General features: G+C 36.0%; 1 pseudogene; it reads right to left on the reverse strand.

Moving 5' to 3' along the window:
• Window positions 1–18,044: 18,044 nt before the first annotated feature.
• Window positions 18,045–19,978, reverse strand: LOC100992709 (moesin-like; annotated as a pseudogene).
• Window positions 19,979–144,179: the final 124,201 nt, after the last annotated feature.

The following is a 144,179-nucleotide window of genomic DNA, read 5'->3' on the forward strand; positions in this document are numbered from 1 at the left end:
GAAAGAAATTCATAACAATAACATTAATTGGATATCTACTAATTATTGTGAATAATGAAAAGTATTTGGTTGCTTTTTAACTTTGGAAAATTTGTGATATCAAATCATTTTAAAGAGCACATGTAAATGTAAGATTTCTAAAGAATGCACTTTCCCAACTGCTCAAAGTTTTTCAACAATCTTGGTGTGCTAATTATCTAATTAACTGGGATACACAGTCCAATTAGAATTCTGAAGTTCACTGTGTATGTATAATTATTTTTATAATCATTAACTTGGCTTAATCACCTTTAACACTAGTTTTGTAGGTCCTTAAATAATTAGTTTTACTAGCTAATTACTGAATGTAGGAAATTTTGATTTTCATTAAGATCTAATAACATTTATTGTCATCTGGGTAGGAATGTGAGAACATTGTATACATGACACTAGATAAAGTTCACTAAAGGACAACATTTGTTGAACTCAGAAATACTATAATATAATTGATCTATAAGGACACATATACATGCAGAGAAAGTAAGCTATTAACCTGTAATAGAACATTTGATTTTATCTACACATAAGCTCTCCTTCTAGATAAATTAGGTAATGCTGAAAATGTCAATTTTGCGGTTTTAACTAAAATGCTTTTTAAAAAAGCAATTAAAGCATTAAAGAAAAAACTGACCAATGAGATTTGTTTGTATAAGTTTTTATTAGTTTTTCATTCTGTTTTGTCTCTTGCCCATTATCTTCAAATTTGTTATTTTCTATTTTCCCATTGTAAAGCCAATACAGAATATTGTTAGCTTCTAATATCAGTTAGAACAGTTTCTCTTTGCAATATGCTATTCACTTTAAAAAGTCAGATCCTGAAAGTCATTTACTTTGGCAAAGTATATTCATTATAAATTTTGGAACCAAGTTCAAGAGATATTTATTCCCTTTGGATTATTATTTGGATGTAATACATCGATTTGGTCCCCAAAGATAAACAAAATATTTACATATTTATGAAAAATAAGTAGTCAAATATATTTGAAATTATGCATTTGAATACCCAATGGCATACACACTATAATTTATATTTATAACTTTAAAAATGTTGCCATCTGTCTTACAAACAGCAAGAGACCAGCCTAAAATACAGCCAGTGTGATTTGTTTATATTAAATTTTATTGTTTGTACATTAAAATAGAAAATATTTCATATAAATTGTCCAAACCATTAGGGGATTTAAAAATATATTGCCTTTCCCATGATCATTTTTGTTTTAACCACGAAAAAAGTTGTCATTATGGAGAAGAGTCTAATAAATACTGAATATATTTACTAATGTCAAACAATAAAATATCACAACAATTAACAACCAACAACTTATAGGGTAGAATACAAATAAGGAAGAGAAACATTCAAACTAACACTGGTTGTTAGACAATATTTCTTTCCTTTTTCCCCCTTAAAATGGGACTGATGCTCAGAAAAAAAATTAAACAATTGGCTCAAGATCAAGTGGCTCTACCTCCTGACAATTTGTGGCAGTTCTCTTTAATTCGGTATCTTGTTGCATTTCTACTGTGTTATATGGCTTCTCTCTCTAAGCAACTATCCAGAGAACAAAATATAAAACATTGTTTCTTTCTTAAAAGAAGAGTTGTCATCTTATTAGTAAAATTAAATGAAGAAAAAATGACCAAAATAAGAATTGAAAAGATGTACAAACCATATTCGTTAACTCAAGTATAGACACACAAAACTTTTGGCAATTCATATGAATTACGTGAAATTTACATATTTCAAGCCATCTATTCTGCATAGTCCAGTTTAATCTTAATTCAGATGAAAATAATTTAAAGAGTGGAAAATTATTATGTTAATTTAGTTCCTGCTGTACAGATGTGCCAACTCCTAGTAACTCCTAGGTTTCACAAAGACTCAATAGCCAATTATATTTGCTCAAATTCGTCTTTTGCTTGTGAGGCATTCACACATCATAAATCATGTAATTAATACTCAGCTCACAGGCATTAATTAATGGAGGGTAATGAACAACAGAGATGGCTTCAGAGACCAATGCACCCACAGACAAGTCAACTGGGTCCAAAAGTCCTTTGAACCCTGGGGTAAGGCCACTGCTTTTCTTGAGATGAGTAAAGCAGTATCCACCAAAGTCAGAAGAAGACCTCCAAAAGTGTCTTGCACAAGGCTGGGTCTTGGCTGTTTTATAATCCTCTGTAGATGTGTCTATTCTCATGATCTCATTATCTCATCCTCTCATCCACCTTTCACTTTCTATTTCTTAGTTTTGGGTCTCTTACTAAATACAATATACCTTTCAATCTGTTTAAAATTCTGTACCATATATGTTTATCGCTTTGAGTGGGGAGCAGCCTCACTGTAGGCTTAGCACCACTTGATGTGAGTGACTCCATTTTGAGACATTAAGGTCAATGATTATGATGATATATCAGAAATGTGTTGGAAAGATCTACCTACTTGGAATGAAGTATCACAGAGTTGCGGTCTATTAATTGATGTAGGATACTCATATTGTTTGGCTCTGTGCCCCCACCCAAATCTCATCTCGAATTGTAATCCCCACATATCGAGGGAGGGTCCTGATGGGAGATGATTAAATCATGGGTGCAGTTTCCCTCATAATGCTCTCATTATCATGAGTGATTTCTCACAAGAGCTGATGATTTTAAAGTATGGCACTTCCTCACACATTCTCTCTGTCTCTTTCCTGCTGCCTTGTGAAGAAGGTACTTGCTTCTCATTCACACCTTTCCCATTAATTGTAAGTATCCTGAGCCCCCCCACCCCTCCCAGCCATGTGGAACTGTGATTCAATTAAATCTCTCTTGTTTATAGATTACTCAGTCTCAGGTCGTATCTTTATAGCATACAGATACACACACACACACACACAAAATTATAAGTTGTTGTGTGAAAAACCACGTAATAAGTAAAACAGGTAATGTATGCCTATGGTGCAGAATTTTAAATGGATTGAAAAGTACATTGTATTTAATAAGATTATGAACACTTTAGTTGCTCAGCCATTCTGTTCCCCTCTTCAATGGCAATCACCCATTTTTGGCACTTATTTAACTATCGTTCAAGAAATACCTAAGCATATATTATTTATTTTAAAATCTGATATCATATAACCCATTTTTCATGTAGCTTTTTTACTTAAAAATATTTTATGTAAATGATTTTCAGTTGCTACAGAACATTCCTTTGCATGGAATTTTGGTAGTTTTAAAATTTATCCCTTACAGATACATAAATGATATTTTTCACACTAGGTATTTTTCATTTATTGATATAAGTAATATTTTACTAAATATTATTATACCCAGGTCATATCACCTTTGTCCAAGTATAACTGTAGGGGAAAAATCTGTGTATAAAATGGTTGCATCAAAGAATATATTACATTGATTGCTTTGATTTCTCTAATACTTCACCATCTCTTGTATCCATGTCTTTTCATGTGTGATTTCCTAATTAATCTCAGTGATGGGGCAGGGTTTGTTTCCCCATCCTTGATTCTGAGTTCAGCCCTGTAATTGTTTGTGGGTCATGCAATGTTGGAGGGCGGGATGCAAACAGAGGCTTGAAAGTTGCTTTCAAGTTTGAGTTTGCTTGCTTTTGTAAGGAACCACCCTAAGTCACTGACCTATAGTCTTGTGAGAGCTCAAAGCTAATTGTATTTAATTCCTTGACCTCTGGGGTGGTTTGTTAAATAGCATTACTATGGCAATAGATAACTGATATAAATGTATGTGTTTTAAATTTTAATAGACATTGGGTTATTGACAAGTGATACCAGATTTTACTCAATCCAGTAATATATGATAAAGCAAAGTAATATATCATGTAATTTATTGTTTTCTGCCAATGTAATAGATGAAAAATAGTGTTCCCTTATAGTTTGTATCTCTCATGTTATAAGTGAGGTTGGTCACTTTTTTGCAAAGTTAGAAAATAAAATATTGGCAATTTAACTGAAAGCCCAGGAATACCTCCTGATTGCATTGCCATTTTTCTCCACCTGACCTGATCATCATTCTAAATTTGGTGTTCATCACTACACATAAATATAAAATATTCAGATAAAAACACTAAATTTAGGTAGTGTTTTCTAGATATATCCATTCTTTTTTTTTTTTTTTCATTCACAATCTGGTACTCTTCTGTATTTGAGAATGCCTTTTTATTATGTATCCAATTTTAACATACATTAAAATTTTTATCCAATATATTTATCTCTCTGTAATTTGGGTGATTATTTTAGCCCAATAATCATTATTTTGAATACTAACTTATCTTGATATAATCAGAATCATTTATGTAATAATTATCTAAGTCTACTTTTTAATTTTTTTTTTTTTTTTTTTTTTTTTTTGAGACAGAGTCTCGCTCTGTCACCCAGGCTGGAGTGCAATGGCGCAATCTTGGCTCACTGCAAGCTCCATCTCCTGGGTTCACACCATTCTTCTGCCTCAGCCTCCCGAGTAGCTGGGACTACAGGTGTCTGCCACCACGCCTGGCTAATTTTTTTTGTATTTTCAGTAAAGATGGGGTTTCACCCTGTTCGCCAGGATGGTCTCTATCTCCTGACCTCATGATCTGCCCGCTTCGGCCTCCCAAAGTGTTGAGATTATAGGCTTGAGCCACTGCGCCCGGCCTTTCATTATTATTTAATTAAATTCTGTATTTCTTTTCTTCTGCTGTCTTAAAGTAACTATAATTCTCTTAATATTTTCATTAAGCATTTTAAATAAATTTAATTGCAATAATTAATTTTACTAAAGAAAAAGAAAACCAGAAAATACTAACTTTGACCAATCCTCTTCTGTCCTACGTTTTGCTAACAATCAGCACTTTAGTTCTATGATTCTTTTACTCAGTTTTCAAATAAAAATAATGATTATTATCATTAGGTGGCCACACTCTGCTTAGAATTATCAACATATTAGTCAATATTTTATCGATTTTTACTTTACATCTCAGAACAATTTATATGGCATAATATTTATTATTTCCAAAATACTGTTTCAAAAATTTTCTTAGTGAGCTAGCTCTGCTCTGGTAAAATGTCTTTGTGTTTTTCTGCAAATAATTTGGATTTGCTTAATTCCAAAAGGATGGGAATACAATTCTGGGTTGACAGTTACTTTCCAGTTGCTTCAGTTTAGCCTTTAATTATATAAATTCCACAATTCTGATTCTCATATTTTGCTGTTGAAAAATTAGAGTTCATGCTACTTGTTAAAATATTTCTTTAGACCAGAAGTTGGCTAATTATAACCCACATGCCTGTTTTTGTAAATAGAGTTTTTCAGAACACAGCCACATGCACTCATTTATGTGTTATCAATCACTGCTTTAGGAGTATGGACAAGACAAAGTGTAGTTCACAAGATGTTTACTGTCTGGCCTTTTAAAAAAAGTTTGCAAACTGCTGAAGAGTTTTTATTTCAGCCATCAACTTAAAAAAATTGATCATTGATTATTTTGACTGTGTGTGTATGTGTGTGAATTTTATTTTCTATATCTGAAGATTCATTCTTCCAACAACTTTAGAAAATTCTCAATGTCTACTCAGGCATTATCTGTTCGAATATCTTTGTTCTTGTATTTTCACTTCTCTTCTCGAATTGCAATTTGATTGGTATTAGACTATCTTCTCCCTAATGTGACTATTAAAGTTTTTAATATTTTCCATCTTTTTGTAACCTTATTCTGTCTTCTTTTTAGTCTCTTTATTAATTCATTCTTCTGCTCTGTCCTATGTACAAATTCACTCACCTAACGAGTTTAAAGGAACATTAACTAACAATTTTTAAAAAATGAGTCACAAGTCAGGAATTATTCTAGATTGTTTATTTGTTTATATCCTAGAGTGGGAAGTTGAAAGTATGCATAAAATTATTTAATATCTGAAAAATTCTTGGGACTATAACATAAATTAAATACACACACATACATATATATGAATACATATGAATATGTATAACACATAAGTTAAATTCACATATAATCCCATATAATTCAAATGTATATCTTATATCTGTGAAAAAATTATATATTTTGTGTATATATGCTTTTTTTCACGTGTGTATGTGTGCATGTGTGAATTTAATCTATGTTATAGTCTCAAGGTAAAATTTGCAAGCATTCTTGCCTCTGTGCTAGGTAGAATAATGACTAGCTCCTCTTTTATAAGGTCAATGGTGGTTTTCATTCTGGAAGATGTTACCTGAAAAAAGTAATGAAGAAAGCACCAAATACTGATTGGCAGGAGAATAAGAGTTGATACCAGTTGAGTGAGGCAAAGTAGTGGAGCTATACTCTGCATCAGAATGTTTATCTTGGACAACATACTGAATATGTCTAAGTTTTAGTGTCTGCCTCTTTAACCCTCCTTCATGATTGTTTTGGATAGCCAAATGAAACAATTCACTCAAGTTGTTAATAAACAGCAGCTATCACTTTATATTTTAAATTATAGATTTGATTAAATAATAGACTTTAGAGTAAAATATACCTATGTTGATACTTTGCACTAAAATTTATTCTTTTTGTGAATTTTGCAGCTGTTACTTGATTTCTGCTTTGAACATCTGAACTGAATTTTTCATATTAACAGCAATATATGTTCACAGGTGGGGAGTGCCAAGGGTACGTATATAGAAATGTAATTGATTAAGATTACATTTTGTAAGCAGTGGTTTTATCAACTAAATGTTTCCCGAAAGGCAGGAGGAATGGGATTTATTTAGAGAAAGTGATATTTCACTAAATGGGTCAGTACGATTTTTACATGCCCTTGATAGGATATAAAATTTCTTGTATGTAGGAAATTGTATTGTAACCCATGATTAATTTAAAAAATGAAGTAATTTGAAGCATCTTTAATAAAAGTAAATGAAACATTCAATTCAGGTCTTCTAATGTAACAAACTCAATTCAAATTATATAGTTCCTAGTAGTTTCAGCTATATTACAGCTTTTCCCTTCATCTTGTCTCTACATTTGCAGATTTTTACATTTAGATTAAATTAAAACATTCATCTGAACTTTTATTTCCTTTTAGTGTTAATTAATATTGCTCTGTGCTCTCTAGACTATTTTCTGGCTCAAAAGATTCTCATAATCTTTTATTGATTCTGTATACTCTATAGTCTTTCCTAATAAGTTTCTACTTCATAAACAGCAAAAAGAATTTTAATATGTATATATAAGTCATACACATTTTAATGTAAGGAAATACTTGCAAACAAAATAAGTTTGAACAATGTTAAGAAGTACAAACAATCTACTCAAATAAAAGAGCCATTACAATTTTTTTGTTGTTTGATTTTTTTATTGAAACATAGTCACTAGGTATGTCAGATTTCCCCAGAGAAGTTGCTGAATACCCAAATATTGGAACCTACTCACTGTATTAGGTCAGAACTAGTGAAGATAGAGCTAGGGAATATTCAAAAATCGTATTAAAAATCCTCTCATCTGGTTATTCAATACATCAATATATCAACACATAAACAAAATAAGAATAATCAATTAAGATATGAACAATGTGAATTTGCAAAATATCTATTTACCTATTTTTTAACTTCTATTTGAAGTTTTGGGGTATATGTGAAGGTTCATTACATAGGAAAACACACGTTACGGTTTTTTTTTTGGTACATATAATTTCATCACCCAGGTATTAAGCACAGTATCAAAGAGTTATCTTTTCTGCTCCTCTCCCTCCTCCCACCCTCCACCCTCAAGGAGACCCTAGTGTGTGAGGTTTTCTTCTTTGTGTTCTTATCATTTAGCTCCCACTTATAACTGAGAACATGCGGTATTTGGTTTTCAGTTCCTGCATTAGTTGGTTATGGATAATAGCCTACAGCTCCATCTATGTTCCTGCAAAAGACATGATCTCACTCACTGTATAACTGCATAGTATTCTATGGTGTATATGTACAACATTTTCATTATCTGATCTGTCATTGATGGGAATTTAGGCTGATTCCTTGTTTTTGTATCGTGAATAGTGCTGCAATAAATATTTGTGTGCATGTGTCTTTATAGTAGAACATTTTATGTTCCTCTGGGTATATACCCAGTAATGGGATTCCTGGGTCAAATGGTAGTTCTTCTTGTAGCTCTTTAAGGAATTGCCATACTGGTTTCAACAATGGTTGAACTAATTTATACTCCCACCAAGAGTGTGTAAGTGTTCCTTTTTCTCTGCAACTTCCCCAGTGTCTGTTATTTTTTGACTTTTTAGTAGCCATTCTGACTGGTGTGAGATGGTATCTCATTGTGATTTTTATTTGCATTTCTCTAATGATCAATGATGTTGAGCTTTTTTCTATGCTTTTTGCCCATATGTATGTCTTCTTTTGAGAAATGTCTGTCACATCCTTTGCCCACGTTTTAATGGGGTTGTTTGTTTTCTCTTAATATTAATAGATACTAGGTATTAGACTTCTGTCAGATGCATAATTTCCAAATACCTACTCCCATTCTGTAGGTTGTCTGTTTACTCTGTTGATAGATTCTTTTGCTGAACAGAAGCTCATAAGTTTAATTAGATCCCACTTGTCAATTTTTGCTTTTGTTGCAATTGCTTTTGGTGTTTTTGTCATTAATTGTTTGCCCATTCCTGTGTCTAGGATGATATTGCCTTGGTTGTCTTCCAGGGTTCCTATAGTTTTGGGTTTTACATTTTAGCCTTTAGTTCATTTGAGTTGATTTTTGTGTATGGTATAAGGAAGGGGCCAGCTTCAAACTACTGCATGTAACTAGCCAGTTATCCCAGCACCATTTATTGAATAGAGACTCTTTCTCCCTTGCTTGTTTTTGTCAGCTCTGTTGAAGATCAGATAGTCGTAGATGTGTGGTCATATTTCTAGGCTCTCTATTTTGTTCCACTGGTCTATATTCCTGTTTTTGTACCTATAGCATGCTGTTTTGGTTACTGCCACCTCATAGTATAGTTTGAAGTCAGGTAATGTGATGCCTCCAGCTTCGTTCTTTTTGCTTAGGATTGCCTTGGCTATTTGGGTTCTTTTTTGGTTCCATATAAATTTTAAAATAGTCTTCTCTAGTTCTGTAAAGACTGTTATTGGTAGTTTGATAGGGATAACATTGAATCTGTATATTGCTTTGGGCAGTATAGCCATTTTAATGATACTGATTTTCCCTATCCATAAGCATGGGTTATTTTTCCATTGGTTTGTGTCTTCTCTCATTTCTTTAAGCAGTATTTTGTAATTCTCTTTGTAGAAATCTTTCAACTCTCTGGTTAGTTATATTTCTAGGTATTTTATTCTTTTGTGGCAATTGCGAATGGGAGTTTATACAAGATTTGACTCTTGGTTTGGCTGTTGTTGATATATGGAAATGCTAGTAATTTTCGTACATTGATTTTGTATCCTGCTACTTTGCTGAAGTTGTTTATCAGCTGGAGAAGCATTAGGGTTGAGAATATGGCGTTTTCTAGATATAGAATCATAACATCTGAAGACAGATAATTTTACTTCCTCTCTTCACACTTGGATGCTCTTTCTTTCTTTCTCTTGCCTGATTGCTATGGCTAGGACTTCCAATACTATGTTGAACAGGAGTGGTGAGAGAAGACATCCTTACCTTGTGCAGGTTTTCAAGAAGAATACTTTCATATTTTGCCTATTCAGTATAATGTTGGCTGTGGGTCTGTCATAGATAGCTCTTACTATTTTGAGGTATGTTCCTTCGATACCTATTAATACTTTACTGAAGGTTTTAAACATGAAGTGGTATTGAATTTTATCAAAAGACTTTTCCGCATCTATTGAGAGAATCATGTGGTTTTTGTCTTTAGTTCTGTTTATGTGATGAATCACATTTATTGATTTGCATATGTTTAACCAACCTTGCATTCTGGGAACAGAGCCAACTTGATTATGGTGGATAAGCTTTTTGACGTGTGCTGGATTTGGTTTATAAGTATTTTGTTGAGCATTTTCACATCAATGTTTGTCGAGGACATTGGCCTTAATTTTTTTTTTTTTTTTTTTTTTTTTTTTTTTTTGTATCTCTGCCAGGTTTTAGTATCAGGAGGATGCTGGTCTCCCAGAATGAGTTGGGAGGAGTTGCTCCTCCTCAAATTTTTAAAATAGTTTCTGTAGAAATGGTACCAGCTCTTCTTTGTACATCTGGTAGAATTTGACTGTGAATCCATCAGGTACTGGGCTTTTTTAGTTGGTAGGCTATTTATGATTGATTGAATTTTTGAGCTCATAATTGCTCTGTTCAGGGAATCAGTTTCTTCCTGGCTCAGTATTGGGAGGGTATACCGGTGAAGAAATTTATCCATCTTTTCTAGTTTTTCTAGTTTTTGTACATAAAAGTGTACATAGTAGATTCTGATGGTTGTTTTTAATTTCTGCTGCGTTGTTAGTAATAGTCCCTTCATTATTTCTAATTGTGTTTTTTTGGATCTTCTCTGTTTTCTTTTTTATTATTCTAACTAGTGACCTATTTTATTACCTTTTAAAAAAATCATCCTCTGGATTTATTGATCTTTTTAATGGTTTTTCATGTCTTGATTTTCTTTAGTTCAGCTGTGATATTTGTAATTTCTTGTCTTCTGCTAGCCTGGGGGTTGATTTCTCTTTGCTTCTCTAATTCTTTCAGTTGTGATGTTAGGTTGTTAATTTGAGATCTTTCTAATTTTTTGATGAGGGCATTTAGTTCTATGAATTTTCCTCTTAACCCTACTTAAGCTCTCTCCCAGAGATTCTGGTTTGTTGTATCTATGTTCTCACTACTTTCAAAGACCTTATTGATTTCTGCCTTAATTTTATTATTTACTCAAAAGTTATTCAGGAGCAGGTTGTTTAATTTCCATATAGTTACATAGTTTTGAGTGATTTTCTTAGTCTTGACTTCTGTTTTTATTGTGCTGTGGTCTTTTACATTTGTTGAGGATTGTTTTAATGTCCAATTATGTGGTTGATTTTAGAGTACGTGCCATGTAGCAATGAGAAGAATGTATACTCTGGGTTTTTGTTGTTGTTGTTGTTGTTGGAGAGTTCTGTCAAGGTCTATCTGACCCATTTAGTCCAATATTGGGTTTAGGTCCTGAATATCTTTGTTAATTCTCTGCCTCAAAAATCTGTCTAATACTGTCAGTGGAGTGTTGAAGTCACCCACTATCATTGTGAGGTTGTCTATGTCTCTTTGTAGTCTTTAAGAACTTGCTTTATGAATCTGAGTACTCCTGTGCTGGGTGCATATATATAAAGGATAGTTAGGTCTTCTTGTTGAATTGAACCCTTTATTATTATGTAATATTCATTTTTTGTCTTTCTTGATCTTTTTTAGTTGAAATCTGTTTTGTGTAAAATTAAGATTGCAACCCCTGCTTTTTCCTATATTCCATTTGCTTGGTAGATTTTTTTCTTTATCCCTATATTTTGAGCTTATGAGTGTCATTATGTGTAAAATGGGTCTTTTGAAGATGGCATACGATTGGTTCTTGCTTTTTTTTTCTTTTTTTCCCAAGACAAAGTTTTGCACAGTCGCTGAGGCTGGAGTGCAGTGGTGCAATCTTGGCTCACTGCAGTCTCCACCTACCGGGTTCAAGCAATTCTCCTGCCTCAGCCTCCCGAGTAGCTGGGATTACAGGCACGTGCCACCATGCCCAACTAATTTTTGTATTTCTAGTAGTGACAGGGTTTCACCATATTGGCCAGGCTGGTCTTGAACTCCTGACCTCGTGATCCTCCCACCTTGGACTCCCAAAGTGCTGGGATTACTTGCCATTCTGTTCCTTTCAAGTGGGGTATTTAGTCCATTTACATTCAAGGTTAGTCTTGATATGTGTGAATTTGATCCTGTAATTGTGCTGTGAGCTGGTTATTGTGTTGGCTTGTTTTGTGGTTGCTTTACATTGACCCTAGTGTGCTTGTTTATGTGTGTGTGTGTGTGTGTTTTTAATTTTCTTATTATTATACTTTAAGTTTTAGGGTACAAGTACACAACGTGCAGGTTTGTTATATATGTATACATGTGCCATGTTGGTGTACTGCACCCATTGACTCGTCATTTAGCGTTAGGTATATCTCCTAATGCTATCCCTCCCCCCTCCCCCCACCCCACAACAGTCCCTGGTATGTGATGTTCCCCTTCCTGTGTCCATGTGTTCTCATTGTTCAATTTGTGCTAACTAGTAGTGGTCTTTCCTTTCTATGTTTAGTTATCCTTTGAAGATCTCTTGTAAGACAGATCTAGTAGTAATGAATTTCCTCAACATTTGCTTATCTGAAATGGATCTTATTTCTCTTTTACTTAGGAAGCATAGTTTGGCTGGATATAAAATTCTTGGTTTATTGTTTTTTTCTTTAAGAATGTTAAATATAAGCCCCCAATCTCTTCTAGCTTGTAGGGTTTCACCTGAGAGGTCCACTGTTAGCCTGATGGGGTTCCCTTTGTAGGTGACCTGTTCTTTCTCTCTAGCTACCTTTAACATTCTTTCTTTCTTTTCTACCTTGGAAAATCTGATGATTGTGTGTCTTGGGGATGGCCTTCTTCTGTAGAATCTTTCAGGAGTTATCTGTATTTCTTAAATTTGACTGTTGGCCTCTCTAGCAAGGTTGGGGAAGTTGTCATGGATGATATCCTCAAATATGTTTTCCAAGTTATTTGCTTTCTCCCCATCCCTTTCAGGGATGCTAGTGACTTCTAGATTTTGGCTTTTTACATAATCCCATGGTCCTAAGAGATTTGTTCATTTCTATTTATTCTTTTTCTTTATTTTTATGTCTGTCTTATTTCAGATTACCAGTCTTCAGGATCTGAGATTGTTTCCTCAACTTGGTATATTCTGCTGTCAATACTTGCGATTGCATTTTGAAATTTCTGTATTGTGTTATTTAGCTCTATCAGACCCATTAGGTTCTTTTTTATACCAACTATTTTACCCTTCAGCTCCTGCATCACTTTATTATAACTTTTATTATTCTTGGATTGTGTTTTTACATCCTTCTGAATCTCAATAATGGCTGTATTAATGTATATTACCACCAATGGTATATAAAAATTTCCTTTGATTCATATTTTGCCAGTATTTGTTATTTTTTGTCTTCTGATGATAGCCATTCTAACTAGAGTGAAATGGCATCTGATTATGGTTTTGATTTGCATTTCCCTGATGGTTAGTGATGTTGAGCCTTTTGGTTGGCCATTTGTATGTCCTCTTTTGAGAAATGTTTGTTGAGATCCTTTGCTCATCTTTGACTTGGATTATTTGGTTTCTTGCTATGGAGGATTTTTTTTAGCTCATTGTATATTCTGGATACTTGTTCCTTGTTGGACAAATAGTTTACAAATATTTCCCCCATTCTATAGGTTGTCTTTTCAGTCTGTTGATTGTTTCCTTTGCTCTGCAAAAGCTTTTTAGTTTACTGTAGTCTCATTTGTCTATTTTTGGATTTTGTTTTGCCTGATCTATTTTGTTTTGATGGACAGTTCAATAGTGTCTAGTTGAAGCTATTACAAATAGCACTGCCATGAGTGAAGGTATGCATTCTAACAATATGTATGCATTATTGGAAGACACACACATTTGTGATGGTTGTTGATATAGTAACCCTAGTAAAGGGTATTTAAGCAAAACTACATATGGTATTCTTACAAGTAATATATAAAGCATTTTAGGTTAAATATTAGCAAATGAAAACTTTCACTTTAAAATTCAAAAGTCAAATATGCATTCAAAATATACATTTATTTATAATTATATCTTCTTAGCTATTAGATGCCTCACACAGATAAATTTCACACAAGTAATTACAGGGACTTTGGCACTGCGGGAGATTGTTTTTTAAAATTTAAGTATGTCATTATTATAACCCCATTTTGCACATTTCTATAAAACACATTCCTGGTGTTTATTTAACTCTGTAATCATAGGAACGTTGGTCTTACTTTAATCCCACTTTTTTCCATTTTTTAGCTATTCAAAATACAATATCTATCACCAACACTTGGACAAAATCACTTAGAGAATTCTTGGAAGATAGTGAGGATTCTTGGAAGATAGTGAATCTCAATCCTGTCAACAAAAGTAAACCTCTTTAAAAATACCCATTCCTGAGCCCTATTCAGATTTTTCTAATGTATAGTGAAGAACAGAAATCATTACTACAGTCAGATAGGAAGAAAAAGAGCCAAAGCTGAATCATAGCACATTTTAGAAACAGGAACCAAGCAAAAGGGGAAGAAACACAAATTAAGACAAGAGACAAGACGGAGATTGTATTGAAAATTAAAATTTAGAGGAAGTTTGGGAATTGACTACTGGATTTGGCAGAATGAATGTTGTAATTTTAACAACGGTGGATTAATAGTATGCTAGGATAAAATCCTAATTATAGTATTTTAGAGAGTGGAATGTGAGAAAGTAGAAACAGCCAGGATAGAGGGCTACTTAGGGGTTTTGCTATAAAGAAGACTCAAGAAGAGTGTGAAGGAATTGTGGGGTTAAGGGCAAGCATTATTCTAATTGCAGTTAGTTCATCATGATTGCATGATGATGTGAATGATCTCTCAGGGAGTGGAAAAATGGTGGTGCATTAATGATGGTGCAGGAACAGAATGAAGACATATAGTCCAGTAAAGTAAGGAGCACACACTGTTCATACATTTTAACAAGATTTAAACAAAGTATATGAGCTCAAGGTGCAGTTTTGGGAAAAGATTTGGTGGTGAGAGCTGAGGGTGTTATCTTGATTCTGTTTATTCATTTTCTCTGACAAATAAATAGTGAAGCAAAATTTGAAAAGAAGGAGGAAGACAATTTCATTGCTGTTGATCTGTATTGAGAAGAAAGTTTGTAAACTAGTTAACTCAGATCATAGGAAAAAATGTTGTCAGTTTTGGTTACACATTCAAATTAAGATCATCCACAATTATTGTGTTTCTTCTTCAGTAAAAACAAGCACCTTGGTCCAAAAAGACAAAATTAAAGCTCTACTCAAAGGTAAAAAGGTAGAGTCGTAAGAATATTTTTTACTAATCAAACAAACAAAAAACTGGATTTGTTGTCACCTTAAACTAGAAAAATAAAGCAATATAAAAATGGAGTAAGAAAAGCGTAATAGAGATAAAATATGAAATCAGTAAAATTGAAAACAAAATGTAGAGATTTATAAAATATGACCCCTCCAAAAATATTTTGAAGCAAGAAAACAGATATAATCATAGATATGGAAAATATTAAAAATTATCTATAACAATTTTTAAAATCCAGAGGAAATAGCTGAATCTCTGTCAAAATTTAAATTGACTCAAGAAAACCATACAAGTTTAATAGATCTATAAGTACAGAATTGACCAAAGAAAAAGTAATTAAAAACGTACATTTAAATGTACCAGTCCAGGTAGCTCCATAGCCAACAACTCACTAAATTTTCAGGAAGCTACAATTTTATAATTACTGAAGTTATTTTGGTGGTCTTCCCCCATAAAATATATAGTTTCCTAATTCATCTTGTTTGAATCCAGCACTTCCAACATAAAAATACCATGTATAAACTTAAAACTATCAAATAACTCACACTTAATCATAACGATTTAAAAAACATAAAAATATAAGCCAGTAATTCTAGAAATGTGCCAACATCTTATTCACTATAAATATAAAGTAAATATAGAAGCATGGATAAGTGAATATAAAAATGCAAAACAAGATGTAAAAATCAGTTATCTATGTTTGAGGATTGTGGGCATAAGATAATTAATTCCACCAATATTTAAAAATGACCATAGAAAGACTGCATACATGATAAAATTCCACTAATGTCATATAAGACATTATTGTTATACATGTGTAATGGGATCACAGGCATTTCTTTCCTTTCCTCCTTCCTTCCTTCCTTTTTTCCTCAGCATTTCACTTTTCTCTTTTTCTCTTTTCTTTTTTTTTGTCTTCCTAAATTTTACTGGTACTGAAATAGAACATGGATTGAGCATAAACCCCTCCAAAAACAATTTTTAAAAACCCCAAAAAGTACACAAAAAAACCCTGAATAAAAAATTTAACCTTTCTCCCCAGCCTCCCTAAGGGTAAGTTACTGACTTTAAGGCAGCTATTAATAGATTGCCCCACAATTCCAAGTTTGAATTTAGCCAATATAGGGCATATCACCAAGTGAGTGCCAATATAATTCACAGCAATGCACACAAGACTCCTCAAGGTCAGGCACAGAGTGGGGGTGGTGGACGGGGAATTGAGGGAGGTTCTAAGCTAGAGGCACTTTATGGTGGGACAGGGTGGCCCCTTGAGGGCTGAACCCTGGGGAGAAGACAAACAGGAATAATAAAAACAAACAACAAGTACTTTAAGAATGGATTGTATGACCTATAGTGACAGATGACATCGCTAATATGAAAGCTTCTTATATTAATATTTTTGGCAAAATGTCATTTTGTAATATAGTATATGCTTTCCAGGTGTGGGAGTGGTAAAGGAATGAGGCCAAAATGATCCTGCCCCAAGACTAATATCTTCTAATGGTGCATTAGCAAGGAAGACAGAAATCAATATTTAGGTATCAGTAGAATACATAACACTGTAGAAAGAATAAGAGCACACATGAGACAGAGAAGGAGGTGGAGGCTCCTGGGTTGAAAGCAAGGCGTGGGGGTGTGGAAGGGACTAGGCTAGAATTACCCGCAGCTCTCTGGTTTACAGCTCCAAGGGACAGAACAGCTGGTGTCAAGACCTGGGTTAGAAGTTTGTCAAACAGAGGTAGGGCCCAGTCACCACTTTGGAGGGGAGTGATGAGAAGGGGATTTTGGTCATGTGACAGGGTTGAGTAAACTGGGATCAGGGCACAGGCTTCTCTCACCATACTCAGCTTCTTGCACTCACTCCATAGTTAAGCCTACAGGCATCAAGCTCTAGATGCCAAGGCCGGGATGGCTGTGGAGCAGGAGCTATAGCCCAAGTAGCTCTGAGAGAGGAAGAGACCTAAAACCCCTGGCAGGGAAAATCCTGAAGCTGGGTGTGAACATATCCTCTCTTTTCACAAGAATCCTGATGGGGCTGGCTGAGCTTTTGGGTACTCATCCCTACTGTTATAGCTGGAAAGGATTTGGGTGTTGAGGTAGGGAGGGGCAGATCCCACGAAGTGACTGCAGGTCCGGAATAATAAGGGGTAGCTCTGCCCATGGAGCTCACTTTAGACAGGCCTATACTCCTGTAAGGAATTGGGGTAGGATCTTCTACTCAGCCTTGCCAGAATAGAATGGCCAATGGCCTTCTAGTACATTTGGTGAAGCCTCTTGAAGGCACGGTTTCCCCCATCCACCCTGGGGAGAAATTGAGTCCCTAAAGTCAACGACAAGGCTTATTGAGGCTGAGTTTGTAACAGGTCCAATCTGGGAGGTAGAAATAAAAATGACTGAACATCTTTCTATCCCCCAGTCATTACAAAGCCTAAATAACTATAAACGGGATGGGCACCGGGAGGACAAATTTTAGGTTAATTGACAGCCTGGAGCAGATATCCAAGGTCCTGTCTCATTCCCTAAACCGCAAAACACTCCAACCCTGTAAATCTCAGGACCCTGAAGAAGAAGGCAGTGGTAGGGGAGGGGAGGGGAGCTAGCTTCCAACCTACTCCACACTTGACTCCCATAGGACAACAGTAAGTGTAAGGGTATTTGCAAAATCAAATGGAAAGTACCTCTGGGCTGGAGAAGTGGAATATTCTAGCAACACAGATTAAATGGAACAGAGATGAGAAAGGAGGTTCCATTGGCACCATAGTGAGCCATTCATTTGCCCAGGGAAGTGGGTGGGGGCTAAGGGTCTAGGGCTGGTCCCATGGCTACACTAAATGCTTGGCATGACTCCAGGGCTGCTCTAGTTAGTGACTCCAGCACAGTATGAGTTAGGTGAGTTAGGTGTAAGAGTGTGGGACAAGGAAAAAGGGAGGAGCGGTCCCTAGAGGCTGGGTGCCCATTACTTGGACTCAAATTCGTCAATGTGCTGCTTGTTGCTGCCCTGACGATCTGGCGCAGGGTCTTGTATTTATCTCGGCCCAGTCACATGTTCTCAGCATGGATCATGTCATTGGCAGTCTTCTTGGACTCATCTCGGGCACTGGCCAGCTCCGAAGTGAGGGCCTTCAGGTGCTTCTGCACACGCTCATTCTTCTCTGCCTCAGTGGTACATTCCTCCTCACTGCGGTCCTTGGCCATAGCATCAGCCCGTAGGTCAGCACTAGCCTCTGCCCCATTCTCATCCTGCTCATCCTGCTCATTCTCAGCAGGCTCTGCCACATGAGATGTACTCATGGCAGTCTTCAGCTCAGCACGGGTCTTCTCCAAGTCTTCCTGTACCATCTGGGCCTTCTGCTGCGACTCCATAGCCTCACTCTCTTTCTTCTGTCAGGCCAGTTCCAGCTGAGAGATTTGAGCTGTCAGCTCTGCCATTTCCAAGGCCAGCTATTCCTGAGTCTTTTTCTGGTCCCGGGAGGCCTGCAGAAGACTTCCTTGGCCTCTTCAGCTTCTTGAAGCTCCTTGGCCAGCTTTTCAGCCTCACTCTGGGCATGCTTCCGTTCCTTCCCAAGTTCCAGAGCCCTACGGGTCTGTTCTTCCAGTTCTTGCTGAGCCTTCTTAGTCTGTTCCTCGATCTGCTTCAGCCTCTCCATCAGCTCCTTCTCCCGTTCAATCTTCTCTTTCTCCTTTTCTGCCATTTCACGCTTCTTCTTCTCATTTTCCAGCATAGCACGCTCCATCTGCTTCTGGTGCTTCTCCTCCCGGGCCTGTGCCTTCATCTGCTGCACCTCAATGGTGTCAGGCTTGCGACTGCGCATGTATAGTTCATGGTTCCCCATGCACAAGGCCAAGATCCGCTTGTTAATCCGCAGCCAGGGAGCATAGAAGACAAAGTCCGGGGCTTTTTTGTCAATGGGCTTGATGACAAATTTCTTATCATTGAAAGAAATGCTCCTGATTTCACTCCAAGGAAAGCCTATCTTGGGAGTTAGTCTGTCATGCTGCTCATAGATGTTGAGACCCAGTGCATCCACCCCCAGCCACAGCTCTGAGCCTTTCTTTTTCTTGATGCTGAAGTAGTTTACACCATACATCTCCAGATCTTGAGCAATCTTCAGATATTCCAGGACAGCATCCTCCCTGAGCATGCCACGGTGTTCCTCATGCCACACCTGGATCCGCTCCTCCCACTGGTCCTTGCTGAGTTTGTGCTTTTCCAGGACTCTCTGTGGGAGCAACTCGTCTCCGGCCAGGTAGCCAGACTTATGCACCTCCTTACTGAAGTTCCCATACTTAGACTGGACAGCATGGGAGGCCAGCAGCACAGCAGTTTCAGGCCAGCAGTAAATATCATCATTGAGAATGCCCTCTTTCACTTGCAGAAAGAACAGACGCTGAATGGTGTCCTGAATCAATTCCTCGGACACATCCTCAGGGTAGAACTTGGCACTGAACTTAAAGAGCAGGGGGCTTTCCTTCCGCACTTCCTGGGCAGTCACCTTCTTAATTGAGTTTCAGCCAGGTGGAGAAACCTTTGGTGTCCTGGTACTGCAGACCAAAGAAACAAACTTCCCTCAAGCCAACAGTTTTCACCACCTGGTCAAATAGCTGCTTCCCGGTGGTGTTGGGCTGGATGGTAAACTCCAGCTCTGCATCCATGGTGGTCACACGCACACTGATCGTTTTGGGCATGGTGGCGGCAAAGGCAGCGGAGTTAGCGAAGTTTAGCTAGGACTGTCGGGCAGTGCTGAGCATGCAGTACACACGGCTGGGATTCGGCTGGCCGGGGACTCAGATTGGGTCCCTCACTAGCGTCGGGGCGACTGTTAGGCTTCCTGCTAACGGGCCACAACTTCACAAACCCCACCCAGGAAAGAGCCGCCCCTGTTGAGCCGCCCGCTCCTTTAGGTGGCCCGGCTTCCGCGCCGCTCCCCGCCCTCGCGCCCGCCTCCCCTCCGACCGCTGGCCTTGCCCTGCCCAGCCTTTCTCTCTTCAAAGAACATAAATTGTCTATGTTTTGATAAAAATTATAAAAACTATTTATTTAGCTTCAGAGAGAGTAAGAGGGACCTACTTGCAGGTGACCTCACCAGTTGAGAAACCATTTAATTAATCCAATTGTGCAAATTGCAAGAGAGTGGAATGATAATGCAGATTTGAGAAATATGAGAGACAATTATCTTATCTACACAATATCTAAAACTTAGCGTGCATTATTATCTGTTACATATAGAGGAGAAAACTGAAACTCAAAAAGGTTAAATTGTACAGCCAGTACCTCTGTGGTATGGTAGTAAAGGGCAGTGCTAGGGCCAAAACAGAAGTGTCAGAATCCAAATAAAAGTCAGTGCTTCATTACTCTGTGCCTTGCCTTCTCATATGTAGATGTTCACTGAATTAATGTTCTTTCTTCCGAGAAAGGTTTTATGTTGTTCCAGCTGTGGCAGCTGTTTTGTTATTATAGCATATCCTTTATACACCTTAATTTTTCAATAGCTAACTTTGATTGCACGGCATATATTAGACACTTCACAATTTAATATTAACAATGAACCCAAAAAATAATATTTCTATGTTATAGAAGATAAAATCAAGACACACAAATTTAAAAGTACCTCCCAAATTTGCATAGCTAATAAATAGTGGATATGAAAAAGAAAACCATGCAACTGAACTCTGGGATAAATTCTCTAACCTACTGCTTTGCTTCATTGCCAAGCCAGTGATAACTAAAAGCCCTCAGATGAGCCCAAGTGTATGCAAGATGCTAACAAAGTTTTGACATTTATCCTTGCATTTAATAAACAACTACATTATATGTACAATATGGTATGCACTGTTCTGGGCACTGAATATTAACCATCAATAAAACAGTGATACAAAAAAAATATATTAATTAAGTTTTACCCTCTGGACAGGCTTGAGCCTAAGGGTGTAAAGTAGCTAACAGTCAGGACCACAGACAAAAGAATCAAAACACTGAGGCAGGAGAATGGCATGAACCCGGGAGGCAGAGCTTGCAGTGAGCGGAGATCACGTCACTGCACTCCAGCCTGGGTGACAGAGCGAAACTCCATCTCAACAAAAAAACAAAACAAAACAAAAAAAGAATCAAAACAATTGTTTCTAGGAAAACTGGTCAGACCGCAGAAAACTAAATGATAATACATTTTGAATTGTTTTTGCTAGACTCAACAAACTGAATTTTAGCATTCCACCAGGCCATACCCCACTGTAACCAATCAGTTCTGAAGTGATAAACCAAGGGTTTGATTGAAAGGGATTACCTTTCCTGGTGAAATTTGTGGTATTGCCTCTATAAGCTCTACTTTTCACTAGTCACAGGGGCCCTTCTCCTTCATATAAACCTATATACCAGCAAATCCCCAAATACCCTAGACTGGTTGCATTTCACTTAAATTTTGCAGCTGAGAATCCACTAAGTTTCAAAATGTTATTGATTGATTGATTTGTTACTATATCAAAAATATAAGAAACCTACTTCCAGTATAAGCGACAGAGCTTACCAAACATATTCCTTCCCCAACTCCCACTAATCCCCATGACAGAACAGAAAGGGAAAGTCAAAAGGATGGTATAAATTTTAAAACATAATCAAAGTCATATAAAGAATTCTGACACACAGACTCCTTATTTTGTAAAGTAACACTTCCTGTATTTTCGGTAAGCAGAAACTTTCAGAAAGAAAGCAAAATGTAATGTAAGTCAAAGTCCAAACTATCCTGTATAGCTGAACTAAATTCCTTTGCTTTTCTATTCGATTTGCTTTTTAAAATCATACCTATCCAGTAGCTGGTCACAAGCCTTTTACCTTGTCTTCTTCATACCTTTCATTTTGGGTGTTTTATAAAAAATAATGCTTTTGTAGCTAGTCAGTCTTCTTTCTTCTTTAGCTTTTTTATGCTGGTTTTTAGAGTTTCATTTATCCTCTCTCCCAATCACTCTGAACCATATAAAAACATTTTCTTACATGTAACATTCTTCTTGTAGAATATGTTAAATATACCAATATATTTTTTCATTTAACCCAGCTTCAAGTTTCCCATTTTATCTTATTTTAATTTTTTTCTTTTTTTCAGTTATAAATAGGAAGAAAAAATAAAAACAAAAAAAAATTTCAACAAAATGTTAGAAACAAAATATTTTTGTGTTCCAGCATTTTAGATTTTAGCTTTTCTTTCATCATGTAACAGAGCACCGTCACCTGGTAACTACACTCAGAATGAAGTTTTGAGTAAGAGTTGGGTCTATGCGTGGCAGATTCATGTACCTTCCACATTTCTCACATGTAATCAGTCACCATAGCTTGTGAATATCAACTCCACTGTAACTATTTATTGGCCAGGGATAGGTCATCTAAAAACACATTTAGTTTTTCTTTTCTCTAGGTTATTTATAAAAACAAAAACACACACAAAAAAGAGAGAAACTCTATATTCTACCGGTGTTCACCTATCTTACATAGATATTTGTCTTACTAAAATTCTGTTTCCCATTTAAAACCTCCTATAACTTTTGATAATTTATTCAATCAATTGCAAACTTTTTAGCACTCCATTCTAAGTTTTTATTGACTATCTCTTTTTTTTTCTTGAGGATAGTAACTGTATTTTATTCTTCATATTTACAGCATTTCTTTACGTGACTGGAATGTGACATATTCTCACAGGTTTTTATAACTCAATTGATTTAAGTTACAATAAACTGAAGTTACTATTAAGTTTTATCATAAGGTTTCACATGTAGAAATAATTGCAGAAATTTTGTTCTATAAATTCTTCCTCTACATTTCAAATGATGGACACAATAATTTTATGTCAATTCATCAACTGTTAAAAACAATATAGCCTATATTAAAGAGCAACTTTAAAGTTTCACCTTTTATTCTGAGACCTAATAATCTGATTAAATACATAATTGATAAGGTTGACACCACCTCCATGTGTAAGAATACAAAACTAATCTGCTTTTCCATGTCCCTTTTAATATAATCTAGCAATCTATCTGTACATATACCTATCAGTTATGAGTTCAATTTTGTCTCCTAATAAATATATGTTGGAGTCCTAACCACAAGTAGCTCAGAATGTGATTTCATTTGGAATGAAAATCTTTACAGTGATAATCAAGTTAAAATGGGGTCATTAGAGTGCACCCTAATCCAGTTGACTGGTATCATTATAAATAAGGAAAAATATGAAGAGTCAGACATGCACAGAGGGAAGACTACATGAGAGAGGCAGAGAGAACATCAGGCAAAGGCAGAAGATTTGAGCAATGCATCTGCTAGCCAGGAAATGTCAAAGATTGCTGGCAAGCCACCAGAAGCTAGGAGAGTGACACGGTACAGACTCTCCCTCACAGCCCTCAGGAACTGACCCTGCCACATTGATTTCAGACCTCCAGCCTCTAGAACTGTGAAAAAATTATTTTCTGTTCTTTTAAGCCACCCAGTTTGCGGTTCTTTCTTATGGTAGCCCAGGAAGTTAATGCTTTCTATCTATGTATCTACCTATCAACTATCATTTATCTATCTGAGTTGTATTCCTGAATTACAAATATGTCAGGCCTGTTTTGATCAATGGGTAGAGAAACCACAAAAGCTGCTTGTTGCTTGATATGGTTTGGCTATGTCCCCACCCAAATCTCATCTTGAAATGTCATTCCCATTATCCCCAAGTGTCCTGGGACGGATCTGGTGAGAGGTAATTGAATCATGGAGCCGTTACCCACATGCTATTCTCATGATAGTGAGTGAGTTCTCAAGAGATCTGATGCTTTTAAAAGCGGCTTTCCCCCTTTTTGCTCAACACTTCTTGCTGCTACCATGTGAAGAAAGATGTGTTTGCTTCCCCTTCTGCCATGATGATATGTGTCCTGAGGCCCCTCCAGCCATGCTGAACTGTAAATCAATTAAACCTCTTTACTTTACAAATTACCCAGTCTCGGGTATGTCTTTATTAGCAGCATGAGAATGGACTAGTACATTGCTACATCTATTGTTATACTTACTACATGTTGTCTCATGGACACTTAGAATTTAAAACCAAATTTCCCATGTCCAGATTATGAAGCAGACCCCAAAATTGGTTACATATTTGGGTTTCAAGTTGTATAGCTCTTGTTTGACTTGTTGTTATCCAAAAGAGCGTACTATCAGATTGTAGGGATGTAGCTGGTTTTCAACATTAGTCCCAAGCTGTTCCAGGACCAGACTTCTGATTTTTGTGGGAGGCCTGAGATATTGAATGATACTCTCCCTTACCTCAAGATAATTCTATTTTGGGGACTTACATATTCTTTTTTTTTTTTTTACTCTTTTTTGTTTGTTTGTTTTTGTTTTTGAGATGAAGTCTCACTCTTCTCCCCCCAGGCTGGAGTGCAATGGCGCGATCTTGGCTCACCACAACCTCTGCCTCCCTGGTTCCAGCTATTCTTCTGCCTCAGCCTCCCGAGTACGTGGGATTACAGATGCCTGCTACCACACCCAGCTAATTTTTGTATTTTTATTATAGACGGGGTTTCACCATGTTGGCCAGGCTGGTCTTGAACTCCTGACCTCAGGTGATCCGCCCGCCTCTGCCTCCCAAAGTGCTGGGATTACAGGCATCAGCCAGCCACCACACCTGGCCTCTTTTTTGTTTTTTGACCCTGTGTTTTGATCATAGATATCTGGTCCACAGTAACACTTCCTAATCAAGATCTGATGAGGCTCAGAGATTAGAGATCTCAGTCCGTGTTCTCACACAAATAAAACATATAAATTATTCCACCAGTGTGCACTGGTGATTTGCTTTTGATAGTAAAGTACTTAGTAAGATTGCGTGGATCACATATACACAAAAAAATCTCATTACCTTTATATTGCAGGATAATAAGTGCCTACTCAGATGGCATTTACTAAAATATCTACGTGGTAACTATAGTGTCTATTAGGTGTCTGCACACACATAAACATACATGCATACTTACGTGGGTCCAAACATTTGATTTTGAAAAGCTTATATAGCATGTATAAAAAAAATATTATTGGCTGGGCCTGGTGGCTCACGCCTGTAATCCCAGCACTTTGGGAGGCTGAGGTGGGCAGATCACGAGGTCACGAGATCGAGACCATCCTGGCCAATATGGTGAAACCTTGTCTCTACTAAAAATGCAAAAATTAGCGGGGCACGTGCCTGTAATCCCATCTACTCTGGAGGTTGAGGCAGGAGAATGACTTGAACCAGGATTTCAAAGGTTGCAGTGAGCCACTGCACTTCAGCCTGGCAACAGAGTGAGACTCTGTCTCAAAAAACTAAATAATAATAATAATAATAATAGTAATAATCTAACTGGATGATATCTGTGGAGGTAGACCATTAAATCAAATACTTTTAAAAACATCAGTCAGCATAGATGACATCTCAAATCAAGTCATTCACTCCCCCAATAAATTCCTAGGCAACATTCATTTTGCTTACTGTGGCAACTCAGGAAAAAATATAAATCTATGCTGATAGTATCAATTGAACAGAGAGAGGAATGTTGCTGTTGGAATATAAACATAGGTGGCATAAATCAACCTTACTGAATCCATTCATCATCGCTTGCTAAGATTGTTTTCATCTCTCTCACTGGTAGTGTAGACACTTGACAATAGTGCAAAATATCCACAAATCTTGCAAGTTGGAGAACGGAAAAACCACACCTGGATTAAGAACGTCAGCTTGCTTAAAAAGATTAACGTAGCCTGACAAATAATTAAAAAGATATCATTTAAAAGTAGAGGTGCTGCTGGTTCAAGTATTATCTGAACTATGTCCATGTAGTACTCAAGAAAGTAAAAACGTTTAGTTCGATAAAACAAAACACGGATTTCTGCCACTCTTGACATTGAACATGTCTTATTACAAAAAAATTGTATTTGAATATTGAATAAAAATATAAAACACAAAATTGTGGTGTTGCCTATTCAAATTATCATAATTCAATTTTTTTCTAAAATTTACACTTTTATGCCCACCTATTTCCTATTTCTGGCTTGCAGTTTGTGTAATTTTTCCATAAAAATAGAAAATTTATAAATATACTGGTGGACAACTATTAAAGTCTGACTGTCAAAAGAATTTGATGTGTTGTGTGAACTTCTGTGATTTTTAAATATTTTTTAATATTGCCATTATTTTTTTTAAAAAACCTTTCCTAGTGATATATTACACTCCTAACATTATTTCATATAAAATAATATGAAATAACATGTAATTAAATAGTGAGTTCTATATACCGAAAGTGCCTCTGTAATGACTTTTATATGCTTAATACTTAAATGATATCCAAATAGACACTGGACACAACTTTAATGTTTTTTTTTCTTTTTAAATCTGGATTATTATCGTATACGAGCTTCCTTCTGTTTGCTGGCTTTGCCACATATATGCTACAAAGATTTATTAAAAATTTTTATAACCATATGGTAAATTGAGCAGTGAATAACACAATAAGGAAGCCAGATTTTTCTGGGAAATACAAAGCATCAATTTAATAATAGTAACCTGTCTTTTTCTGTTTTTACTTTTGTCAGTTGGACAGATGATCAAAGAGTATGCAGCCAAAATTTAGAAAAACATTTAAGGGATTATAGAGATGTCTCGGGGATTTAAATAATGATTTTAGAAGCTGTTTTTGTGTGTGTGTGTTTTTATTTGTGGCACTTGTCAACTTTCAATTACATCTTTTAATTAGAATTCTCACTGTAAAAAAAGTGTAAAAAATTGTATTAGTTAATTTTGTATTTGTTTGTTATATTGATGTTTTTCAAGTGGCCCCCACAAGTCACATAACTCAAGTTCTGCAAACTGGATCTCTTTGTTTCAGACACTGTCAGAAAAGTGCTTTCATAGAGGCCTGTGGTTTACGTCCCACAGTTGATGCCCCATGACCTTGTCTTCCACTACATGGCCAAACCTAGATTGCTGCCTTTCCCTTCAACATCTGCCTCTAATTTTGCCTATATCACTTCTGCTTACTACTCCTTGGTTGCAGTTTCCTTACAGTTATGTCATCCATGGAGAAGTTTTCTCAAATGAGAATGCTAAGGAGCTTCTTTACATACAACAGGTCCAAAGCCTTTGTCCAAAGACTTTGCTGTGGCAAGCAGTATGTTTTTTTATTAATCAGTTTCTAAATACGTCAAAAATCATTACTGCAGGGCATATAAATTCTTCCACCACCAATCAAAAGGATCCACATATTCTTAAAATATACAACATTGGTCAGGCACGGTGGCTCACGCCTGTAATCCCAGCACTTTGGGAGACTGAGGCAGGCAGATCACGAGGTCAGGAGATCGAGACTATCTTGGCTAACACGGTGAAACCCCATGTGTGCTAAAATACAAAAAATTAGCCGGGCGTGGTGGCAGGCAACTGAGTAGCCCCCACATACTCAGGAGGCTGAGGCAGGAGAATGGCGTGAACCCGGGAGGCGGAGCTTGCAGTGAGCCGAGATCGTGCCACTGCACTCCAGCCTGGGCAACAGAGCGAGACTCCATCTCAAAAATAAATAAATAAATAAATAAATAAATAAATAAATAATAAATAATAAATAAATAAAATATACAACATCATGGGATATCTTTTTGTACTGATCTATTTCATTTTCTTTGTATTCCCTCCTTTCAAATTTCCATAATAATGATATGCTTAAGGGGCTTTGAAGAATGACACTAAATTTTGCATGACTTTGTATTTCTCTGAGAAACTATTAAATAAAGTCAATATTCTAAAGGCATTATGTTTTGATGCTCTTTTGTCTGTGGAAAAATTTGCAGAACTTTTTGACTAATATTTGCTGGTTTGCTTAGCTTGTGTCCTAACTCTACTGCTATTAGCTGATATTTCCTTTTTTTTTTTTTTTTTTTGAGACGGAGTCTCGCTTTGTTGCCCAGGCTGGAGTGCAGTGGCGCGATCTTCTTGGCTCACTGCAAGCTCTGCCTGCCGGGTTCACGCCATTCTCCTGCCTCAGCCTCCCGAGTAGCTGGGACTACAGGCGCCCGCCACCACACCCAGTTAATTTTTTTTTGCATTTTTATTAGAGACGGGGTTTCAGCATGTTAGCCAGGATGGTCTCGATCTCCTGACCTCGTGATCCGCCCGCCTTGGCCTCCCAAAGTGCTGGGATTACAGGCGTGAGCCACCGCACCCGGCCAGCTGACATTTCATAAGTCTCTAGTTTTAGCAGTTTTTGACTGCGACTGCTTCTGCTTCTGCAGTACAGAAATGTGTATTTGACCACCCGGAGTTGAAGTTGTTGAGCTGTCTCCTTTCCAAAAACAGAGTTAATATTATGATACCAAGGTAGCTATATGAATAGATATATGATACAACTCAAGTAAGTGAAAGAACTATAATCATTCTGGTGATTTTTTGTAAGTCACCAGTATTTTTTTTCTTAATATTTTACCTTGCTTGTTCTTGTGAGGGATGTAAGAGTATGAAGAACTGCACTGTTAAATGAATGATTTCCACTTCTTATCTGACATCCTGAATAAAACCATGCATACACTTACCTGGAAAATAATAATCTCTTGCATATTGACCAAGTTTTGACTTCTTTCACTGCAACTACTTTTTGCCTTAAAATAATATATGGTTTAGGTTAAACATTTATATGAAAGCAGGAGTCTCTTGTCCTCCCTGTGTATATTTTAAGGTTTAGAGATATTAACTTTAACACTCACATTTGGAACACCTGCAACACACCCAACTACTCCATTTGAACCAGACGGATTATGTCATGATCAGAAGATTTCTGTATTTCATTTTGTGATGGACCATCTGCCCGGAAATATTTTGCAAAAACTTGATTCCTAAATCCTGATTTGTTCTACGTGGTTACATATTGGGAGGGCTTCAGCCTAACCTTAAAATCTGGATCAACAGAATTTGGCAATAGCAGAGAAAAGAAAATCTAGCGGTAGCAGAAGATGAAACTTAACCACAGAAGCACTTTTAAGAGCTCCTGAAACATCTAATGTTGAAGTGAGGAAGGTAATGCAGAATGCCCAATAAGGTGTTCTAAATAGTTGAGTGTCTCTACCCTGGTCGGCCACTAATTCCCACTTAATTTATTGAATAAATCCTACAGGCCTTCTCTGAACCCATTACGAGAGAAAACAAACAAAACCAAAAACAAACAAACAAACAAAAACAACACTGTTCTGCTGGCTAGTTTAAGCCAAAATGAAGAAACAACCTTCCAAAATCCTAGGATGCTGTCTTGGTGGCGATGGATATAATAAACCTATGTGACAAACTTTATTGTATCTACCAACCTCTATCTCATATTTGTTCTAAGCATGTCTTAAAGTATAATTGAACTATATTGTTAAAAATTCAAATCTTCTGACTGGTCTCTGAGCTTTAAAAAACAAAGTAAAGCAAAATATTGATCAAAATTCTCCAGGCTCTTTTTATCTGCTTGCAAATCACCATTCTCAGAGCAATGGCAACATGTAACATTTTAGAAGAGCACAGGTGATTTGCTTATATCACATCGTCTCTACCTTAGAGTTTGCAGAAAATAATTCACAGAACTCCCTGTGCATATCATTCCATATAATACAACTACAAATTTCAGTCTGATTATCTGTATAAGAGTTCTCCAGAGAAACAGAACGAGTTAGATATTGATACAGATGTATAGAAAAATATTCATTGTGACATATAGCCTCACCTGGTTATGAAAGTCCCACAATCTGCTATTTGCAAGTAAGAATCCCAGGAAAGAAGGTGGTATAGTTCCAGTCTAAATCTTCAGGCCTAAGAACAAGGGGAGACGAAGGTGGCATAGGTACTAATACAAGTCTGAAGACTCAATCACAGTGTGGTGGGGCTCGGGGAAAGGTCTAAGTTCTGTTTTGAGTCTGGAGGCCCAAGAATCAGAAGTGCTTATGTCTGAGATCAGAAGATGGATGTCTCAGCTTCTCAAGCAGAGAAGTGAATTGGTCCTTCGTTTGAGTTGTTTGTTTTATTCAGGCCCTCAACTAGCTGGATGAAACCATCACACTGGAGAGGGTGATTTTCTTCACTGAGTCCACTAACTCAAAAGTGTATCTTTTTTGAAAACATCTTCAGAGAAACACCCCAAAATAATGTTTCATCATCTATCTTTGCATCCTTTAGCCTATTCAAGTTGACAGTCATCATATTCTCTGCAGGTTCTGATATTACTAATGCTTCTCTTGGTCAGTTAAGTATTTTAAGTTCATCCTCCTCAGTAGTAATGTTGGGTCAAATTTTTATTTTGAACCAAGAACTTGTAAAAAGCTCACTCTTTGGTACTGGTGGCATGAAATGTCCTTCTGGTTGATTGATTATATTTACATATAGATAGATAAATATATATAATAGATAACATGTAATAGATGAAAACTTATGGATAGTTATGCATACTATAAACTTCGTTCAATTGTATTACTCATAAATATCTGATATTTAGTCTAATAACAATAGATAAATAAGCAAATAATTAAATATTATAATTACAACTATAGTTTTCTGAGAAATTTGTAAAAAGAAATTCTAAAGTAGTAAACCAACTGTGTGATGAAAACATAACAGGTAGAGAGGATCATCTTAACATAATTGGTCAAGAAAGACCTCTCTGAAGAGATGACACCTGTAACACTATAACAAGAGATGAAAAACATATTTAACATATTTTTCTAGTTCCTTTTTAGCTTGTATTTTTGGTGTATTGTTAGAAATCTAAACCATGTGTTCATGTGAATCAACTTCTATTTTAAAATTTCTGTTTCTGAAGTCTATGCAAGCTTTGCATTCAACAGTACACTTTTCCAATTAATAGACTTTCAATATGATTAAATTCAAAAGGAACTATTTCCACGAAAAGTGAGTGGTTTCTTTTTAGTTAAAGTGCTTTGACAGAGACAATTACTTGGGCAGGAGAAACTTGATTCAGAAATCATTATTATTTCACATAAGTTAAAGAAATTCCATGGCTCTCATTGTAGTCTGAAGGGAAGAAGTAGAGCAACATACATAAATGCCTCAAACTCAAATGCCTTAAAATACTTTAGCTGACGAATAAACTTGTTTCAATTGAGTTTTTTTCCAAGGGTTTTTATGACTTTTTAATATAAAATATTGATTAATAAATGTAACTCTTAATATATTTTGGCTACCTATTTCACAGTCTAAGTGTACTCATTTTCAGTTTATAAACTGAGTTTGCATGAAAAAAGTCAGAAATATAAAATAATTAGAAAAGTTAAAGAATCGTGTTCAGCACTACTGTAATCACAACTGGATCTTTTTAGGTATTGTGTCTAAGTTTTAATTATACAATTAAAACAATGAAAAAAATAGAAATGATAACATTTAATATTATCAAATGCTGTATTCATTTAGTAGCAATATATGAAATTACAAACATTTCAGTTCTTAACCCTCTAATTTGTTCTACAGATGTTCTTTCTAAGACAAATCAGTGTTGGAAATTCAATGGGTTTTGAATATCAGTAAAATGGTAACCAACAACAACATCAACCAAAGAAAGCAAAAACCGGGCACTAACCTGGATCACAGAAAAGACAATTGTTTGCACTATATCTGAAACAAAAGGACAGAGAATTGCCTTGTTCAACCTCAGCTGGGAATGCACATGTTCATGGGATGACAAATTTCTCACTCAACCTCTGCTGGGAACTCATGTGCATGGGGCCACTCAAATTTTTTTACTGCTTGCAAATTTCTAAAAATGAATGACCTGAAAAGCACCCCAGGCATTGATTTTGTGGCTACAAATAAACTTTGGGGAGTAAGCAAATTTGCAAATACAGAATCTGCAAATAATATGGGATTAACTATACACAAACATGCACATAAAATACTTTTTTAATATATATATACGTATATACACACATATATATGTATATATGCACACATATATACATATATACGCACACATATATACATATATATGCACACATATATACATATATATATAATTTGCATCACATGACTGAGATAATTTGACAGTCAATAATTAACATGCAATACCACAACACATCTTGGAGAAATGAGGGCAAGGTATATCTATAGGTTCAATTTTTCTAATTTTCTTTGCTAGAATAAATGTGAATGATGTAAAGTTTGGGGAAAAAAGAGATTATGCCAAGATTGCCAAGGCTCCAGCTATTTAGTAGTCAAGGGGTAGGCTTTGCTTTATGTTTCTTTACTTTTAATTGCAGTACTTTTTTCCTCAAGTTTTATTACAAACACTAGCCTTATTAATATTTATGCTGGTTGCTGAAAAGTTTTAGAGTTAGGAGAGAGAAAGTCTTTTACTTGAAACATTTATTTTGTTTCCTAGAAGAAGACTCAACACTTAGTGAAATAACAGAATTGATAATCCAGCGTCAGATACACTTAAAAAGGAGGAAAACTCAAATTAAACTTAACAATATACTCCTAGAGAATTCATCAGTTTTAGTAACAAAACTGAACAATTCAGCCTGATACATTTGCTAATAAAATGTATAAACATCATTGATTGTGATGAATTCACCAAATTCCACTGTTTCACTTCATCTTTTCATGAACACATTTAACTTAATGGTAGAAAAAGATATTTCTAATAAACAACACTTCAATAATTTCAAAACAGTTGCCTCGTATAAGCAATCTTATATACAACTTAATTAAAAGTATTGTTTGAATGTTTCAAGGCAAGAATTTTAATTATCTTAAAGCATGTTATCTTAAAATAAATGTGGAAATATGAGATAATTATGGATATCATTCCACATAAAATATATGGATACTAGACCAAATAATTTGAGTAAGATTAATACTATTTTTGTAGATAGGTTGTATAAATACACAAATAAGAGCACTTTGATAGATCTACATAATAACTAAATCAACATTACTAAGCTAACTAAATATTAATATACTGAGTAAAAAATTAATTCAGATTAGAAGACAAGAATCAGCAATATATATTTACTCTGAATTGTACATCAATTTTAGAGGAATAACTTTAATATCAGACACAGGATATATGTTTTATAATTAGATCTTTGTAGATATTGGAAGGAATGGGATAGAAAGAAAAAAGACTTAAAGTCTACAAAAACCCAGTACAATGGTGGTTAAACCCTAGGACTAGTTAAAAAAAATGCACAACACAAAACTACAGTTTTGAGTGGTTTTCTGCATTTTTAACTCACATTCAAGTAAAAATGTCATAACACTTTTTGTTCACATAGAATTGCAAGATCCACAGATCTATTTCCAGTTCTCTCATTTTCATGAAAAAATTTTGATTAGATTTATATAGTAAGAAAGATGTTTAGCATTTCAAAACACATCTTTTATTTAGAGCATTTTTTGCTAAGAAGCCAGTATATCCAGCAGTTAGACAATGTATTTCATGGACTGGTCACAGAAAAATCAACAAATTTCACACTTTGACACGAATTATTGAAAGCAGCTGTAAAAATACAAATAATGTCAAATGCCTTTTGTATGTTTCTAATGAACAAAATGAATAAAAATAAAATGTATTGAAATGTGGAACTTAACATTTCTTTTCCATTTCACAAGGTCATATAAAACTACAGAAAGGCCAGGAGCGGTGGCTCACTCCTGTAATCCCAGCACTTTGGGAAGCCGAGGAGGGTGGATCACCTGAGGTCAGGAGTTCGAGACCAGCCTTGTCAACATGGTGAAACCTCATCTCTACTAAAAATACAAAAATTAGCCAGGCGTGGTGGCGTGCACCTGTAGTCCCAGCTACCCAGGAGGCTGAGGCAGGAGAATCACTATCACTGGAAACCAGGAGGCAGAGGCTGCAGTGAGCCGAGATCACGCCACTGCACTCCAGGCTGGGTGACAGAGCAAGCCTGTCTCAAAAAAAAAAATCCAGCAATATGTCAGAATCTCAACTATTTAACTATAAACTGAATTTTTACGATACTATTTTCTGTATAAGAGTAGATGATTCCTGAATGTTTTATATAGTTATATTTTTGAAAAATGGTATGTATTTGTTGATTTTTCATTTTGTTTCAGTGTGTTTGAATGTAAGCTTTTTTGACATTACGTACATATTTCTATTCTTTAAAACACAGAAAAATTAAAAAAATCCAAAACTTGAAAACATAAAATCATTCCTTAATATTATGTTTAGTCACAAATGCAATATAAAATTAAGACCACGAACACACATAAAACATTTATTCAATACAGTAATAAATAATGGAACTAATAAAATAGTATATCTGGTTTAAATTCAGCAGTACAAAAGAAAGAAATACTAATACATGCTGATACTTGTAAATGAATCTTGAAAGTGTCATGCTAAGTTAGAAAAATCAGTGGGAAAAACCCACATGTTGTATGAATTGATTTATAGAAAGTATCTAGAATAGGCCAATCTATCGATTTGGGGGAATTAATAACAATGGGTGTGGCTTTTTTAGAACATTTAAAAATGTTCTAAACTTGTTTGCATTGTTTACACAAATCTCTGAATGTGCTAAACACCATTGAATTGTGTCTTGAAATGGGTGAATTGTTTGTATGAAAATTATATCTCAACAAAGCTGTTGTATAAGAAAAGAAAACCTAAGTTATGGAGTTTTGCATAGTCTGTCAAACATGCTGGTATAAATTTTCTAACAAAAATACTGGTTAATAAAATTATAAACTTTAGCATTTTTTTTTCCTACTCACGGAAATCTACAAGTTTACATGTAACTTGATAGTGAGTGGGATTTAATCAAACAGTGAATAGCAAAGTCAAACATAGGACTCTCCTCTTAGAAAATTAAGCAATTATGGAAAAGACTTATTAAGAGTTTCCCAGAAGATATATAGGAACCTAGTTACTCTAGATATCAGTTTTAAATATTATATTTTTCCTTAGCAACTATAAGAAAAAAATGCATGAAAAAAAGCTGATTAGTAAAGAGCTGGTATGTTGAAGTTAGTTGTTTATACTATTACTAAATATACTTTTTTACATTTCTTTTCTTTTTTTTTTTGAGACAGAGTCTTGCTGTATCCCCCCAGGCTAGAGTGCAGTGGCTCTATATCTGCTCACTGCAACCTCCGCTTCTCAGGTTCAAGCAATTCTCCTGCCTCAGCCTCCTGAGTAGCTGGGATTACAGGTGCGCACCACCACACCCGGCTAATTTTTGTATTTTTAGTAGAGAAGGGGTTTCACCATGTTGGTCAGGCTGGTCTTGAACTCCTGACCTCGTGATCCACCCGCCTTCGCCTCCCAAAGTGCTGGGATTACAGGCGTGAGCCACCGTGCCTGGCCCTTACATTTATTTGCTTATTTCAAAGTTTTAGAAAACTTTTATTAACAACCTCTCTCCCTTTTTTGTGATCATATGGAATCTCCAAAGGTAGTTCTTGATTCTGCACACTGCATTAGGGTTCTCCAGACAAAAAGAACCTGTGTGTGTGTGTGTGTGTGTGTGTGTGTAACTGAACCTTGAAACCTATATATGTATGTAAATATACATTTATTATGGGAATTGGCTTACACAGTTATGGAGGTTGAGAAATCCCAGTCAGTCACCTGCAGGTTGGAGAATCAGGAAGGCCAATAGCAATGCAATCTGGAGCTGAAGGCCTTAGAACCAATGGTGGAGTGTTAATGGTAGACATTTTGTTCTGATTCCAAAAGCCCAAAATCCAAGAGTGTGACCTCTGAGAAGAGGAGATTATGGATATCCCAGCTCAAACAGAGAGCCAGGGCAAATTGCTGTTTCTTCACCTTTGTGTTCTATTCAGGCCATCAATGGATTAGATGATGCCTGCCTACATAGGTAAGAAGAATTTTCTTTACTCGGTCTACTTATTAAAATGCCAATATAATCCAGAAATATCTTCACAGATGCACTTAGAAATAATGCTTTACTATAATCCCAGCACTTTGGGTGGCCGAGGCGGGCGGATCACGAGGTCAGGAGATCGAGACCATCCTGGCTAACATGGTAAAACCGCGTCTCTACTAAAAATACAAAAAATTAGCCGGGCATGGCAGCAGGCGCCTGTAGTCCCAGCTACTCCGGAGGCTGAGGCAGGAGAATGGCGTGAACCCGGGAGGCGGAGCTTGCAGTGAGCAGAGATCACGCCACTGCACTCCAGCCTGGGCGACAGAGCAAGACTCCGTCTCAAAAAAAAAAAAAAAAGAAAAAAAGAAATAATGCTTTACCAGCTATCTGCGCACCCTTTAGCCAATCAAGTAGACACATAAGAATTAATCGTCACACAGACAAACACACAAACACACATAGAGAACACACTACTCCCATTTTATTTTGTATACAATTATTTACAATAGGTGCAGCAAAAACTGATAATTAGCACATATGAACCTTGTCAAAAATAACTTACTGAACAAACTGAGACGAGAAAGTTAACCTATGTGTAGAAATTTTTGTAAGGAATCTTGGCTGGATATTAAAATCACTCTGTTATTTGACTCTTCTATCGCAAGTCTATGTAACCACACTCAAGAATCTCTGTTCAGAAGGTCCTACAGAAATATAAATAAGTTTGAGGAAATTAATCTCCTCCTCTTGCTGTTTCTCAAAACTTTGAAGGCCCCAGGACCACTAGCAAGTGTTCCTTACAAATTATGAGGCTGAATCCCTATAATTCGGATACCAGGTGAGTTTCTCAGGAAAGGCTTTGTAAGCAATGAGTCACATAATGTAACACTCTTGCTCTTCAGAACTCAGCTTGTTCCCGGACCTAACCGAGGGTTGGGCTGCTTATTATCCAGGCCCAATAACAAGATAAGACAAACTGGGAGAGAAGAGAGCTTTTATTTCTGTAATTGGTTACAGGGAGAAGGCCTGGAAAATATCACCAGACCAACTCAAAATTACAAAGATTTCTAGAGCTTATATACTTCCAAGCTCTATGTCTCTTTGTATGTGTTCCTTCATCTAAAGACATAAGTGATTAACTTCTTTTAATCTATAAGTAAGGTCTGAGTCCTGAAGACATTCCTCTGGAGCCTCAGTAAATTTACTTAATCTAAGTCAAGGTGCTGAGGTGATTACCCTTATCTTGTCTCCTGCTAAATCATGGAGGTTTGGGGAGTTCCTTCAGACCCCCAATAAATTTGTTTGTGGAGGCCTGGGGAGTTGATTCAGAAACCCCCCCCATCCCCCGCCAATAAAACTTGTTTAATCATAAACAGGTCCTGTTAAGAATTCCTTCGTTATTTTGTCATGCTTTAAGGCCCAGGAAAGGCCAAGTCAAAACTCCTGGTGGGCTTTTGTTACATTCCAGCCTTTGTATAAGGGTGCTGGCTCTTTCAGCTTTTAGTATTTAACTTAACTACTCAGTACTGAAATAGTCGTTATGGAGGCCTGAGTTAGTGAGACCTGGCCTGCCACAAGCTGGTACCTGATTGAATGAGCTCTATTCCCCATATGGCCTTCCAGGATTAGCCTTGATTCCTGGTTCAAAATTATTTGAACAACTATTTCCTGTTAAACAGGAAAAGAGATTCTTATTAAATATACTCAACTTCCCAAGAAAAGTACTGAGACCACATAAAATAATTTTTCTTCTGAATTATGAATACTGAGAAATCAGTAAAAATATTATAGTATTTAGCAATCTCTATTTGAGCTTAAAATTAAAGTCTACTAAGTTAAGGTTTAGAGACAGCTAGCAAACATGAAGTATTTTCTTACATACCAAATATTGTATAGATGGGCTAAGAATGACTCCTGTTTACTTTTTCACAGTTATTAGAGACTGCTAGGTCAAAAGTCCACCAGCATCAAACTCAAATTTGAACACATTTAACTGATTTACATATAGATCAAATAAGCACATCTTCTAGGCATAGGTAAGATCACCCGTGAGGCTGTAAAAGATTCCAACTTACTGCTACCCTTCAGAGCTCTACAATTTTGCTGCTGCGCAATATCACCTCTCTATGTAAGCCTCCTCTCTAATTCCCGTCTCCTTCAGGACTTTCTTTGCCCTCTGGTCTTTTTAAGTGATGGCCTCGGCCTACTGTCTCTGGAAAGTCTCCTGCTATGACTGACACTTCTTTCTATGCAAACTTACCAAAATACCGTTCCAAAAAAAGCTCATTCTGTTTTACTGGGAGGTTGTGATTGTTTTTTTCTTGCTCAGTACCAAAATCCCCTAACTAACTGTATATATCATCAGAAAATAGAGCATTAAAAATAATTTCAGGCCGGGCGCAGTGGATCATGCCTGTAATCCCAGCTCTTTGGGAACCAGAGGCGGGCGGATCACAAGGTCAGGAGATTGAGACCATCCTGGCTAACACGGTGAAACCCCGTCTCTACTAAAAACGCAAAAAATTAGCCGGGCGTGGTGGTGGGCGCCTGTAGTCCCAGCTACTCGGGAGGCTGAGGCAGGAGAATGGCGTGAACCCGGGATGCGGAGCTGGAGTGAGCCAAGATTGCACCACTGCACTCTAACCTGGGCGATAGAGTGAGACTCCTTCTCAAAAAAAAAAAATAATAATAATTCCAATTATGTTTTAAAAAGCATATATATCCCTCATCAATCCATTCAGTCTTATGTAATAAATTGTTTCACTCTATCTTAATATACATATCTTTTTAAGTGAAGTCATTTAATCTGTGTCTGGACTTAAATGAGTCCTAGAAATCTTAACTCAGCTTGGAAGTTTCTTCCCAGGAGCCTGTCCTTTAAAGTATCAGTATATTTGGTACATTTCCTGATGTTAAGAGACCAGTCTTATTTTTCAAAGACACATATTTTGCTTGGAGCTTATAGCAGAGCCTCCAGGCAAACCTCCACGGAAAGAGTAAACCACTTGCTGGATGATACAACTAAATAGTAATGATTAATTTGTTATAGTAAGCAATACTATCAAAATGGAAAAAGTGTCTCTTTAGAAACATAATAAAAATTAATTATGATGAACTGGATCATTATTTTCTTAATAAATAAAAGGAAGGCATACAATATATTATTCATAACATGCATCTGGAAAAATTGACAAACTTTAACAAATTACAAAAAAACCCTATCAAAAAGCTTTTTTGTTCCATCAATATTTGAACACATTCCACCTTTTTTATATCAGGCATTATAAATAAAGGCCAATAAAATTTGCTTTTGTCATGTATTTTACAATTGGCCATTGATGCTTAGCTTTAATCTGTCACTGTTTTCACTACTTTTTATTTTTTTTTAATATTATGTGGAAAATATCATTTAACTTTGGGAGAAGACTTGCATTTTTTTTCTTGGAAAGGAAAATACATCCTTATACCTTGGATACACAGAATATGTAGCTGTTGTGAGTACTTCTAGTATGTTATCAATCAACCACACCAATGATCACTTGTCCTATGTAACTTACTTTTCTTTCCGGGAGAAAACTAGGATGTATGTAACTGTATGAATATGTATAATGTATAATAACTGTGTAAATATCAGATTAGCAAAGCCCATTATGACTAATCATTTGATAATCCAATTCCATACATAAGCTTTTTCCACTTGTTAAAAGCAGCAGAATAATATATACTCATTAACAGAACCAAAAATAATAGGAGCTCTGGATACATAAAAGTAAGAAACAAAACCGCAAGAATTAAAAAATTATGTTTGATTATTAAAGATCCAGTGATATGGTTTGGCTCTGTGGCCACACCCAAATCTCATGTCAAATTATAATTCCCAATGTTGGGGAAGGGACCTGGTGGGAAGCGATTAGATCATGGGGTGGATTTCCTCCGTGCTATTTTCATGATGGTGAGTGAGTTCTCATGAGATCTGGTTGTTTAAAAGTGCGTAGTACTTTCTCCTTCATTATCTTTCTCCCGTTGCCATGTGAAGAGGTGTTTGCTTCTCTCTCGCCCTTCCACCATGATTGTAAGTTTCCTAAGCCCTCCCCAGCCATGCTTTCTGTACAGCCTGTAGTACTGTGAGCCAATTAAACCTCTTTTCTTCATAAATTACCCAGTCTCAGGTAGTTCTTTATAGCAGTGTTTGAACAGACTAATGCAGAAGATTGCTACTAGAGAAGTCGGATACTGATAAAAAGATACCTGGAAATGCGGAAATGACTTTGGAACTGGGCAATGGGCAAAGATTAGAACAGTTTGGAGGAACCAGAAAAAGGCAGAAACATGAGGGAATGTTTGGAACTTCCTAGAGACCTGTTGAATGGTTTTGACCAAAATGCTAATAGTGATATGGACAGTAAAGTACAGGTTAAGGTGTTCCCAGATGGAAATAATGAACTATTGAGAACAGGAGCAAAGGTCCCTCTTGCTATGCTTTGGCAAAGAGACTGGTGGCCTTGTCCCCCTGCTCTAGAGATCTGTGGAACTGTGAACTTGAGAGGGATGATTGAGGGTATCCGGCAGAAGAAATTTCTAGGCAGCAAAGCATTCAAGATGTAGCCTGGTTGCTTCTGAGAGCCTTTGCTCATTTGCATAAACAAAGAAATGACCTGCAACTAGAACTTATATTTAAAAAGAAGCAGAGCATAAAAGTTTGAAAATTTGCAACCTGGCTATGTAGTAAAAAAGAAAAACCCATTTTCTGGGGATGAATTCAAGTCTGTAGTAATTCGCATAAGTAAAGAAGAGCTTAAAGTTAATAGCCAAGACAATGGGAAAAATGCCTCCAGAGCATTTCAGAGACCTTTGTGGCAGACCCTCCCATGATAAGCCAGGAGGCCTAGGAGGAAAAAATGGCTTTCTAGGCCAGGCCCAGGACCCTGCTGCTCTGTGCAGCCTTGGGACATGGTGCCCTGTGTCCCTGCTGCTCCAGCTCCAGCCCTGGCTAAAAGGGGCTAAGGTACAGCTTGTGCCATTGCTTCAGATGGTGTAAGCCCCAAGCCTTGGGAGCTTCCACATGGTGTTGGTCCTATGGGTATACAGATGGCAAGAGTTGAGGTTTGGGAGACTCTGCCTAGATTTCAGAGAATATGTGGAAACACCCGAATGTCCAGACAGAAGTCTGCTGCAGGGGTGAAGCCTTCATGGAGAACCTCTATTAGGTCAGTGTGGAGGAGAAATATGGGTTTGGAGCCCCCACAGAGAGTCCCCACTGGGGCACTGCCTAGTGGAGCTGTGAGAAGAAGGCCACCATCCTCCAGGCCCCAGAATGGTAGATCCACTGACAGCTTGCATTGTGTGCCTGGAAAAGCCGCAGGCACTCAGCAACAACCTATGAAAGCCACTGCTTGGTCTGTAACCTGCATAGCCAGAACAGACAGAGCTGCCCAAGGCCTTGGGAGCCCACCACTTGCATCACTGTAGCCTGGATGTGAGACATGGATACAAAGTAGATTATTTTGGTGCTTTAAGATTTAATGACTGCCCTGCTGGGTTTTGGGCATGCATGATGCCTGTAGCCCCTTTGTTTTGGCTAATTTCTCCCTTTTGAAATAGGGGAATTTACCTAATGCCTGTATCCCCATTGTATCTTGGCAGTAACTAATTTTTTTTTTTAAAGGCTCAAAGTTTGAAGAGACTTGCCTTGTCTCAGATAAGACTTTGGACTTGGACTTTTGAGGTGATGCTGGAATGAGTTAAGACTTCAGGGGACTGTTAGGAAGACATGATTGTGTTTTGACATGTGAGAAGGACATGAGATTTGGAAGGGGTCAGGGCAGAATGATAGTATTTGGTTCTGTGTTCCCACCCAAATCTCATGTCAAATTGTAATTCCCATTGTTGGGAGTGGGACCTGGAGGTAAGTGATTGGATCATGGGGACAGATTTCTCCATTGCTGTTCTCAGGATAGTAAATAGGTATTTATGAGAGATGGTTGTTTAAAAGTGTGTAGCTCTTCTCACTTCACTCTCCTGCTGCCATATGAAGATGTACTTCCTTCTCCTTCACCTTTCTGTCATGATTGTAAATTTCCTGAGATCTCCCCAGCCATGCCTCTTTTATAGACTACTGTGGAACTGTGATTCAATTAAACCCCTTTTCTTTTTAAATCATCCAGTCTCAGGTAGTTCTTTATAGGAGCGTGAGAACAGACCAATACATTCAGGCACTTATATTAATTAGAAATCACACAAATACCTAAAAAGTATTTGTTACTAAAGGCAATAATATTCTAAAGTTTTAAATTTAACTAATAATCTTAAAAAATATCTTTTAGGCCTGGCACGGTGGCTCACGCCTGTAATCCCAGCACTTTGGGAGGCCGAGGTGGGCAGATCACAAGGTCAGGAGATTGAGACCATGCTGCTAACACAGTGAAACCCCGTCTCTACTAAAAAATACAAAAAATTAGCTGGGTGTAGTGGTGGGCACCTGTAGTCCCAGCTACTTGGTAGGCTGAGGCAGGAGAATGGTGTGAACCCAGGAGGCGGAGCTTGCAGAGAGTCGAGATCATGCCACTGCTATCCAGCCTGGGTGACAGAGTGAGACTCCATCTCAAAAAAAGAAAAAAAAAATCTTTTAGCTGACTCACAATGGAACCTAACTACTATTGATATCACTCATTCTAGTGCAATTTGCAATCTATCATGTGCAACATGTTACTATTTTATAATGTTAAACATTGTATAGTAGTAATTTCAGCTGATCTAATTCATAAACCAGTATTAGAATTTTGGAAGTTAAGCATAACTAATATGTTTATGAGAAAACAATTTAAATATTATGATAAAAAATATGTTTTAAAATTATTCCCTGCAAGGATTAAATCAGAGAAAGACACACAGATGTGTATTTATTCAATTTTACAAAATAATTTTTAAAAGAATGATTTGTGTAAAGATTGAACCTAATTTTTTTTTTTTTTTGAGATGGAGTGTCCCTCTGTCGCCCAGGCTGGAGTGCAGTGGCGCTATCTCAGCTCACTGCAAGCTCCACCCCACGGGTTCACGTCATTCTCCTGCCTCAGCCTCCGGAGTAGCTGGGACTACCGACGCCCGCCACCATGCCCAGCTGATTTTTTTGTATTTTTAGTACAGACGAGGTTTCACTGTGTTAGCCAGGATGGTCTCGATCTCCTGATCTTGTGATCTGCCCGCCTCGGCCCCCCAAAGTGCTGGGATTACAGGCATGAGTCACTGCGCCTGGCCTCAACTTAATTTAAAAACTTATATTATAAAAAATCAATCTAAACTTTCACTATCTCAGAGGATAATTTTTTTTAATGTTGAATATATTTAAACATAAAAGATTTAATGTCTTTAGTTTCCTGGAAATTCTGTAAATATTAGATTTATCAAGAGTATATTAATCTTCATAAACATCACAACAAAGTTTATTTTGAGAGATTTTTAAAATAATCAACTTAACAATATTATGCAGAAGTAAAAAAACCTCAAGTGATATACACAAAGAAAAGAACTTTAAATAGCAACCATATGAAAATATAGTTCTTTAACCTCAGCTATGGCTTAAGTATAAACTGAAAAACTCAATGCACCAGATCTTAAAGGGAAGCTTGAAATATTTTCTTCTCACAAATGGACTAACAGACCATAAAAAAGTCTAACACACCACTTTTATTTTGTCTTTCCTCTGAGATAGAATAGATAACTATCATCTAGAAAGAAGGTCACCATGTGGTCAATCCAAAAATATTAATTTGCAAATATTCTGGCACCTATATGAAATTATTTGTTATGCACAAACATACATTAGAATGAATCTTGACCCAAGACTAAAAACACTTGGAATTCACTTATAGGAGCAAAACAAAACAATAAATAAATAAATAAATAAATCAGCAAATTAGCTATCTCTACAAAAGAAGTTAAATCGAGCTATCAAGACTCTAGATAGATAGATAGATAGATAGATAGATAGATAGATAGATAGATGATAGATATAAAAAAAGTGACAGAGAGGGAGCGAGAAAGGCAGAAAGAGAGAGAAAAAGACAGAGAGAAAGATTGAGGGGATCTGTGCTGGAAAAGTCCACGAGGTTTACTTTTCTAGTAAAATTGGTTCTGACAGTTGAGTCCACTTGGATATCTTGGGAGATGACCTGTACAACCACCCAAGTATAATTTTCAAAAAGTTAAAAATATGACTTTCATACAAAATAGAAGAAGCCAACGTTGAAATTTATTTAACCCTTTAATTGATTATGGAATAGGTAGCATTTGTGAACTAGTTCAAAAATATATTAGAGGAACAGAAATTTATGTATTCAGTAATTCTAAGGAGTGTTTAAATTAACTTGCTTAATGCAATACTGGTTAATATCTAACCAGGTAGCAATATCAGTATTTTTAGAGTTATGTCTTTGTTAAACAGAAATCCACAAAGTAATATTTAGGTTATAATTAAATAATAAATAGCAAAGCCAAAAAACTGGTAAATGTTCTTAGAGGCTTAAATATTTTGGGGGAGGCCATATGAACTGAGGTATTCTTTGTTATACTTAAAGGGTAATTGTATACAATTTGACTTCTAAGTTTTTAATAATTTTCTTAAAAATTATAAATGAAAAATATATCTAAATTTTCAAAGAATAGTTGATATGTATAATTTTTTTTACCATTTTCAATGTAATATTTATTTACACATCCTCTTATAATATTTGTATTCAGTAGAAGCATGTTTAAAAGTTATAAGAAAAACAGTCATTGTAAGAAAGACATTGTAAAGTTATCTGGATAGCCAAAATTTTGGTTAATTATGGAGAATCCTGTATTCATGGGCCTATAGTTTTCTCACAAAGGATAAATGGCTACAAAATATTATCCTGTTTCAGAAAATAAACATAAAACTGGAAAATATGTTAAAAAATCCTTGTATATTTGGACAACAGGCAGAGCAGGTCTGTGATATCTGAAATAAATAAAATATGTAAGCTCTGTGTTTAACCTAACTTACTATCTGAAAGCAATTTCCAAACCACAGCAGAAAGAAAGGAAGCAGTGCCCCATGATCTCACTGAGTTGAGAAGACATAAATCAGATTTGGGGAGGGTAAGATACTAGAATTTGTGTAGCAGAATATCATGGAAGAGAGAGATTCAAAGATAGCTACAGAAATCAATTGTTGGATCTCCTTGAAACTTTGGCTACAGATTCAACCATACATATGTGGAGAGTAACTCCATGATGATAGTGAAGGACTCACCAGTAAGCAGCCTATGTAAACTGAAAAGTATCTAAGATGGATCTCAATCAATTTAGAGGTTTATTTTCACAATGTTTAGGATCATGACCTGTGACACAGCCTGAGGAGCACCTGAGAACATGTGACCAAAGTGGTTAGGTTGCGGCTTGATTGTATACATTTTAGAGAGACCAAAGTTCCATGCAAAGACATAAATCAATACATGTAAGTTATACATTGGTTCAGACAAGAAAGGTGGGCCATCTTGAAGTGGGGTGGGGTAGCCAGGAGCTTCCAATTCATAGGTGGTTTCAAAGATTTCCTGACTGGCAACTGGTTGAAAGGATTAAGCTCTGCCTAAAGAGTTGAAATCAGCTCAAGTTAAGATAAAAGGGAAGGAAATGTGGAAGACAAAGCTCTTGTCATGTAGAGGAAGCCTCCAGGTAGCAGGCTTCAGAGCGAATGTCTCTTATCAAAGCTGTGAGATTCTGTGGAGAAAGCTAGTAAGGAAAGAAAATTACCTACAGAATGCAATTTTCTCCCACAAGAAAAAGTTTTGCAGGGCCATTTAAAAAGATGTCAAAGAAAAATATTTTAGGGTAAAATACTTTGATTTCCTTTTAGAGTGTGTTATCCTCATGTGATGTTATACCAGATTCAAGTTGGAATTGGTATATTATTGCCACAAAGAGTCTATTCTGTAAAAATCTCTACTTTAATGTTAATGCTGGTTAGTTGTGACTGAACTCCACAGTGAGGAGAATAAAATAAAGCATGTTTGACCTCTCCTTCCCATCAGGGCCTGAAGAAGGTTTTCAGGTTTCTTTGTGTCCCCGTGGTGAAGGCTTGGGTCAATTCAGTCATTGCGGGGTTTATCGTTTTTGTTGTTGTTGTTTACACTGACTACACAATTTTTGGAGTTCATAGATGGTGGGAATAGTTGCAGTTCAACCAGTGAAAGTGGAGAGATCTGAAAAGACACAGAAATTTTGGTGAAGAATCTAAAATAGTAAATTTTTATAAAAGGTCTAAATCCTTGAGTAAAAATTGTAGTAGACTCACTCTGACAAACCTTAGAGGGAAGCCATAATCTTTTAAGCCACACGTTTAAAAGATTAAACACATCCCAAGTGATTTTATAGTCAAACAAAATCAAACACTCTTTGAAAGATACAACAAATTTCAACACTCAACAACATAAATTTTACTTTATCAAACTTTGAATCTCCTTCTCTTCAAAGGATACCGTCTTACAAGAAAAAGGCCGGAAAAACACTGAGAGCAATAAAACAATTCTAAATAAATGAACAAAATATTTGAAAACACATATCAAAGATAATATACATGGATGACAACTAAGTACGGAAAAGATATCAAACACGTTAATCTTTGGGGAAATGCAAGTTACTTACAGTGCAATTCAAACATATACTCTCTAAAATGGCTAAAGTTAAAAAGTCTGTGAATAGGAAGTAAGGCATTACAATTATGAAAATTAATTTTCTTGGACTAAGCTGTATTTACCCATAGTATAAAAAGCATTGTGCATAAATATCCTTTGTGAAAATTAGACATGAGACCAGTAAATATATGCTACATTTCCAAACACAATACAGTGACAACTTGGCAAACTTTTGAGATTTCCAAAGCATAATTAATGTATACGCTTCAGGAATACTCTGTTCTAGTCACTAAACTATCTTAAGAAAAGGGTATGTAAATAATGGAAAGGAAAAAAAAAAGGCACAATTTACTTGAAGACATCATCACCTAACTTGTAAACACAAAATAACTGCTAATCTATTGAAAGTATTACCCGAGTTCAATTAATTGTCCAAAACCAATATGATCATAAAAGTAACAAGTGTGAGAAAAAATAATATGAAAGGACTAGATTTAAGTGATTTTATTTCTTATTAAAAATGAAAAGACTGACAATATAGAAAATCATAACATGTTTCCATGGGGATAATTAATTATTGAAAATTGTCCATTTGGTCTCAAATTCACTTCTAAACATAATAAAAATGCCACCAAACAAAAATTTTTAAATCTTTCGGGACATGATTACAGCATTATAAAGTTAACCTGGAAAGGAAAATGTGTACATCACATAACGGCACATCAAGTCATGAGAGTGAGTATGTGCAATGTGATATAGAAAATGGCAGCACTCTGGTTCAGAGCTCTAAAACGGAGTTGGGAAGCCGTTCTAAGAAGGATTGCCTGCATGTCCTGCAAACTTGCAAAAAATCTAGGAACTTGCCTTGAACCGTTGACCTGGGTCAAACCACAGTAACCCGAACACACTGGAAACAGTGGAATTTTGCCAGTGCTGCAACATCTGAACAGCAGCAATCAATGAACTATGAACTCATGAACTAAGCTGGCCATCTCGCCAAATGATAATTCTTTCAAAAAAACTGCAATCGCCCTCACCCTCCTTTTTATTTTCTCTTAAAAATACTCTTCTCCCCTCTCTCTCTTAAGAATACAATTAGACTTCTAGTTGAATCACTATCTCCCAAATTGCAATTCCAAATACCACAATAAAGGCCTTGTCTTATTGCATTGCAATCTGATCTTTTGCCTCTCTTGGTTGACAAATGCCACAAAGAATAGCAGACAGTGAGGACAGAGTCTTCAGTTAATCTGATAACACCAGTTGGCTAAACTAAGGGGCACCATCAAATGAGACTTGGATGAAGCACACAAGTACTGTGGGAGGCTGAGGCAGGTGGATCACCTGAGGTCAGGAGTTTGAGACCAGCCTGGCCACTATGGTGAAACCCTATCTCTGGTAAAAATATAAAAATTAGCCAGGCATGGTGGTGTGTGCCTAAATCCCAGCTAGTCTGGAGGCTGAGGCAGGACAATCATTTGAACCCAGGAGGCAGAGTTTGCAATGAGCCGAGATTGTGCCACTGCACTCTGGCCTGGGTGACAAAGTGAGAATTCATCTGAAAAAAAAAAAAAAAGCCATTGGAGTTTGCCTGTACAAAAGTTGAAACAGCTATAGGGCCTATGGATTATGGAAGCTTCTCTCTCTTTTTTTTAATTGGAAGTACATTAGTTTGCTATAGAAGGTAGGCACTTTATTAGTGAGGATGATGACTCAGTAAAGGAGACATAGATGTTTGTGAATATAGAGGCCCCTTGCAGTGGGTGTGTAAGAAAAATACAAAACTCAATTATTAAATTATTAAAGGTGAAGATATTAAATGAACATATGTGTTATTGTAATGGCCAACCACATTAGTCCAAAATCACTATGAAGGATGACAAGAGTAGGGAGGAAGAATTAATCAGTCAAGGGGCAAACATTAGTTAAAAAGAGTTAAAAAGGAGAGGGAGTGACTAAAATTCTTAAAATTGCCAATGAGTTCAAAAATGAGCTATTATCTTTACTCTGATTACTTCTCTGATTTCTTTTTCTACTCACTTTTCCTCATTCTATTTCTATCCCTTGAAACACTTTTTCCAAAATATCTGGTCATTTTTGGTCTATGCTCAAAGGTACTTTCTCTCTGAGAGCTACATAGACTACACTACCTAAAATTTCAAACATGCATCTCCAACTACACATCTTCCCTTGCCATATTTTACTTTTTTCCCTGCAAAAGTTATTTTCTAACAAATCTATTAATTTCATTGTTTAGCATCTTTCTCCATCCACTAGATTGTAAACTTCATGAGAAGATAACAGTAGTGGCAGTGCATAATTAGATGGCCTGAGCTTCAAATAAAGGAATAAGAGTAATTTAGAAGTGCCAGTGAGAAATGTTTAAGACAAGCAATCTATCTTCTGCCATGAAACTTGAAAAACGATCATAAATCTCAGCAGGAAAGACTGAAGACCTATTCCATGGCATATGGTTTTCTACTGGGGGCAGTAGGTAAAGGAAACACTCTGAGAAGATGAAAATACAGAATGGCTTAGGGATCGCTCCAAACAGCACAGTGAAAATTTGTTAGGATGTAGAGCCTTGGGGAAATGGTTTCGATTAGGTACTATACACATTGGTATGAGAATGAGGGTTGCGGAGAGATAGATGACCTGAAAGTATTAATTTTAGTTAAAGTATAAAATAAATAGGTAGGTGAGGAAGGACATCTTGAGTTTTGATGCTTTCATGGAGAAAGTCCAGCAGACGATTCAATATTTGCTTTTGAATGTTTAGTTCTGAGAAAAGTTAGTGACATTTGGAATAAATGTGCTTTCTTGTGAGATCAATTTAATGCTTAATATATAAAGTTGTGTTTAAACAACCAGTAAAAGAAGAGTAATACTGCTGGACGCAGTGGCTCACACCTATAATCCCAGCACTTTGGGAGGCTGAGGCAGGTGGATCACGAGGTCAGGAGATCGAGACCATCCTGGCTAACATGGTGAAACCACGTCTCTACTAAAAATACAAAAAATTAGCCAGGCGAGGTGGCGGGCGCCCGTAGTTCCAGCTACGCAGGAGGCTGAGGCAGGAGAACGGCATGAAGCCGGGAGGCGGAGCTTGCAGTGAGCCGAGATCGCGCCACTGCACTCCAGTCTGGGCGACAGAGCAAGACTCCATCTCAAAAAAAAAAAAAAAAAAAAAAAAAAAAAAAGAAGAGTAATGCTTCAGTAAATTGTTCTTTGTTGGGACAGTATGTTTGGACTAATTCCATAGTAAATTCATTATTTATTTACAATGTTTTATAACTACATGGATTGTTAATAGAATTATGTTTTGTCATCTGTAAGATAAGATTATTTCTTAATTACCTTCAGGTTATACTTTTTTTTCAAATTTATTTTACTAGTATTAAATGGCATCATCTCACAGACAAATAATAGAAAATATTTTCTCTCTCCTGAATGAAAGGATCTACCTTAATTGAGGAATTAGTTCATGTAAAGGAATAATAATGTTTATCTTTATTAAAGTATATTAAATATACTTTAAGACATTGCTACTGTTGTTGGTTTTTTATTTTAATTTTTTTTTTGAGACAGGGTCTCACTCTTTTGCTCAGGCTGCAGTGCAGTGACATGACTATAGCCCACTGCAGACTTCAACCCCTGGGATCAAGACATTCTCATGCCACAGCCTCCTGAGTCGCTAGGACTGCAAGCACAGACAAGCATGCACCATTGTGTCTAGATAATTTTAAAACAAATGTTTTGTACAGATAAGGTCTTACTGTGTTGCCCAGGCTTGTCTTGGACTCTTGGCCTCAAGCAACCCTCCTGCCTTGGCCTCCCAAAGACTTGGGATTGTAGGCCTGAGCCACCAAACCTGGCATATTACTGTTGATAGACTGAAAAACATCTCTAAATGGCACAAAACTATGGCTACCTTTTCATCATTATCTTTTAAATGATTGTCAATTTGTAGGCTAATTTTAGAAGAGATCCTGGTTGGGTGGCTTTCACTGTAATCTCTTTATAAAATATAAACTTTGTATGATATTTAAATTTGTTACAGATTTTGTAGTGATTTTATTTGATTTCTAAACTAATTATCAGTCTTCCACAATATACAATTTTGAATACTTTATAATGCAATAATTTTTGTTAATTTGTGAATATAAAGAGAAAGACAAGCTGTTTGGGATATATTTATTTTGAGAAACGGTATGTTATTTAGTCGTATTTCTTAATATTAACTACACTTTGAAATAGGCTTGGTACTTAGAAATTGTACCAAGTTCATTAAAGAAAATATGTTATAAATTCGCAAAATGAATAGGATCAATGACGTTATATAAAATACTAACAATGTATATTTGTTGTATAACAGGATACATATAAAATGAGTTATTTGAGATTATGATCTAAATTTTATTTTTCTTATTGGCCTGATTATTTTAATTCAAAATATTAAAACTGATAAACACCAACTCTGCTTTGGAGGAGTCATTCCAAAATTTAAGCCCTTGGACACTAAAACCCTTGTTAAACTCACTCAAATAGTTCATCTTGTTTGTCATTTACAGAGCTGAACTTACAATTTTTACCTATTTTCTCTCCCATTCAGGAGATTAGCCAATGACAATTTCATGCCTAGTGTTGTTTGTTTGTTTGTTTGTCTGTTTGTTTGTTTTTTGAGCTGGAGTCTTGCTCTTATACACCCAGGCTGGAGTGCAGTGACACAATCTCGGCTCACTGCAACCTCTGCCTCCTAGGTTCAAGCAATTCTCCTGCCTCAGTCTCCCAAGTAGCTGGGATTACAGGCACACCACCACCACCACCACACCCGGATAATTTTTTTGTTTTTATTTTTACTATAGACAGAGTTTCATCACGTTGGGCAGGCTGCTCTCGAACTCCTGACCTCAGGTGATCCACCTGCCTTGGCCTCCCAAAGTGCTGGGATTAAAGGCATAAGCCTCTGCGCCCAGCCTCATGCCTACTGTTTTAATATGTTCAATGATGTTTTCTCCCTAGGTCTGTGCATAGAGATATAAACAGACCTGAAGACAACATCAGTTCTATTTCACCAGCTTCATATCATATCATACTTCTGGCTCATAGTCGCCTTTATTAAGGCAAAATAATGGCATTGCTTTTTCCTATAAGATGACCCTTCACGTAAGTTTACAGGTTATTTAAAATATTTTACTGTTGTCCAACAAGGAAAGGAAAGTAGCACACAATTAGCAAGTGTATGTATAAGCCCGGGGATAAGAAAACAAATAAAGCCTGTTCCATCCTTGAGGTGTGGTTTCTCTGCCTACTAGTAAAATACGGTCCAATCATTATTGTTGTCCAAGCAAAAATTCAGATGACCTACACTTTTTGAATGGGTTTAGATGTAAAAGAGGTTGGAATGCCTAAAATTTTTCATACCAACATTTTCCTTCCTAGAGTGAGAGGCTGGAGATCTCTTCCCAACTTGGGAGAATAGAAGGAGTATACCTTAAAGTTCAACGGTGGGTTGTAATTTTTTTTTATGTATTCCTTACTTAATCTCAATGGAAAACTATAGCTAGAAGGCTGAAGACTAATGTGTGCACAATTTTTAAAAGCTGGATGATTAGCCATATCTTAGCTAACCAAAATAAATGATTAGCTCTATCTTAGCTAACCAAAATAAAGACATATACATCAAATCATTATCCCTCTGCTGTATTTGTTATATTCCAAGTTAATAAATACTTCATTAGCACAAATTTCTCCAGACTTGCCCATCCAGAAGTCTGCAACTATATCCCATCAACAGCATCATGTATACCTTGCTTTCATACTTCAACCTCTGTCTGCATGGGGAGATACTGGAGTGTCTTACATGTTTGTGCAGTTTCAGAACTTCTATTTTCTTCCATCCCTGCTCTCTTATCTGCATTAAGTAGTTGAAGGCAATATTAGAATAATTTTTTCTGCTGATACTAACATTGGCATGGTCACAATAGGTGGAGAAATTGATCCAAATTGAAAATATTTCCCTAATACCAAATGTTAAGTTCTTATCTAAACTCTTAATGTTTAATCAATTCATGGATGTTCGGTCACATTATAGACTGAATTCCAGAGGCTCAGACAGGCACCCTTAATTGAATCTGCTGAAGTCAGTGTGAAGTGAGGTGCATTATGAACTAGGGTGAAGCCAGTGGAACTGTACTGGGTAATTGAAGTTGTGGCAGTTATAGATTCCCCTAGTTACAGGGGAATTTTTTATTAGAAGCAGCTTTGGACCTTGTCACCAGCATAAGGAAAAGTTATGATAATCTTCTTCATGTTGTAAAATTAATATATTTTGAAGGACATTTTAACTGAAACTAATGATACCTCAGGTAATAGTGAGAGGTGAAGCCGGCTGGACTTCCTGGGTCGAGTGGGGACTTGGAGAACTTTTCTGTCTAGCTAGAGGATTGTAAACACACCAATCAGCACTCTGTGTCTAGCTGAAGGATTGTAAATGCACCAATCAGCACTCTGTAAAATCGCACCAATGAGCACTCTGTGTCTAGCTAAAGGATTGTAAACGCACCAACCAGCACTCTGTAAAAACACACCAATCAGCACTCTGTGTCTAGCTAAAGGATTGTAAACACACCAATCAGCACTCTGTAAAATGGACCAATCAGCCCCCCTGTAAAATGGACCAATCAGCAGGACATGGGCAGGGACAAATATTGGAATAAAAGCTGGCCACCTCAGCCTGCTGGTTTCCCCTTCCATGCTGTGGAAGCTTTGTTCTTTTGCTCTTCACAATAAATCTTGCAGCTGCTCGCTCTCTGGGTCCGCACCACCTTTAAGAGCTGTAACACTCACCACAAAGGTCTGCGGCTTCATTCTTGTAGTCGGTGAGACCACGAACCCACCAGAAGGAAGAAACTCTGGACACGTCAGAACATCTGAAGGAAATACTCCGGACACACCATCTTTAAGAGCTGTAGGGCTCACTGCGAAGGTCTGTGGTTTCATTCTTGAGGTCAACAAGACCAAGAACCCACCAGAAGGAATAAATTCCAGACACAATAGCCATTATCGTATTTTAAATTATTATCACTTTTACAGGTGGCATTCAAAACTTCTAGGTTTTGGATATGGCCATTGGTATCTGGATTGAAATGGAGACCATATCCATCTAAAAAATGCAGTCAAGGAACTGAGAGCTGCATGATTTTATGAGACATCTCTATATATATACATTTATATTAATTAATTACATAAATACTGGGCAACTGGTGGAAAATTAATTTGATTCATAAAAGAGAGTGGGAGGTTTTAGTCTATAAATTATGGGCTAAATTCAATATCAAAAAGTAAAACTATCATTTAAAGATAATAAGATCCTTTACATATGAAAGGCTAAATTATTTTAAATACATAGAAATCATTATAACCATCTATGTACAATAATTTTATGAAAAAATCCATTATATTCTATAAAGGAACATTACAGAACTGCAAAATATTAATGAGTAGAAAGATTTAATACTCTAAAAGTACTAATTATCTCATAGTTGACCTATAGATTTAATGGAATTTCATTCAAAATCCCAGTAGAAGTTTACATAGAAATTGATATTCCAATTATAAATATTATGTGGAAAAGAAATAGGAGTGCTTCTGAACAGGATAAATTGGTGGTGATGATTTACCATTTCAGATACTAGAAATCATATGAAACTATAGTAAGAAAGACACTGTTGCATTACTATTGCAGTCCACTTTCAGTAGAGTTGTATAAGAAGCCCATAAAATGATGTGGTTCTCTGGAATTATATCTTATGTCATATCAGTTAAGAAAGATAGTTTTCTTTAACACAGAAAGTCGTTAAAAAATTATCAGCATAAAGGAGGTCAAGCAAGAGAGCTGCATAGAAACTTCCACAGATCACTCTTCCATTAGGAACACCAAATTTACAAATATCTACACAAAAAAGGCATCTTCATAAGAACCAAAAATCAGCTTAGGTACCAACTTTGCTGCAATGGGATACAGTACCAAGTGGGTTCTTGCAGTCCTCAATTCCAGGCCTTGGCTCTTGGATGGCATGTCTAGACCTACCCAGGGCCAGTGGGAGTCCATTGCCCTGAAGGGTGAGTGCAAGGAGTGGGAGCATTTACCACAAGCTGACTGAAGAGCACTTAGGCAGTGGTAGCCTGGCAGTACTCCTCACAGGCCAGTTGTGGTGGTGGTCATGAGGAGAGACTCATCTGCCTAAGGAAAGAGGAGGAAAGAGAAGGAAGGAGTATCTGTGGTTAGGGTGCCAGCTCAGCTTTAGTTGAATAGAGTACTAGGTAGATTTCTAAGATTTCCTGGAGAAACTCACCACCCTGAAAGGAAGGACACTAGCCTGTCTGGCTTTACAACCTGCTGATTGTGGAGTCCTAGAACCATGAGCAAACATAAGCACTAGCCAGGTAGTAGTTATAGGGGCCTTGGGAGGGGGCCAGTGCTCTGCTGGTTTCAGGTCTGACCCAGTGCAATCCCAGTGGTGGTGGCCACAGGGGTGCTTATGTCACCCCAACCCCAGCTCTAGGCATCTCAGTACAGAGAGGGAGACTGCATTTGTTTGGGAGAATGTAGGAAAAGAGAACAAGAGTCTCTGTCTGATAATCCAGATAATTTGTCCAAATATCACCCAAGAACATCAATGTGGTTGCTCTGCAAGTCTTGAAGAATCACTGCATTACTGGGCTTGGGGTGTCCCCTAATCCAGACGCAGCTGCAGTAACCAAAAACTTAGGCCAAAAAACCCAAGCCAATTCAAATACCTGGAAAGCCTTCTCAAAAAAGACTGGTACCAACAAGCCCGGAGTGCAAAGACTTAAATAAATACCTAAATCTTCAATGCCCAGACACAGAGAAACACCTATGAATATCAAGACCATCTAGGAAAACATGACCTTACCAAATGAACTAAATAAGGCATCTAGGAACCAATTTTGGAGAGACAGAAATATGTAACCTTTCATACAGGAAATTCAAAATAGCTGCTTTGAGAAAAATCAACAAAATGCAAGATTACATAGAGAAGGAATTCAGAATTCTATCAGATAAATTTACTGAAGCTTGAAATAATTTAAAAGAATTAAGCAGAAATACTGGAGTTGAAAAATTGACATGCTGAAGGATGTATCAGTCTCTTGAGAGCAGAATAGATCAAACAGAAGAAAGATTTAGTGAGCTTGCAGACATGGTATTTGAAAACATACACACAGAGGAAACAAAAGAAAAAAGAATAAAAATCAATGAAGCACACCTAGAGGATCTAGAAAATAGCCTCAAAAGGGCAAATCTAAGAGTTACTGGCCTTAAAGAGAATGTAGAGAGATAGGGATAGCCAGTTTATTCAAAGGGATAATAACAGAAAACTTTTCAAGCTTAGGCAAAGATATCACTATTTAAGTAAGTACAAGAAAGTTGGCCGGGCATGGTGGCTCACACCTGTAATCCGAGCCCTTCGGGAGGCCAAGGTGGGCAGATCACGAGGTCAGGAGATCGAGACCATCCTGGCTAATACGGTGAAACCCCGTCTCTACTAAAAAATACAAAAAATTAGGCAGGCGTGGTGGCAGGTGCCTGTAGTCCCAGCTCGGGAGACAGGCAGGAGAATGACGTGAACCCGGGAGGCCAAGCTTGCAGTGAGCCGAGATTGCACCACTGCACTCCAGCCTGGGCGATGGAGCGAGACTCCGTCTCAAAAAAAAAAAAACAAAAAAGAAATAAAGTTATAGAACAACAAGCATATTTAACCCAAAGAGGACTACCTCGAGGCAATTAATAATCAAATTTTCAAATTTTCAAAGGTCAAGGATAAAGAATGAATTCTAAAAGCAGCTACAGAGTATAAACAAATAACATACAATGGAGCTCCATTAAAACTTGCAGCAAGAATTTTCAGTGGAAGCATTATATTACTCAAATACCAGGGGTTCGGTCTAGTTCCTGCTGCTCACCGCACAGAAGGCCAATTGCTGAGATTACAGGTATTGCCAAGGAAGAAGGCTTTAATCGGTTGCTGCAGCTGAGGAGATGGGCACTCAGTCTCAAATCCATCACCGTGACTGACTAAAACTAGGGGTTTATACAGAAGAGAAGAAATGTAACAATGTGTCAGAAAACCAGAACTAGGGAGGAGCAAAAATCAATCATGATGAATGAGAGGTGTAGCATTTGGTGAGTTTCAGTACTTTGATACTTTCTTGAGAGGCCTGAACGTCCTTTCCTGAGGAAGAAACTCAGATAAAACAAAAAACAGGTTTCATGCTTTAACAGCAGAAGGGTCAATTTCTGTTTATCCAAAAGAACAGTCTATGGGACTACTGGGTCACTTTCAGTTACAGGCCAGGAAACAGTGATGTGATGTATTTAATGTGCTGAAGGAAGAAATATTTTACCCTACAATAGTATATTTGGTGAAAAATCCTTCAAACATGAAGAAAAATAAAGACTTCTACAAACAAACACTAGTTAAGGGATTTCGTTAACACCAGACCTGTCTTACAAGAAATGCTAATGGAAATTCTTCTATCTGAAAGAAAAGGATGTTTTAAGCAATAAGAAAACATCTGAAGGTACAAAACTCACTGATAATATTAAGTATACACAAAAACACAGAATATTATTACTCTCTAATTGTGGTGTGTAAACTACTCATATCTTAAGTAGAAAGACTGAAAGATGAACCAATAAAAAATAATAACTATGACAAATTTTAAAGGTGTAGTCAGTATAAGAAGATATTAATAGAAATAACAAAATGTTAAAAAGTGAGGAGACATGGTAAAACTGTAAAGTTGTTACTGGTTTTCTCTTTGTTTGCATGTTAGTTGATTGGTTTAAGGAATCAGTGTTAAGTTTTTGTTTTTGGTTTTTTTTTTTTTGAGATGGAGTCTTGCTCTGTTGCCCAGGCTGGAGTGCAGTGACACAATCTCGGCTCGATACAACCTCTGCCTCCCCGGTTCAAGCAATTCTCCTGCCTCAGCCTCCCAAGTAGCTGGGACTACAGGCCTGTGCCACCACGTCTGGCTAATTTAAATATAAATATATATATATTTATTTATTTATTTATTTGTTTAGTAGACACGGGGTTTCACCATGTTAGCCAGGATGGTCTTGATCTCCTGACCTCGTGATCCACCCGCCTTGGCCTCCCAAAGTGCTAGAATTACAGGTGTGAGCCACTGCACCTGGCCTACTGTAAACTTTTTATCAGTGAAACATAATAAATTATAAAATGTTAATTTAAAGCCTTAACCTCAAATAGAAAACAATATGAGAGAAAGAAAAATAATAAAAAGCAATACATTAAAATATACTGCCATAGACAATCATCTTCAAAAGGAAAACATAAAAGAAGGAAGAGAAGGCTTAAAACAGAAAATAAATAACAAAATGGCAGGAATAAGTCCTTACTTAACAATAATTAGATTGAATGAAAATAAACTAAACTCTCTAATCAAAAGACATAGTTTTGCTGAATGAAAAAAGGTTCTCAACATCATGGATAATCGGAGAATTAGAAGTGAAAACTACTCTAAGATATCTTGCACTAGTTAAAATTGCTTTCATCCGGCCAGGTGCAGTGGCTCACATCTGTAATCCCAGCACTTTGGGAGGCCGAGGTGGGCGGATCACAAGGTCAGGAGATTGAGACCATCCTGGCCAACATGGTGAAACCCCTTCTCTACTGAAATACAAAAAATTAGCCAGGCATGGTGGCTCTCACCTGTAGTCCCAGCTACTCGGGAGGCTGAGGCAGGGGAATTGCTTGACCCTGGGAGGTGGAGTTTGCAGTGAGCCGAGATTGCACCACTGCACTCCAGCCTGGCAACAGAGCAGTCTCACAAAAACAAATAAACAAACAAACAAAAAGGCTTTCCTCCAAAAGTCAGGTAATAACAAATGCTGACGAGGGTGTGGAGAACAGGAAACTCTTGAACACCATTGTGGAGAATGTAAGAATGTAAATTAGTACAGCCACTGTGGAGAGCTATTTGGAGGTTCCTCAAGAACCTAAAAATAGAGCTACCATATGATCCAGAAATCCCACAGCTAGGTGCATATCCAAAAGAAAGGAAATCAGTATATCGAAGAGGTATCTGCACTTTCATGTTTATTGCAGCACTATTCTCAATAAGCAAGATTTGGTAGCAACTTAAGTGTCCATCAACAGATGAAAGGATAAAAAAATATGCTGCATATATACAATAAAGAACTATTTGGCAATAAAAAAAATGAGATCCTGTCATTTGCAATAACATGTATGAGATTGGAGGTCATTATGTTAAGTGAAATAGACCAGGCACTGAAAGACGAACTTTGCGTGTTCACACTTATTTGTGGGAGCTGTGAATTTAAACAATTGAACTCATGGAGATAGTAGAATGATGGTTACCAGAGGAAGAGAAGTGTAGTGGGTAGGTCGGGGGAAGTAGGGATGGTTCATGTCTATAAAAAAATAGTTAGAAAAAATGAATAAGATCTAGAATTTGATGGCACAACAGGGTGTGTATAGTCAATATTAATGTAATTTTATATTTTTAAATCACTAAAAAAGAATACTTGGATTGTTTGTAACACAGCATATATGCTTGAAGTGATGAATACCTCAATTTACCCTGATGTGATTTATACACTTTGTATGCCTATGTCAAAAATCTCATATTAAGTATATCATATACATAAACACATACACATGATATGTACCCACAAAAATTAACAATTAAAAATTTAAAATTCAGTATATATATAAAATGTAAAAGTATACCTGGAATGCTTATATTTGGATATTGTTTTAAATGATATACAAATATATAAAAATCAGCTTCAAATTGATTAGAACTTTAATAATGGAAATAAAACTTCAAGTATCTAAGTAGTAAATTTTGTTAATATTGGGGAAGGCAAATAGTATTTCAAATCACTAAACAGAGTATATAAAAATTTATTTATGTTTCAGTCAAGACCTCTTTTCATAAAAGTTCACCGTAAGGAAATTAACAAAGAAGGAGCTACAAAATAGAAGATATTTGCGGTTTTTAAAAGGAAGAAAAATTGTTAAAGACACGTACAGAATTTTTTCAATTTGATAAGAAAATTGGAAAAAATAGAAAAGTGAAAAGAGATTGGGCAAAGAGCTGTAACAAAAATTTCCCAGAAGAAAGAATCTGATGAAGGTCAATACATATTTGAAGATATTTCTAACCTGGCTAATAATAAGGGGCATGCAAGCCAATATAATTATTAATTTAACTGGCAAAAATTGAAAAGGAATTTGTATTAGTTTCCCGTGAAAGCTGTTTTTAAAATCACCATAATCTTAGTACCTTAAACAATACATGTTTATAATTTTAAAGTTACAGGACTCAGAAACCTCACAGGTCTCACAGTGCTAAATTAAAGTGTTGTCTGGGTAGTGTTTCTTACTGAAGTTTCTAAGAGATGGTACATTTTCTTTTCTTTTGTAGCTCTTACAGATGATCTGCAGTCGTTGGCCCATGGCTCCCTTCCATCTTTGAAGGCAGAAATGTCCATTGAGTCTTTCTCACATCACATCACATCACATCATTTTGACAATTCCCCTGTCTCCTTCTTCCATATATAAAGAGCCCATAGGATTACATTGAATTGCAGGTAATTGTACATCTCTTTTTATGTCAAGATCAACCGATTAGCCTCCTCAATCACATCTGCAACCTATGTCTCTCCCTGCTTCTAGTGTTTCATAACATAGTCACATCTGAATTGAAGATTTGAATATGGATAACTTTAGGGTTCCGTTATTCTGCTTATCACAGCATTCAATAACAAGTATTGGAGACGATGTGAGGCCACAGTCTTTCTTATTCACCAATGGCAGAGTGTAAAGTGACAAAACCATTTTATTAGGATTGCAAGAATACTGTGATAACAATAATCTCATATCTTAATAGGCTACCAAACAAGTGTATTTCTTACTCAAAAAAATAACTACTATAATTCTGAAAAAAGTTTGTAAAGAAGTATACTTGAAAAACTGTGGTGCATAAACTGTACTCCAAGTTTTATATCTACAATAAATGATTACGTAAGTACCAAGGGAGACATGTAACAACAGCTCAGGAGAGCAAAAACCTGAAACCAAACACCCCTCAAACTACATTTTATTCACACAGGGAATATTGTATCTCAGCCGCATAAGTAAAATGTGGTGTATTCACACAATGAATATTGTATCTCAGCCGAAAAGAATGAAATATGTAACTGTTAAGGCAAAAGCAAGTTCTTGGAAAAGTCACTTGTTTCACACTATGACAGACTGAATCTTACAATGGAAAAAAAGCCACACACAACTAATCATTCACTTAAAGAGAAATGCATATTTATAAAAAATTGAGAGTAAATAGTTCACACAATAAGTTTTAAGATTAAATTTAAGTGTCACTTTTGCTTGGATACCTTTCAGAAATCATCCCCAGGTAACTCAGGTTTCCATAGCCCCCCTACTTATGTCTTTTATTATACTTATCTCACTGTATTTATATGTTTTTCATGTGTTTTTTTTTTTCCCGACTCTTTATCTAGACAGAGAGCACCTGAAAGAATCTAACTTATCTTATGTTTCTTTTATTCTTAGCTTCCAGACAAACATTTTCTGAAAATGGTCAGGGAATAAATATTTATGTTGTGCTGGCCACATATGGTTTATGTCGCAACTACTCAATCTCAGCATTGTACAACAGAAGCAGCTGTAGACAATAGATAAAATAATGGGTAGGGGTGTGTTCAAATACAACTATACTAATAAAAACAAGCTGAGAGAAGGATTTTGTCTAAAGCTGGAGTTTGCCAAACAACTATCCTAGAACAATGCCCTATAACTGTGGACACATAAGCGAAGTGTGTGGCTGAATTAGCTAATTAAGAGGTGAAAGTTTTCACATATGATAAATAGGCATTAGCTCATATTGATGCATTTGAAATGTTTTAACAAAAATGTGAACTCCAGCAAGTTAGGAAGAAAATGAGACTTCTGCAATTATCAAATTGTATAAACTCATATCTTAGCCTAGATTGACATGGAAATTAACACATGGATACGTGAATGTGTATCGTACTACATCTTCATATGTTCATCTAATAGTTGTTTATTGACACACAGCACTGTATAAGCCATTCATGATAAAATGGCCCAAAGCACCTTCTGCTCCATTCTCTGATGCTAATTTTATGTGAACAGTTACATTCTACATGTGATTAATCATGGTTTTCATTTTGAATTTTTTTATGCTCCACATATTTTGTTTTGTTGCTATTTTGTGTTTGCATGGTTTTCTCTACCTATTGGTGATTATAATTATGTTTCCTTGTTTATTTGATTTAATATTTAGTGAATCAATAAAATCTATGACAATATCTTAATAATTCTCTAAACTGTCTTAGCAAACTTAATAAAAAATAATTCATAATTAAAAGGAGCCAATAAAACTGTGAATTATATTCTTAAATATCCTCAAAAGAGGAATAAATAGGTTTTGAAACAATGCCAATAGCTCTTCCTCAAGCTATTTGTGGTAACTTCCAGGTAATGGTTTTCCATTTTTGTTTATGCCTAGAGTTTAAAACTACATTGTAAATTGATAAATACATACATATTATATAAAACAGGACACTCTCGCTCTCATATTTTTATTCTATTTTTCCCTGTTCTAATGTTGACTATTTTATTCAATTTTTAAGGTCCAGGCACAACCCATTAAATTGATTATGTGATCAAAAAGTTAAATGTAGTACGTGGTTTGAAAATCACTGTATTAGAACATAAAATGATACAGTTAGAGGTGAAAAGACTTTCCCACATGCAACCATTTGCAAATTTTACTTGCATGCCATGTATTTACATTTAAAAAATGAAGATATTAAGACTTAAAGTCTTGACTTAATTCAGAAAATATGAGGGTTATTAAGAAAATGACATTCTCTATTCCAACTTTTAGGAAGACAGTTTTTTATTTAGCATCTGACTGAATTCATTATAGTAGTTTCAATTATTTATCATGTTCTTTTTATAAGGCTGCATCAACTTTCCAAGTTGTCAGTGCTGCTTATATTTGGATATTGCTTTAAATGATATACTGATACTATTATGTGTTGATTCATTAAAAATCAATATTGATTTTTATAAATATCTAGTTAGGTGCAGCACATAAATTTGTGAAAATGAAAATTCATTCTAGTGAATTGATAGCATCAATTGATTTATTTAGATTTATCTGGATCAACCTAGTTGGATCTTTTATGGGACAGAGGCAGTTTTACAACTTTATGACTTATGTCCCAAAATCACATACATAGTTTTGCTGCTCTGGAGAAAAATTAATTTCCTTTTTCCTTTTTTTTTGTTTTTGTAGCTGTGCAGTTGAGAAATGGTTTTCCAGCAAGAAAGGCTTATTTTTATGGCTTTATTTTTGCTGTTCTTTTTGTTGTTGTTTCTTCAGTGCCTAGCACAGTGCCTGAAATATGCTTGACATGATAAAAATATTTATTGGTTGAAACAATGACGGAGGATTTCTAAAGCATTATGAAAAATGCTGTGTCCAAAAAAAAATTGCTGTATCCAAAATAATCCTGACTCAATCACGTTTCTTATGCTTGAAAAACTTAGGAATTTTACATAATTGTTAGCTTTCATAAACAGTTGAACCCCAAGTAAAGGTAGCATAATTAAGCACAAGAGAGTGATACACACAAGAATGATAATCTCTACTTAAAAATATATTTAATTAAATGTGTATGATTTTAAAATGTTAAAAAATTAAATATATACAAAAATGAGATGCCACCACACATATATTAGAATGACATAAAATAAAAATACTGATAATGTCAATTGCTAGTGGGGATGTGGAGAAACAAGAATTCTCATTCATTGCTGGTGGGAATGTAAAATGGTACAGTCACTTTGGAAGACAGTTTTGCAGTTTTTCACAAAACTGTAGAGTCTTACCTCACGATCCAGCAATAACACTCCTAGGTATTCACCCAAATCAGTTGAAAACGTTTGTCCACACAAAAACCTTTACATAAGTGTTTACAACAATTCACTCACAATAGCCAGAACTAGAAACAACCAAGATGTTCTCAATGGCTGAATAGAGAAACCAACGATGATGCATCTACACAGTGCAATTTTATTCAGTGATATAATGAAATGATCTTTCAAGTCACAACAAGACATAGGGAAACATTAAATGTTTATCAATAATTGAAAGAAGCCAATCTCAAGAGCCTATGTGTTCTTTGCTCTCAAATGTATGACATACTAGAAAAGGCAAAACTAAGTAAAATGAACAGTGGTTGCCAGGAGTTGGGTTGGAGAGAGGAGGAACAAATAGGTAGAATACAGGGATTTTTAGGGAAGTTAATGTATGATACTCTAATGGTAGATACATGACATTATGCATGTGGCAACACTCAGAGAACTATGCGACACAAACACCACTGATGTAGGTATGGAGTTCAGTTAGTAATAATGTATCGACATTAGTTCATTGTTTGTAACTAATGATCAGTGCACATACAAGATTTTGCCAATAGGAGAAACTGAATTTGGGGGAAAGTGAGGATATTGGAAGAAACTTTCTCTACTTTCTGTTCTGTTTTCCTGTAAACCTAAATCTACTTTAAAAAGCAAAGATTATTAATTTTTAAAAATCAGAATTAAAAAAGTTAGGTTGGGTATAGTGGTTCACACTTGTAATTCCAGCACTTTGGAAGGCTGAGGCAGGAAGATTGCTTGAAGGCAAGAGTTCAAGACCAACCTGGCCAGCAAAGCAAGATCCCATCTCTACCAGGGATTTAAAAAAATATTACCAGGTGTGGTGGCTCATGCCTGTTGTCCCAGCTATTGGGCAGGCTCAGGTAAAAAGATTCCTTGAGCCCAGGAAGTTGAGGCTGCACTGACCTATGATTATGCTACGCCGCTGCATTCCAGCCTGAGTGACAGAGTGAGACCCCATCCCCCCCACACACAAAAATTAAGGTATAGTTTATTCTCTTTTAATTTAATTGTGAACTGGTAAATATTTCTTCATACCTAACTGTTAAAATCTTCTGTGATATCTTAATAAAATTATCACTTAATTATGAAATTACCTGTAAGGCAATTTCTTCTACCAAAAATAAAAATCTGATATTTACGATTTCTAGAAGTGGCTTCTCTGGTAGATCAGTTACTTTAATGGCACCAGTCAATGGCCTCCATAGAGTCATACCTTGGCTCTTTTACTTTGTTGTCTTCTGTGTCTCTTATCCTAAGCTCTGCCCTGTTACTTACTTTATCCAACAGGGTGGAACAAACATAAAATAAGCATTATTTCTGTCACTGCAAAGATTTCAAGGCCTGGCTTATCTGAAACCACACAGAACAGAGACAAGTGAGTCTCAGTTATTACATTAAATAAGCTGCAGGCCGCTGGGCCTGAGGTCATCTCCATACTTTGAATTCTTAGGTAACAAACAACCACCCAGTTTAATACCTAAATAAACTAAAATTTTATCTTACATAAGTATAATTGTATAACAGCTGGGTTTCAGTCAATCACAAACAGCCAACCTTCAGCCAATCACAGACATCTAACTGATCAGCTCATGCCCAAATAAGGCTGTAGCCAATCAGATGATTTCCCTGCTTCAGTGGTCAACCTTTCAAAGCTCGCTGCTCAGGCTGCCCAGCACAGCTCTCTGAACTTCTTCCAGTTCAGAGTGACACCTGCTTCATGAATTCTTTGATCAAATAGATTCTGTTAAATTTAATTTATCTAAAGCTTTTACTTTACCACAGCTGATTGAAGTCTATTCTACCTCAGCCAGTTCTCAACAAACTCTTGGCTGACCAAAACCATATGAGCAAACCCAGCTGACATCTGCATAGCCTGGACCAGGTTAGTAGAAACCACACAAGAATGCTTCCTCACAAACAATATTAACACCTCAGTGGCTTACAACAATAGGTATTTACCTTTGTTCATGAATCTATGCATGGCCTGTGTGGTTTCTACTAAGCATCCTGAGCAAAAGGAAACACTTATTGTAACCCACTGAGGTGTTGGTTTTGTTTGTTATGAAGTATTACTGTTTCAGAAAATAAGTGTAGCCCCTGTTGAAAATAAGTACCGTATTTGTTTTTTACTAGAGCCAAATCACAGATTAAGACCTTAGAAAATTTCTAAGAGATGGGATAAACGCAACTATTTTTACATGAATTATGTATTTCAAGCCCAAAGGGAATATAATATCTGAGTGCCTCTCAGAAATTAATGGTTTCTTTAGGGCAACAGAAAGCCTAAATTACTCACACATTTTTAAAAAGGAGACAGAAGAACAATAATTAATTAATTTACCCTCAAACAGAAGAAAGTAGTAAATAACTACCATAATTCCTTTTAAAAGAGATATTACAAAAAATACAAAAGGAAATGTAAAATAAAATATTACATCATCAACCTAAATAACAGACACTGAGACTCTCAAAAAAAAAAAAGATACTTATGTCAGAAGGAGCATTGCAATGAGAACACACATAGGTGTAGTCAGAAAAGTAAAAGAAGACAAAGATTTTAAAAGGAAAAATAAGGACGATTACATAAATTGTTTTGAAACAGTTATCCTTGACTATAAGGGTCAATAAGACTGGCATCAGCCTAAGGTTGAAAAGGCAGTTGCTGAGCAGATGTTCTTGCAGAAGGATTTTTTGCATAAGGTTGATATGGTCCTTTTGTGTAAGGTTGATAATGGTACAAGATTGTGGTTTTTGCAGGATATTTGGTGATGGTTCTTGTCAGGCATCGGTGCATGAGAACTTACCCTTCATGACCTGCTGACTTTGTTTTTGCCAGGGTCTGCCATAAATGACTCTTTTGCTTTTGACAAGTTTCACACTTTTCTCTTTTGACCAGAATCTTTCTCTAAAATCAATTCTGATCAACCATCTGTGGTTAGGTTTTGATTATTTCTTGCTGCCAGAATGAATCTATCCTGGGTTACTGGCCTGGTCCCACATCAGAGGAAAGTGATTGTTGACTAGATTCAGTATCAAAACCCTTTTAACAATATTTGTGCAGCAAGAGAAATTTGGAGAGTGATGTGGTTTGGCTGTGTCCCCACCCAAATCTCATCTTGAACTGTAGCTCCCATAATTCTCACATGTCCTGGGAGGCACCTGGTGGGAGGTAATTGAATTACGGGGGTGGGTCTTCCTTGTGCTATTCTCATGATAGTAAATAAGTCTCATGAGATCTGCTGGTTTTATAATGGAGAGTTCCCCTACAAAAGCTCTTTTTTCTGCCGCCATGTAAGACATGACTTTGCTCCTCATTGACCTTCTGCCATGATTGTGAGGCCTCCCCAGCCATGCAGAACTGTGAGTCAATTAAAGGTCTTTTTTTTAAATAAATTACCCAGTCTTGGGTACGTCTTTATTAGCAGCATGAGAAGAGACTAATACAGTAAATTGGTACCAGTAGAGTGGGGTGCTGCTGTAAAGATACCTGATAATGTGAAAGCGACTTTGGAACAGGGTACAAGGCAGAGGTTGGAACAGTTGAAGAGCTCAAAAGAAGACAGGAAGACGTGGTAAAGTTTGGAATTTCCTACAGACTTGTTGAATGGTTTTGGCCAAAATGCTGATAGTAATATGGGCAATAAATTCAAGCATACATGGTCTAAGATGGAGATGAGGAACTTGTTGTGAACTGAAGCAAAGGTGACTCTTGTTATGTTTTAGCAAAGAGACTGGGGACATTTTGCTCCTGCCATAGGTATCTGTGGAACTTTGAACTTGAGCGAGATGATTTAGGACATCTGGAGAAAAAACTTTCTAAGCAGCAAAGCATTCAAGATATAACTTAGGTACTGTAAAAAGCATTCAGTTTTATGTATTCATAGAGATATGGCTTGGAATTGGAACTTATGTTTAAAAGGGAAGCAGAGCTTAAAAGTTTGGAAAACTTGCAGCCTGACCATGAGATAGAAAGGAAAAACCTATTAGGAGAAACTCAAGCTGGCTGCAGAAATTTGCATAAATAACAAGGATCCAAATGTTAATCTCCAAGACAATGGGAAAAATGTCTCCAGGGCATGTCAGAGGTCTTCATGGAAGCCTCTCCTATCACAAGCTAGGAGTCTAAGGAGGAAAAAATGGTCTCATGGGCTGGGCTCAGGGCCTTGCTGCTTTGTGCAGTTTCGGGACTTGGTCCCCTGCATCCCAGCCATGGCTAAGAGAGGCCAACATACAGCTCAGGCCGCTGCTTCAGAATGTGCAAGCCCAAGCCTTGGTGGCTTCCACATTGTGTTGGGCCTGTGGCTGCAGAGAAGTCAGAATTGAGGTTTGGGAACCTCCGCCTAGATTTGAGAAGATGTATGGAAATGCTTGCATGTCCAGGCAGAAGTCTGCTACAGTGGCTGTGCCCTCAAGGAGAACCTCTGCTAGGGCAGTGCAGAAGAGAATGTAGGGTTGGAGCCCCCACACACAGTCCTCACTGGGGCACTGCCTAGTGGAACAGTAAGAAGAGGACCACTGTCCTTCAGACCCCAGAATGGTAGATCCACCAACAGCTTGCCCTGTGCACTTGGAAAAGCTGTAGATACTCAACACCAGCCCATGAAAGCAGCCAGGAAAGAGGCTGTACCCTGTAAAGCCACAGGGGCAGAGCTGCCCAAGACCATGGGAACCCACATCTTGCATCAGCATGGCCCAGGTGTGAGACATGGAGTCAAAGGAGATCATTTTGGAACTTTAAGATTTGACTGCCCTGCTAGATTTTGGACTTGCATGGGACCTGTAGCCTCTTCATTTTGGCCAATTTCTCCCATTTGGAATGGCTGTTTTATCCAATGCCTGTATCCCCATTGCATCTAGGAAGTAACTAACTTGCTTTTGAATTTACAGGCTCACAGGTGGAAGGGACTTGCCTTGCCTTGGATGAAATTTTGGACTGTAGACTTTTGAGTTAATGCTGAAATGAGTTAAGACAGTGGGGGAACTGTTGGGAATACATGATTGGTTTTGAAATTTGAAGACATGATATTTTGGAGGGGCCAGAAGCATAATTATATGGTTTGGCTGTGTCTCCACTCAAATCTCATCTTGAATTGTAGCTCCTATAAATCCCATGTGTCATGGAAGGTAATTGAATCATGGGAGTGGGTCTTTCCTATGCTGTTTTTGTGATAGTGAGTAAGTCTCAGTAGATCTGATGGTTTTATAATGGAGAATTCTCCTACACAAGCTCTTGTGCCTGCCATCACATAAGATGTGACTTTGCTCCTCATTCGCCTTCAGCCATGATTGTGAGGCCTCCTCAGCCATGTGGAACTATGAGTCAAATAAACTTCCTTCCTTTATAAATTACCCAGTCTCAGGTATGTATTAGCAGTGTGAGAACAGACTATTACAGAGATTAACTCTCAGGTTAAATCTACCTGAAATCCATCACTAAATTTAATTTGTTCTGTCTGTAGACAGTGATAGAATCTGAAAGTGCTGGACCAGCATTATTCTGTTAGGGGCCATATTTCTGCAGAAATTTGACAGTTAACCTGTAAGAAAGTTAAAAAAAAAGTGAAATTTATAATAATATGATAATCCCTTACATAAGGGTTTTAAGCCATTAATCCAGGCTTAAAGGCAACCAACTAAATAAATCAAAGTATCAAGGGAAACTAGGTAAGATCTGTTGTAAACATGTGGCTTGTTTTATTTTATGTAGTTTGGATAATCATTTCATTATTTGACATCCCAGTATTAGATTAAATCAAAACACAGCATGCAATAAAATGGATCACTAGAACAATTTGAATAAAATGTTGTATTAGGGTGTTGTCAAAGTTATCCACTAGATGGACTAAAAAACTAAAGGATCTCTTAGATCATGTAAAGATCTAGGTTTGATATGATATAAAATTTTGTCATTACCCACAGACGTTTCTGATTATAATATTTTAATGACACCATTATACTGCCAAGTTAAAAAGAAAGAGTACACATAAGCAAGGAAAACTTAAGAGGGGCAAGTGTCTTACTATGATGTGTTGTTTTGTTCTGTTGTCTTGGGAAATGCTGTCCACAGCATGAAGTAATCAATGTCTTGTTCTGGTTTGTAGTTTGAATTTCTTTAGGAATTGGTAGTGGGCAGTTTTATGAACTTTCTGTAGGCCACACATCATGCATGAGGCTTGTCCCTTGAAATTTATACTTAGTTGTCTAGCTTCAGCTCGTAGGGTTTTAAAAAGAGCACTTCCCATTTTTAGTAAGTCCATGTGGAAAAAAAAATGACTGGAGGGAGCTACAAGAATTTATGTTCTAGTCCAGTTTGTAGATAAATACAAATAACTTGAAAGCTATGCACAAGGCTGCAGTCTAATAAGAAATACATTACAGTTTTTCTTTAAAAATTTATGCTTTGGCCGGGTGCGGTGGCTTACGCCTGTAATCCCAGCACTTTGGGAGGCCTAGGTGGATGGATCACGAGGTCAGGAGATCGAGACCATCCTGGGTAACACGGTGAAACCCCGTCTCTACTAAAAATACAAAAAAAATTAGCCAGGCGTGGTGGCGGGTACCTGTAGTCCCAGCTACTCCGGAGGTTGAGACAGGAGAATGGCGTGAATCCGGGAGGCAGAGCTTGCAGCGAGTGGAGATCGTGCCACTGTGCTCCAGCCTGGGTGACAGAGTTAGACTCCGTCTCAAAAAAAAAAAAAAAGAAAAGAAAAAAAATTATTGTTTTTCCCCGCAACAACCCTGAATTCTAACAAAGATGAACAGAGTAAGGCTAATTTGTTTGTATAATTGGTTTTGCGAAATTTGGCCTAATCATTTTCATAAGTTTAGCAAGAACAGCGATTGGCCACATAGTAATCTGAGATTAAACATTTCAAAACCTCTCAAGGCTAGAAGGCCAAGCCAAGGCAGACCTCAGGCTTTCTCTACAGTACCTCTAAACATTTGAAATATGACATCCCAGTCAAACCTTGGCTCATACAATTAATGTTTTCAATTGTATTCTGCTATGAAGAGAGCAGATTCTCATCGAACCTATGCCAAGAACCATATTAACATAAAAATAAGAATACTCATTAATCATTTCTGAATTTTGGAGGGATCAATTAGGAAGGAAAAATAAATGTTTTCACTTTTGTTCACAAAATTATACTTTATTATATTGCTGCAAACTATAGATTGCTTAAAAAGAATGTTTCTTTAAATCTGGGAAACAGATTATTTAAGGAAAGAACAACAATGTTTCAAAAAATAGTCATAAAAAGGTTATTTTATCAGATATTTAATCTCATGTAATTGAAACGGGAGAGTCCCCTGATTCCCCTCACAGGACGTGCAACAGGTGTGGCTCCTCTGTTTGGTCACCCTGCAGCTCAAACCCCTAGGGGGCGCATGCAGACGGACAGGTGCAGAGACTGGTGTGAGTGCTTTGTGTTCTCGGCCTCGCAGTGGTGTCTAGGAGGGGGTGCCTGCAACCCCAGTGTTACAAAACTCTTTCAGCTTTGCTGTCTGCAGATGGCTTGAGTGTTAATCAGCTCAATGGCCCCTCTGCCTTATCACAAGGGCAGAGGGCCAATGTGACAGCCTTCTGTATCCTGAGCTCTTGCCTGGTGTAATGGAAGAATCAGATCACACGATGGCTCAACAGAAAAGTGCACGGTTATTATTGAGTGGTGGAGGTGGCTCTCAGCAAGATGAATGGGGAGCCAGAAGAGGGGATGGAGTGGGAAGGAAGGTGATCTTCGCCTTGTTAGATATTTGTTCTAGATTTATTTTCAAAGAATGAATATATCAATATGTTCAATACTTTGCCTTCTACTTTTAAACTTAACTTCCTCATAAAGCAACCTTTTCTGATTACCTGCTCCACCCTGACTCATTTCAATCACCTGCTCCACCCTGACTCATTCCGATTACCTGCTACCTGCTCCTCCCTGACTCATTTTCCACCCTGCATAACCATTTTTCCAGCCAAACAACTCACCCCGTCACTCTCTTTAAATTAGCCAATCAGAATCAGTTTAGCCTGTGCGGTCTAACCCTAGCCAATATGGGAAGGACATAGCAGCAGGGGCCACCTGCGTCAGAGATAAGAACCCCTTCCTCTCCCTTGTCCAAGTGTGCACTCACCATTGCTCCATCTGTAAGGGCGCACCCTTCTATAAAAGTACATTGTCTTGCTGAGAATTAAAAAGAAAATTTTATATTCGAGTGCTGTTTCTTTTGCGGCACTGAAACTTTATTTAGAACACCCTGGAGTCAGGCCACCCAGTGGCTGGACTCTTCTCCAGCCCCTCCAGCCAAACTTTCCTCAGCATCTGGATGTCCCTCCTCTCTCTTTCTCTGCTGTGTCATTCCACTGTCTTTGGTCTGCTGGTCTGCTGGTCTGTTGGTCTGCTCTGGAGCTTGGGATTTAGGGTTCATATGGGGGCAGATGGGGGCAATATTTGGGGCAAAACCAGAAATGCCTGTTCTCATTTACATAATTAATTCTTGTTCTGCTTGATCTCAGAAGTTACATGAATTCATCAGTTTCTTAATTAGATTTCTACATATTTTTCTTTATCCAATGATTTTAAAGTTATCAGAAATATCTGAAAGTACTTATTAGAGTCTTTTCCATGAATCTGATTGCAGATGTGTATAGAGAAAAATTAAAATAATAACCGTAGATGACAAAAACTTAGAATAGACACAGTTAAAAATATTATGAGAGTTTATCATAATGAAAAATTGACACAGAAATTTATTTATTCCTATTGTATAAAGCATTTTAAGATGACAACCAGAATCATACCTGACAGCATCTTACCATGACCTCAGATTTTTATAAATTTCACATAATCTTTGGAACATTCATAGGAATAACACATACATACAAATATAACATGATATTAAAAATAATAAATTATTATTTGACAATAATTTATTATTGTCAAGTAATAAAATGATCTGGCATCGTTTTATTATTTGACAATATTTCCTATGCAATTTAATACATCAAACAAACCTAACTAGTTTAGCATCTCTACAAGATGACAGATACATTCTTTGATGCTCTCCTGGGCACATGTGGAAAATGCAAAAGTAAATCTGAAGTCAAAAAGACTTAATTTAGAACTCTTATACTGAGAAAACCTGCCAAGGATGTCAAATGGTTTTTAATTAAAACAGAATCATTTATCATTGTTAAATAATTGTCATTCACTTAACCAAAGTGACAAAAGATTTTGAAAGCAAATACTGAGATTTACATAGATATAAAAACTTAATGCTTTAAGGGTTCACTTTTCCTAAGTAATTAGAGACCTTCATTTAAAAAAAAATACAAAACAACAAGACACAGGAAATTATTTTGATAAGATGTATTTGTTTTTCTAGGCCAAACTTTCTAAAAAGGAATGAATAGCAGTGTGATTGCTTTTTAATAGGAAGCCCATTTAGAGAATCTGAAAGTCAAACCTGATGATAAGGTACTTGAATTCAATTGGATACTAGGAAAGTGTTAACCCAACGTTGAGTGTAAGAGTGTAAGTAATATTATTATAGAAGATGTAAATAAGAGAACCAGTACCTTGAGAAGGAGAATATATGGCTTTCAGAAAAATAAAAGCACATGGAATTTCCTGATCACACAGAATAATTTAGACACATCAAAAAAAGCCAAGAGTACAAAGTCATGGTATACTGATTGCTACCCTGAGCTTTCCAGACAAACATTTTCAGCATTGGGTAACAACAGCAGAGTCAGAATGTCCCCAGGAAATAAGAAGGAAGAGCTAAAAGCAATAATGCATGACCTGCAAATCATGTGCAGTGACATACAACACAGGTTGAAATTCTGAGATATGAATGTGAAAAGCTGGAAAAGAAAAACTATTTTGAGAAATAAAATTACTATTTTTAACCTAAATCTTAAGAAATTAAATGAAACCTGTCAAAATCAAAAAGTCTGCAGTTCAGAAGATAAACATTCATAGAAAAATTCATAATTAAAAAATCAAAGCCTTTTGCAATTTATTTTTATTTTTACCAAGAACATAGAAATACCTAAAGAAAGCCTTCTTTCTTTAAACATAGAGAAGTAGATTTGGTTATCCATCAGTGAATTAATTCTTAATTTTTAGAACTAGTTATATACAATTTGCTTCTAGTTTTTAATTTCAGTCAACTTCATTGTGCACAGCATTCCTTTCATAAGAGTCGTCTTTTATAAACCTTTTGCAATTATCTCAAACATTTTATAACTTGCTAAAGCACTCAGTTCTGTCCTACACTTTCTTCTTTTTCATATCAAAATAACCAATTGTTTTTCATTCTACCTTAGAACAAAAATTTACTCTCCTTTTTTCTTTACCATTTTGACCATACAAGATTATTTCTTAAATAAAATTATTTTATAAACTTTCTTACCAAAAATGTGTATATCCACATACTAATAAATTTCTTTGCATCTCTCTTCTAGTCATTGGTTTCTGTCCTGTTTTTATTTTCTTCTTGAATCCATATTTTGAAATAACCTTCAAATAATCTTAAATGTGACAAAATATTCATTTTTAACAAAACTTATTATTTTAAAATAATTGTATCTCAGAAAAAACACATCTTTCTTATATACTTTGAAGATAGAATTGCACAATTTAAGTAAAATGTTTACCCCTTACTAACTTTAACTTTTAGTGAAAAACCTAGGAAGTACGCAATTTTGTATTGCTTGTCATGCACCAACAGCTTCTGAATATACATCTTATAATTTAGAGAAACATACATTGTCTCATAAAACAATCTTTCAATGTGGAATAGAACACATTTATTAGCAAACCCAAATATCAACTACCTTCTTATAAAATTCAAAAAGCCAAAAGTAAATAAATTAGAACCTATGTTAAGTAATTAATGCTTCCATATTTTGTCTTATTTGGAAATGACCCAGAGATTAATGAGTATCTATCACTTCATTTAACATAACATGACTTTAAGACTTCAAATTACAACAAAAGTTCATTTGTAAACATTGATCTCATTTACACTTACCTAATTTATTTAGTTTTAACATTTATACCCAGATTACTTATGAAAACAGAGACCAACCTGTCATCTCGAATTATTTTTCTGTCAACCATTTTTAGAGTATTTGATCATCACATATTCACCTAAGTACTTAAAAGTTAAATATATAGGTGTTTTTCCAATTACTTAGATGATGTAGCTTTTAAAAGATTATATAAATATTAAACTAGTTTCATTCATTAAAAAATTACACAAAGATCATTTTTCTTTGGAGACTAGATTTATAGTTTTATGACTGTCAAACATGTAGCAGAGAAAAAAAAACAGTCTGATGATTAAGCAAAGGCAAAAATATAGGCAGACAATTCCGAAGACATTTCTATTTTTATTTAACCAACAATTTTTAACATCAGTTTATCTACCAAAGATTCACCCAAGTCATGTGAACTTAAAAACACTTAGATTACTTACTACATTTTTGAAAAATTCCTTGATTTAAGAACTTATTTTTTCTAGCCAATTAAATAGAGCTCTATGTAAATTAAATATTATATACACATGATATTTCAACACGAAGCCATAAAAACATACAGATGAACAATAACAGAAAACTCTTAGTTTTTATTTGCCCTTGAGAGTTAATTTTATGGAGGCTGTAGACTCTATATTTGGGTAAAATAGTTTTCATAGCAGTTTTGATATGGAAGGGAAGTGCTGGGAAGGGAAGAGCATGGTCCTTTTAAATGATATGGAAGGGAGGAAGGGCATGGTCCCTAGCTTAGGGATCCACCTCCTGGCCTGTGCCCAGGGACCTAGGTGAGGACAGGCATTTTTGTTTTCCTGCCCAAATGCTGCATTTCCAAAGACAACCTTGGCCTGCCATGCCCTATCCTGTGCCCATAAAATCCCCAGGACCCTAGCAGGCAGACACACAGGCAGCTGGACATCGAGAGGAGCACATCAACAGAGGAACATACAGGTGGCTGGATGTGGAGAGTAGCACATCAGCTGACACCTGCACACCAGCAGGCCACCAACCAGCAGAACAACGTGAAGTTTCGCCAGGGCAGTTGGAGGAGAGCTTGGGCTGCTGAGTGGCCAGACTTCAGGGGAAACCCATCTCCCTTCTGGCTCCCCCATTTGCTGAGAACTACTTCCACTCAATAAAACCTTGCACTCATTTTTTCAGCCCACGTGTGATCCGATTCTTCTGGTACACCAAGGCAAGAATCCCAGGATATACAAAGCCCTCTGTCCTTGCGATAAGGCAGAGGTCTAATGAAGCTGATTAACACAAGCCACTTATGGAGGGCTAAACTAAAAAAAAAAGAGCACCGTATAACACACGCCCACTGGGGCTTCAACTGCAAATATTCACCCTTAGACACTGCTGTGGGGTCAGAGCCCTGTAGCCTGCTCGTCCGTCCGTATGCTCCCCTAGACGTTTGAGCAGCGGGACACCGAAGAAGGGAGCCACACCCCCATCAAATGCCCTGCAAGGAGGACAAGGGAACTTTTCCCATTTCAGTTTGATTTTTTAAAAGCCTTATTTTACCATGTTTTATAGTTTTAAGTGATTTTATGGGTTAGTTTCTCAGATGTTTACATTTTCGCTAGGACTCACTGGAAAAACAAACCTTCAGGTGACCGTGAATTTAGTAATACATTTATCTTGGTTTTGTTTGCTGGTCTGGTTGCTTGACTAATCAGTCCAGGTGGGGAACACACTTTAAAATAATTTTCAAAGGATTATTTGAAGTGTTTTTGGCTTTTTCTTTGGCCTATGTGTGGCAGACAAGGAAATTTCTATGCTGGACAGAGACACATTTTATTATACCTCTGTACTCAAGATTTTTGCAAGGCATGAGTGGTTAATAAGCAAACTTGTTTGATCTGAGATTCTAATTTTTATAAGCACTTATCAGGTTCTTTTTTTAGACTATCAATCTTTCAATTTGTATCATAACAACAATTTCAGCCATGAGTTATATATTAATACGAGAAGAAAAGTCAGAATTTCAAAGTAGGTAGAGGAAAAAAAAGAAATGGAAAGTTTAGAAGCTTTTAGGTGTTAAAATATTCTGACTTTTAACTATGTAGTTGCAGTTTTATAAGAAAATCATGCTTAGGGAGTTCAACTATTTCCCATAATGGCCATAAATTATCCTTGGTGTAATTTGCCTATCAGTTTAAAAATATGCTTGAGAATGGGCCTTAAACTTTGAATGTGCAGCAGGCTGGCATTCCAGAGCTTTAGCCATGCCTTAGAATTTTGTGAATCCCATTTTATATCTTATTGATGTCTTCAGAGAAAAAAAGAAACAAAGAAAAACATATATAAACCCTATCGGGAACATCAGCCATTTCTACTGGTGTTTTGTTTTACAGTGTGCCTAGCACAAGATACTTCCTTTTGTACTTGGTGAATGGCCAATGCCCTAGTTGTCCACCCTGTGACCAAGGTTTTTCTAGTAGCACATATATTTTCTTAAGACTGGCAGATGCCCTAGTGATATGAACAGGAGGCAGGGAAATACTGGGTAGAAGAGGGTGGTCCCTGGAAAGGGCCACACACTAAAGCCTGGACCTGCGGCACAAAATGAGAACATGCATCCCTGGTTTTTTCTGCCAGAATGTTGCCTTCTCCAAAACCACCCTGGCCTGTACCTCCCCTCATCCCATACTCAGAAAAACTCCAGGCCCCACCAGCAGAGTGGCAGAGCAGCGAAGGAGAGAAGACGCAGCTGCACGTGGGGGAGGAGCAACTTGACTTCAGAGGGATGGTCTGACGGTGGGACTTTGGAGAAAAGTTCAGCCGGGGATGGCTAAACTCCAGGTGAAGATCACTTTCTCATTCCTTCCCCTTTTCAGCTGCCCATACTGCTGAGAGCGACTTTGATCTGCAATAAATTCTCTGCATTTATCATCTTCAATTCATTTGTGCGACCTGATCCTTCCTGGACACCAGTCAAGAGCTCTGGATACCGAGGGCTGTCACACTGAGCTGTTAAACACTGAAGCCATCCGTGGATGGCAAAGCTGAAAGGGCACACTGTAACACATGCACTCTGGGGCTCTGGGGATCATGGTTATCCCCCTACTGCCACGGGGCTGCATAGAGTCCTATTCGTGCCAGTGCCCAGAAGCACTCATCCCGGTTGCTGCACCCGCTTACCTGCATGCTCCTCCTCCCAAGAGGGGTTGAGAGCTGTGGGCTGAGTAAATGAGCCACCTGCTTCACGAGTTCCATGAAGAGGTCAAGGGAACTATCCCATTTGGTGATCTTGCCTGTATGTGGCATTTATCTTACCACAGGGGACTTTCTTCAGTGACAAGATTTTCTCATAGATGGTGGTGAATGCCCTAGTAGCTTTTAGTTGGCCATACCATGCCTGCTGTTTAGAATGTTACTTTTTTGCTCTTGGAAGATGTTCAGAAACAAGCAGGGAAAGATAAAAGAGCGAAAGCATTTGCAGATGCCTGTAACCAAACCAAAATGAAACCAAAATAACAGTACTCACAATAATGTTAAGCTGGATATGGAGACAAAGCAAAATATTAAGCAATACAGGCAAAAAACAAAAAATGAAAATATATTCACCAGAAAATACATAGCTCACAGACAGAATGTAAGTTGTGTATAAACCTCTCCAAGAAGATGCTGTTCTCATACAAGAAAGGGCTTGCCCAGAAAAGACATAAGCCTTTTATAGTACCAAGAAGTATGCAAAGACCTTTAATAAAGGTGGCCTTATAACAAAGCAGACATCTCGAATAAAATCAAAACAAAGAATTTTTAGAATTCCAGAAGGGGATTCACCAGGGCAGAAAAGGTGACTCACAGGAGCAAAGGATACAAAGGGCTCAGTCAGCACCATGCGCTATCCCATAGGCTGCTGATCCGTCTGAGGCAAGTGTGCTACCACCCTACTTCTTGACATCAGATTATTTTGACCTAAATAACAGACAGAGAAACAATCTCCAAATAAAATACATTTATTGAGAATGAGTATTACAATGGAAATATGCATGGGCATATTCAGAGAAGTAAAGAGAGACAAGGGTCTTTAACAATGAGGAGGTTGGGCACGGTGGCTCACACCTGTAATCCCAGCACTTTGGGAGGCCGAGGCAGGCAGATCACCTGAGGTCAGGAGTTCAAGACCAGCCTGGCCAACACAGAAACCCCATTTCTACTAAAAATACAAAAAAAAAATGCCGGACATGGTGACACGTGATGGTAATCCCAGCTACTTGGAAGACTGAGGCAAGAGAATCGCTCGAACCTGGGAGGCAGAGGTTGCAGTGAGCCAAGATCACACCACTGCACTCTAACCTAGGCAACAGAGCAAGACTCCGTCTCAAAAAAATAAACAAATAAATAAAAAGAACAATGAGGAGGATTACATAAATTGTTTGGAAACAATTATCCTTGACAAGAATCAATAAAACGAGTGGCATTAGTTGCAGGATGGACAGGGAGTTCCTGGGTGGATGTCCTCACATAAAGATTTTTTGTGTGAGGTTGAGGTGGCCTTTGTGCGAGGCTACGTTTCTTGTAGTCTTTTGTGATAGTCCTTGTTACCTGGCATAGGTGCATGAGAACCCTCCCTTCATGGCCACCTAACTCCATTTTGCCAGGATCTGACAAAAGTGCCTCCATTTTATGTCTGACAATTTTCAAAATGTTATATATGTTATCAACTAAATTGTGTCCCACCCAATTTCATATGTTGAAGCCCCAACACCCTATATGACTATAAGTAGGAGATAAAGCCTGTTGAAGGTGAAAAGGTTGAATGAGTTCATTGCGGGGAGACTCTTTTAAGAAGAAGGATCACCAGAGCTTTTTTCCTCTATCATGTAAGGACACAGTGTGAAAGTCTCTCTGCAAGCCTGGAAGAGACCCCTCACCAGGAATAGGATTGACACCTTGATATCAAACTCCCTGGTCTTCAGAAATTGAGAAATCAATTTCTCTTGTTTAACCCACTCAGTCTGTGGTAGTCTGTTGTGACAGCCCAAACAGTCTAATACGGTATACAAATATACCAGGCTACTGCTCATGCCTGTAATCCCAGTTACTCAGAAGGCTGAGGTGAGACTGTTGCCTGAGGTCAAGAGTTTGAGGCTGCAGTGAGCTGTGTTCACACACTGCACTCTAGCCTGGGTGACAGAGTGAAATCCTGTCTCAAAAAAAAAAAAAAAAAAGTAAATATTGAAAATAGGTCAGTTCCTAGATACTTATGTATATTTTTTGTTTGTTTTTAATGTCCTGTTTTTGTTTTTAACTTTGCTTTTCTCTTTCATCGTAGTCTTTCTGTTTACTGCCACAATGTCCCTTAAGCAACCCTGGGTTTATTTTCTTCTGCCAGTCCCATCTCGGGTCTCTAAGACCATCATTTGTCAATCTGACAGCACCTCCTCACAATCCTGTTCTTTGACTTCTTTGCTTTCAGGCTGAAATATAAATTCCTTCTCAAAACAGTGGGTCATGCCAGAGTAGAGAATATAGTGAGCTTACTTCTACAGGCTCTGAGAAATATAAAAACAAATGATACACACATAAAAGGTTTCTGGTCTATGAAGTATTATTTTTTTAATTATTTTTTGTTTGTTTTTGTTTTTCTAATTTGAGGAAAATGGTGCCTTTCACAGCTTGCTGTGTAGTAACTTAGTGTGTAAAATATTATACTTTATTTATTTACTGTTTTGTTGAACATTGGGCATCTTTCCTAATTTTGGCAGTTATGTTGTATGTAAAGGCTTTTGTAACAGTATTTATTTATCTTAAATAAATACTTAGAAGTCTAATTGCCAAACATTTTTTCAAGTGGTTGTACTATTTGGGTGTCTTACATCATTTTCTACATTTTAGAGTCACTCGTTCTAGCCTTTATATTTTTAGTTAAATTTGTTTTGCTTAATATTTTCACTTGATATAGAATTCTAGGTTAGCACTTATTTTTCACCTTTCACACTTCAAAACTTTCATTAAGTGAAGAACATTTTAAAAGTCTCACTAATAATTTCTGAGTTACAGGCATGATAGCAAGTAGCATAATCCTCACCATAAATTTCAAAGCCCTAGCAATACGATTAAAAGAGTTGATATACAATGAGGTCCTCAACTGTCTCTGCCCTGTGAATCTCAGTGAAGATTGATAGTATCTTGGAAAACAATGTTTCTGTTAATGCTTAAAATAACAAAAAAAAACTGACAGAAAAGGAAAGTGCTTAAGACCAGATCATTCACATTTCATGTTTGTACTACATTCTAATCTATATTTCATTAATGTAGCTGGTTCACAGGGAAACAGACAAAAAGTAAAAATTTGTTAGGATGCAATCCTAACTCTATCCAGCTAAACCTCAGTAGATGAAACCTGAGGAAAGCAAAGAAGGACAGAAACTTAGTTGCCAAACTGTAGCTTTCTATCACTCCAGGTACAATTCACAGAGCAGGGGCTGTAAAAATCAACATCCAGTCCATCAGTTTATATTATAATGGAGGAAATAAACCTCTCAAGGGAAATAGGTCAGAAAATCAAGAACTTTCACCTCTGGAGTTTTGAAATGAACTCATAGGCCGAATTAAACTCTACTCATTAAATATAAATTAGCATGATATTTCCTCTCATCAAAGTCTACAATAGAATCTACAATGGAATGATAAACAATAATTTAGCTATGTGAAATGAATGAAAAAGAAATCATAAAAATGTTGGGGGAAAAAAGAACTTGCATCAGTAGATTTGACAAAGTAAACTAAAACATTTCTCTTAGTATTTACTTCACCTAAAATCATGATTCCATAATGCTATCCAACATTTAATGAATATATAACATTCTGCCCAGACTCATTTTCCATCAGCATTATTTACCTCACAATTAAAAAGATCTAAATCCTTTACTCAATATATTTACATGGCTTTTTGGAGCATGTCAAGTAATTTAATATACATATATCATATGTGTATGTGTACATATTATATATAACATGTCAATACATATGATACGTTAAATACATATTATATAATACATGTAAATATATGTAATATATACATACATGATATAGGTTATATGTTACACATAGGTGATGTAATATACATATATGTAATAATATAATATATAATACATATAACAACATATTTATTATGTTATGTATAATACATAATATATGTACATTATGTATACATGTACACATACGTATATATTTTATACATACATATAAAACCACTGTTTTTCAATATATAATGTTTATCCAATTCATGTGAATTTGGGATTCATAATTGTGGCTTTATTTGGACTCACATATAAAATATCTAGGTCTTAGAATCAGTAACTTTATACTTAGCATATTTATATTATTGTAAAAAGACAAAAATGTCTAAATATGCCTACACATATTTTTATTATATACACTATATAACATCAGTTAGCATCTTTCTTATAACATTTATTTTTCTGTAAATGATTTGTATATTCCAGGAGGTTTTATTTTGCAGTCCTTACCTCCAGTATCTACGAATAAGGTACATTTTTATGTCTAATAATTTTTTTTTCTAAAGTTTACTTTGTCCAAAATTAATAGAGGTTGTCCAGCTTTTTTTAGTCAGTGTTTATGTAGTATATACTTCTCCCTCTTTTTATTTTCAACAATCTATTTATATAAAAGTGAGTTTATTGTAGATGGAAAAGAATAAGATATTTTATTTTTAATCTAATCTGACACTCTTTTAACTGGAGTGTTTAGTTTATTGACATTTTAAGTGATTAGTCATATTAAGACCTATTTTCCTGCAGGTTTTCATATTTCTTTAGTCATTTTTCCCCCATGATTTTCTAATTTCTGTAAGTTTGATTGAGCTTTATTTTCACACCAACTTCCTATTTCCTCTGTCACCTCCCTTCCCTGCCCCAAACTACAGCTCCTGGTAACTGCCATTATACTCTCTGTTTCTGTGAGTTCAGGTTTTTTAGATTTTGCATACAAGTGCAGAATTTGTCTTTTTAGGCCTGGCTATTTAACTCAATGTTATGCAACTTCATTTATGTTTTTGCAAACGACAGTTTTTTTAATGCTGAATATTATTCCACTTAATATGTATATCACATTTCCTTTATCCGTCAGTGGCCACTTATGTTAATTTCATATTTTGGCTATTGTGATTAGTGCTTCAGTAAACTTGGGAGTTCTTTTCAATACATTGATTTCCTTTCCTTTGAATATATATCCAGAAGTGGGACAGCTAAGTCATGTAGTAGCTCTATTTCTAATTTTTTGAGGTGGATATACAGATGCCTGTACTAATTTACATTCCCACCAACAGTGCACAATGGTTCTTTAGTCTCTACATCCTCACCAACACTCATTATCTTTTGTTCTTTTTATAATACTCATTCTAACAAGTGTCAGGTAATACCTTTTCGTGGTTTTGATTTGCATTTCCCTGATGGTTAGTGATTTTGAGCATGTTTTCTTAATACCTTTTAGTCATTTGTATGTCTTCTGTGGAAAATATCTATTCAGGTTCTTTACCCGTTTTCAATCAGGCTATTTGTCTTCTTGCTATTTAGTTGTGTGAGCTCCTTATATAATTTAGATATCAACCCCATATCAGATGTACAGCTGCAAATATTTTCTCTTATTACATAGGTTGTCTCTTCACTCTGTTGTTTATTTTGCTATACAGAAGCTTGCTAGTTTGTGTAATCTCATTTGTATATATTTTTTGCTTTGGAGGTTTATGCTTTTGGGGTCATAAGCCTTAAAAATTATTGCTCAGACTAATGTCAATAAACTTTTTTCTTTGTTTTCTTCTAGCAGTTTTACAGTTTCAGGTCTTACATTCAAGTCTTTAATCCACTTTCAGTTGATTTTGTAAATGGTGTGAGATAAGGGTTTGATTTCATTCTTCTGCATGAGGATATCCAGTTTGCAAAAAAAGATTTAATAAAAAGAATGCCTTTTCCTCATGTGTTTTTAGCATTTTATTTAAATATCAGTTGACCATACATATGTGAAATTATTTCTGGGCACTCTATACTGTTTCATTGGTCTGTATTTCTGTTCTTATGCCAAGACTATGTGGTTTTGATTATTATAGCTTTGTAGTATAGTTTGAAAGAAAATAGTGTGATGCCCCAGCTTTGTTTTTGTAGTTGTTGTTCAAAAATATTTTGGGTATTTGGGGTCTTTTGTGGTTTAATATGAATATTAGAACTGCTTTTTGCATTTGTGTCAAAAGTGCCATAGGAATTTTTGGTGAGGGTTACCCTGAATATGTAGTTCCCTTTGGGTAATATAGACATTTTTACAATATTATTTCTTCTGAGCCGTAAATATAAATTTATTTATTTCTTCGGCAGTTTCTTTAATGAAATGTTTTATGGTTTTTAGCATACAGATCTTTCTCTCATTGGTTAAATTTATCCCTAAGTATTTTATTTTACTGATTCTATTATAAATAAGATTGTATTTTAAATTTCTTAAAAGTTTCTTAGTACATAGAAGAGCTACTTATTTTGTATGCTTATTTTGCATAGTGCAACTTTACTGAATTTGTCATTTGCAAATAAAGATAATTTTACTTATTCCTAGCCTATTTGGAAGTTTTAAATTTGTTTAACTTAATTGCATAGATAAAACTTTCAGTACTTTGTTGATTACAAGTACTGACAGTGGGCACTCTTACCTTTTTTTTTTTTAAGACAATGTCTCACTCTGTTACCTGGCTGGAGTGCAGTGGTGGGATCTTAGCTCACTGCAACCTCTGCCTCCTGGGTTCAAGTGATTCTCTTGCCTCAGCCTCCCGAGTAGCTGGGACTACAGGCACATGTCACCCCGCCCAGCTAACTTTTTTATTTTTAGTAGAGATGACATTTCACCATGTTGGCAAGGATGGTCTCGATCTCTTGACCTCGTGATCCACCCGCCTTGGCCTCCCAAAGTGCTGGCATTACAGGCGTGAGCCACTGCATCCAGACTTGCCATTTTTTCTGATCTTAGAGGAAAAGCTTTCAGCTTTTTCACTATTGAGTGCAATGTTACATATGGGCTTGTGATATATAATGTTTGTTATGTTGGTGTACATTTCTTTTATACCTGAATTGTTGAGTTTTTAATCATGAGAGAATGGTGAATTTTGTCTAATACTGTTTTATCATCTATTGAAATGGTTATATGATTTTTATTCTGTATTCTGTTATTATGATATATCATATTAATTTATTTATGGCAAATCATCCTTGTAACTCAGGGATAAATCCCCCTTGATTATGTGTATTATTCTTTTAATGTGAAGTTGAATATAATTTGTTACTATTTTGTTAAGGATTTTTGTACCTATGTTCATATTGGCCTGTAACCTATTTTTTTCTTGTAGTGTCCTTGCCTAGCTTTGATATCATGGTAACTCTCATCTTGTCAACTAGGTTTGAATGTGTTTCTTCTTCTTCACTGTTTTGGAAGAATTTCAGAAGGATTGGCATTAACTCTTTCTTAAATGGTTGGGTTGTGGTAATTAACCAATGAAGCCATCAGGTACTGGTCTTTTTAATTAGTGATTTAATTTTCTTTCTCATTATTGGTGATATGGTTTGGCTGTGTCCCCATCCAATCTCAACTTGAATTTTATCTCCCAGAATTCCCTCATGTAATGGGAGGGACCCAGGGGGAGGTAGTTGAATCACAAGGGCCAGTCTTTCCTATGCTATTCTCGTGATAGTGAATAAGTTTCATGAGATCTAATGGGTTTATCAGGGGTTTCCACTTTTGCTTCTTCCTCATTTTTCTCTTGCTGGCACCATTTAAGAAGTGCCTTTTGCCCCCCACCATGATTCTGAGCCCTCTCCAGCTATGTGGAAGTGTAAGTCCAATTAAAGCTCTTTTTGTTCCTACTTTCGGGTATGTCTTTATCAGCAGCATGAAAACAGACTAATACAATTGGTCTGTTCAGATTTGTATTTCTTCATGATTTAGTCTTGGTAGATTGTATGTGTTTAAATTTTTTTCTATTTCTCCTAGGTTATCCAAATTGTTGGCATATAATTGTTCATAGCATTGCCCATAATCCTTTGTCTTTCTGTGAAATCATTTTTAATGTCTCCCCGTTCATTTATAATTATGTTTATTTGAGTACTGTCTCTTTTTTCTTAGTCAGTCTAGCTAAAGATTTGTCAATTTTATGTTCTAAGAAACCAAATCACACTTTTATTAATATCTTCTATTGTTTGTTTTTCTAGCTTTTTTTCTTCATTCATTTCTGCTCTGATCTTTATTTACTTGATTCTACTATGGGCTCAGTTTCTTCTTTTTTTCTAGTTCCTTGAGGTACAAATTTAATTACCTGTTTTTTAATTAATGTAGGCATTTATTCATATAAATTCCCCTTAGAGCTGCTTTTGTAGCATTCCATAAGTAATTTATTCTCAGAGGCATGAAGTGAGTTAATTTTCTCATATTTTTAAAATTTCCAATTTTCCTCCCATAATAGATTTCTAGTTTCATATCATTACATTTAGAAAATACACAATATGATTTCAGTCTTCTTAAATTTGTTAAGACTTGTTTCATGGCTTATCATGTGCTCTATCTTGAAGAATCTTCTGTGTGCATTTGAGAATAACATGTACTTTGCTGCTATTGGATGGAATACTCTGTTGGATGGAATGTTTATTAGGGTTGAGCACAGTGGCTCACACCTGTAATCTCAGCACTTTGGAAGGTAAAGGTGGGAGGATTGCTGGAGGCCAGCAGTTTGAGACCAGCCTGAGCAACATAACCAGATCTTGTTTCTACAAAAAAAAAAAAAAAAAAAAAAAAAACAGGAAAAATAGCTGGGCATGGTGGCACATACCTGTAGTTCTACCTACTTGAGAGGCTGGAGAGGGGGGATTGCTTGAGTGTAGACATTCCAGGCTGCAGTGAGCTACGATTGCACCACTGCACGTCAGCCTGGGTGAAACAGCAAGATTCTTTCTCTCAATAAAGTTTTAAAATAAAATATGTACATATATTTATATTTATATATACATATTTGTTAGGTCCATTTGATCTGTACCATTGTTCAAGTCCACTGTTTGCTTATTGATTTTTCTGATTAAGCTTTTTAATAATAGTTTTATACCCTTATTGATATTAGTCATATCTCTTTTAAAACTCCTTAAGGATCATAAGCTTTACAATACACATTTTTAAATCACCTGACGCTATCTTTAATAGTGTCACTTTGCCTTATATGTAGAAAAACTAACAGAATATTCCCAATTCCTCTCTCTAATTTCTTCTGCAATAACATTATGGTAATACATTTTTTAAGATAAGATAAGGTTGGCCAGGGGTGGTGGCTCATGCCTGTAATCCCAGCACTTTGGGAGGCCGAGGCGGGCAGATCATGAGGTCAGGAGATCTAGACCATCCTGGCTAACACGGTGAAACCCCGGCTCTACTAAAAATACAAAAAAATATTAGCCAGGCGTGGTGGTGGGCGCCTGTAGTCCCAGCTACTTGGGAGGCTGAGGCAGGAGAATGGCGTGAATCTGGGAGGCTGAGCCTGCCGTGAGCAGAGATCGCGTCACCGCACTCCAGCCTGGGCGACAGAGTGAGACTCTGTCTCAATAATAATAATAATAATAATAATAATAATAATAAATAAATAAATAAAAATAAAAAGATAAGGTTATGACACACAAGACATGATTAAATTTTCTTCTTCAAATAATTATCTTTTAAGAGTAATTTAAAATATTTTTAAATTATTTTTATTCCATTTCCAGTGATTTCTATTTATTTGTTTAGATCCAATATTACTTCAGCCTAATGAACCTCTCTTAACACTTTTTGTAGGTCTACTCATAATGAATTTCCCCATTTTATTTAAAGAAATCCTTATTTATATTTCTCTGATGAAGAGTATTTTCCTAGGCATAAAATCCTAATTTGTTTCTTCCTCCCACCCTTGGAACTTCACATATTTATTTGATTGTATTCTTGTTTCCAATATTTGTGATTAGAAATATGCTATATTTCTTATTGTTCTTGTGTAGATCATCTATCTTTTTCTCCAGTTGCCTTGCCTGCAATATCTTCACTTTGTCTTTGGAGTTTGGCAGTTTGAATCTGATACCGTAAGGTTGTTTTTTAAAAAAATTATGAAGTGTATTAATTCTGCTATTTCAATGTGGTTCTTTTATCTGTAGTGTGGCATCTATCATTAATTTTGAAAAAAAAGTTTGGTCATATTTTTTCAGTTATTTATTCTGCCCTGTTTTCTGTTTCTTCTGTTTCTGAGATTCTAGTTACATACATGTTAGATCAGGCAATATTTTACCACGATTCTTTGATATGGTGTTCTCTTTTACTCACCATTTCCTTCATAGCGTTTGAGTTTCTGCAACTGCTATTGACATATACTTACATTCACAAATTATTTCATTCACTGTGTTTGGTGTACTTATGAACCTTCCATAGATATTCTTTGTTGTTGTATGTTAACATTTTTAATTTCTCATACTCCCTTTTGACTTGTGTTAACTTTCCATCTTTCTGCTGAATTTATCCACTGGATCTTGCATATTGTTTACATTTTGAATAAGAGCCTTTAATATTAATCACAGTTTTTTTGTTTGTTTGTTTTTTTATTCACGGTTTTGTAGTCCCAACATCGCTGTCTCATCTGAGTCTGATTTTGATTATTGCTTTGTCTCTTTAGAGTGTGGTTTTCTTGCCTTTTTGTAGGTCTCAGTGTTGTTTTGTGGAGCAGTAGATACAGCTGTAAATATTTCTTCTTTTTTTTTTTTTTTTGAGATGGAGTCTTGCTCTGTTGCCCAGGCTGGAGTGCAGTGGTGCCATCTCAGCTCACTGCAAGCTCTGCCTCCTGGGTTCACGTCATTCTCCCACCTCAGCCTCCCTAGTAGCTAGGACTACAGGTGCCCGCCACCATGCCCGGCTAAATTTTTGTATTTTTAGTTGAGACGGGGTTTCACCGTGTTAGCCAGGATGGTCTGGATCTCCTGACCTTGTGATCCGCCCACCTCGGCCTCCCAAAGTGCTGGGATTACAGGCGTGAGCCATCGCGCTCGGCCAGCTGTAAATATTTCTTATGCTAGTAATTGAGCATACTTTCTTTATTCTATTTCTTTAGTGCATAAGTTTGTGTTAATTAAGTCTGGGATAATTTTAAAGTTTACTGTTGCTATTATTACCCTTGGTAAAGAGGTTCTTATTAACATGTCCTGGTTTGGCTGTGGATATTCTTATTTGTACTACTCTTAAGAGACAATTTATCTTTTGCATCCTCCAACTGTATTCTTCTGATGTTTTTATTTAGTACTTGGTTGCTGGTGGGGAGAAAGATAAGAGAGTGTTTTTTGATGTTCTTTTTAAGACTTAGTCTCAGGCAGACACGTTGAATCTTGGTCATGGTGTGTCATTCACAGGTTTTTTTTTTTATTCTTGCTCTAGATAGAGGGCTGTGCCTCGCATATATTTCTGCCTAACTCTGTGTGGTAGAGCTTTGGTTTTCCTGTTTTTATCCTCCAGATTAAGTGGATTTTAATAGTGGTCTAAGCTATTTTGTTGTTGTTGTTGTTCTTTTCCTGCAGAATAAGGCTTTCCCTACTCCCTTCCCTCCCCCAATAGGAGAGACTGGCAGTGGCATCTTTATTTTTCCCCCCAGCCAGAACCCTTTTCCCCAGGGAAAGTTTTTCATTATTCTTGGTGACTTGTTCTGTAAACAAATATTGATTTTTCCTGAAAGTGGGTGGTGGCCGTCTCACATCTATGCCCCCTCCTTTACATTTTCATTCTATTTGATACTTACACTTTTTAAAAGCCAAGCTCTGCTTTAATCATCTTACTGACTCATATAATGTTTCACGGCATTTTTCACAGGTAGTAAAATGCCCGGGCCCTGCTGTTTCTCCCAATTGTCTGTCTCTGTCTAAATGTTATGTTATTTTCCTCCCTGGGTTCATAGTTTTCTGTTGGACTAAAGAAAAACCATTAATTTTCTTTGTCCAGATTTCTTCTTGTTGTAAAGGTAGGAGTAATAGACGTTCTACCTGGCGGCATGCTGTAGATGAAATGCATACCCGCTCATTATTAACTAAGAGAGAAAAATCCTATTAATTGATTGTTTAAAATTTTTTTAATGTTAAAAGTAGTCCACTTAAAAGTTTTTTACCATAATTTCTTTCCATAGCATATATGCCAAAACACGCCCCACGTACAAAACAAAACAAACAAAACCTTTACGCCTATTATTTTGTTTACTGAATAAGTTATATTCATTTTATGACTTATAACAAGACAAGATTGCATATTTTTAACGCTGCTGCTAAATATGATAATGAAATCTCCAGCCAAGGCTATATCAATAGGAAACACAAAACAAAGCTAAATTGGAAGGCTTTGAAAAGAGAAGGTGAAATTATTCTCTTTTTTTGCCCACAAAAGGGTCATCTTGAAAATCAAGTCTTAGCATTTTCACTTTATACTAGATTTACAAAATCAATAATATTTGATGTAGGTTTATTGTAAACTCAAAATACAATGAAAATAAAATAGCATTCAAAATCTAATGTGTCTAGGAATTAATCTTCAACACATGTACACAAGACTTCTACAATAAAAATTTGAGGGGCTTGACTAGCTTATATTAATAAGTACTAAAAACCATTTTATTAGTCATCTATTGCTACATAAGGAATTACCCCAAAACTTAGAAGCTTGAGAAGAGGTAAAACATATGCATTGATTATATACAATTTTTATGGATCAGAAATAGAAGTATGGCTTATCAGGGTCACATGCTTCAGGATCTTACAAAAGGCTATTCTACAAACTCTCACAAAGCTGATAAAAGACTCAACTGGGTCAGAATCTGCTTCTAAGTTAATTCAGTGTTTGTTGATGGGACTCAATTTCCATGAAATTTTGGATTGAGAACCTCAGTTTCTTTCTGGCTACTGGGTGAGGGCCATCCCAGGTATTGACAATATGGGCCTCTTTGACATGACAACTTGCTTCGCCATAGCCAGAAAGAAAGAGTTTGCTAGTAAAATAGAAGTTACAGTATTTTATTACAGAAAAATTCCACTATGCTTGCTATAATCTATTTTTAGAAACAAGTGATTGAAGGAAGCTTCACTCTTCACAAGAGTGAAGGAAGCTGCAGAACACTTTGAAGTTAGCAGAGGTTGGTTCATAAAGTTTAAGGAAAGAAGCCAGCTCCATAACAACATAAAAGTATAAGCTGAAGAAGCAAGTGCTGATGTAGAAGCTTCAGTAAGTTATCCAGAAGATCTAGCTGAAGATAATTGATTAATGTGGCTATACTAAACAATAAATTTTCAATCTAGATGAAGCAGACTTGTATTGGAAGAAGATGCTATCTAGAATTTTTATACCAACAAAGGAGAAGCCAATGCCTGGCTTCAAAGCTTAAAAGGACAGGCTGACTCTCTTGTTTGGGAATAATGTAGCTGATGACTTTTAGTTGAAACCAATGCTGATTTTGAATTCCAAAAGTTTTAGAGCCCTTAGGAATGATGCTAAATCTGTGTCCTATCAATGGACATCTATCATCTACAAAGCATAGATGACAGGCGCATCTGTTCATAGCATGGTTTACTAAATATTTGAAGTGCACTGTTGAGACCTGCTTCTCATGAAAAAAAAAATTGTTCAAAATATTATTGCTCATTGACAACACATCTAGTCCCTCAAGAATTCTGATAGAGGTGGGCAAGGAGATTAATGTTGTTTTCATGCCTGCTAACAGAACATTCATTCTGCAGCCCATGGATCAAGGAGTAATTTTGTGTTTCAAGTCATTTAAGAAATACATTTTGTAAGGCTATGTAACTGCCATCAGGAGTGATTCCTATAATGGCTCTGGTAAAAGTAAATTGAAAACCTTCTAAAAAGGATCCACCACTTTGGAGGTGATTAAGAACATTTCTGATTCATGGGGAGATGTCAAAATATCAGCCTTAATGGAAGTTTGGAAGAAATTGATTCTAATTCTCATAGATATCTTTGAAGGGTTAAAGACTTCAGTAGAGGAAGTTTTGAACTGCAAATGTGCCGGAAGCAGCAAGATAGCTAAAATTAGAAGTAGACTCTGAAGATGTAACTAAATTGCTGCCATTTCATGATACAACTTGAACAAATGAGGAAAAAAATGTGATATCTTGTGATGAATAAAGTAGTGGCAGGGGTTGAGAAGATTTATGCTAATTTTGAAAGAAGTTCTACTATGGGTAAAATCCATTCAAACAGTATCAGATGCTACACAGAAATCTTTCATGAAAGAAAGAATAGATTAAAGTGGCAAACTTCACTGTGGTCTTATTTTAAGAAATTGCCACAGCCACCCCAGCTTTCAGCAAGCACTACCCTGATTAATCAACAGTTATCAGCATCGAGGCTAAACCTTTCTCCAGCAAAAAGAATACAACTGGCTGAAGGATCAGATGATCGTTCGCATTTTCTAGTAATAAAGTATTTTATATTAATGTATGTACATTTTTAGACCTAATTCTGTTGCCCAAGTAATAGACTATTAGATAGTGTAATTATAACTTTTATATGTACTGGAAAACCAAAAAATTTGTGTGACTCACTGTACTGTGATAGTTGTTTTATTGTGGTAGCCTGGAATCAAACTTGCAATATATTCAAGACATACCTCTAATTAATTTGAAAAGAAAAAATATAAAATTAATAGAAGCAATGTGAAAAACATATTAATTTTTATCCAGGGTAAATGTTGACTATTATTCTTACAACTTCAAAAGCCTAAATAATATTGTAAGAAATTAATCTACTTGCAGTGAAAATTGATGTTCTGGCCGGGTGCGGTGGCTCACACCTGTAATCCCAGCACTTTGGGAGGCCGAGGCAGGCAGATCACGAGGTCAGGAGACCCAGACCATCCTGGCTAACACGGTGAAACCCCAGCTCTACTAAAAATACAAAAAACTAGCTGGGCACGGTGGCGGGCGCCTGTAGTCCCAGCTACTTGGGAGGCTGAGGCAGGAGAATGGCGTGAACCCAGGAGGCGGAGCTTACAGTGAGCCAAAATCGTGCCACTGCACTCCAGCCTGGGTGACAGAGCGAGACACCGTCTCAAAAAAAAAAAAAGAAAAAGAAAAAGAAAAGAAAATTGATGTTCTATCTAAGAAATCATGAATAAAGTTAATGGAGTTTAAAGAATGGAAAAAGGTGTTTATAAATAAAAGAGATTATTGTAGAAAGAATTAAAAGTAATGCTACAAATATGCAAATATGAAAAAATTGTTTCACTTTTATGGACAGGTAATTAACAGATGAAATATATAGATGAACAAGAAGAATGATAGAAAGTTATCCAAGAAATGAAAAATAAAAAAATCAGTGTATATTATTTTACATCTAAAAGATAGGAAAAACATATGAAATAGCCAATATCAACATGTGGTGTAGACCATTCTGGAGCATAATCAGGCATTACTCAGAAAAATAAAGTATATTCTTGGAGTAGCAGTTTCCCCTTTGTGTACATATTCCCAATAATTTATTACCTAAATTCCTAAAGCTACAAGTACAAGGATGTACTGAAACAAATATATAATTATATGGAAAGAAAATAAGCCTTTGCCTTTACCTAAAAGCCACTCACACACATTCAAATATAAAAATTAAAAGCATATCATGTCAATAAATAAAATAAATATAATGTTTGAAATGCTAGGTAGGCAAAGATATATTTTAAATAAATAATACAGTAAACCACTTATTTTAAATGATCAGTTAAACTTCATCAAACATAAAGTCCTGTGCTCTTCAGAGGAATATATTATGGAAATCAAAAGGCATCCTATCCTCATGCATTGCTCATGGCAATGTAGACCACATAACCATTCCAAAATACTATATAGGGTGGGGTGCAGTGGCTCTTGCCTGTAATTTCAACACTTTGGGAAGCCCAGGTGGGCGGATCACTTGAGTTCAGGAGTTTGAGACCAGCCTGGCTAACATGGTGAAACTCCATCTCTACTAAAAATACCAAAATTAGCCAGGTATGGTGGCACCTGTAATCCCAGCTACCCGGGAGGCTGAGGCATGAGACTCACTTGAACCTGGGAGGTGGAGGTTGCAGTGAGCCGAGATTGTGCCACTCTACTCCAGCCTGGGTGACAGAGCAAGACTGTCTAAAATAAATAATAAATAAATAAATACTGTCATCTACCATTTTTGGAGCAAATATTTAAAATAAGCATATTCTCCTATATTCTGTAAACTAGGAAATGTTATATGTGTATATCACAAAACACAACAATTATTAAATATACATATACAAGCGTATTCACTCAAGTATTTTTTATTACAGTAGAAAATTGACAGCAAAGAGTGCTAATTGCTAAATAAGTAAAGTGGAGTATATTGAATAAACATATATCACAAATAACTAGGAGCAGGAGGTGAATGATCAAATAAATTAATCTTAAAAATATAGCTGGCTCAGTGGCTCATGGCTGTAATCCCAGCACTTCGGGAGGCCGAGGCGGGCGGATCACGAGGTCATGAGATCGAGATCATCCTGGCTAACACGGTGAAACCCCATCTCTACTAAAAATACAAAAAAATTAGCCAGGCATGATGGCGGGCATCTGTAGTCCCACCTACTCAGGAAGCTGAGGCAGGAGAATGGCCTGAACCCATGAGGCGGAGCTTGCACTGAACTGAGATGGTGCCACTGCACTCCAGCCTGCTAGACAGAGCAAGACTCCGTTTAAAAAAAAAATAAATATATATATATATATATATCACAATGAGTGAAAATAGATACATTAGAATTGTTATCTAGTGGTGGGTAGAATAGTGTATGTGATATACAGTATAAAATAAAATAAGAAAAATAATGATTTTTATTTATTTTATGTTTATAGATTTAGGTATACAGGTGTAGTTTTGTTACATGGATACATTGCGTGGTGGTAAAGTCTGGGATTTTAATGTACCCGTCAACCAAATAGTGTACATTGTACCAATAAGTAATTTTTCATCACTTGTCCCCCTCCTATCATCACCTTTTCCTATCATCCCCTTTTTTGGAGTTCCCAGTGTATATTATTCCACTCTGTATGTCCAGGTGTACCCTTAATTAATTCCCACTTTTAGGTGAGAATATGCAATATTTAACATTCAATTTCTGTTATTTTACTTAGGATAATGGTCTCAAGTTATAGCCATGTTTCTGCAAATCACAGAAGTTTAGTTTTTGCTGAGTATGTATATATATATATATATATATATATATATATATATATATATATATAAAACACTTTCTTTATCCAGTCATCCACTGATGGACACCACTTAGGTTTTCCATGACTTGGCTATTGTGAATAGTGCTGTGATGAATATATAGGTACAGATGCCTTTTAAAAACTGACTTACTTTCCATTAGGTAGATACTCAGTAGTGAAATTGCTGAGTCAAATAGTGGTTCTATTTTCGGTTCTTTGAGAAATGTCCATACTGCTTTCCATAGAGACTGTACTACTTTACATTCCCACAAACAAGTATAAGCATTCCCTTTTCTTTGCATCCTCGCCAACATCTGTTAATTTTTTACTTTTTATTAATGGCCAGTCTGTCTAGTGTAAGATGATATCTTGTGGTTTTAATTTACATTTATCTTATGATTATAGAAAATCAATACAAAGGATCAATGGAATGAAAGTTTGGTTCTTTGAAAAGATAAACAAAATTGATAAACCACTGGCTAGATTAACCAAGAAAAAGAGAGAATCCAAATAAGCAAAATCAGATGTGATAAAATGTGACATTACAAACAATACCACAGAAATAAAAAAGAACATTAGATACTACTTTGAGCACCTCTATGCACACAAACTAGAAAATCTAGAGGAAATGGATAAATTCCTGAAAAGAAACCAACCTCCCAATATTGAATCCTGAAGAAACAGAAATCCTAAACAGATAAAAATTAGTAGTGAATTTAAATCAGTAATAAAAAATTTATCATAAAAAAGCCCAAAATAGGACAAATTTACAGCTTAATTTTACCATACTTAGAAAAAAGAACTGGTACCAATCCTACTGAAACTGTTCCAAAACAATGAGGAGGAGAGAATCATCTCTAATTTATTCTATGAAGTCAGTATTACCATGATACCAAAGCCAGGCAAGGAAACAACAACAACAACAAAAACCTACAGGCCAATATCTCCAGTGAAGATAAATGCAAAAATCCCCAATAAAATATGAGAAAACCTAGGTTTTCTTCTAGGGTTTTTATGGTTTTAGGTCTAACGTTTAAGTCTTTAATCCATCTTGAATTAATTTTTGTATAAGGTGTATGGAAGGGATCCAGTTTCAGCTTTCTACATATGGCTAGCCAGTTTTCCCAGCACCATTTATTAAATAAGGAATCCTTTCCCCATTGCTTGTTTTTCTCAGGTTTGTCAAAGATCAGACAGTTGTGGATATGCGGCTTCATTTCTGAGGGCTCTGTTCTGTTCCATTGATCTATATCTCTGTTTTGGTACCAGTACCATGCTGTTTTGGTTACTGTAGCCTTGTAGTATAGTTTGAAGTCAGGTAGTGTGATGCCTCCAGCTTTGTTGTTTTGGCTTAGGATTGACTTGGCGATGCAGGCTCTTTTTTGGTTCCATATGAACTTTAAAGTAGTCCTTTCCAATTCTGTGAAGAAAGTCATTGGTAGCTTGATGGGGATGGCATTGAATCTATAAATTACCTTGGGCAGTATGGCCATTTTCACGATATTGATTCTTCCTACCCATGAGCATGGAATGTTCTTCCATTTGTTTGTATCCTCTTTTATTTCATTGAGAAGTGGTTTGTAGTTCTCCTTGAAGAGGTCCTTCACGTCCCTTGTAAGTTGGATTCCTAGGTATTTTATTCTCTTTGAAGCAATTATGAATGGGAGTTCACTCATGATTTGGCTCTCTGTTTGTCTGTTATTGGTGTATAAGAATGCTGGTGATTTTTGTACATTGATTTTGTATCCTGAGACTTTGCTGAAGTTGCTTATCAGCTTAAGGAGATTTTGGGCTGAGACAATGGGGTTTTCTAGATATACAATCATGTCGTCTGCAAACAGGGACAATTTGACTTCCTCTTTTCCTAATTGAATACCCTTTATTTCCTTCTCCTGCCTAATTGCCCTGGCCAGAACTTCCAACACTATGTTGAATAGGAGTGGTGAGAGAGAGCATCCCTGTCTTGTGCCAGTTTTCAAAGGGAATGCTTCCAGTTTTTGCCCATTCAGTATGATATTGGCTGTGGGTTTGTCATAGATAGGTCTTATTATTTTGAAATACGTCCCATCAATACCTAATTTATTGAGAGTTTTTAGCATGAAGTGTTGTTGAATTTTTTCAAAGGCCTTTTCTGCATCTATTGAGATAATCATGTGGTTTTTGTCTTTGGTTCTGTTTCTGTGCTGGATTACATTTATTGATTTGCATATATTGAACCAGCATTGCATCCCAGGGATGAAGCCCACTTGATCATGGTGGATAAGCTTTTTGATGTGCTGCTGGATTCAGTTTGGCAGTATTTTATTGAGGATTTTTGCATCAATGTTCATCAAGGATATTGGTCTAAAATTCTCCTTTTTGGTTGTGTCTCTGCCCGGCTTTGGTATCAGGATGATGCTGTCCTCATAAAATGAGTTAGGGAGGATTCCCTCTTTTTCTATTGATTGGAATAGTTTCAGAAGGAATGGTACCAGTTCTTCCTTGTACCTCTGGTAGAATTCGGCTGTGAATCCATCTGGTCCTGGACTCTTTTTGGTTGGTAAGCTATTGATTATTGCCACAATTTCAGCTCCTGTTATTGGTCTATTCAGAGATTCAACTTCTTCCTGGTTTAGTCTTGGGAGAGTGTATGTGTCGAGGAATTTATCCATTTCTTCTAGATTTTCTAGTTTATTTGCATAGAGGTGTTTGAAACTGAATTTAACATCACAGCAAAAAGATACCACTCCACAGTCAAGTAGGTTTTATTCCAGGGATGCAATGATGGTTCAACATAAACAAATCAACAAATGTGTTTCAACACATAAACAGAACAAAAAACAAAAGTTATAATATCATCTCAATAGGTGCAGAAAATGCATTCTAAAATTCTAACATCCATTAATGATTGAAAGCCTTAACAAACTACGATTCAAATGAACATCCCTCGAAATAATGAAAGTCATATTCAGAAAACCCACAATCAACATTATACTCAATGAGGAAAAGTTGAAAGCATTCCCCCTAAGACCTGGTACAAGACAAGGATGCCCATTTTCACCACTCCTACTCAACATAGTACTGTAAGTCCTAGCGAGATAAATTAGGAAAGAAAAAGAAATAAAAGGCATCCAAATTGGATAAAAAGAAAGTCAAGTTATCTCTGTTTACTGATGACATGATCTTATGCCTAGAAAACCCTAAAGACTCCTCCAAAGCATTCCAAGATTTGTAAAATGTCTTCAGTAAGGTTTCAGGATAGAAAATCAACATACAAAAATCAGTAGCATTTCTACACACCAATAAAGTTCAAACTGAGAACCAAATCAAGAATGCAATCCGATTTACAATAGCTACAAAAAACTTAACATCTAGGTATACATTTAACCAAGGAGGCAAAAGAGCTCTACACGAAGAATCTAGAAAACACTGATGAAAAAAATCATAGATTATAACAAAAAAATGAAAAAAAACCTCATGTGTATGGATTGGAAGAATCAATATCATTAAAATGACCATACTATGCAAAGTAATCAGAAGATTCAATGCAACTTCTATAAAATTGTCAATGTCATTTTTCACACAATAAGGAAAAACTAACTCTAAAATTCATAATGAGAGGTGAAGCCAGCTGGGCTTCTGGGTCAGATGGGGACTTGGAGATCTTTTCTGTCTAGCTAAATGTTTGTAAACTCACCAATCAGCATGCTGTTTCTAGCTAAATGTTTGTAAACATACCAATCAACACTCTGTAAAAACACACCAATCAGTGCTCTGTGTCTAGCTAAAGGTTTGTAAATGCACCAATCAGCACTCTGCAAAAACGGACCAATCAGCGCTCTGTAAAATGGACCAATCAGCAGGATGTGGGCAGGGCCAAATAAGGGAATAAAAGCTGGCCACCAGAAGCAGCAGCAGCAAACTGCTGGGGTCCCCTTCCATGCTGTGGAAGCTTTTTTCTTTTGCTCTTTGCAATAAATCTTACTGCTGCTCACTTTTTGGGTTTGCACTACCTTTATGAGCTGTAACACTCACCACGAAGGTCTGCAGCTTCACTCCTGAAGCCAGAGAGACCACAAACCCACCGGGAGGAAGAAACAACTCCTAATGTGCCACCTTTAAGAGCTGTAACACTCAGTGCGAAGGTCTGCAGCTTCACTCCCGAAGTCAACAAGACCACGAACCCACCAGAAGGAAGAAATTCTGGACACATCTGAACATCAGAAGGAACAAACTCCAGACAAACTATCTTTAAGAACTGTAACACTCACCGCGAGGGTCTGAGGCTTCATTCTTAAAGTCAGTGAGACCAAGAACCCAAAGGAAGGAATCAATTCTGGTAACAATATGAAGCCAAGAAGAGTCCAAATAGCCAAAACAATCCAAAGCAAAACACAAAGCTGGAGACATTTCATTACCTTATGTTAAATTCTGCTACAAGGGTGCAGTAACCAAAATAGCATGGCATGATGGGTGGTCATTTCCTTAATTGAAATGCAGCTTTAGTATATTTTTTACTACATGGAGATGAACTAATACATTTATGTTTTTATCAGAATCTGTATCAGCCAGCACTGGCCAATGTACTAGTAGCTTTTCACAGGGACTTTTTTTTTTTACTATTCCTATAAGGTTTTATCATGAATAAAAAAGCTCACAACTCTTTTCCGCCACTGCAGATTTACATTTATCTTAAAATTCCTGTTCAAGATGCTTTGGAGAACTGTTAAGAACTACAAAATCACCCTAGGCAGAGTTTTGAATGAGTAATTTTATTTCACGTTGGCCAAGATCTCTCTTATGTTGGCATTGCAAAGACATTTGTATTTCATGATATTAAAACAGGGATGCTAAAACTGAAAAAAAAAAAAAAAAAAAGGAAATGCAGCTTTAGGCTGGAATGGTGGCTCATGCCCACAATCCTTGCATTTTGGGAGGCGAAGGCGGGTGGATCACCTGAGGTCAGGAGTTCGAAACCAGCCTGGCCAACATGGCAAAACCCTGTCTCTATTAAAAATACAAAAATTGGCCGAGTGTGGTGGCTCATACCTGTAATCCCAGCACTTTGGGAGGCTGAGGTGGGAGGATCCCCAGAGGTCAGGAGATCGAGACCATCCTGGCTAACATGGTGAAACCCCATCTTTACTAAAAATACAAAAAATTAGCCGGGTGTGGTGGCAGGTGCCTGTAGTCCCAGCTACTCGGGAGGCTGAGGCAGGAGAATGACGTGAACCTGGGAGGCGGAGCTTGCAGTGAGCTGAGATCACGCCACTGCACTCCAGCCTGGGTGACAGAGCAAGACTCCATCACAAAAAAATAAATAAAATAAAATAAAAAACACAAAAATTAGCTGGGCGCAGTGGTGGGTGCCTGTAATCCCAGCTACTCAGGAAGCTGAGGCAGGAGAATCACTTGAACCCAGGAGGCATAGGTGGCAGAGCTGAGATTATGCCATTGCACTCCAGCCTGGGTGACAGGGTGAGACTCTGTCTCAAAAAAAAAAGACAAAGAAAAGAAATCCAGCTTTATTCCTTAAATCCTTTGTACTGTTTTTAACAAACATATTACGTACATATCATTTTTCTATATGTTAAAGGCTCTCCAATTCATTATATATTTTATACATTTCATTACATATTATTTTATACATTTACTTTTTAATCATTTAATAGAAGAAATGAGAAAAATATGTATTGATAACGTCATCTATATTCATAATTACCCTTTATTGGTGCTTATGTTTGTTTGTTTGGATTGAGATTATCTTCTAATTTTACTTGCTTTCATCCTGAAGATCTTTTAGTAATTCTTGCAAGACTGGTCTGCTAGAAAAAAATTATTTGTTTGTTATTTGTGGAAAAGACTTTTTAAAAATAGATTTCTTGGATCTAAGGTTTTTGGTTGACAGTGTGGTTGTTGGTTTTGTTCTGTATTTTTTTCTATTGAGTATTTTGAATGTGTTATTGCACTGCCTGTTGGTCTGCATTGTTTCTGCTCATAAGTTAACTGTTAATCTTATTTTAATCTTATAAGAGAATTTTTTTTTTTTTTGCTTTTCTTTCTGCTGTCAATGTTTTCTCTGTCTCTTTGACTTTCAGGATTTTTACTGTGATGTATTTCTATGGATCTTCTTGCATTTGTTATATTTGAATTTTTAAGCACTATGGATCCATATGTTGTTGTTTCTTTTAATAAATCTAGGTGTTTTCAGTGATTATTTCTTTATTATTTCCCCCATTCTCTCTTTGTTCTCCTTTTGGTTCTTACATTATGCATATATTAGTGTGTGTAATGGTGTCTCATTCCCATCTTCACTTGAGGTATGTGCATATGGTATATGGTGTATTCTAGCAAATCTTCTTGAAAACATCCATGTGTACTTGAGAAACATACGTTCTCTTTTGTTGAATGGAGTGTTCCATAGATGACAGTATATAGATACTCCTATCTCTCCTTTTAAAATTTGAGTAATCTCTTTTGATCTATTTTCAAATATACTACTTCTTTCTTTGACCAGTTTAAATCTACTGTTGTGCACCTCTAGTAACATTTAATTTGAATTACAGTACTTTTCAGGTCCACAATTTCTATTTTTTTAATTTTACAAATACTACTTCCTTATTGATATGCTGTATTCTGTGTGATAGTCTCATCATACCTTCAATTGCTTGTTTAATTATACATTTCTTTAGTTCTTTGAACATGTTTCTAATGGCTATTTGAAATATTTCTTTTTCCTATGAAATTCCAAATCTGACCAGTTTCACAAGACAATTTCTGCTGTCTATTCTTTTTCTGGTTATGGCTCATAATTAAAAATAAAAACATAACTTTTTCTTCATTTTCCTGTTGAAAACTTGACCATTTAGATAATATATTATAGAAACTCTGAGCACTGCCTCCTCCTATGGGGCATTGGTGTTACTTGTGTGTTTACTTGTTTAATGACTGTTTGTGTTATTTTAGTGAAGTCTATCTGCTTTTCCTTCATACACATACAATTTTAAGCCTCTAATTATGCTTCTCAGGGAGACATAGCTTTGAGCCCAACCTCAGTCACCTAGTGATGACAGTGATATTAGTAGTACTTTTTTTTTTCTCTCTCTGTGTGACAATATACAAACTCTACTAATTGACAGCTATTGCTCTATTTTTTTTGTTTGGTCCCAGGAGGTTTCTTTAAGCTCTCATTTCTTGAATATCTCCTGCAAACTAACCAACTTATATTCTAAGCTATATATTCATTAAATCAATGACAATTAAATTAAGTCTCCTCACAATTGCCTTTTATCACATCCACTGTTCTTAAGAGTGAACTTAGGCTTGAACTTCTCCACTCTCTAGATCTATTTTGATAAATAACATTTATGAAATATTTTAGTTTTATTCCTATTCTTTTGCTTTGTATTTTAGAATACTTGTTTATATTTTTAATTATTTTTGACAGAGAACTGCATTTTTAGTAAAAACGTATAACGATAAAAATTACTGCCATTCACAATCTTACTTTCTATTGAATAACTAGTCTCCCTCATTCCACATAGCCTTATCCTAACAGTCAATCACATAGTGTGTCTATCCCTGGACTTAAGAACTGGGGATATGTTTTAAGCAAAATCAGTGTCTCACTTCTAAGAAATTCAATCTTGGAAATAACTAAAACAATAAGAAGAACACACACACAATATATTTATATTTAAATATATATATATAAAATATTTAATCATTACATCCCTGATATGGTTTTGCTGTGTTCTCCCCCAAATCTCATCTTGAATTGTAGTGCCCACAATCCCCTGTTTGGTGGGAGTAACTCAGTAGGAGGTAATTAAATCACAGGGGCAGTTACCCTTATGCTGTTCTCCTGATAGTGAGTAAATTCTCACTAGATCTCATGATTTTATAAGAGGTTTCCCCCTTCGCTCAGCACTCATTCCTTCTGCCTCCCTGTGGAAAGGTGCCTTCCACCATGATTGTAAGTTTCCTGAGGCCTTCCCAGCCTCAGTGGAACTGTAAGTCAATTAAACATTTTTTCTTTATACATTACCCAACCTTGGGTATGTCTTCATAGCAGCATGAAAATGGACTAATGCAATCCCAAAGAGGTAATCAACAATAAATTGAAATGAATAAATCATAGTGAAAGAGAAATGCTTCCAATGACTCTGAATAGTTCAGAACAAGGGAATGACAAAGCATTTTTAAATTAAAATGATACTATTTCTTAGTAGTTGTGAGATAATCTGCAGAACTCTAAATACAATAAAATAAATAAGGATTGTCTGTGGGTTGCTTAATTCGGTTTTATTTCAATTGATACCTCATCTCTGTTTCTTGAGGAAAGTTACTGTATGAATGTCTTTCCACCTTTTGGAATGATGGCATTTGGGAAAACTATTGCCTTGAATCTTTCAAATCTTCAAAAGGCTTATCACTGAGTTCCTTCTAGGTAGTATTATTTTCTCATAGTAATTAAAATTAGCAATTGTCTGTATTATCTATGGTATCTCAATTAACATCAGCATGGATGAAGCTGGAAACCATCATTCTCAGCAAACTATCGCAAGGACAAAAAACCAAACACCTTATGTTCTCCCTCATAGGTGGTAATTGAACAATGAGAACACATGGACACAGGAAGGGGAATATCACACACTGGGGACTGTTGTGGGGTGGGTGGAGCGGGGAGGGATAGCATTAGAAGATATACCTAATGTTAAATAATGAGTTAATGGGTGCAGCACACCAACATGGCACATGTATACATATGTAACTAACCTGCACATTGTGCACATGTACCCTAAAACTTAAAGTATAATTTAAAAAAAAGAAAAGAAAAGGCTTGGCTGGGTGCAGTAGCTCACATCTGTAATGCCAGCACTTTGGGAGGCCAAGGCAGGTGGATCAACTGAGGTCAGGAGTTCAAGACCAGCCCAGACAACATGGCGAAACCCTGTCTCTACTAAAAACACAAAAACTAGCTGGGTGTGTTGGCACAAACCTATAATCCCAGCTGCTTCGGAGGCTGAGGCATGAGAATCACTTGAACCCGGGAGAAGGAGATTGCAGTGAGCCAAGATTGTGCCACTGCACTCCAGCCTGGGCAACAAGGGTGAAACTCTGTCAAAAAAAAGAAAGAAAGCAAGAAAGAAAGAAGGAAAGAAAGGAAGGAAGGAAGAAAAAAAGTAAGGCTTGTGAATGGGATGCAATGGCAGGGCACAGAAAACATGATGGGGGATGTATAATGACCATAAAATATAAATGAATGTCATTTTCTTAGGAAATTAAAGTATAATTTTAACATTTATTATTAAAAAATGTAATATATATTTATAAAAATATGTTTTGAGGGAGCCAAGTATTATAGGTAATATGATACAGATGTTATCTTTTCTTCTTAAGTTGTTGTGTTTAGAAGACTACATTATCAAAAAATAGAAAACATGTTTAACATATAAGACCTTATAAGACTATTTCTCTTACTTTTACCTGTAGTTCTGACACATTATTCCTCCCCATCTTTTATTCATTGCAATGCCCTCTAGCATATTACCCATGAATATTTGACTGAAAATGAAAAGCATTTCACCCTGAATAATATAAAGTCTTTTGCAATAAGCTGGCACCAGATGAAAGTAGACTGATTCAAGGTAATAACTCTGGCTAGAGAAGGTCTTGAATAACACAGGAGAAGCAAAATATTCCAAGGGAATCGAACTTAAAAAAATAGGTATTTTGGACCACTCATTGAAAGAGAGATGATGTGAGGCCAAAATCTACATCAAACCTCAGACTTTGGCCAATTATTGTCAAATTTATTGAAACATATTTTTGTCATTTTCTTTAGGACATAAACCATTCTAATTTTAATTTTTCAATAAACAAAGTAATCAACCTCATAATAACTGTCTCTAAGGAGACCTGGAGGATAGTGGGTTAGGCTAGTAATTATAATAAATAAGCATGGTTGTAAAAAGTACAATAGGGTAAACATTTTGATTGGTTATTTTGGTAATGATTTTCTTCAAGTGAGGCTAAAGTTAGACACTATTGATATCCAATGTTGTTACTAAATAGAAAGCTTTCACTGAATATGAAAATTTAAATAATCAGGTTAATATGATAATGAGAGGTGACAACGTGCTAGCAGATCTCGCTTGCTCTTGTCACCTCCTTGGCCTCGGCGTCCATTCTGGTTGTGCTTGAGGAGCCCTTCAGCCTGCTGCTGCACTGTGGGAGCCCCTCTCTGGGCTGGCCAATGCCAGAGTGGGCTCCCTCTGCTTGCAGGGAGGCGTGGAGGGAGAGGTGCGGGCAGAAACCAGGGCTGCATGCAGCACTCGCCGGAGAGTTCTGGGTGGGCGTGGGCTCAGCGGGCCCCACACCCGGTGTGGCCGGCTGGCGCCACGGGCTTTGGGCAGTGAGGGGCTTAGCACCTGGGCCGGCAGCTGCAGAGGGTGTGCTGGGTCCCCCAACACTGCCGGCCCCCACCCACGCCACGCTCAAATTCTCGTCGGGCCTCAGCCACTTCTCCACGGGGCAGGGCTTGGGACCTGCAGCCCACCATGCCCAAGCACCATCCCCCACGGTGGGCTCCCACGCAGCCCGAGCCTCCCCAACGGGTGCTGCCCCCTGCTCCATGGCACCCAGTCCCATCAATCACCCAAGGGCTGAGGAGTGCGGGCATGTGGTGTGGGACTGGTGGGCCGCTTCTCCTGCAGCCCTGGCATGGGATCCACTAGGTGAAGCCAGCTGGGCTCCTGAGTCTGGTGGGGACTTGGAGAACTTTTATGTTTAGCTAGAGGATTGTAAATGCACAAGTCAGCACTCTGTGTCTAGCTCAGGGATTGTAAATGCACCAATCAGCACCCTGTCAAAATGGACCAATCGGCTCTCTGTAAAATGGGCCAATCGGCTCTCTGTAAAATGGGCCAATCGGCTCTCTGTAAAATGGACCAATCAGCAGGATGTGGGTGGTGTCAGATAGGGGAATAAAAGCAGGCTGCCTGAACTAGCAGTGGCAACCTGCTAGGGTGGCTTTCCACAGTGTGGAACTTTTATTCTTTTGTTCTTCCCTAGAAATCTTGCTGCTGCTCTCTCTTTGAGTCCAAGCCACATTTATGAACTGTAAGACTCATCACGAAGGTCTGCAGCTTCACTCCTGAAATCAGTGAGACGTCAGAACATCAGAAGGAGGAAACTCCAGACACATCATCTTTAAGAACTGTGACCCTCACCGTGAGGGTCTGTGGCTTTTTTCTTGAAGTCAGTGAGACAAAGAACCCACCAATTCCGGACACAATAATACATTATTTGGCTGTAATATTTTTTGCTTATTCAGCCAGTCAAATTCTTTTCAAAGAGTCAATGAAGAAAGCTCCTACAGTTTTAGCATTTAAAACCATATTTGGAATTTAAAAACCTCAACTTTTTCTTGTCAAAATTGAACAGGTAACTTCAAAGCTATAACTAATTTTTCAACAATGATGACCAGATATTTAGCTTTAACTTTGTACATAACATGAGAGGGCCAGTAAAATATCTTAAGGTAGTGAGAATTAACCAGACCACTTTCAGTAAAAGAGAAGTTGAGTTTTTATTTATGACACAAAAGTGTTTCTTACTCTTATGCCTATGTCTGCATCTGTTGACTTAAGAGAAGTGCCGTATGTTCTCATGGTATGTTAGAGCCTTTGCCAATGAGTTCAAATCACAATAAACAAATAAATATAGATGCTAATCATAATTCCAACTTAAGGCTTCAATGCTTGCATTTTCTAAGGCTTCAATGCTTACATTGTTGGAACATGGATATCAACTCGTAGTTCAGAAAGTACACTGCGTCATGGAAAATGTCACTCAAATGTGGCAGAGTATTTTTGACAAGATGGCATTAGCTTTAACCACTAAACTATAGTAATGCATCTCTTAAAGATGGAGAAACGTTTTTAAAAATGTGTCACTAGGAAATTTTGTACTTGTGAGATCATATAATCCATTTATACAAATCTGGATGGTACGCCTTACCACATAATCTAAGCTACATGGTACGGCCTATTGCTCCTAGGCTACAAACCTGAACAGCATGTTACTGCGGGGAATACTATGGCTATTGTAACACAATGGTAAGTATTTGTGTATTTAAGCATATAAAAGCCATTGTAAAAATTTGTATTATAATCTTATGGCACTTCTGTCATATATGTGGTCCTTTTTCAACCATGTATATTTCATGTGCATAGCTGTATTGTGTTAAAGAAGTGATTCAATGTTATTAGGTACTCTGAAAGGCCACTGGATACTGTAGTTGTACACAAATTTATGTAAATTTTTGGCATAAATTGCAATCTTTTGTTTTAGGTAATTCTATATCAATGCTATGTTGTTATGAAAAGTATTTTGTGAGTCTTCAGATAATGATACATTCATTGCAGGCAAAGAAGCCAAGTACATATCTATTATATATATATAATTCCAGTGAAATTTAATCACTGTACTTTCACTATACAAAAGTCTAAAATGGCTGTTTGGTCCCCAAGAAGAATGATGCTCACCTTTTATTTCATATGATACCAGCTTAGGCGCTGGGCATTTGCCAGTGGATATAGCTAGATCTCACTAGGCAAGACAAGCCTCATGTTCGCAACAAATACTTATCTTCCATCTCTTAAAGAAAAGATATTTGTTTAGCTCATGAGCCCTTTGCTCCCAAACTGATGAGGCTGATGATAAAGGCTGGCTGACATCTACAAGGTGCTTTATTCCATACAATTTTTTTTATGGTGGAAGGCATATCTCAGATAAGTTATCCCATTATTTCCTAAAACATTGAATCTGTAAAATATTTCACAATTCATAAGTCCCTAAATATTTTTTAAATTTATCTTCTCATGCTAATATGCATGTATCTTATTATGAAAACAAAGGTGCTTGCCAATTTCTGCTCACCAGATCTAATTAGCATTATGACATTAATACGTGGATAAGCATTGAGTTTCTGTTGAATGTCATTAAATGAGGGTTCTTTGGGACTATTTTATGATTAAAATAAGAGAGTTAGCATAGTGAGGGGGCAAGACAGTGAACACGTACTTTTTTCTTTACTAAGTGAAAGAAAACTACTTTTGATATTCTCTACTGATGGCAATTCATAACACATTTGCTGGATAATTAGGGGAAACTAAGCATTAGAAGCTATGTTATTCTGCTACAGGCAGCTCCTATATCTGGCAGAGCAGCTGTAATTGTGGTTACCACCTGAAAAGTTATCCCACTATCATCTGTCACAATTTATACAAAGTTTGCAAGGGCCCACTATCTCAACATCCACCACGATTTGTTAGTATAACTAATCTCTATAGACTTTCCTAGAAAGGACAATTCTTTTTATTTAATGGCATTCTACTTTGTGGTCTTTATTCTTCATAAGATAAAACCAATGTAATGTTTCTGCCATTTGCTAGTTATCTGCATTCTATTGTATACTTTGAGAAAAGGAAAACCACAAAATGCCTTCACAAAAACATTAACTCCACTGTGAGATGTGGACTAATACCCTGTCACGTGGTATTTTCAAGCCCCCTCTGTAACTGGAATGCTATAATGGGATGTTTTTTTCTAGTCCTCTAGCTTCGGTATCAGTTCATATATCATATTTAAGTATCCTGTCAGTATTCAGAAATTACCTTCTCTTAGGTGCAACAGTCACTAATGATTAGCCATAATTTCTCTGGGGAATAGATCAGGGACTAAATAACGTAATGATGTTTCTGGATCCTTCTTCAATGAGAAGAAGCCTCTCCATATACCTTATGGATTCTAGGTCTTTAAACTGATTTACATCAGGAAACTGCGTGAAGAAGCAGAATTTCCAGCTAAGGAAGCTGATGTTTGCTAGTTCTTAATTTGGCCTTTTGTACTAATCTAGAAAAATCCTCCCTAACTGAGCATCTCTTATCCATTGACAATCCCTATTTGCTTGCTTTTCCCACAAATATCTGCTCATCAGGACACCTGTTTATAAATCTGGGCTTATTTCTTATTTTAATAACTATGTTTACTTTGCCTCTAACACTTATTGTGACTTCTGGGCTCTTTAATTCCTAACTTCCAACATCTTCATTAACACTAATGATTATAGGCTCATGAAAACACCTTTTACCTCCAAACTAGCCTACAGAGACTGCTACCACCAAGCTTCTTAAAGATGCAGGCATATTGCCTTGCTAGTGTATTCCTTGCCACTTTTATATGAGGAGTGTCCTCTGGAATCTCCAATTTTACTCAGTAAGGAAATAAAGCAGACGTGGGGTCTCCAATTTTACTCAGCAAGACCATTCAAACATTCACTTCCTAGAACCTCTCTCTCCCTGAATAACATGCCAATACATTTCTGATATTTTCTCTTCATTTAATGTAGGCCACTGTTACGCTCAAACTCCAAAGAAACATATCAGCAGATTATTAAAATTTGCTTCAAGTTTCCTTGCTAAAATGTAGAATTCCTACTCATGGGTGAGTATAGTGAGTATCCTCTTGTTTAAAAAAAATGTTTTTTTTTCTAAATTCACCTTAAACACTGTGTAACCTCATCCAACACTCTCAAGATGTATTAGCACTCACTATTTTTCTGTTCTTGGTACCATATATTAGCCAAGTATTATAATTTCTTTGGCATTCTTGACATATTTACTCTGGAGGAGGATTTCAATATCTTGCTCATGCTGCTTCTACGTGGATAATTAGTGTAGGCAGGTTAAGGTCATGAGGAAAGCAAGCTTTATTTTAAAGGGTGCTACAGTTATTGTACTGTCTCCAGGCAATATAGGGCTGTTACAGTGACTTTTTCACCTAGAAAACCACTAAATAATAAAAGGAACATTTTATTTATCATGATTTCAGACAAAGGCAATCAGCAATTTCTTCAAAACAATAGTTTCTAACTGGAGAATATCAAATAGAACTCTAAATATTTTGTTTTATATGCATATGACAAGCAAGAAAGATTAATTTTTCTATTCTTTAATATATATGAATGTTTGCTGTTTTCTTTTTGAAGGCCTTTATGTCATCTGTATTTTTTCTATTTTTTTCTGGGTAATAGGTTTATTTTTAAGTGCAGCATAGGTGTAAGTTATCGTGTTTTCTTGAAGAATGCACCATTGAAAGAATGACGTCCCCATAACCTTTCTTAACTAACTGCAAGCTGTTCTGGTCTTCTGGTCCTACTCTGGCAAGCATGATAATATTTAAGGCCATTATCTCTTATGTAAAATCTATATTTATGCTTATATCATTGTTGATTACTTATACAAAATGGGTTTACTTTATATAATTCATATATATACACACGTGAAAATTGAGTATCTAGAATGAGATAAAATATTTAATATTCTCCCATTAAAATGAACAAAAATTTTTCTTTTTAATGTCAAGGTTCTCAGGAATGAATCAATGTCATTAAGTCAATAATACAGAGTTTATTTTGTATTTTGTATGGATATATATGCTATCTCATGATTCAAATTCTCATAATTCTCATAATCAAAATTCATTGAATTTGAATTATGAGATAGCATATATGCCTATACAAAATACAAAATAAACTCTATATTATTGCTTCAAATAAAATGGAAAGCAGACTGCATTAGTTTGCTAGGGTATCACAGACTAGGGGGTTTAAAAAATAGAAATTTATTTTTTACAGTTCCGGAGACTAGAAGGCTAAGATCAAGGTGTTTGTCTTCATGGTTGGTTTCTTCTGAGTTTTCTCTTTCTCTAAGACTTGCAGATAACCATCTTCTCCCTGTATCTTGACATGGTCTTTGCTCTGTACCTGTTTCTGTGCAAATTTTCTCTTCTTAGAAGGACATCAGTTTTACTGGATTAGGGTCCATACTAATAATATAATTTTAACTTAATTGCCTCGTTAGGCCCCTGTATCCGAATAGTCATATTCTGTGTTAGTGCGGCCTAGGACTTTAACTTGTAAATATTAGTGGGGGGGCAGAAATGTATCCCAAAATACAGACTTTTATGCTTATTATTTGGTGTGTGGACTTGCTAAACATATGGGGAATATTCTATATGTTCAAGAAGAAAGATGGCAAAAGGTAAATTCTATTTGACATCCAGTATTTAAGTGATTCTAAGACAATCAGCCAGAAAGCTTTCATGAGTAGGTGAAGGCCACAACATTTGAATTTTGCTTTTGTCTTTTTATTGCTATATTTTGTTGTTGTTGTTGTAGTTGTCAACTCTTTTTATTAAATCAAGTGTCACCAAATTAAGGTTTACCACTTCTTTTTTGTAAATAAGGTTTTACTGGAAACAACCTGCAGGGGCAGAATAGTGTGATGCCTTTTTTCACTCATCATAAGGATCACATCTGACAATCCTGTAACATAGACAGACTAACAAGAGAAAACCAAAACCAATTTATTTAATTAAAGTTTTACATGGCATGGGCACCTTCAGAAATGAGGACCCAGAGGAAACTCAACTTCTATGTTTAAGTTTAATAAAGAACAGACAGCCCTGTAGAAATAGGACTGGACAGGCCTGGCACAGTGGCTCATGCCTGTAATCCCAGCACTTTGGGAGGCCGAGGCAGGCACATCACGAGGTCAGGAGATTGAGACCATATTGGCTAATACGGTGAAACTCTGTCTCTACTAAAAATACAAAAAATTAGTCGGGTGTGGTGGTGGGGACCTGTAGTCCCAGCTACTCGGGAGGCTGAGGCAGGAGAATGGCGTGAACCTGGCAGGCAGAGCTTGCAGTGAGCCGAGATTACGCCACTGAACTCCAGCCTGGGCGACAGAGTGAGACTCCATCTCAAAAAAAAAAAAAAAAAAAAATAGGGATTGGACAAAAAGTATATGCTCTAATAGGGTAGATGGAGAGGAGAAACCCAGAAAGCCCTTTTTGTCCAGATTTATCTTGACCTCTCAGTGTAGCATTCCTTCCTCCATGGTATGGGGTAAGACTTCTTTTGAATAAGAGTCCTCAATGGAGAAGAAAAAATGGATAGAGTGACATCTCTAGGTATTGTGGCTTGCTTTGAGGAAAAAAATGTTCTAGTTTCTATGACTTGCTTCAGGAGAGAAAAAAGAATGGAAGACAAAAATGTTGAAGAAGATCAAAGCAATCTTACTTCCAAGGCCCTTTCAATTGAATTTATTTCAAAGTACTCAGCATGTCAAGGTGCCACAGTTTGAGGTATCATGTTCTGAGCCCTGAAAATCCATAGCCATTAATTTACATACAATCTGTGTCTATTTTTCTGATACAGTGGCAGAATTGAGTAATTGTAGCAGAGGCCTTATGACCTGCAAAGCCTATTTATTATCTAGTCCTTCATTACAGAAAGTGTCCTAGTGTTTCTATCAGATCATTCACTCGTTCCTCTCTTGTATTCCTGTTACTAATTCCATGGTTTAAGAACCTAAAACAAACAAACAAACAAATTAATGTATTCTACAAGATCTACTTTCCATTGAGATTTAGAAATAGCTCAAAAGATCATGTTAACTGTAATAGATATAATTATTAATGTCAGTAATAAAACTTTCTTTTCTAGACTTATTCATTAGGTCTTTCAAATTATGATCAGTTATATAATCAAATACACTTCATTTAAATTATTTGTTTTAAATTATAGATTTGTCTTATAGGCATTTGGTTTCTATATTACTATTATAAGATAAAAGGTAATGCAATTTAATCAATTATTTTATCACATCCTATGTTTAACAAAAAAGTATATCATCTTGGTTTAAAGGCATACACCAGCCATAACAAATAAATCAATTTACATTTTTCTATTACTTTTACATTACTGTGTACAATAAGTTTTGTACATATCTGGTTAGCTTGTTTAAAACAGTTTGATATATATATATTGCCTTTAACATTAGCAGACATAGGTACAATATCAAACATTTGCAGCATTAATATAACTTAAACATACTAGAAAGGTGTTTTATAGACTGTTATGAAATGATCCATTAAACTTTATATATTATTTTAGAAGTGGAAAAAAGCAAGCACATATAGTTATATGGTAGAGGTTCATATTGGAACAGCTAGCCAAAAGAACATACCCATATTTAGTTTATGAAATGAATAAATTTAAGATAAGTTACTTAAATATGACCATCAAAGAAATGACATATCAATGTTAGACATTTTTGACTTTGTTATGCAATTGAGATACCAAAATCTAATAATATTTTATTATATTTTTGAATACCTGGGAATTATACTCAAGAGACACAGAACTTTAAATAATGTAATATGCATCTTAGTTGGCTAATTTTCAATATGTCTAATTTAAAACTTTTTTTAAAATGAATGTAATATACACACAAGGTGATGTTTAATTTTATGTGTCCACTTGATTAGGTTAAGGGATACCCAGATGGCTGATGAAACATTTCTAGGTGTGTCTGTGAGGATGTGTTCCAGGAGAGATTAACATTTGGATCAATGAACTGAGTAAAAAATGTTCATTGTCACTAATGTGAGTGGGCATCACACAATCTCTTGAGGGCCCAGATAGAGCAAAAAAGTAGAGGAAGGGTGAATTCTCTGAGCTAGGATGTCTCTCTTCTCTGGCCCTGGGACATCGGCTTTTTCAGGTCTCAGGGCTTCAGACCCTAATACATAAACCAGAGATCCATCTGCTATCCTGTCCCCAGGTTCTCAGGCATTTGGCCTTTGACCGGGAATTATACCATTGGCTTTTCCGTTGTTCAGACTCTTGGACCCAGACTAAATTACATCGTTAGCTTTCTTGGGCCTTCAACTTGCGGTGACATATTATGTGACTTCTCAGCCTCCATAGTCACATGAAATAATTTCTAAAATATGTCCCCTCTAATATATCCATAGGTATCATATTGTCTCTGTTTCTCTGAAGAATCCTGACTAATTTATACAGGAAAAATATTAGAAGAGAAAGGAGGTTAGTACAAGATAGTAGAATTTTAAAATATTTTATTCTAGCATTGGCAACTTTTTAAAATCAGAAATGATGTAAGATGAATATATTAACTAATGTCAAATAAAAATGAGAATTAAAATTATGTTCACTCGTACAATTCATTATATATCCTTTATGTAAAAGCATTGTACTGTTTAAATATACATTGATAGATCCAGCAGCCTTAAAGCATTAACATCTATACATAGTTACATCAATATCAGATGTGTAGAAAATTTTAATAAAGTTTAAATCATGCAAAATGTATCTAATAAAATGTGACTATTTTACTCTAATATTATGAATGTGTTTATTCTTTCAATACAGGAATGTAAGTATAAATCACTTAAAAACAACCAACAATGAAACTGAAATATTCATTGGACAACCTTTTGTCTGTATTCTGAACAATATTATTTATTAAGAACAATGCATTTCTCCAACATTCTAATTTAGGCTATGGATATGCAGCATTTTTATTATTTTTCACTTAGGAAATCTAGAAAGATGTTTGAGAAGGTAGAACACTGTAAGACATAGAGGAAGTTGAAAATGATTCAAGCATATTTACGTAAGAAAATGTTTAGCCATGCGGTGGCTCACACCTGTAATCCCAGCACTGTGAGAGCCTGAGGCGAGTGGATCACGAGGTCGGGAGTTCGGGACCAGCCTGGCCATCATGGTGATACCCTGTCTCTACTAAAGATACAAAAAATTAGCTGGGCATAGTGGTGCATGCCTGTAATCCAAGCTACTCAGGAAGCTGAGGCAGGAGAATCGCTTGAACCCAGGAGGCAGAGGTTACAGTGAGCCGAGATTGCACCATTACATACTGCAGCCTGGGCAACAGGGCAAGACCATCTCAAAAAAAAAAAAAAATAGAAAATAGAAAATGTTTAGAAAACTAGCACAGGAAAAAGTAAAAATAGAAAAGTGGTACTACATCACACTAAAAAGCTTCCACACACCAAAGGACACAATCAACAGAATGACAGGAGCAATAATAAAAACAGGAGAAAATAATTGCAAGCCACACATCTGATAAGAAGTTAATTTTCAAAATATATAAATGTGTAAGGAATTCCTATGACCCTATTCATGAATGGGCGAAGCACTTGAGCGGACATTTCTCTAAAGAAGACATATGAATGGCCAACAGATATATGAAAAGATGTTCAACATCAGTAATTATCAGTAAAATGCAAATTAAAACCACAGTGACATAGTACTTCGTACCTGTTAGAATGGCTTTATCAAAGTAATAAAAGATAATTGTTAGTGAATATGTAGAGAAATTTTAATCCTCTGCACTGCTGGTGGCAATGTAAAATGGTACCTAGATGTAAGAAACAGTATGGTGGATCCTCGAAAATTTAAAAATAGAAATACAAATAAAAATAGAAATACCATATTATCCAATAATCCTATTTCTGATATTTATCGCAAAGAATTGAAATTATTATGTCAAGGAAATATCTGCACTTCCATGTTATTACAGTATCATTCAAAATAGCCGAGATGTGAAAACAGCTCAAGTATCTATCCACAAATAAATGGATATAGGAAATGTGGCATATAAATATAAAGTACTATTATTCAGCCTTGAAAATAAAGAAAAGCTTGCTATTTGCAACAACATGGAAGATCCTGGAGAGTATTATACTAGTGAAATAAGCCAGTCACACAAGGACAAATACTGAATAATTCCACTTATATGAGATATCTGTTACAGTCAAACTCATGGAAGTACAGAAGACAATAATAGTTGCCAGGGGCTGTGGGGGTGGAGGAAATAGGGAGTTGTTCAATTGGCATAAAGTTTCAGTTATGCAAGATGAGTAGGTTCCAGAGATCTGGTCTACAGCATAGTACCTATAGTTAACAATACAGTATTGAGCAGGTCACACTATGTTAGCAGAATAGATTCCATGTTAAGTGTTCTTACTACCTCTACACCCCACAAAACGATAACATCGAGGCCACCACCAACAACAAGGCAAAGGGACATAGGAAACTCTGGAAGCTGTTAGATGTCTATTACTTTGATTGTGCTGATAATGTCACAAGTTTTTGCCAATGTCTGAAATCATGATATTGTGCACATTAAATATATATGACTCTTCACGCATCAATTATACTTTAGTAGAGCTGTTAAGCAATTTTTTTTAATTAGAAAAACTACTGAAATGGTAGATCACTAAACTGGTAGTAGGCACGCATATTCAAAATTAAATTTTATTCATGATAAAAAACCATTCAATTGTTTTCCACTAAAAAAAGGCAATGTACTTTATTATAGCTAAGCAGAAATTATTTTCCTCTCTGACTTTGATTCCTATGCCAACTAGCTGATTGATTTGTGACTTCTGCTGATTGACAGGGCAGAATGCAAAGGCTTTGCAATTAATGATTCTCTGCTGCTGCTGAGTACTAAGACCTTTATTTTAAATTATGCCAGCATGTTCCACAATTTAATTACAGACCAAGGAATGAGTACTACAATTTTTAATCAAATATTTTTTTCTGATAAAGTATAACCTTCTATACTATTTCAATACAAACTAAAAAAAAAATTTAGTATTTTTCAAAATATGCAAAAATATTTTGATCTTTATAATGTTGTTTATTCATTTCCTTTTTTTCTCTTTGATTTTGTGCTTCCATGTCTAGCTTACATATACATTGATAATTATAGACCCAACTATATATCTAAGGGTTTATTTCAGATGAGTCTGTATTCACACCAAACCTCCACCTTTAATAGTCTATAAAACTTCTTAATTGCAACTGTACATTTGATAGTGAGAAATGATTTAACTGTCAAATGTTCTTTTCTTAATGAAAGTAACATACAATAGCAAAATTACTCAAAAAGATCAAGGGCATTGGCATAAGCCTAAGAGTCTTTTCTTGAACAAGAAACAATTTAGCATAGTGACAGACTGAACAACATAATATAAAGCATTTATATTTAAGTAGTTTGAAGTAAAGGAGAAATAATAATTGACAGTATCGAACACTTTCTCAGTGGTAACTTGCAAAAAGAAGATATTACTGGAAACCTCTCTAAATTAAATAACATTATATTTATTGGAGAAATAAAAGAGGAATGTTTGAAAAGATAAGGTTGAAAGTTTACACCAAGATTTGCTTTAACATTGTTTAACTTAATCACAATAAGTGTATTTCAGTAGAGTAAAACACAATTTTAGTCTACTTTTCAGTTCCACTTAAGGAAAATTGTTGGCACTTAATGACAATTTAAAATAATTTTTTTTATTCAGCTCTAGGTTCTACTCTACTGTCACCCCAGAAAGCACATAGAATCATCTGGTATCCACTGGGGTTTGGATCAGAACCCCTGTGGACACCAAAATTCACAGATGCTCAAGTCTTATATAAATGGCATAGTATTTGCATGTTAACTATGCAATCCCCCTGCATGCTGTAAACCATCTCTATATTGTTTATAGTACCTATGTAAATGTAAATAATATGTAAATAGTTACACTGTATTACTTTAAAATTTGTATTGTTTTCTATTACTGTATTTTTCTTTCTCTTGTTTTTTCCCAAATATTTTTTATCTCCAGTTGGTTGCATCTGCAGATACAGAGAGCCTATTGTATTTCCTTTTCTTTTCTAGTAATATAATTCTATTACTTCATTTATACTAATTTCAGTTCCTTCCTTTCGTTAAAATTATATATATATAATTATGAAAAATGCACTTGTCTAACACAAATATATTGCTCTTAAAGCTTTAATTTATCTAGCCTTAAAAACTGCATGGGAATACAGAGGTAATAGCAGTAGCCATCCATAGATATGCCATACTTAGGTCTGGTTATTAACCTCAGTGCTTTATTGACTCAACATGCTTAAGGAAGTTTCTGGGCAAGGCTTGTCTGATTAACCCAATTTGAATGAGCTACATTCAGGAAGTGAGGGATCAATGTCAACAATTTCTTAATTGTCTTGAGGTTTAAAGGATTTTAAAGAGACTAATAGATTTTTTTAATAAGTAACTTTCTGGAAAATAGTTGAAGAGTTAAAGAGAAAAATGATATAGTGCAGGTAATTTAAAAAACAGTTTAAGTAGAACTAAGCATAAAAACAAACTAAAAAATACTTTTTTTTCCTAAAGAGGACAGTTTTCATTGAATTGTCAACTGAACTCACAGATAAATTCATGTGATTAAATAACAACTGTTTACTGAAATTGACACTTTTTTGTTTGTTTTGTTTTTGTTTTGAGACAGAGTCTTGCTCAGTCGCCCAGGCTGGAGTGCAGTGGCGCCATCTCGGCTCACTGCAACCTCCACCTCCTGGGTTCACGCCATTCTCCTGCCTCAGCCTCCCGAGTAGCTAGGACTACAGACGCCCGCCACAACGCCCGGCTAATTTTTTTTTGTATTTTTAGTAGAGACGGGGTTTCATCATGTTAGCCAGGATGGTCTCAATCTCCTGACCTCGTGATCCACCCGCCTCGGCCTCCCAAAGTGCTGGGATTTCAGGAGTGAGCCACGGCGCCAAGACAACAATTTTTTATATAATTGCAAGTTACATTTTCCAAACCTCTTTTAATTAAAAAAAAAAAAATGCTTAAAAGCTCAAGCTACTTCTCAAATATGCCACATGGCTTTGGATGAATCCAAGGTTTTGAATTTATGTATGGAAGACATATGCAATATAAATGTTGTTTATTATGCAGATTTATAAAAGTAACCATTTATAAAATACTCTTAATGAAGAAAAAATCAGGTTTAACTATATTTTATTTTCTCTTTTCTCATTTTATTTTAATCTTTTCATCCCTATCAGATTACACTGTAATTAAATAACATTCTGTGCTACAGAGATAAAATCTCCACCTTGAGTGATTTCAAAAGTTTTAGGCCAGTAACCTCACAAACTAAAATATATAATCATGTATGCAGAAAAGAATAGTACTAAATCAAGTTGTAACTACGTTATATCACTAAATCCAGTGCTAAAAAATATATGCTTTTTGGTTTATTCATTCTTGGTAAAAACAATGTAGACATGTTATTGGAAACAAAAGCTTAGATGGCTTACAAATATTTTATACCCCCAAAAGCAAAATTCTAGCAAAATAAAGCAGAAGAATGTGGCTAGAGGTCTTACAGACTCTCAAACTTAATCTTCTATGACTATGCTTAAAATACTGGCCCTGGTAGAGGATGGTGTTAGAACACTTACAACTGACTATGCCTGCTTCTGCTCCCTTGTGTCATTAAATTTTCCCAGATTTTCTTAGATGAATTCACATGATAATATAATTAAGTAATAGGTTACAAAATCAGCTTTAATTTTCCTGTGTCACTAAGATACTGCAAATACACATTTTAAGTTTTAAGTTTGCGTAAGCAGAAGCAACCTTCATAAGACATCAAACACGGAAATGTTCCTGCTGTGGTAAGAAAATACGACAAGCTTCTTTGCAAAAACATTTCTTAGTATGGCATAATTAATAAACTTCCCAGACACCTTTGTTCACTTCCTGGGTAGAAGCATAGTCAAAGGGAAAAAAAAAAAAACTATTAGTTTCAGAGCTCTATATGCTCATGACTCCCAATCTGAAACCTAGAGTTTTCACTCTATCTCCAGACTCATATGTGCAACTATATGCTTGATATTTCTCGTATCTTTTTCAGATTTTCAACAAAATTGTGAGCTTCTATTCACTTTAGTATGGTTCTAGAAGCTGGGATATATAATTAATTAAACAAAATCTTTGTGTTTATAAAACATACTTCCTGAGTAGTGGGAGATGTTTGATAGCAAATATGCAATGGGAAAAAAAAAGTAGAAGGAAGGAAAAGTTTAGGAAATGGGGGATTGAATTGTTGTAAAGATGGTCCAGGAAGCCCTCACCAATAAGAACATAGTTAGAAAATACATGAAATGAGTGAGGGAATTAGTAATATAACAATCTGGGGAAGAGCATTCCAAACAGAAGGGCAGTGCAAAAGCAAAGGTAAAACATGTAATTGAAGCAGATGCAGAAGCATACTGATCTACAGGGAGAGAAACAGAAAACGAGGCAAGAAATAACATGGAACAAGATCATGTAGTACCTGATACATTATTAAAATAGTCCTTAATTTTACTCTTTGTTATATGATGAATCATGAGGTTTTAAGCAGAAGAGCAATACTGTTGAATGCCATTTCAAAAGGATAGTAAGATAGTTCTGGTTACTATTTAGAGAATAGACTATAATGAGATTCGCCCAACAACCATCTACTTGTTATTTTTTTTCTGTATCTGCTCGTCCAATAATTTTTCTTATCTTTGTAAATAGTAACTAAACCTCCTCATTGCTCAATCAATAGTGCTTAAGATTATTAGTCTTTTTCAGACATCAATAGAAGTCAACAAAATCTGTCAAATTTATTTACAAAACCTATCCAGAAACAGGAATGCCACATAACTTCCAATATATTTATCACTTTATTCAAGCCATCATCATTTCTCACATACTTTATGAGAATGAGGTTTTCTCCCTCTAACATTTTGGAGACAATAAAAAAAAAATCCAGGATTTGAAGTTATAACAGTCTCTAGAAAGTCAAATAATTTTTCACAAACTATGAATTTTGATTTATTTTAAATGTGTGTACAATGGATTGATTCCAGGATTTAGTAGCAGAGAGAAACTCCAGGATTTATAGACAGTTGCACACTGAAAGGTACTTTCATATACATTACATTTTCTGGAAGAAATGCAATGAAGAGATCTCACCCTGAGAACCTATATGTGCATAAAACCTAGACGAAACTCCACAAAATCATAGAAAAGAAAAAAAGTACAAAAATATTAATTTATCTTTGAAATAAATATATAGAGGAAATGTTCACATTTGCAATGTAAATTACAAGATGAATTTGGAAGAGCCAACATTGCTGACTATATGTAGCCAGGAAGACTGAGAGACAAGACCATTAGGAAGACCAGCAAACTCAATGCAGCTATTTGGAATAAAGGCATTGAGAGTGGACAAAGGAAGAATGCAGACCCTGAGTTGAATTGGGGGAAAGCTGAGGACCCGGCACAGGGTTGCTGAGCACCAAGAATAATTCCTTGCTCCAAGCAGCTCCTGGGAAAATAGTAAGTTAAAGAGGCATAGAATGGCCTCACTCCTCTCCAAGGGTCTCTGTCTGGCAACACTGCTTGCAACACACCCTCAGATGCCCAAACAAGTTTCTTCCTAGTGGCCACCATCATAGCCTCCTTGCCTGCGGACCCCACCTGACCATTGAAGAGCTTCCGCAAATGGGCTCCAGTGAGCACTTATCTGCCTCACTTTCCCATTGCCACTTTGCCAGCATGCATACGCACAAAATCTCACTGCCCTGCTACCACCAGCATTCATGCATGCATGCAGACTCTTCTGCCACACTTCCCCAATGAAACACTTTTGCCAGCACCCATCATTTAAATGTTGTAGCCAACAGACTGAGAACACCTCACCCCATCCAATGCAGCAGGGCTTAACATCAGGGGGCCAGAGAGCAAAGCTGTGAGCCTGGTTCCGCTTTCCAAGTGTTAGACCAAGGAGCCCAGGTATGCTGAGCTGGGCCTTTGTCACTTGAAATAATCCGGACATAAAGCCATTCAATTGAACCCAATTTTTACCATAGCCAAACCTTCAAGGATATCAAAGGATATAAAAGAAAAATTCCCATCCAAAGGACAGTAATGTCAAAGATTAAAGGATCATCAACCCACATGCATAAGAAAAAAAACAATGCGAGAACTCTGGAAACAAAGACAGAGTTTCTCCTTACTTCCAGATGGTTGCAGTAGTTCCCCAGCAATGGTTCTTAACCAAATTGAAATGGCTAAAATGACAGAAATAAAATTCAGAATCTGAAGAGCAATGAAGATTACTTAGATTCAGGAGAAAGTTGAAACCCAATCCAAGGAATCTAAGGAATTCAGTAAAATAATTCAAAAGCTGAAAAACAAAGTAGCCATATTAAGGAAGAACCAAACTGATCTTCTAGAGCAGGGAAACTCACAACAAGAATTTCATAATACAATAGGAAGTATTAATAGCAGAATAGAACAAGCTGAGGAAAGAATCTCAGAGCTCAAAGACCAGTTTTTAAAGCAATTCAGTCAGAGAAAAATAAATAAAAAAGACTAAAATGGAATGAACAAACCATCTGGGAAATATGAAATTATGTAAAGCAACAAAACCTATGAATTATTGGCATCCCAGAAAAAGAGAGAGAGAGAAAGCACCTTGGAAAACATATTAGAGGTTATTGCACACAAATATTTCCCCAACCTTGCTAGAGAGGTCAAAAAGCAAATTGAAAACATTCAGGGAACAACCTGTGACATACTATAAAGAGGATAATTCTCAAGACACATAGTTTTCAGGTTATCCAAGATCAATGTGAAAGAAAACATGTTAAAGACAGCTGTAGAGAAGGGGCAAGTCACCTGTGAAAGGAATCCTATGAGGCCAACAGTTGACCTTTTAACAAAAACTTTCCAAAATATAAAAGATTGGAGGCCTATTTCAATATCCTTAAAGAAAAGAAATTCCAACCAGGAATTTTATATCTAGGCAAACTAAGCTTCATAAGCAAATGAGAAATAAAATCCATTCAGACAAACAAATGCTAAAATAATTTGGTATCACCATGTCTGTCTTTTAAGAGGGTCTTAAAGGAGTGTTAAACATGGAAACAAACAAGCAAACAAAGAAAAACATTACCAGCCATCATAAAAACAAACTTAAGTATATAGACTATTGACACTATAAAGCAACTACACAATCAAATGTATATAACAATCAGCTAACAACACAATGACAGGATCAAATATATGCATATTGCTATTAACCTTGAACATCAATGCGCTAAATGCCCCACTTAAAATGCATAGACTGGCAAATTGGATAAAGAAGCAAAACTCAACTGTATTCTGTCTTCAAGAGACCCATCTCCCATGCAATGACACCCATACTCCAAAAATAAAGAGATAGAGAAGTATCTACCAAGCAAATGGAAAATAAAAAAAGCAGGGATTGCTATCTTTTTTTCACACAAAACAGACTTTAAGCTGAGAAAAATCAGAAACGACAAAGAAGAGTATTATATAATGATAAGGAGTTCAACTCAATGAGAAGACTTAACTATCCTAAATATATATGCATCAAAAACTGGAGCACCCAGATTCATAAAACAAGTTCTTGGAGACCTACAAAGAGAGTTACATAACCACACAATAATAGTGTGGAGATTTCAATACCCCACTGACAGTATTAGATAGATCATCAAGGCAGAAAACTAACAAAAATATTTGAGACCTTAAGTCAACACTTGACCAAATGGACATAGCAGACATCAACAGAACACTCCAGCCAACAACAGAATATGCATTCTTTTCATCTTCATATGGCATGCACCCTAAAATTTACCTCATGTTGGGCCATAAAGCAATTCTTAACAAATTCAGAAATACTGAAATCTAACCAACTACAATATCAGACATCAGTACAATAAAAATAAAAATCAATACAATAAGATCTCTTAAAACTATGTAATTACATGGAAATTAAACAATTTTCTCTTGAATTACATTTTGGTATATTAAGAAAATAAGGCAGAAATCAAGAAATTATTTGAAACAAATAAAAACGAAGGTAGAGCACACCACAATCTCTGGGTCACAGCTAAAGCAGTGGCAAGAGGAAAATTTATAGCACAAAACACTCACATCAAAAAGTTAGAAAAATATCAAATTAAGAACCTAACATCACACTGAGTGGAACTAAAAACAAAAACACACACAAGCAAACCAACTCCAAAGACAGAAAAAAAAAAATCGGAGCTAAAGTGAATAAAATTGAGATGTGAAAACTGGTACAAAAGATAATCAAAAGCAAAAGTTTGTTCTTCATAAGAATAAATAAGATTAATGCATTTCTAGCTAGACTAATAAAGAAAAAGGAGAGGCGATGCAAATAAACACTATAAGAAGTGGCAAAAGGGACATTACTACACACCCCATAGAAATACAGAAATAAATGAAAAAATACCCTCAGAGACTATTATAAACACACCTATGCACACAAACTAGGAAACCTAGAATAAATTGATAAATTATTGCAAACAACCTTTCAAAATTAAAGCAGTAAGAAATTGAAACCCTGAACAGACCAATTATGGGTTCTGAAATTTAATCAGTGATAAAAAGCCTACCAACCAGAACATACCCTGCCATACAAATTCACAGTCAAATTCTACCAGACATATATGAATAGCTGTTACCAATACTACTGAAACTATTCCAAAACATTGAAAAGAAAGAATCCTCCTAAACTCTTTCTATGAGGCAAGGATCATCCTGATATCAAAACACTAGAGGAGTCACAATAAAAATAGAAAACTTTAGACCAATATCCCTGATGTACAAAGATGCAAAAATCCTTAACAGAATACTAGTAAACTGAATTCAGCAGAACACCAAAACTCTATTCCACTACACTCAAATAGGCTTTATTCCTGTGATGCAAGTTTGGTTTAACATACACAAATCAACAAATGTGATTCATCACATGAATAGAACTAAAATACACACACACATGCACACACATTGTCTCAACAGATGCAGAGAAGGCTGATCATCTCAATACACTCAGAGAAGGCTTTCAATAAAATTCAACATTCTTTAACGTTAAAAACCTCAACAAACTAAGCATTAAATGGATGTATCTCAAAATAATAAGAGTCGCATATGACAACCTCATAGCCAACATCATACTGAATAGGCAATAGCTGGAATCATTCCCCTTGAGTAGTGGAAGAAAACAAGAATATCTACTCTCATTACTCCTCTTCAATGTAGTACTAGAAGTCCTGGCCAGAGTAATCAGGCAAAAGAAAGAAATAAAAGGCATCCAAATTGGAAGAGAAGAAGTAGAACTATTTTTCTTCACTGCCTAGTGGAGCTGTGAGAAGAGGGCCACTGTTCCCCAGACCCCAGAGTGGTAGATCCGCTGACAGCTTGCACCATGCATCTGGGAAAGCCACAGACACTCAATGCCGGCTGATGAAAGCAGCCAGAAGGGAAGATAGTATCCTGCAAAGCCACATGGTTGGAGCTGCCCAAGACCATGGGAACCCACCTTTTGCATCAGTGTGACCTGAATGTGAGACATGGAGTCAAAGGAGATCATTTTGGAGTATTAAGATTTGACTGCCCCATTGGATTTCAGACTTGCATAGGGCCTTTAGCTCCTTCGTTTTGGCCCATTTCTTCCATTTGAAATGGGGTATTTATCCACTTCCCACACCCTGCCTTGTATCTAGGAAGTAACTAACTTGCTTTTGATTTTACAGGCTCATGGGTGGAAGGGACTTGCCTTGTCTGAGATGAGACTTTGTGTTGTGGATTTTTGAGTTAAAGCTGAAATGAGTTAAGACTGTGGGGTACTGTTGGGAAGGCATGATTGATTTTGAAATGTGAGGACATGAGATGTGAGAAGGGGTCGGGGCATAACAATATGGTTTGTCTGTGTCCCCATCCAAATCTCATCTTGAATTGTTGCTCTGTAGTTCCTATAATTCCCACGTGTTGTGGGAGGGACTTGGTGGTGGAAGATAAATGAATCAGGGGGGCGGTTTCCCGCATACTGTCCTTGTGGTAGTGAATAAGTCTCATGAGATCTGATAGTTTTATAAGGGGAAACCCCTTTTGCTTGGCTCTCATTCTGTCTTGTCTGCCACTATGTAAGATGTGCCTTCCTCCTTCCACCATGATTGTAAGGCTTCCCCAGCCACGTGGAACTGTGAGCCCATTAAACCTCTTTTTCTTTATAAATGACCTGTCTCAGGAATGTCTTTATCAGCATCATGAAAATGAACTATTACATACCCTAAAGAATATGTCATTCTACCATAAAGACACATGCATGCATATGTTCATTGCAGCAGTATTCACAATAGCAAAGACATGGAATTAAACTAGATGTCCATCGATGGTGAATTGGATAAAGATAATGTAGTACATATACACCATGAAATGCTATGCAGCCATAAAAACAAGGAATCATGTTCTTTGCGGCAACATGGATAGCACTGGAGGCCATTATCCTAAGCATATTTGCAAATTTGCTTAGGACAGCAAGAACGGAAACCCGAATACCATATATTCTCACTTATTAGTGGGAGCTAACTTTACACATGAACACAAAGAAGGGAACAATAGACACTTTGGCCTACTTGAGGGTAGAGTGTAGGGGGAAGATGAGGAGCAAAAAACTACCTTTTGGGTAATACACTCACTACCTGAGAGACAAAGTAATTGGTACACCAAACCTCCACAACGTGCAATTTACCCACGTAACAAACCTGCACCTGTTCCCTTGAACCTAAAATAAAAGTTGGACAGAAAAAAAGAGATAAATTTCATAATAAAATTATAATAACACCTGGAAATTACAACCGTAGGCAGGATAAGTTTATTTTAAATGTTTGTATATTTTTTAAAACTTGAAGCACAAAGTCAATAGATGTAGAATAAAATACATTGAGAATTATAAAGAGTTATTCATTTTAAATAAATGTCAAAGTTAGGACTCTGGAAAAAAGTTATCACCATGTCCCTGCATTTCTTCCTTAGTCACTCATGGTAGATAATGATACACATTTGACTATCAGGAACTGATAATAAAACATGATTAAATAAAGTTGATATCATTGCAGAGAAACATAAAAATTCATCAAATAATAAAAACGAGAAATACTTCAGAAACTGAAGCAAACAGAACCAGAATATGGAATGAAAACAATTTTTCAAGAGAGATGCCTATACTGAACATATTAATAAAATAATAAAATGTGGATCATGAAATTAATTGTATACATATTTATATATGCACACACATTATATATCAATGTATATGTAATTATATGCTATTTATATATATACACTGTGTATGTATAAGTACACATATATGTGCATATATATATATATGCATGCAATAAAAGTACTGAATAGCCAAATAGACTAGGATATGGAACAAAAAATTAAAATAAACAGTTTCATATACACTAATAAATGTAGACAGGTTTTCATTAATAAAAAGCATTAAATGTTCAAATCAAAAGTCTTCAAAAGTAAGTGTAGTATATGTGAATTAGTTATTTGAATTGTATGCAGCTATTGTGCTCATAGGTTATTATTACTATGGCTATTTTTAACTATCAGTCAAGTTTACCAGAGATGCCAACCAAATTGATAGCCTTCGATTCTGTAAAGTAAAATGAGATTAGAAAAAGGGTGAAAAAGAGATGACTCACATGTTGTCCATTGTAGTTATCCATTTATTACATTTTATCAAAGAGAAGACAAAATTAAGAAATAAAAAATAAATATTAATGATTTCAAAATGGAAAGCATGATTTGATGGTGACATCTATTAACATTTACTTCTTGGTTGCGATCATCAAACATAATTGGCCATTTTCAAGGCATTTGATTTCATCAAATTCTCGCAGCTCTTGTTTGGTAATGTGATGTCATCTTTGTCTTTATTAATGTAAATCTCCAATTCTTTTGTGGGCAAGCCAATCATTGAAGTAGTAATTTTATTGTAGAGAGACTCTAGAAACTGAGTGCTTAAAAGATATTTTTTTCTTCTCTTTGGTTGTATTAGGTAAGGTAGTCTGGACAGCTGTAATAGACCAAAAAGTGTAATTGTTAAACAAAATAAATAATCATTTTTCTGTCCCATAGCAAATCCAAGTCAGTAAGTCCACAGAAGCTGTACCCTCTGCAGTCATTCAAATATCCAGTATTCTGGATTCTCAGCCAGTTTCATCACAACACTTTCCAGGTAACTGGTTGTTGATTTCCTAGTCCACAGCCTAGAACAGGCATATATTATGCTCCACACATCCTACTGGGGTAAATTTATTCACATGGCCACATCCAACTAGCTGTACAATGTTGTCTATTATACAAAGAGAACCAGAAAGAGTTATTTTTGCTGTATTGAAAAATTGAATGTATTTGTTTAATCTATTTTTACGCTTGCATAACCAGTGAGTATTTTTTTTAAGTAGGAATTCTATGTATGTCTTTGAAGCATCCCTTAATCAGCTCAGTATACTCATTCAAACTTTATTATCAATAAATTAAATATTTTACTTTTCAATGGAAAAATACAGTTTCAGACCAATATAATTTCCACTATTCTAATTTAATTTGGGGCCAGTCTAAGATCGCTGCTAATTTAAACATTTCTCAAGATAATGTTTACTTTTAGAGACGGTTTTAATATATAGCATATTCACTTTATTTTGTCAGTGTCTTTTATCATTTTATCTCAATCCAGAATTATAGTTTTCTAACATTTAAGTTACTGGTTCAAAAGCCAACTTAGAGATCACTATTAAAAAGGAAACATGGTGACAGATTTTTAAAACAGGGGAAGTTAGAGCTTTGCACATTTTAAATATATACCTACATGGAATAATTTTAAACAAAACCTAACTACTACATTGAGCTCCTATATGTGTAATACAATTTGCAGGATTATTTGATGAAGGGTATTTCATGTAGGTACTTGCTTTATCTTCTTTCATTTTTAAGTACTGATAAAGCAATCTAGAGAGCTACAAAATTGTGATTGGTTTCTGTAAACCCTAGCCTGAAAGATACACTTCATATGAATCTTTCACAGACACTCTCATCTGTTTATCATTCCTTTGATTTTTTTTTCCAGCTCATAAGAAGTATGCTTGCACATTTGTATTCTGTCCATCCCTAAATTCCAGTAAAGGTCAGCTTTCCTATAAAAAGACTGTAAATAGCGCATAAAATGATAATCCAAGCTAGCACATCAAGAAAATAAAAGCATAAAGTAAAGGTCATTTTCACAATTTTTATCTTGAAGCTCTCTCAAAAATATATAGTGTGAAAATTTGTCAAAGTTTTCAAAAGAAGAGGGTGGAAGTTGAAGTTCTTTTTCCTTTGTATTTTTTTCTATGAACTTTCTAGAAATTAAAAATAGGTAACACATTGTTGAGACCATTATCTTTACATTAGTTTGGTTACTGGATTCATTACTCTGATATTTAATCAGTTATCAGAGTAATACTTGTTTAGGTTAGAAATAATCACTATTTCGTTGGAAACTGCATTTAGATTTGGTTACATTAAAAATTGATAAAGCATATAAGCCTTTCCAAGATAATCAAGAAGAAAACACTTATTTTTAAATAATTATTTAAATAAAATATGTCTGTACATTTTAATATTTCAACTTTTATTCAGTGAGCATTTATCAGGAATCTAATACTTGTAATAGGAACATATTGTATTAAATTAACTGTGTATTCTGTAACAAGAAAACCTAGAATTGCACTAAAAAAATCTTTCCCCAAATTGGAAAGTTGCTGAGAAACCAAATAATGACTTGGACAAATCCAGCTTGGCAAGCAGATGAGTTTATCAGGACTTAACATACGAGGCAACAGGGAAGCTTTAGAGATTAATGTGCCGCCTCCCATCTCTAAGCTGATTTTAAGCTAATTTTCTGTCTCTTTGCCTACTGTATGTGTGTAATAGGACTGTTTTTCTTAATATGTTCCTAGGTAGTCTCTGGGATGTTTGGGTTCTCATGGATACCTGCTCCTTGGCTGGGCACTGTGGCCTTGGCTTACTGCCGGGCCTTCAGAGTTTAGACAGCAGACATACACCCCTTAGTAACCTGATGGGGGATCGGTCACGCTAATATTCACCCTGTCCCCCAGCTCTTATATTCTTCTCACAAACTCTTGCGTAAGGGTCTCTGAGCAGGGTATAAGGGAAATAACTATGGAGGTCTATAACATATAGCCATGGTTTGTGTGTGCGAGCCACATCCACAGTACACATAACGGCATGAAAAACAGAAGCTAAGTACAATTATAATGTCTATTAGCAAAACATAACTCCAAGGGGTAGGTAAGTTGTGTAACCAATCTGGGAATGAGTCAAAGAAACCCAATTGAGTTATACAGTACATTTGAGTTGACAAATGATTTAAAGCATCTGTCACATTTTTCTCTTCATAGGCAAAACACGTAGCATCATGAGCTACCCTGGGCTTCTGTGAGAAAGTTCAAAGTCACATAGCTTTGTAATACTACCTTTCTCATTTGAGCAGTTTCCTGACCTAGCAAGCTAATGCTATTCTTAGTATGATCAAATTCCTTGGCAGTTAATAGTGCTAGGACAGTGACTTGAGTCAAATCATCAATGGTACCTGCAGATAATGTGAGAATACTCATTGGCCATTTCTGCTGTGCCAAGGATCAGAGAAACTTGGCTCTCATGGTTTGTATGTTGGATGGGCTGGTGGGTGGTTTTGTATATAACTCCTGGTAGAAATGACTACCCCACTGCATATCACCCAGGCCAAGTTATGAAGTACATATGGCCATAAATTAGCCCCACTTATAACCATCCTGCCCCCAAAGGTGAAGAAAACACACTTGCCTTCTTACAGCTATTTTGTCAACCAGTCCAGTCTGTTGCCAACACCGGATAAGTACAATTACAGGCTAATGGGGATAGCAACCACATCGGTTAGGAATCGGTGGCAGTGGAGGTGTGGTTATGTCTCTCAAAATATACAGAGGCTCTTTTGTAGAGCACTGCATTTTCAGCAACTGCCCAGAAGATGCCATCTTCTATGGACATGTGAATGATGTGGTGTCACTCGTTTGTTGTCAGTCAAGAGCAAACATATTTTGGGTCTCTGTTCTGCTATTGATACTCCCACCAGGTGGATGCAATCCCCAGTGAACCAGGGTTGCCTTATTGGTACTGTTGAACAAGTTACTGCAATTCCGTCAGGAGGAAGGTAGAATATTCCAAGGCATAACACTAAAACTTGACAAGAGGAAGTATCCACATACCAAACAGTCAGACTGGGTGCTGACTGCTGCTATAATTGTAGCCTAGTATAGGAAGACATTCTAGACTGGTGGCAGGAACAACAGCCTATGGGTGTAAATACAGGTGTTTAGCGGGGGCCTTCATGGGTATTCACTGTAATATTATTACTTCTTTATTTTCTTCCATTGGCCCTTTTAGGAAGGCCACCAAGCCTCAAACCCGGCTTACAGTACCACGGAGGGCTTCTCTCCCTAGGAGCAAGTATAATAGCCAATTGGTAAGTTTCTGGCCTGGCCTGTGCTATCCACACTATGATCACTTCAGTAGGTGTCAGTGCTGCCATGTGTTGATACCGTAAGGTTCTCAGACCTCCTTCAAGTAGCACAGCTGGGATCAACTCCCCTCCAGCAGCCTTCGTGGTACCTTCTGGTGCCATGAAACTGGTCCAGTACAGGAGCACTTTTTAGCTCAACTCAGGTTCATTTAGCCATTGGCACATGGCAGATCCACTGGTATTCTCAGGAGCATGGTGTGGCCACCTGATTCAGGAGCATGGCCCTGAGTCTCAAGAGGTAACCCTGAGACTCTGTAGGGCCTGTTTTACAGACCTTTTCAATCATTCACAGGGAGTGAAACCATGTGTGGTAGTGAATGACTCATTTAAAATGTGTATAGCTTCAGCGAGTTTCTTAGACCAGGACCCTAAAGAACTGTCTTGAGACAATCCACATAATTAGGTTTTTAACAGAGCATTCTTTTTTTCTATGAGGCCTGTCCCTCTTGAGCTACATGGTAAGTGGAACCTCCAGTCTATGTTTTATTCCGTTGCCCAGTGTTAGACATCATGGCCCATGTAATGGGGGCCCTGATCACTACCTATCCTTCTTGGCATAGAGTGCATCACAGTGAGTGAATGGCATGTTTTACCGGAAAGGTCTGTAAGTAGCCCCGTTGTTGTGGCTCCACAGGTTAAGGCATAGCTTGTCCCTCCTCTGTGGGGCAGGGGGCCAACATAATCGACTTGCCAGTCCTGCATAGATTGTACAGTTCAACGTATGTAACCTGGTGAGGAGGGAAATTTTCTAGGTCATAGCCATGAACAACTCTTCCCAGTTCAGAAAAGTTGCCAGAATATCTGCATATTTGATAAGGATGCCTGCTGCCTTTGCTATGGCCCATCCCATGGCTGCCCCTTAGTGGTCGCTCTTATGATGTAACCATATGGTGGGCTCCTCCAATGGGCTTGGGCAAATTGCCAGCACATGAGTAAGGGCATCTGCCTCCTGATTTACTCAAGGTGACTTGGAACTGTGTGCATCCATATGGTACACTGTAAGATAGGCATCCTTCTTGTGTAACTTGAGGTGGATGTCCTGCCACATGGACGTTCCACAAAGGGGCCTGATGAAAACCTGCCAAATGTCTGTGGGCCATTGATTGATCCACATGGTAAGGCTTTTGTATGTAGCCCAATTGTGCAAGTGACTAGTGACCAGGGCTCATGGGTGAGGAGTATCCAAACTGCCCATAGCTTGCACCATGACAACTCACCATTAGTGTTGAGTGCCTTTGCTAGACCCATCAGTGTACCAGGCACTAGTGGGTATTGGTGGGATCCCATCATATATGATGGTTTGCCTGAGAGGTGGCTCCACTTCCATGTCTGCCCCTTCTACTTGTTCAGAGTGGATGGGTCAGAGCACTTCCTGTAGTGCCTGACTTAAAGGACTGGTGGACAAGACATCTCTTTTTAGTAGACAGGTGCGCCATTTCTGCAAGGTGTGTTTTGTGCCACACCAGAAGTGGGCTTGGCTAGGAGGTCTTTTATTCATCCTTTTATAGTACAAGCAATCTTTACTGTGATGATCTGCCTCATATGATGGCCTCTGCTCATTGCAATGGCTTATACATGGCCAACAGCTGTTGCTCTAAGACTGTACAATGAGATTCTACCCGTTTCCATAATTGAGGCCAAAACCATACAGGTACCATTCCTATTGGTTATTTTTGCCACAAACAACAACTGATGCCTATGGCATCTCTAGAGACTTTTAATACAAAAGGGTGTTATAGCAGTGTGGCCCCTAGATTGTGTGGGTGATTTTAGAATGTGCCCCTGGCAAGCAGTATTGTTCGCATTCATTACCTGCCTGGGCCACAGCAAGTGTACAGGCACCCATTGGCCCATCCCTTTTTTTGTTCTTTGATTACATTATGGCCTCAGTCCTTCCTTTTACCCAGCTCGCTGAGGTCTGCCAATGTTTCACACACACACACACACACACAGATTTTATTTTTTAATAACAGGCTCAGAAATGTGATTAAGGCACCATATCAAAACCCTCCTTAAATTAGAAATGACCCAGAAATTCAATGGGTACCTGTAATAATTTTAAGATTTTAAGACACAAAAAGTCTACCCACAAGAATTTATCTCATTTAAATTTAATAATTTTATTTATTTTTTAGCAGTTTACCTAGTTTATTCATGACAACCAAAACATTAGACAAAGCTAGTCATTATTTCAGGTTACTTTTTGTTAATCATTTTCATAATCTGTAAATATTAGGTATTCATTTAAGCAAGAACCTTAAACACATGACCATTTTGGCTGATAACTCAGAAAATTTAGCTGTTTTATTAAATCAACAACATCAAATTAGTTTTAATTATGAAAAACACAAAAAACAAATGTTACTCTGTTTTAGGCTGGGTTTATAGTCCTATAAACTTTATGTCAAAGCTTAACATCACAAAATATTTAGTAAAGGAAAACATAAAAATTATATACTCAGTAAACACCAAAATATATGTTAACGCTTTTGAAGATAGTTTTATGTTTATTTTACTAATAATTTTAAAGCCAGTTTATTTACCAAAGATTAGTGAATTCACATGAACTTGAAAATCATTTGGACTTACTTGAGTATTCATGTATTTACAAGCCAAGTTGGTAGCATTCTAGAAACAACAAATAACATAATACATGTACATATGCTTAAACACATCTAAACACACACACACACACACACATACACACACACAGACACTCAAAGATCCAAGAGCTTTTACCTCAGAACTCTAGTCATGAGAAAATATCGCAAACTCATTATTTTACTAAAGACGGCTGTTTTCAAATTATTTTTTACAAAATTGGGACATGTATATATGGCTAAACTTTATTTGCCCTGATAGGTAATCCAAGGAAAGACATGGATCAAAATTTTGGATAAAGTATATTCCATGGCACTTTGATATGTAAACAAACAAACAAACAAAACACCTCTTTTATCTTTTCTTTCCTTCAGTTCCAAATGAATTTCGTTGTTACATTTTAGTAGAACTGGTTGAAGTAAGAAAAAGAAAACCTCCAAGTTGCCTTGAATGAGTGAGTTTTATCTCAACCCTGGTAGCTTAATAACAGCAGATTCAAAGTAGGCAGAAAATGAAAGAGAAACAGATAGCTTTAGAACACTCTACTTAACTCTACAGTTGCAGATTAACCATTTGAGCTCTGAATTTATTTTGTTGTTGTAATTTGCCCATCAGCTTTAAAACGTGCACAAGATATCTTTGTCTACCAGAACAGACGAAGAAATTTTTAAAAAATAAACTTGCACACGCCAGGGCCATAATATGTAACTAGCTGGAGTCGTAGAAAACCTAGCATGCCTTTCAACTTCTGCAGGAGTTTCTATTTTTTCTCTTTTCTGCTCTAATGATTTTTCCATAGCCAGCCTTATTGTAACAATAGCGCATTTACTATTCTTTTGTACCTTAATATCTTATCTTCTTGTAATAGGCGCCCAGTCTCTGCCCACATTTTCCAAGTATTCCCATACTTACCTAGCATTCCACAAAGGTTAAGCAGCCAGGCAACTCCACCCCACATGCATGCTGCCAACCACCCAAGATTCCTCCCACAGATGCTCCTTTCTCTTTTAGTCTCTCAGATCTTATTTGTGACACCAACAGTAATGAGAAAAACCCAGCATTCTATTTAAAAACAAGCAAACAAACAAACAAAACCTTTCCCCATATTGAGAGGGAACTGAGAGACCAAAGAATGACTTGGACAAGTCCAGCTTGGTGAGTAGAGGAGTTTACTAAAACTGAGGACTTACATATGAGGCTCTCCTGGACAGCAGCAGGATAGCTTTGGAGATCCATGCTGCCTACTATGCCTAAGCTGCTTTCAAGCTAATTTTCTGGCTCTTTCTGTTGTGTGTGTGTGTGTGTGTGTGTGTGTGATGGGACTGTTTCCCTTGGAATGCTCCCAGATAGGCTCTGGATGTTTAGGTTCTCGGGGACACTTGCTCTTTGGCTGGGTACCATGGCTTTTTCCCACTGCCTGGCCTTCAGACTTCAGGCAGTGGACATACATACTTTAGTGATCTCACAGGGGACCTGTTACACTACATATTCATCTATTTTTAGTAATGATTTTTAACCTATTCTAGTTTAGCTAGATAACTTAGGTATCAGTAACTTTTGAAAGCCTTTAGAAAGGCCACCTTTGTTAGTTTTGGGATCTGTAAAATATATAAGCATTATGATCTTGCCTCAGTTGTAATCTATTTAGGACAAAGTACCAAGGTTTGATAAAGTCTGTGGAATCAAGACAAGTGACTTGCCATAGACACAGGTGTGGGAGCATAAGTTCTTTAGCTCATCGGAAATAATAGGGCACGTCCATGGAATAATATTTAGTCTTCTGCCACTTAATCTCCCTAGCTTCTGATAATTTTTCCTACCCTAATTGTCCCTACATCTTATTGTAATTACTTATGTATAAGTGCGTCTCTGCAGAAAATTGTTAGTTCCTCTTGGAAGAGAACATATCTCATCACTTGTTTAATAATCTAATAATACATAATGTTGTACACTGCTAAAGCACATTATTATTTAATTGAATTACCAAACATACTTTAAGTAAATAGAGTTAATTAGGGAGTATTCAGCACCAGACAATGCAAGAGTAAATAAAACAAATTAATATGACTAGTTCCAAATCTCAAAATTTTAAGTGTGGTAGAGGAAAATGATATTTTAGTATGTTCTTTGCATACACACAAAATGAAATAGTAAAACTGTTGAAAAAATAGCAATACACTCCATTTTATTGTTGCTTTTGGGACTAGCATTAATGGAGTTGTAGGATTTTAATAGGTATAATAGATTTGGGATGATGTGAAAAGTAGGTAGGAAAAAACATAAACAATGGCAGAAGAGACTGAATATTTTTGTGTGGTGTTAACAAATGTCTGAGTAAGTTCCTATCATTAGAATGCTAACATTTATTTACGGTAACACAATGATTATAATATTTGTCAAATAGAATTAATCTATTATTTCATATTATAGGTAATAATATTTTTATTTTATTTTATTGTTTTATTTATTTAAGACATAGTTTTGCTCTGTCTCCCAGGCTGGAGTGCGGTTGTGCAGTCTCGGCTCACTGCAACCTCCACCTCCCTGGTACAAGCAATTCTCCTGCCTCAGCCTCCTGAGTAGCCGGGATTACTGGTGTGTACCACCATGCCCAGTTGATTTTTGTAGTTTTAGTAGAGACAGAGTTTCGCGATGTTTCCCAGGTTGGTCTCAAACTCCTGATCTCAAGTGATCCTTCTGCCATTGCCTCCCAAAGTGCTGGGATTACAGGCATGAGCCACCATGACAGCCCAATATTTTCACTTTAACACTTTGCAAAACTACGTTAACTTTTTTTGAAAATTATAGTCATATTCACAATAGTAACCATCAGAAAAGAACAATATCTTTATTTTCTCCAAATAATACTTTAGAGTTTATTAAATAACAAATATATGAGAGGTGTTTAATGCATTACAAATGAGAAGATTTAACTTCAATCTACAATTAGATATAGGTATAATCATTTTGCTGGTAAAAATGTAAAAGCCTAATGATAACAAGTATTAGCATGGATATAGAGTAACCATAACTTGTATATATTGATATAATCACTCTTGATAAATTTCTGTCAGTATCTACTTAGCTATACATGTTGCCCACTATTTTTACTCCAAATGTAATATCTAATTATGATGCATACATACATTCACCAAATACATATATTAGAATGTTTAGAGAAACAGTATCTAGAAATAATCCAAATGTCCATCAATAGAATATTTTGCTATTGTCACAAAATGGCATACTATCTGTGTATTAGTTTGTTCTCATGCTGCTAATAAAGAAGACATACCCAAGACTGGGTAATTATAAAGGAAACAGGTTAAATTGACTCAAGAGTTCCACATGTCTGGGGAGGCCCCACAATCATGGTGGAAGGCAAAAGAGAAGCAAAGGCACATCTTACGTGGCAGCAAGCAACAGAGCTTGTGCCAGGGAACTCCCATTTGTAAAACTATCAGATCTCATGAGACTTATTCACTACCACAAGAACAGTATGGAGGAAACCACCCCCATGATTCAATTATCTCCGCCTAGCCCCCTACTTGACACAAGGGAATGATTGCAATTCAAGTTAAGATTTCGGTGGGGACACAGCCAAATCATATCAATCTGGTAATAAAAAGAAATGACATATAACTACATGCAACCAAAAGAAATCTTATGCAAAAGTGCATATATGCAGCTCCATTGACAGAAACCTACAAAATAGGCAAAATATGTCTAAGATGTTAGAAGTCATGAGAGAGGTCAATCTTGGGTGCCGGATATAGTGACTGAAAGAGGAAATAAGGATAATACCTAGAGTGCTGATAATATTATATATATTTTTGGTTAGGGTTCTAGGTGCAGGGGTATGTTCAAGCCAATGTTCACATTACTCTGAAAAAGAAAATGTGGGTACTATGAAGTTATTTAAGAAATATAAAAGAAAAATAATGGGAGGCTTGCCGTAAAGGAGGTGTACTATTACAGGAAATTAATACCTCTCACCCTCTCATCATCTACTTTCTTAGTGGTAGAGAATAGAATTCAGAAGCAAATAAGAAATTACATTTTTTTCTTTATTAGTGGTAACAATTTGCCAGTAATTTTACTTTAATGAAGTTACTTAGGAGAGCTTAGCTTAAACCTGCAACAAAACTGGAAAATAATAACACCTTCCCAGATTTTGTATATTGTTTGCAGAAACTAGAGTCCTCAGAATAGATACAGCCAACTAGCCTATTTGTTAACCTATTTGTAGGTACAGAAGTTGGAGAATACTGCTCTCTTTTTGTTTGTTTGTTTGTTTCTTTTGTTGTTGTAGGGATGCTCCATGGGGAGAAAAGTCACAGGTCCAGCACCAGGCACAACTACAAAGGAGGTAACATTGGTTTGGTCACCTTTGCCTTTCCTGGCATGTGTCTTCCCAGGTAGGTGCCTCTACTGGGGCGAATACTACCCTTAATACTACATCTACTACCACAACTACATCTACTAATTAAAAGATGACATTTATCTAGTAGTTAAATATTTCTGGCAATCTCCTAAGCACTGATGTACATTATTAGTTCAATACATCTTCAGACACTATTATTATTGTCTATTATAGGCAAGTCTACTATGACACATACTGAACATAAACTTTGCCCAATATCAAATATTTAGAAGACAAAATTTGGTCTCAGGAAATCTGAATCTCATCCCTTTCCCTCTTGCTATCCCTCTTCTTTTCCCTCCCCTTTCCTTGTCATGTTATGAATTAAGTCCATCTGTACAGGGACACCCCAATCTGCAACAATAATATTAAATTAGTAAGCTATTGTGATATCATAAAAATTGTAAAGAAAAGTTAAAATGCTAATAACATTTTTCTCAATAAGAGACTCCACAGTGACAAAATGTCTTTTTTTTTAACTGTAGAGAATAGAGTACATGCTATGAATTCTTGGTGAACAACAACAGATAGTAGTGAATAAAACTTCAACTGCCCCCTGGAATTAATGAAAGGCCTAGGAAAAATAGTTACGTTGATTCTTGCTGGAATACATCAAGCTTGCTTTCATTTTCATCTCTGAAATTTATTTTCTTAAATTTTGAGCAAGTTTTTCAAGCCAAATCTTGACAAGAAATTTTATGTCCTCTTATTTTCAGTAAATGTGTCTTATTTAATATTATTATATAAAATTAGAATTTTTAGCTAATGTAGGGGTTCTTCTCCAAATAATATACCTAGTTTGAACATCTTTTAAATAACAGTAAAATGTAGATAAATCTGCCCTAAAGGTTTAGGTAGACTAATTCATAATGTAATCATCATACTCTTTATAAAAATGCTTTCATAATGTGTTACAGCTGGATAGAAATTGAACACACCAAGGAGTTTGTTACTTATATTATTTTTATTTTTGAAACAGATGGTTCTTTTGTGGTAAATTGGATTTTAATAATACAGAGAGAAATGAAAAGTGTAATCTTCTAGTATAAGTTTATTATAATTTAACAGAACATTCTATAAAAATTATTCTTATCATTTCAAAAGTTTTACCTTGAAATTCACTCATTTTACAAATGTTTGTGTAGCTGGTAATCATCATTATCTACTTACAGAACTGTCTATATTATACATGTGAATTAGTCATTAGTTTAACAGCTAATCCTGATTAATATCAGGCCGTTTATGGGTAGACCATAAATCACAAGACATATTAATTAATGGAAATGAAATTAAAGGGATTGAGAAGTACCTTAATAAATAGTAACATGTAATTATTTTAATTACTTTCTTCACACCGTATATTTTAGTTACTCTCCTAAAATAAAGATACCTGAATAAGTTACTTCTATTAATTTTCTTTACTCTAAAACTTTTTGAATATGGCAAATAAAATAAATGATCTTTCAATACTAAATAAGGGATATAGTTTGGCTTTCAGATAGAAAGCAACTAGTTCACATGAAAGATGTGGAAATGGAAACACAGGCCTCTATTTTCTGGGCAGCAAACAGAACAAAATACAGCCCTGTCTCAGCGAAATGAACTTCTTTTTTTTGGTGTATTAGTCATATATTCAACCCTTTGGGTGAAGTCTATAATTATTTCCAAAAAAATAATAAAGTGCTCATAGTTTATATGGAGACAAATACAAATAATGAGTTCTGTATGTAACTTTTAAATTATATACATATTTATTGTAATACTTTGCTAGAACATCTAATACAATGTCTAATCAATATATCAGAATGAGTATTATTGTGCCTTTTTCCTATGTTTAAGTAGAATATTGCTAAGGTTTAATGGTCATAGACTTCAGTGACCCACACCCATAATTACATTCTAGACCATGTAACTGTTTGATAAGAATATCACTAATTAAAGGTTTACTTCTTCTAACTTTTGCAATGTAACATAGTATAACTACTCTTTGATCTCGAGACACATTGTGGTTTATTGACATTTCCACTTTTTCCCATGCAAAAGCTACTTCTTTTTCTTCATTTTTCTCAAGCTTCTTTTAGTTTTTCTTGTCTATCATTACAGTAATACTTTTATTTATATGCAAAAGTGTATTCATTCTCTTTCTTTTTCTCAATTTCTGCCAGCAAAAGTTTCAGTCTGTATGATTTTAAGCATCCAGTCTTTATCTTTGACTGTATTCAAGTGACTTACGTTGATATAAAAGTTCACATAAAATGTTAATATTTTCTGCTATAAACTTAGAAGAGTCACCTTTAAATTGTCCTACATTTTTGATCATTTTTTTCACATTCTATAGTAATTTTTCAAATGTTCTTTTTTTCAACTTTCAGTTCTTTATATCTCCATGCTTACTGAAAGCATGCAACTTCATAAGGAAAAATAGAAGCATTCAAAAAGAAAGTTGCAAAACTTCTTATTTCAAATACTATAACATCTGCACTCATCTTAGTCTCTTTATTCCTATCATAAAGGAAGAGCTGACCACTACCAGCAATTTGGATGCCAATCACTCTTACTCTTCAAGGAATTTATATTACTGGTATTGAACAACCTTGGCAAGTAATTATATTAGTCTTCTTATTTTCTGTAAAAGACAGCATTTTTCTTGCTTCTCAATTTATATTCCTTTTTTCCCCCCTATTTTCATGTGTCTCCTTACTTTGACTAGGTTATTCCTCTCATGAAATTGAAGAGAGTCACTGAAAGATCATCTTATTGATCTTGCTGCACTAAATGAGAATGGTTGAAATATTCACTAAGAAGATTTATCATTATAAAACACATGTGTACATAATGTCAAAGCTGTAAAATCTATGAAGCAAAGCTTGACATAATTGAAGAAAAAAAAGATCCTAGTTGGACTCTTCAATACACTACTTTCTATAGGGAATAGAACAATAAGATACAAAAGATAGAAAATCAATAAGGAAATAGAGGACTTGAACAATACTATGAAGTGATTGGACCTAACAAACATATACAGAACACTCCACCCAACAAGTGAAAAAAATACATACTTTTTCAAGTACACATGGAACAGTCTCCAGGATTAGATCATATGGTAGGCCAAATTCTAATACATTTCAAAGCATCAATAATAATGTGTTATCTCAATCCATCAACCAACAAAAAAGAAATAACAAATGTTGGTTAGGATGTAGAAAAATTTGAATGCCTGTGTGTTGCTGATGAAAATGTATATGCTGTGGAAAATGATACTGTGATTTCTCAAAAAAAAAAAACGTGGAATGGCCATATGATCCAAAAATTTCATTTTTCAGTATATTTCCAAAATAATTGAAAGCAAAAGCTCAAATATATATTGGTATATCAATGTTCATAGCATCATTATTCACAATAGCCAAAAGATGGAAACACGTTGTGTTCATCAACCAATGAATAGGTAACCAAAGTAAGGTGCAAACATACTAGGGAATATCATTCAGTCTTGAAAGGAATGAAATTTTTCTACATGCTACTGCAGGAATAAATCTTAAACACATTATGCTAAGTAAAATAAGTCAGAAACATAAGGACAAATAGCACATAATTCAACTTATATGAGGTATCTAAAATAGTCAAATTCTTGGACAGATAATAGAATAGAGATTTCCAGAGGAATCTGTCAGAAAGGAATATTGAGGAGATATTGTTGAATAACTACAAAGATTCAGTTTCAGATGATAAAAAGCTTCTGATGAATGGTGATTACTGTTGCACAACAGTGTTAGTTTACTTAATGGCACTGAATTGTACATTAAATGATTAAAATGGTTAAGTTTATGTTGTATGTATTTCATCATAATGAAACAGCAACAACAAAATAACAGAAATTAACTATTCTAAGAATTCCTGTTTACGCCCATGAGTCTGTCAGTTACTTGGATTATTTTTTTTTCTATCTAAGCTGGGCTCAGTTTAGTTTATTAATGCATCTGTGTTCATTTATGGGTCATGTCAGATATGGATCATGTTGCATGTTAGATGAGCCCTCTCACATGTGTGAGGTTTGGCTGGTACAACCAGGCTGATTTAGCTCTACTTCATATTGTCTCTCAACCTCTAGAAAGCTAGTCCATGTTCTGTTAGTCATAGTAAGTCACAAGGATACTCCAGATTCAAGAGATGGGAGAAGACACTCCACATTTTGAATATAGGAGCTCAAAATCACATTTTAAAGAGGATGTATAGGAATAATGTAGATTGATATCAGTCTAGCACAAAGATATATGTTTTAGCATTTTTGCTTATATATGTATGATTTACAATTTTAAAATTATGTTAATAAATATTTTTTTCTATATTTTTTCACTATTCTTTTCTACTTTTACTATCAGGATTTTAATAGCTTTATGACAAACAGTTCAGTAGGTTTTTTGTTTTTATATTCTTTGGTGAAGGCTATTGATTTGGGATCACTAAACCATAGAATATTACATTATTTTGAAGATTACACTTTCAATTTATTTTGTTTATACATTGTGGCTATTTGTTGTATTATTTTTCCTAAATACAGAAAAATTATATATAACAATTTTCACATGCATTGTTACTTTTGAATAGACTTTCTAATACACATAGACCTTGATATTTTATTTGTATATTATAAATACTGCATTTAGCCAGGCACAATGCTTTATGCCTTTAACCCCAGTACTTTGGGAGGCCAAGGCAGGAGGATCAGATGAAGTGGCATATGCTTGTAATCCCAGATACTTTGGAAGTTGAGGCCAGAGGATCGCTTGAGCCCAGGAGTTCAAAGTTATGGTGAACTATGATCATGCCACTGAACTCTGCTATGGGAAACAGAGTGAGACCCTGTTTCAAATAATAATAATAAAAATATAAATAAATGTTACATTCTAAATGAATATGATAGATAAATATATTCTATAATAAATATAATACATTTGATAAAATCTAACCTAAAATATTATATTTCTTATAGAATAGATAATTTGTACAATACATATTATACATGAAAGATCTCATTTTCACATCTGTATGAACACATAAACTGGAATGTGAATCTTCTTTATAATTAACATTCAAAATTCTAATATTATGTCTATTTTTAATTCATTCTATTTTCAGTTCATTTTGCTAGATTTTATTAGAGCAGAATTTGAGCAATTATGCTAAAGAATAGAGAATTCAGAGAAAATGAGTTTATTATTTTGTTCATTTTCATCAAGTATTTTGACCTTAGTTTTTCAAAACATAATAATGCTGTTGTAGGAAGTCATTCATCAGATGTCAATTTGCAACTTCAAATAGGGTACTTCATCCTTGGAATAACATTTGACAAGTACATAAATTACATAGCCAAAATATAATGTATTTTTTATTATCTTTGAGCATCTTGCCATCAACCTGCTTTCTCATTATTTTAAAGGAAAAACAGGAATGCAAGTCATATTTAGGAGATTTTATCTCTTAGACTATTTCCACTTCATTTTAAAAGGAATGTTTTCCTTAAAATTTGGAAATTACAAAGTGATGAATATGTTTTTGTTTTAATTTTATGTATCCTACTTTCTGACCAAAACTTTTTCCTATTTGAAATTACTCTGTTCTAGTGAGTTGACTGTGTTAGTTTCACACATTAATTGCATTGTAATGCATTGATCCTAGACACTTTTAACTTTGTCTTATATTCTTGTTATCTTCTCTATATCAATTTTTGGTTAAATACATATGGAATTGGGTTTAATCTTTCCTCTTCTCCCTCACCTCTTAGTCCTGGAGTCTCCCCTCCTCTCTGACTGTACTCATTTCAATGTTTTCTCATCTTTGATTTCAGTTATAAATCAGTGTCTTCCAACTATATCTCTCCAGACCAGATTTGTTTTCTTGAACACCATACTCACATATTCAACTATCTACTTGAAATCTTTATTTGGATGAATAATAGATATCCAAAGTC

This window comes from Pan paniscus, chromosome 4 (assembly GCF_029289425.2).
Source record: "Pan paniscus chromosome 4, NHGRI_mPanPan1-v2.0_pri, whole genome shotgun sequence".
NCBI classification, from domain to species: Eukaryota; Metazoa; Chordata; class Mammalia; order Primates; family Hominidae; genus Pan; species Pan paniscus.